The 121,896-nt window shown below is 42.6% G+C and overlaps 1 protein-coding gene, 2 long non-coding RNA genes and 1 pseudogene across 3 annotated transcripts; 3 read left to right on the forward strand and 1 right to left on the reverse strand.

Annotated features, from left to right (window-relative positions):
* Positions 1-26,356: 26,356 nt before the first annotated feature.
* Positions 26,357-29,130, reverse strand: LOC132541882 (uncharacterized). The gene is made up of 3 exons (XR_009552984.1): positions 29,004-29,130; positions 27,545-27,650; positions 26,357-26,471 (listed from the first exon to the last, which is right to left on the reverse strand). It is a non-coding gene; the product is annotated as an uncharacterized LOC132541882 (long non-coding RNA).
* A 19,624-nt stretch (positions 29,131-48,754) lies between these two features.
* On the forward strand, positions 48,755-75,769 carry LOC103113518 (signal-regulatory protein beta-1-like; annotated as a pseudogene).
* A 9,755-nt stretch (positions 75,770-85,524) lies between these two features.
* On the forward strand, positions 85,525-92,849 carry LOC107522506 (uncharacterized). The gene is made up of 3 exons (XR_001601514.2): positions 85,525-85,721; positions 87,790-87,908; positions 92,468-92,849. It is a non-coding gene; the product is annotated as an uncharacterized LOC107522506 (long non-coding RNA).
* Positions 92,850-112,398: 19,549 nt separating this feature from the next.
* On the forward strand, positions 112,399-121,086 carry LOC132537507 (tyrosine-protein phosphatase non-receptor type substrate 1-like). Its single transcript, XM_060187591.1, has 4 exons — positions 112,399-112,551; positions 116,088-116,438; positions 119,839-120,159; positions 120,725-121,086. Exons 1-4 carry the CDS (start codon positions 112,482-112,484, stop codon positions 121,069-121,071), a joined length of 1,089 nt encoding a protein of 362 aa, XP_060043574.1. The 5' UTR covers positions 112,399-112,481; the 3' UTR covers positions 121,072-121,086.
* The last annotated feature ends 810 nt before the right edge of the window (positions 121,087-121,896 follow it).

Consider the following 121,896-nt stretch of genomic DNA (forward strand, 5'->3'; position numbering starts at 1 on the left):
AAGACATAAACAAAACCACAGGATAGGAGGGGTACAACTCCACACAATTCCCACCACCAGATCTCTGTATCCCATCCCCTCCCCTGATAGCTTTCCTATTCTTTATCCCTCTGAAAGTATGGACCCAAGGTCATTGTGGGTTGCAGATGGTGGAAGGTCTGGCTTCTGTAATTGCTTCCCCGCAGAACATGGGTGTTGACTGGTTGATCCATACTCTCAGCCTGCCTCTCTTTCCCTAGTGGGTGGGGCTCTGGGGAAGTGGAACTCCAGGACACATTGGTGGGGTCATCTGTCCAGGGAAGTCTTGTCAGCATCCTGCTGGCATCTGGAACCTGGTGGCTGAAAAGAGAGTTGACATACAAAGCCAAACAAATTGTTGAACAATTATGGACCTAAAGGCTGGGATAGTTCAGGTGAAGTCTTGGGGGGGTACTTACTGCAGACTATTGTGTACTTTTGCTTTCAGGTATATATTTTGCCCTGTCGTATGCTTTACATAGGTTTGTTCTAGCCCTCCCCCACCAAGAGAATTAGATCAGTCCAGTTAGTTTTCGCGGGCCCGCTTGGCCCCACCCCTAGGAACCTCGCCAGAGTTCCAGAGTTCCTGAGTTCCAGAGAGAGAGTTGGAGAGTTCCACAGTTGGAGAGTTGAAGAGTTGCAGAGTGCCAGAGTTTCAGAGTTACAGAGTAAGAGAGAGTTCCACAGTTGAAGAGTTTCAGAGTTCCAGAGTTCTAGAGTTGGAGAGAGAGTTCGGAGAGTGCCAGAGTTGGAGAGTTCCTGGGTTCCTGAGTTCCAGAGTAAGAGAGAGTGCTTGCGCCGCAGCAAAGAGACAGCAGAGTTCTGTTTGGTGATTAGTTTGTCTTAGTTTATGAATCGTTGTTCCTGAATAAAGAAATACAGCTTCCCTGCCCAGCCGTTGTCTCCGCGTCTCTGTTACCCGCCCGTGAAGCTAGCACGGCCAGCAAGAGACTCCAAAATTTTAACAACATTGCCCTAGTTTATGGATACATGTGAACATATGCTCTAGCTCAGGGGACCTGGTCTATACCTAGGTTTTGGGATTTTGTTAGGAAATGAACCACCTGGAATGAAATTAGAGAATACTATGAAAGGAAAGGTCTCACCTGAGTGATGAAGCTGAAGGGTTGTCATTCCACACCTGAAGTCTCTGGTCACAGTCTGAAGTGAAGCATGCTGGGGTGTCACTCATTGTGTTGATCAGGTTGCGATCCGTGGATGCAATATTATTTATTTGAATTGAGAGCAGCATGCAGAAAAGTGGGCCCCACCCTAAGGTTCCAGGACTGGGGGAAATATAGGCTCTATAGTGGAAATGTGAGGTTCCTATTGTCTTAGGGTTCAAGAAGACAATGGATAGTTATTGTTATCATCACATTATTTGATGATAGGGTTAACTTTAGAATGTCCCTTTGATAGAGTGGGGTATAGTACCCAGCATCTTGTATATAGCTGTGTTGTCGATTGCTTCTGTTCTCCCTGGTCTAGGCTTTTGGGAGAGAACATATCAAAGACAGCCTATGTATTAAAAAGACTCGGTCTGTGTTTTAAGAAGTTCTAGATATATCATCAGTTTTTCGCCTCTCATATTAATTAAATAGTGGTTTATATAATGTTTACACTTTAATAGGATTGTCCATAACCACCACTCCCACCACCAAAAGACTGTGTCCCATCCCCACCATCCACCCCCGCCCCCCCCAACCTTCACCATGCCGGGAAGCCCAATAGCCACCCTCCCCTTCACCACAGTGTTTTTTACATTGGTGCCCTGCTCTCGATTTAGTCAGATCCTGCTTTTAGTTTCCCTCTCTGTTCTTCTTTCTCAACTTCTGTTGCACAAGAGCATGCAGGGAATACCCCCAACACTTCATCTGCACTATTACAGTCTTTAGGTCCATGATTGTTCAACAATTTGTTTGGCTTTGTATGTTAACTCTCTTTTCAGCCACCAGGTTCCGGATGCTGATCAGACTTCCCTGGACAGATGACCCCATCAATGTGTACTGGAGCACCACTTCCTCAGAGCCCCACCCTACTAGGGAAAGAGAGAGGCAGACTGGGAGTATGGATTGACCAGTCAATGCCCATGTTCAGCGGGGAAGCAATTACAGAAGCCAGACCTTCCACCCTCTGCAATCCACAATGGCCCTGGATCCATACTCCCAGAGGGATAGAGAATGGGAAGGCTATGGGTGGGATGTGGAGATCGGGTTATGGGAATTGTGCAGAATTGTACCCCTTATTCTATGGCTTTCTTAATGTCTCTTTTCTTAAATTAAAAAAAAAAGTTTGAGACATACAATTTTTCCCCTCTCACATTAATTAAATAGTGATTTATATTACTACAATTTAATAGGAGTATACATAGACACCATTCCCACCATCAAAAGATTGTGTCCCCTCCCACCTACCCATACCTGCCATGGGAAGCCGAATGTCCAACCTCCCCCTCACCACAGGTTTTTACTTTGGTGCCCTACTCTGTCTCTCTTTCTACCTCAAAAAGTCAGCCAGAGTGAGAGGACCCAGAAATGACAATAAATACATAAGTCCTCTCACTCCCTTACAGCCATCAGTGTTTCTGCTGAGAAGTAGGTGATAGCCATAGTGAGGATATCTTATATGTGCTGACTCATTTCTCTTGCTGCTTTCAAGATTCTAACTTTGACTTTTGACAATTTAAATACAAAGTGTTTCAATGTATGACATTTGTAGTCCTTCCAATTTCCTGGATTTGTAGATATGTATCTTCAGATTTGGTAAGATTCAACTACTATTTTTTCAAACAATCTCTTCAACTTGCTCTCTCATTTTCTTCAAGGACTACCATAATATGATACTGTCCCATGACTCACTTTGACTCTGTTCACTTGTCTTCATTTTCTTTTTTTCTTTCTGTTATTGTGACTTAATAATTTCAATTGTCCTATATACAAACAGACCAATTTTTCAATTTGTTCAAATCTAAGACTTCTAGTGAGTTTTTCATTTCAGTTAGTATATTTCAGTTCCAGAATTTGTTTCCTTTTTGTAATTTATACCTTTTTGTTGACTTTCTCGTTTTGTTTATGTTATTTCCTCCATTTCATTTTTCTGGTCTATGTTTTCCTTGAACTTTTTGAACATACTTAACGTAGTTGTTTTAAAGTTCTCGTGTAGTCAAAAGTCACTGGCATTCCTCTATGCAAACACTAAGTTAGAAGAAATTGAAATCCAGAAATCAATTCCTTTTACTATAGCGACAAAAACAATAAAATATCTAGGAGTAAATCTAACCAAGGAAGTGAAAGACTTGTATACTGAAAATTATGAGTCACTACTCAAAGAAATTGAAAAAGACACAAAGAAGTGGAAAGATATTCCATGTTCATGGGTTGGAAGAATTAACATCATCAAAATGAATATATTACCCAGAGCCATCTACAAATTTAATGCTATCCCCATCAAGATCCCAAGCACATTTTTTAGGAGAATAGAAAAAATGCTACAAATGTTTATCTGGAACCAGAAAAGACCTAGAATTGCCAAAACAATCTTGAGAAAAAAGAACAGAACCGGAGGCATCACGCTCCCAGATCTCAAATTGTATTATAGGGCCATTGTCATCAAAACTGCTTGGTACTGGAACATGAATAGACACACTGACCAGTGGAATAGAATTGAGAGCCCAGAAATGAGGCCCCTCACCTATGGACATCTAATCTTTGACAAAGGGGCCTAGACTATTACATGGGGAAAGCAGAGTCTCTTCAACAAATGGTGTTGGAAACAATGGGTTGAAACATGCAGAAGAATGAAACTGAATCACTGTACTTCACCAAATACAAAAGTAAATTCCAAGTGGATCAAGGACTTGGATGTTAGACCACAAACTATCAAATACTTAGAGGAAAATATTGGCAGAACTCTTTTCCGCATAAATTTTAAAGACATTTTCAATGAAACGAATCCAATTACAAGGAAGACTAAGGCAAGTATAAACCTATGGGACTACATCAAATTAAAAAGCTTCTTCACAGCAAAAGCAACCACTACCCAAACCAAGAGACCCCTCACAGAATGGGAGAATATCTTTACATGCCATACATCAGATAAGAGTTTAATAACCAACATATATAAAGAGCTTGCCAGACTCAACAACAAGACAAGAAAAAATCCCATCCAAAAATGGGGGGAGGACTTGGACAGAATATTCACCAAAGAAGAGATCCAAAAGGCCGAGAAACACATGAAAAAATGCTCCAAGTCTCTGATTGTCAGAGAAATGCAAATAAAGACAACAATGAGATATCACTTCACTCCTGTGAGAATGTCATACATCAGAAAAGGTAACAGCAGCAAATGCTGGAGAGGGTGTGGGGTCAAAGGAACCCTCCTGCACTGCTGGTGGGAATGTCAATTGATCCAACCTCTGTGGAGAACAGTCTGAAGAACTCTCAGAAGGCTAGAAATGGACCTACCCTATGACCCTGCAATTCCTCTCCTGGGGATATATCCTAAGGAACTCAACACATCCATCCAAAAAGATCTGTGTACACATATGTTCTTGGCAGCACAATTTGTAATAGCCAAAACCTGGAAGCAACCCAGGTGTCCAACAACAGATGAGTGGCTGAGCAAGTTGTGGTCGATATACACAATGGAATACTACTCAGCTATTGAAAATGGTGACTTCACCGTTTTCAGCCGATCTTGGATGGACCTTGAAAAAATCATGTTGAGTGAAATAAGTCAGAAACAGAACGATGAATATGGGATGATCTCACTCTCAGGCAGAAGTTGAAAAACAAGATCAGAAAAGAAAACACGAGTAGAACCTGAAATGTAAAAGACTCTGGGGTGGGTGGGTGGGGAGAATACAGGTCCAAGAAGGATGAAAAATGATATAGTGGGGGTTGTATTGTTAAAAGGGAAACTGGGCAATGTTATGCATGTACAAACTATTGTATTTACTGTTGAATGTAAAACATTCATTTATTTCCCAATAAAGAAATAAATTTTTAAAAAAAAGTTCTCATGTAGATAGCTCAATGTCTAGACTTCCTCAGGGATAATTTTGACCATTTGTTTTTGTCTCTTTGAACACAACAGACTGTTTTGTTTCTTTGTTATGATTTTCTTATTGAAAATTGAACATTTGGACAACTATCTCTCCCAGTTTTGTTTTGTTTTATAGATGAATTTGATGCTAGATTAGTCCTTCACCAAGACAGAAACTTAAATTCTTCTCTAGAATTTTTTTGCACATTTCTTTAAAAAAATATTTATTTATTTATTCCCTTTTGTTGCCCTTGTTGTGTTTTATTGTTGTAGTTATTATTGTTGTCTTTGTTGTTGGATAGGACACAGAGAAATGGAGAGAGAAGGGGAAGCTAGAAGGGGAGAGAAAGACAGACATCTGCAGACCTGCTTCATTGTTTGTGAAGCGAACCCCCTGCAGGTAGGGAGCTGGAGGCTCGAACTGGGATCCTTATGCTGGTCCTTGAGCTTTGCGTCACGTGCACTTAACACGCTGCACTACCACCCAACTCCCCTCTAGAATTTTTTAAGCTTGCAACTTACTTGAATCTGCATGTAGCTTTCTCTGTTATCCTACGAACATACCTGTTTTTGAATGTCTTACTAATATATATATATAATTCCAGAACTTCAGACTCTTCTTGGGAACATTAATGTTTTGTTGTGTGTGCCCACCCCCCCCCCCCATAATCTCTCATCTCAGGCCTCTATGTATCTCTATTCTCCCTGGAACTATCATGAGCATTGCTTATTGCTTCCTCTGCCTGAGAGCCAGTTTAGGTAAAAACAGGACTAATCATTTAGGCCATTCTTATTATATAGAATGCTGTCAATGAAGCTTCCTTTGCTACCTTGATTTGAGGGAGGGACCAGGAAATTGGGCTGCTGCCTCCACCAGACCAAGGTCGCTGCTGTAACAGTAGAATATGGTTCAAAGAACTGATGAAATTGCCACAAAATACTTCCTACTGTTTTGAAGGTAGCTCTTATTTATTGGTTGTGCTAACTTGTTTGCTATAAATTTGTACTATTTTCTAAAACTCAACTCATTGGGAAGTGGGGCATGTATTTTTGGATTCTTCTATGGAAGGAATGAAGCACTGGAGCTTCTTACTGCCATTTTGGTGCTCTCAATGGACACTACATCATAAACATTCAAATAGTTGACTGCACAGTTCAGGGAAGTGCACAACACAGCTGGTGTGAATGTGTACAGAGCAGAAACTATAGTGGATAACTAAGATCAAGAAAAGCCTTTGGGGAAAGATAGATTTTGAACTGAAGAAGGGAAAAGAAAAAATCCAGGGCAAAGAGAGGAAAATATTGGCAGAACTCTTTTCCATCTAAATTTTATAGGCATCTTCAATGATACAAATTCAACTGCAAGGAAGATTCAAATGATAACAAACCAATGGGACTACATCAAATTAAAAAGCTTCTGCAGAGCAAAAGAAACCGTTGCTCAAACAAAGAGATTCCTTTCATAATGGGAGAAGATCTTTCTATGCCATACATCAGACAAAAAGCCAATAAGCAAAATATACATAGAGCTCACCAAACTCAGCAAAAAAAAAAAAAAAAGAAAGAAAGAAAGAAAGAAAAGAAAAGAAAAGAAAAAAAACCACCAAAAAATGGGGAGAGGATATGAACAGAATATTTGGATCAAAGAAGAGATCCAAAAGGCCAACAGACAAGAAAAAAATGCTCCAAGTCACTGACTTTCAGATAAATGCAAATAAAAACAACAATGTGATACCATTTCACTCCTGTGAGAATATCATACATCAGAAACAATAGCAACAATAAATGCTGGAAAGGTTGTGGAGGCAAAGGAATCTCCCTACTCTGCTGATGGGAATGTAAATTTGTTCAACCCCTGTGAAGAGCAGTCTGGAGAACTCTCAGAAGGATTGGAATGGACCTATTATATGACCCTGCAATTCCTCTCCTGGGAGATATATCTTAGGAAACCAGACACACCCATCCAAAAAGACCTGTGTATACCTGTGTTCATAGCAGCACTACTTGTAATAGCCAAAATCTGGAAGCAATCCAGGTGTTTAACAGCAGATAAGTGGCTGAACAAGTTGTGGTATATATACACAATGAAATACTACTCAGCTATTAAAAGTGGTTCACCTTCTTCACCTAATCTTGGATGGACTTGAAGGAATCATGTTAAGTGAGATAAGTCTGAAAGAGAAGGGTGAATATGAGATGATCTCCCTCATAGACAGAAGTTGAGAAAAAATAACAAAAGTGGAAGCACAAAGCAGAACTTGGACTGGGTTTGCACCAAAGTAAAAGACTTTGGGGAAGAGGAGGTTAGGGGAGGTATTTCATGTCCTAGTGCACAATGATGAAGGAGGACCTAGGCAGAAAACTGAGAAATTTTACACATGGACCAATAACTGTATTTATTGTTGACTGTAAAGCATTAGTCCCTCCAATAATGTTTTTATGGTTCAACAATTTTCTTAAGCAAGAAAGAGGCTCAAGAAAGGGAAATACCTACCTTGTCCTGATACTGTTGGAAGGCTGATGTAGGCTGGAGCCCAGGGAGGTGTAGGGACCAAAACAAACAGGGCCAGGCAGCCAGTATAAGCACATTGGACTTGACTTTAACTGTAATGAGAACCCATAGAAGGTTTTAAGAACCAAAGCAACCTTAAGATTCTTTGTCTAGGATGACGTGACTGCTATGTAGATAAAGCCTTAGAGTAGAAGCAGAGAGACCAATGAGAAGGCCAATATAGCCACTCTGGTGAGAGGTGAGGTCAGAGACTGGGAATTAGGGGCAGCCCTTGGCATGAAACACAGTGAGGCTGAGAGTTTTGTGGGGACATGCTGGCAGCACCTCTGAGGGTTTTCAAACCCAATGAATAGCCCTGGCCAAGTCAAATCTATCTTGATGCTGGGACAAGAGGGAGGGTGTTTGTGCCCCTGTGGACTTCTGAAGCTCTGGGCCTTGCCTTCCCAGCTGTGCTTTTCTCCAGGGAAAAGAAGACAAGCTGTGCCCCTAGGGTTTGCTGAACCAGTATCTGAAAGGTCCAGGATTCTTTCAAACAGAAACTAGGCCATCGAGCAGAAGGGGAAGCTGGGCCTAAGGGAGAGGGCAAGGCTATGGCCTTTAGTAGGGGTGAGTCAGGGTCTGCATCATATAGCTCCCGCTGAAACCCAGGGGCCAGCATGTTCCTTGTGGCTGAAATTACACACCAGGATTCCGGAGTTCGACTGGCCTGACAAGAGTCCTGATCCATTATGCAACTCTGTGTAGGCCACTGCTCCCCTGTAAGTGTGAGATCATACTCTCCACCACTCTGGGTTACTGGAAATTATGTGAGTTAATGGTCGCATAGTCAATGCCTGGCTCACAGAAGGTGTTCAACAAGAGTTTCTGATGGTGTTAGAAATCACTGATAATGGGAATTATTACCAGGAGGATATTGCCAATAAATTTAGGCAACATCAGAAGTGCAGACTCTAGTTTGGTCAGGTTTGGGAGAATGTCAGACAGACAAGTCACTTCTTCTTCCCTTCTAGCCACAAAGTTACTGCTCTGAGATGCTGTCACAAGCTCAAAGTGAAATGTCACAGCTCAAGGTGAAGTTACCATGATTGTGATTGCAACTGTGCTCCATAGACTGGTGGCATTTGTGCTGAACTTTGAACTGGAGTTGACAGTAGAGATACTAAGGTGCTGGGGTGTGGTACTGCAGGGAATCAAAAGAAGTCTGACCAGAGGCTTAGATGAAAAAACATCTCTTATTTGGGGGTGTAGGTGGAGGTAGGCTCAGTTCACTTATAGTGAAGAGAGAGGTGGTAACAATGAGAAGGTAGATAAGGGAGTTGGGTGGTAGCACAGTGGGTTAAGCACAGGTGGTACAAAGTGCAAGGACCTAAGGAAAGATCCCAGTTTGAGCCCCTGGCTCAAGAATCCCACTTCTAGCCCCTGGCTTCCCACCTGTGGGGGAATCGCTTCATAGGAGGTGAAGCAGGTCTGCAGGTGTCTATCTTTCTCTCCCCCTGTCTTCCCCTACTCTCTCCATTTCTCTCTGTCCTATCCAACAATGACAACAACAATAATAACTACAACAATAAAACAACAAAGGCAACAAAAAAGGGAATAAATAGTAAATAAATATTTTTTTAAAAGACGGTAGCTACATGGCAATAAAGTTGTTGATTGCAACTAGATTGTGGACATCAAGGTAGGGGGATTTGGTTTTCACCTGGGAAGGAATGGGGAGCTGTGACTGTTTTGAGAAGAGCGCTATCCTTAGAGCTGGGTTTCAGGAAGACTAATCTGTCCACCTGTCCATAGATTAAAGGCCCTGACCACTGACCTAGAGTCATGAAGGTGGTCTCAGCTAGGGCCCAACCCTGAACGGTGGGAGTGTAGCTGGAGAGAGATTCCAGGGATGAGCAATAGAATCTGCAAGGCTGGCCAGCTAACAGATGCAGCAGGTTGGAGAGAGCATGAAAGGCCCCATCCGGCCTGGGGAGTGTGAGCAGAGGCACAGGCATTTGTCTCTGTAGGTCTGGATCTGGAGAGTGGCGCTAGAACTGGCGACAGGTATGTCACAATGGATTTGTCTGAGAAGAGGAGTGTCACATAGGGATGCTGGCTGTGGCAGGTGCCTCAACCAAGTGTGGCTCCTGGCTGGCCCCTGGCAGACTTCTCTCTCTCCTCTGTTGTCAACAGTCCTCATGTTACACTTCCTTTCTGGCCCTCACTCAGTCTGCATCATTTTAAGGAACTTGGAAACCAGGCCTCATGTCTTTAACTTACAAAATTATACACTCCAATGAGCCGGAAAGGGGCTTTTGGAATAATTCTATTGAAAATATGTGGGTTTTCGCCTTGAAATGATCTTCCTGAAATTATCCCCTTTCTCTCTTTATAAATATTAAAAAGAAGGAATCAGAGCTTAGTGCTTTAAATCCCTATTCAGGGACTTTCTCATCTGCCTCCCGGGAAAGCAACCAGTCATTTCTGAGGAAGGAAAAGAGGAGGCTGGCTCAGTTTTCTTTGGTGTGATACTCTCCCCACTCAAATCCATACTTTGGGGTACCCCTGACCAACCCCTCCCTGTCCCCTCTTCTACAACTAAGCTGAGATTTTCTGGAATATAATGTGTCAGTGTAAGGGTATGAAAGAAAAGAGCAAGCTAGAGGGAGGGAGGTGGCTTAGAAGAAGAAAAATAGTGAGATGAAGAAAGAACCAAAAACACAGAGATGGGCTGGGGCATAAGAGGCAGAGCTGAAGTCTGAGGAATGCAGGAGTGATCTATGGGACCTGGGGGTGGGCAACACACAGAAGCAGAGATAGAGGAAAAAGACAGAAGTGGAAAAGAAACTGGGAGGGCTAAAGGAGACAAGAAACAATGCAGCATGAAGCACAAGGACCAGCATAAGGATCCTGGTTCAAACCCCTGGCTCCCCACCTTCAGGGTGTTGCTTCATGGGAGGTGAAACAGGTCTGCAGGTGTCTGTCTTTCTCTTCCCCTCTCTGTCATCCCTCCTTTCTCAATTTCTCTGTCCTATCCAACAACAACAGCAATGGCAACAATAACAATAGCAGCAACAACAAGGGCAACAAAAAGGGAAAAATAGCCTCCAGGAACAGTGGATTTGTAGTGTAGGCACCAAGCCACAGCAATAGCCCTGGAGGCAAGAAAGAAAGAAAGAAAGAAAGAAAGAAAGAAAGAAAGAAAGAAAGAAAGAAAGAAAGGGGAGGTGCACAGAGTGGAGGGGAGGTGCACAGAGTGGAGGGGAGGTGCACAGAGTGGAGGGGAGGTGCACAGAGTGAAGGTGAGGTGATGACATACTGACATCGTGAGAGTAGGGGTGACAGAGACTTTTAGGGCCAGTTATCTTGTCCATCTCCAAAACTCTCTCCCTTTACACTGTCTGAACTGGAAGACGCTTTGAAGAGGGTTAAACCGGGAACAGCTGCTGGCTATGATAACATCACCCCAGAACTCATTCTTAACCTGGGCCCCGCGACAAAGAAGTGGCTCGCTTCATTCCTGTCCCACATCTTGGAATCTGAGTCTATGCCCAAAGTTTGGCGTCGTGAGAAGATAATAGCGGTTTTGAAACCAAAGAAAGACCCAACACTGGCCGCCAGCTATAGACTAATTTCTCTCCTCTCCGTGTGTTACAAACTCCTTGAGAGGCTGCTTCTGTTACGTATTTCTCCTCTTACAGAGAAATTCCTATCACCCGCCCAAGCTGGTTTCCGCCCAGGAAGATCTACCTGCGAACAAGCCCTGGCCCTCTCAACTTACATTGAAAATGGATTCCAGAAGAATTTAAAGACGGGTGCTGTCTTTGTTGATCTCACAGCAGCCTATGACACGGTCTGGCACCGTGGTCTCCTAGTCAAGATCTCAAGATGCCTGCCTCCATGGGTGGCCAACACTATATCATTTCTTCTCCAAAACAGAAGATTCCGGGTGCATCTGGGTGACAAGTCTAGCAGATGGAGACTTGTCTCAAGTGGCCTCCCCCAGGGCTCTGTTCTGGCTCCTACGCTATTTAGTATTTACATCAATGACCTCCCAGAAACTTCTTCAAGGAAGTTCATCTACGCCGATGACATCTGCTGTGCAACTCAGGCATCCAAGTTCGACATCCTCAAGGAAACACTCACAAAAGACATGTCTCTGATATCTGATTACTGTAAAAAATGGCGACTAATCCCTAGCACTGCAAAAACGGTATCATCTGTTTTCCATCTACACCATGCCTCGGCCTCACGTGAGCTTAATGTGCAGCTTGGCGATACGAGAATCCGGCATGAAGCCCAGCCAGTCTGTCTTGGCGTTACTCTCGATTGCACTCTGTCATTTCACGAACATCGCATAAAAACTGCAGCAAAGGTGGGCGCGAGGAATAACATCATTGCAAGACTGGCCAGCTCCTCATGGGGCGTGAGCGCTTCCACACTACGCTCATCATCTCTGGCATTATGCTATTCCACTGCAGAATACTGTGCCCCAGTATGGTTCCGTAGCCCCCATGTCCACTTGGTCGATTCCAAATTATATTCCTCCATGAGGATCATTTCTGGAACCATCCATTCCACCCCGGTTCCATGGCTGCCAGTTCTTAGCAACATCGCCCCACCAGATATTCGTCGGGATGCGGCATCATCTAAGTTCATTTCCCACGTCTACGCTCGACTGGACCTGCCAATATACGCGGATATCTTCGCCCACCCTGTCCAACGCTTGACGTCCCGTCACCCAATCTGGTTCCCTACGCCTACACTGAACTTCTCTGTTCCAGACTCTTGGAAACAGAGTTGGCAGTCAGCTGAGGTAAAGAATAAACACCTCATCACAGACCCCTGCAAGCGTCAACCCGGCTTTGACCTAGCACGTTATGATTGGGTCCTCCTCAATCGCTATCGAACAGGCCATGGCCGGTGCGCCGCTATGTTCCATCGCTGGGGAGCCAGAGACGACCCGAACTGCCCCTGTGGCTACAGACAGACTATGACCCACATAGTCAATGACTGCCACCTCTCCAAATTCAAAGGAGGTCTCGAAACTTTACATCAGGCTCAACCTGACGCTGTTGACTGGCTACGGAAGAAGGGCAAACGCTAGAAGAAGAAGAAGGGCCAGTGCACCATTACACTCAAATCTGGCTTGACTGGGTACAATATCAATGACTTGTGTGCAGGTTCGCAGCCAAAGGAGGCCTCATTCTGGCCTCTGTCTCTTGACTCAGGTTAAGCATTGATGGCCTTTGATACTCACAGGATGGGTGGGAGTGGAGGGGAAAGTGTAAATAGATCCTGACCATTGGAGAATGGCAGACTCGGTGGGGGTCTCAGCATCAGAGCTGCTAGTTCACTACTCGCTGACTTAGGCATGTGACAGTCTTCAGAGCTTTGGTTTTCCCATCTGAAGAATGAGGACAACAAAACCGACATCACAAGTATTGTGCAGCCTGTTTGAGGTACCACCTGTGAAAGACTTGGCACAGGGCCTGGGACAGTGAGTCCCACCTCTAATATAGGGGTTGACACCATCCGTCCTGGAGTATGTTCTTCCATTGCACCCCACAAACATTGGTAAAGGGAGAATCAGAGGAGAAAGTTCCAGAGGCTGGGAAAATTCCCAAAGAGGCTTTCCCAGGCAGCCTCTACATAGGTAGAAGGGGTAGATGTGCTTGAGTAGTCTCTCCCTCCCTGAAAGAGCACCTGGTGGGGAGGGAGGTACACTGGCCCATGGCTTCTGTGTGACCTTGAACCCCTCCTGGGCTGCTGCCTGCTCTTCTACACAGAGGGTGCCAGACACTGGGCTCTTTAAGGGCTTTTGAGGCTCTCACACTCAGGAGACTCAGGAGCTGTGATTGTGAGCAGCGTGACCTGGAGGTAGGGAAGGGTGTCCCCCACTCTGCTGTCCCCCCAACCCCCCTCCCAACCAAGCAGCTGCAGGAACAGAGCCCTCAGCCTTCTGAAGGCTCTGTCACAAAGCACGGTGGTAGGTTACTGGTTACCACATAAGCCAAGTCCTTGATCTACCGTGTTTGAGGAAGCCCTTTGTTCCTTTCAAGCCTCTATTCTCTCAGCTGGGGCTGGAATGGAGACGGAGGCAGTGAGGGTTTTTTTCTTTTTTTTTCCCTCCTCTTTCTTCCTTTTTGGGTTTTTAAAAATAACTGGTTTGTGCATCCAGGCAATGTTCCAGAATGGGTTCAGGATCAGGGATGCCTGTAGCCCCTTGCTTCTGGGATGGCCTCAGAAGAGCAAAAGCCAGGAGGCAGGGCAAGGAAGGGGGTCAGGCACAATGGTGTTAAGCCCCTGTCCAAGAGAAAGACTCCAGCTCAGGCCCAACACTGACAGGTGAGGCTAGAGAGCACAGACATGCAGGCAGGACTTTATTATTTTTAAAAATTTATTTATTTTCCCTTTTGTTGCCCTTGTTGTTTTTTACTGTTGTTGTATTATTATTATTGTTGTTATTGATGTCATCATTGTTGGATAGGACAGAGAGAAATGGAGAGAGGAGGGGAAGACACAGAGAGGGAGAGAAAGACAGACACCTGCAGACCTGCTTCAGTGCCTGTGAAGCGACTCCCCTGCAGGTGGGGAACCAGGGGCTCGAACCGAGATCCTTATGCCGATCCTTGCGCTTTGTGCCACATGTGCGTAACCTGCTGTGCTACCGCTTGACTCCTGCAGGCAGGACTTTAATCCTGGCAGCAGCACCTCCAAGTTGGCCAGGCTGCTGTATTTCTTTCCCTTCCGGACCTCAGTTTTGTTAAGTTTAATAAAGTTAGAAGCCTGAGCAGAGATGACTCTCTCTCTCCATTGCTGGGTCCATGCCAGATATTGCTAATTGATCACCCTCTCCCCATGGAACTTGGACAAAGCCTGAGGAACCTTTTCAACACTATATTCTGCATGTGTACTACCAACTGAATTTGGTGTGCGGAATGAGGCCTATCTCCTATCTTGGGGCAAGATTACCTTCAAGGGAACAATGTGAAGTGGGTGTTCAACAATGCCAAGCATTGTTCTGAGTACCTCCTAAGCAGTGAATCAAATAAGAACTCCTGGCCTCAACAGAACCTGTGGGTGATATAGGCAATAAGAAAATACAAAGAAAATGATATCAGATGTCTGGTGATAGTCAGGGCTTATGTCTGGTGATAGGGCTTTGAAGAAAAATGAACCAGAGTAAAACAATAGGAAGTGACTGAATGGAGGTAGAGGGTCACAAGCGAAGGTCTTCTTAGGAAATGACGCTGAAGTTGAGAACTCAAGTGAGAGAATCTCAAGACTCCAACACTCTAAGACTGAGTCTAAACTAGATTCACACTAAAATTCTAGTTTCTGTGACTAGACTCTAGTTTCTGTTTCTAGACTCTCATGCATGTAGGAGCCCGTAACTAAAATGACAGATCTTAGTTGCCCTCACACTCCATGACAATGATTCTAGAATTTTGTGACACTGAAATCTAGGATTCACTGAAACATCTTTCTGCTCGAATAGATGAGGATTCATTGCTACCCTCTCCCCAGGAAACAGAGCTGAAAATAGAAATTGTCAAAACAACAAGCCATTCCAGCTCTAAGTGCCATAGTAAACAAATGGTCTAATGTTGCTCCAATGGTTTCATTGCCATTGCCAAAGCTCCAGACAAGTTTATTCATGAAGTATCTTTAGCTGATGAGTGGAGATGGGAGTAATGGCCTGTGGCTAGCCCTAGGAGAGAGGGGTGGGTGGGTGCGGGGCTTGATCTGTACTCTACCCCAGGTGAGGATTTCATTCCCAGGAGCTGGCTAGCTTTCAGCAGCCAAAGCCCTGGTTAACTAGATGAGGTCTTTCTCCTCTGAGGATCAAGAGAGTGGATATTTTAATGGAGGGAGGTTAAGAAAAAAAACCTCCCTGAGGAGATGGCATTAGAACAGGACTGAGAGGGTAGTAAGGTCACAGACAACCAGGGAAGTGAGTCCTGGGTAGAAGGTTCAAAGACCCTGAGGTGAGTGAGAAGTTGGTTAATTCCCAAAACAATTGGAGGATAGGAAAATGAGAGACCTGGTCACATGAGCAGGAAGGGGGTCAGGATTAGAAATGTAGAAGCATAACAACAACTGAAAATTTTTAAACAGAGAGACATAATTTAATTCCACACTTAAAAAATGTTTGAGTGTTCTGAGCAGAATGAATCACAGGGGCAAGAACAGAAGCTGGAAGACCACTCAGAGACTACAGTGTTTGTCTCAGTGAAAAATGATGGTGACTTATATTTAAATGTTGGCAATGGATCCAGCTGTTCGTCTATCCTTTAGTCCTTTCCTCCCTTTCCTTCCACTTCTCCATCGCTTTTTCCATTTGCTCATTAACCCAACATTTATAAACTGTCTCTGGGGAATCAGTTATGTAGTGCCATGATTACAAGAATGAATTAAAGATGGCTCCCAACCAAGAGACACTCACAAAACAGCAGGGTTGGCAACACTGCAATGTAAAGCTATGAATGCTCCAGTCAAGGAAGGCACAGAGTACTGTGAGAGCTCAAGAGAGAGAAGCTGGAAAAGGCCTCATGGAGGAGCTGCTTCTGCTTCAGTTGGGCCTTTTGAAGGACATGATACTGTTGGTCAGGGAGGAAGAGACTGTTGTAGGAAGGGTGGCTCAGCCTGAGAAAAGGCAAGAAGGTCACTTGAGTGAGCATGGAAGCTTCTGGAAGTGTGTAGATGTCCAGGTTGGTGGGCACCACAGGTGTGTAGAGCAGTACTAGGAGGGAGAACTTTGGACCAGCTTGGGGGGAGATGAAATATATGCTTATGACTCAGCCTGACCTTCCCGCTCAGCCCAGCCTGCCCCTACCAAAGCTGAATAGTTTAATTAAGTACCAGCTCTTAAACAAGAGGCAGCTGTTTAGCAGATGTTGCCTTCCATCCCAGATGGAGGTGCATCTTGGTGACTGGCACAGCACTTCCAGGGTGCCTAATTTGTGAAGCTGCAGAGGGGAAAGAAATTCAAGACACTGCTATTATTATTTAATGATCACCATTCATTACCCACCCCCCAACCCCCAGTGTCACTACTGCACGTGTAACATTCTTGTTTGAGTTGGCATTGACCTTGGAGACAGAGAATCAGGGTGACAGGGCAGACGCCAAATATGATTTGTTCCCACTCAGAAAACAAGAGAAGAAAAGCAAATGAAAACATCACCAGTCTGCAGTCTCCCAGAATTGATATGACCATGGAATATGACTTATCTTCCATTTTTCATGAAAGAGACCCAAGTAAGAACCACTATCTCTAGAGCTGAATCAGAGCCAGAGGCTGGGAAGGTCCTGCTTTAGATCTCTGCCCATGTTCTCGCCTCTAACCAGGCAAGTTCTTCCTGCATGTGCCAACACAGCTACTTCTCCCATGTCCCACTGGCCTGCTTAAGTGCTACTGCCTCATAGAGGCAGCCCCTGATCACCCTTCTCCATCTTGCCTACCTCCTTACCTTATTCTGTTTTCCATCATCACTCCATATGTGTATGTCTGTTCACTGTCTCTCTCCTTGAGAGTTCAAACTCCTAGGGCAAGGATTTTTGTCTACTTTATTCATTTGGTTTCCCTAGCACTCAAAAAAAAATGCTTGATACAAGACAGCTATATAAATATTTGTTCAATGGGCACATGAATGATCAATGGACTTTATTAAACATACGAGACAAGTGTCCAGGAGATAAAATCACTTTCCCATGAGTGGCACAGCTGCAAGGGTCTGATCTGGGATTTGGATTTGGTTCTGTCTGAGTCTAAAGCTCTAACCCCTTTCATTAAGGATTTGTCTTTCTTCCCCCCCTCCAGAAGTCTGACACTACTTGCTATTTATCCGCAAACTTGTGTGGTGTCTGTCTCTCTCACTAGAATGGCAGCTCCATGGAGAGCACAGTTCATCTGTTCTGTTCACAGCTGACTCCCCAGTGCCAAGACGGTGCCCCACTCTCAGGAAGTACTTCCAAATTCATGCTGAGTAAAGGGAGGAAGGTTCTGGGAGATGGGAGACTGGAGGTCTCTACACACCCTGGCTGTGCTGCAGATTGACAGATTGGCAGGAGGGTGGGAAGCTCCAGTGAGTCTTCTACTTGCCTGAACCTCCCACAAACAATTCTTTGATTTTGAAAGCCACACTGAGAAGTGGACTTCATCCAGACCATTTGACAGATGGAGAAATAAATTAAGACTCAATTAGAAAAACAATCCTGATTGCCAGGTCATCAGGCTAGTGGTTGGAGATTTGGGAATTGAATGCAGGACTCCAGAGCTCATTTGTCAGGGTCTTCTACGCACCCCAGGCTTCTCCCATGAACACCTACTTTGTCGGGGTCCACCCAAGACAGCCTTTGCCTGGCCAGGAGCTCCAGCCACCAGGACCTACCTGCCTGTCCCCCTCAAGGTCAGCAGTGTCATGGCCAGTGTGAAACTCATTCTTAATTCACAACTCCCCAGTTTTGTCCATTTAAGTGAAACTTTGATGTTATTTTAGCCTAAATCCCCTGTCAACTTCAATGGAAGCTTTGAATGCATGAGGAAGGTCAGAAGCTTTTTTTCAGAGGTGGTGCAAGCACCCAGTGGAAATCACATTAACATACTCATTATCATCAGGGGCCTTTGAGGGTGTTTTTTAGCTAGTCCCTTAAAGTGACTCTCTGTGACAATGGGTCCTTTCTGTTCCTGAATTTCCCAACCCAACATGGGGCTGTGATCACTCCTCTCTGCTTCTCTGTGCATTTCCAAATGGTGGCGGTGAAGCCATAGTGCCCAAGGTAACGGAAAGAACAGACGCCACTGGTGCCCCATGGTTCCTGAAGCACACTGTCTGAGCTTGGAAGAAATAAGTCTCTCAGTCTCTAGAAGTCGTAGCAGTCCTGGCAGGACCCCTCGGATGAGCTCTGATAACAAATGATGTTGTCTGGACCTACAGCATTAGAGGATACTTCAGCGCTGTGGTGTCGTTCCCTCTCTGAAAAATTAGCCTGGACAATGATGCCCTGGCAAGGGTGAAAATAAAATAACATAAATAAAAAGGTGCCTTCCAAGGAGATTGGACCATACACACAGGAAGTTCCAGGTTGGGCAAAGAGTCATGGATGAGTCTAGATTGACAATATAGTCACTCAATTTGGAGAAGTGCTAACCTGTGGAACATTAACCAACACTCATTTCCTAGCATCACCACACCAAACCGTTTGGCCTCAAATCTTGCAAAGTGGGAGGATGGCTGGACATCAGGAGGTTTTTGCTTGCTTGTTTTTCTTTTTTAATACTTTGTTTTTATTATTTATTTTGGAGAAAGACAGAAATTGAGAAGGAAGCGGGAGATAAAGGAGAGAGCAAGACACTTGCCGACCTGCTTCATCACTCATGAATATTTCCCCCTGCAAGTGGGGACCAGGGACTGGAACACAGGTCTTTGTGCACTGTAGTGTGTGAAATTAACCAGGTGCATCACCACCTGGCCACTGTGAGTTTTTAAGTGTCTTCAAAGGACATCAAAATGCCATCAGGCAGTTAGAAAGTTAGTCATCAAACCAGAGGAGGTAGAACTTGAGAATGGGTGGTGGGTATAAGAGGGATAATAGAAAGTCCTCTGGAGATGTACAAGGGGGAAAGAACTTTAGAGAAAACACTATCAAAATAGTTATTTATCAAGCCAGAAGCAAAAGAGTGCACGTGGACAGTGCACCTGCTTTACCATGTGCCTCAAGTTCGATTCCAGCCCCCAAATGCATTGGAAGAAGTGTCAATGCTGTGGCATCTTTCTGGCTGTCTCTTTCTCTATCTGAAAAAGTCAGCTCGGGAGTCAGGCAGTAGCACAGTGGGTTAAGCGCAGGTGGCACAAAGCACTAGGATCGGCTTAAGGATCCTGGTTCGAGCCCCCGGCTCCCCACCTGCAGGGGAGTCACTTAACAAGTGGTGAAGCAGGTCTGCAGGTGTCTCTCTTTCTCTTCCTCTCTCCATTTCTCTCTGTCCTATCCAACAATGATGACATCAATAACAGCAACAACTACAAGAATAATAAAAAAGGGCAACAAAAGGAAAAATAAATATTAAAAAAAAAAGTCAGCTCAAAGTTGTGAAACCCTGATGACAACAATAAAAACAAATTCACCTGTTCAGTGAGAAAAGGAGACCAAAGCATTTTGCTCTGACTATATGTGTTACTAGGGATAGAATCTAGGGCCTTGGGTTTGCAAAAATACGTGATATACCCATTGAACCACTTTCATAGTCACCAAAAAAAAAATGCATCTTTAAAGGAAAAATTCAAAGTACAGAAAAGTACAGCAGACAGTACAATGACTAGTGTCATCAGTTATCAAGCCTGAGTCCCCCAGTGTGTGTTTATAAGGTAGGGGAAAAGTATGAGTCATGGGGGCAGGGGTGCACCCAGCCTCCCTGGGAGCCACCAGTAAAGCCTGTACTGCTTAGCTGTGATGCTGTGACAGCAGATTCTGGGCAGGGACAGAGTGCCAGGGCCCAGTTCTTGGGATAGTACAGACTTTGACAGGTTAGTCGACTGCTGAAACATAGGCCTTTGAACTAAGGGGGAAAGAAATCCCCACCTGGGGGCCTGGGGGTAGCACAATGGGTTGAGCGCACGTGGCACAGAGTGCAAGGACTAGCATAAGAATCCCGGTTTGAGCCCCCGGCTCCCCACCTGCAGGGGAGTTGCTTCACAGGTGGTGAAGCAGGTCTGCAGGTGTCTATCTTTCTCTCCCCCTCTCTGTCTTCCCCTCCTCTCTCCACTTCTCTCTGTCCTATCCAACAATGACATCAACAACAATAATAATAACCACAACAAGGCTAAAACAACAAGGGCAACAAAAGGGGAAAAAATAGCCTTGAGGAGCAGTGGATTCATGTTGCAGGCACCAAGCCCCAGCAATAACCCTGGAGGAAAAAAGAAGAAAAGAAATCCCCACCTATCTGGACAGACTCTTTCTTAACTCTCATGTTTGGGGATAGGGTTTTGGAACTTCTCCTTCTCCTTCTCCTTTGATTTATTTATTTTTATATTACAGAAGTACATGTCAACAGGGGCTTGATCCACATCATTCCCACCACCAGAGTTCTGATTCTTCAGTCTCCCCACTGCAGTCTACCACAGTTCCACAGTTGCAGACATGGGTCAACCATCATCTCTACAACTATCTGTTTTATCTATTTACACATAGCCCCTTTATTTTCTGATTCAATCCTTTTTTCCTTTCCAAGCCACTCATGACAACATTACTACCTCCATATGTCCCTTTCCTTCTGTCTCTCTGGGTGCTGATGGAGCTGGAGTGAAGAGCCCTTTTATCTTCATCCTATCACTTCTCTCCTGCTGGGAGTATAGATCAAGGTTGTTTTGGGGGGGAGCAGAAGGTAGGAGTTCTGGCTTCTGTAAATGCTTCTCTGCTGAGCATGGGCATTGACAGGTTGATCCATACTTGGGACTTCTTAATAGGACCAAGGAAGTCAAGACAGTGGTCTGGCACCACATAGAAGGTGGCAGCCAGATTTATTTGAGTGCTTACTTGCTCATCTGACAAAAGAGTCACTGAACATCATCTACAGGCCAGATACTATGTTCCAGGTAAAGGGGACACAGTGGTGAACACAGTAGATGAAGGTGTTTCCCAACATGTAGCGTGCAGTCAGCATCAGAGGTGGACACACAGCAGTAGGCTAGGCATATAGCATGCCAGACTATGCCAAGGATTACACTGAGAGATGCATCCAGGAGGGAGACCTAGCTGTCTGGCGATCACTGTTAAGGTGGCCAGGGAAGTCTTTGTGCCAAAGTACAGACATGTGTAAGACCCAAGCAAGACAAGGGAGGAAGCCATAAGAGAAGAGCATTCCTGGCAGAAGAAACAGTAAATGCAAAGGCAGGAAGGTAGGAGGTTCCTTCCAGAAACATCAAGCCTCTCCTGTGGCTGAAGCAGAGGGGGAGTAGGGACAGGCAGACAGGTGGTGTAGAGGAAACAGGTGAGGCTGAAGGAAAGACCTCTGCTTCTCCTAAGTGAGATGGGGAACAGTGTGTATGGGTTCTAAAGATTCAGGAGGACTGCAAAAGGTGCTAATTTTTTTCAATTATTTTTATTGTTACTAATTGACTTATAAAATAAAAAATATCGACAAGACCATAGGATAAGAGGGGTACAATTCCACACAATTCCCACTATCAGAGTTCCATATACCAACCCACTCCCTTCAAAGCTTTCCTAGTCTTTATCCTTCTGGGAGCATGGACTCAGAATCATTATGGGGTGCAGAACATAATTGCTTCTCTGCTGAGCATAGGCATTGGCAGGTTGATCCATACCCCCAGCCTATTTCTTTTTTATTTTATTTTTTTATCTTTATTTATTTATTGGATAGAGACAGCCAGACATTGAGAGGGAAGAGGGTGACAGAGAGTGAGAGAAACAGAAAGACTCCTGCAGCTCTGCTTCACCACTTGCAAAGCTTTCCCCATGCAGGTGGGGACCAGGGGCTCGAACCTGGGCCCTTGTGCACTGTAACATGTACACTCAATTAGGTATGCCACCACTTGGCCCCACTCCCGGACTACTTCTATCTTTCCCTAGTGAGGCAGGGCTCTGAAGAGGTGGGGGTCCAGGGGATATTGGTGAGGTCCTCTGCCTGAGGAAGTCAGATTGGTGTCATGGTAGCATCTGCAACTTGGTGGCTGAAAATATAAAGCAACAAATTTTTAATAGTCAGGAATGTAAAGGCAAGAATATAGCAGATGAGTTTTGGGATGTCCATATTAGAAAAAGCTATTAGGTTCGTTTTAGGTATATTATAATTTTTTAATATTTATTCATTTTCCCTTTTGTTGCCCTTGTTGTTTTTTTTACTGTTGTTGTAGTTATTATTGTTGTTGTTACTGATGTCATCGTTGTTAGATAGGACAGAGAGAAATGGAAAGAGGAGGGGAAGACAGAGACGGGGAGGGAAAGACAGACACCTGCAGACCTGCTTCACCACCTGTGGAGCAACTCCCCACAGGTGGGAAACCGGGGGCTCGAACCAGGATCCTTACACCGGTCCTTGAGCTTTGCGCCATGTGCACTTAACTCGCTGTGCTACCGCCCGATTCCCCATTTTAGGTGTATTCTAAGGGGTCCATGACTTTACTAATTTTTTCCTGAGTATGACAGTGGGCCATAGGTATTGTCTGGGGAGATGGTGTCAGAGTTGAGAATAGGACTAGAAAGCTGGATCAGGACAGAGAGTAGTTCTCAAATGTGTGAAAAGTATATAAGTATCATTTTATAGTGTCTTTTTTTTTTTAAGGTCTTTCTACTTGCTTGCTGTTTTGGGTCACTGCAAACTCTTGTGCACTTTTGCTTTAAGGTGTATATTTTCCCATAACGTATGGGTGCATGTACACACGTGCTCTGTCTCATGGTCCCTGGCCTATATCTAGGTTCTATAGTTTTGTTAGGAGGTGCACCACCCAATATGGAATTGAGGAGTCCTGTGAGCTAGGAACTGTATCACCAGAGTGTTTGTTGGAGCTGAAAGGCTGACATTCCGTGCCTGGTGTCTCTGGACACAATCCAAGTTGAAAAGTGTCAAGGAGATACTGGTTGCAATTCCCTAATAACTTAGTTACAATAATTACTATCTATTGCCTTCTTAAACTCCAAGACAGCAGGAACCCTTCCCATTCTCTATAAAACCCATATTTCTCCCAGTCCTAGGAACTCTGGGCATGGCCTGTCTTCCTGCATGCTTCACTCAATCCATACCATTTGATACTGCGTCTGCTGAGCTCAACCAGGTCAATGCAACCAGTACCACCTCGAAAAGTGTGCTAAGCTTTTAATAGGACCCCTCTGCCTGCTGAGTGCAGAACAACTGGAGAAGGTGAGGGTAAAGCAGAAGGCTGCAACTATTGTCCCAGTTGACAGATGATGGCGGCTCAGACCTGAGAGATCATGGTACATGGGCAGAAGTGGTCAGTTGCACAGTGGTTACACAGACTTTTATGTCTAAGGTTCCAAGGTTCCGGGTTCACAACATGCCAGCACTGAGCAGTGCTTTGGTAAAAAGTGATCACTTTGGGAGTCGGGCAGTGGTGCAGTGGGTTAAGTGCATGTGGCACAAAGCACAAGGACCGGCATAAGGATCCCAGTTTGAGCCCCCGGCTCCCCATCTGAGGGGAGTCGCTTCACAAGCAGTGAAGTAGGTCTGCAGGTGTCTCTCTTTCTCCCCACCCCCCCGTCTTGCCCTCCTCTCTACATTTCTCTCTGTCCTATCTAACAACGACAGCATCAATAACAACAACAATAATAACTACAACAACAGTAAAAAACAACAAGGGCAACAAAAGGGAAAATAAATAAATATAAAAATTTTAAAAAGTAGTGATCACTTTATAACACATTTGGAGGGTAGAGCTGATGCAATTAGCTGCTGAAGGAATGTTGGGGTGTAGATCAGAAAGGGAGGATGCCAAGGCATTTGATCTCAGTAACTAGAATTATGCAGTTGGCATTTCCCAGAAGAAGAGGTGGGGTTTGGAAGGTTTGGGGGGTGGGGAGTTTTGATTTGAACAGGTTAGTCCTGAGATGCCTGGCAACACCAAATGCAGATGCTGAGTCATTCACTGAACATGTGGGTCTAGAGTGTGGGGATTACTGGGTTTGGAGTCAGGCCAGATGGTGGGTGGGAGGTGCGGGTGTGAAGATAGAGGAGAAATGGACCAAGGACTTACTAGAGCTTTTGATAGAACAGGAGCAGGTCTGGGCCTGGTTACAGGAAGAACTATCCTTGAGTTATCTCTCTTTTCCAAGTCTTAGTATTTACCCAAAGGTTAAAGATAAAGACTCAGGCTCATTTTAGCTCAGATGAACTAAAACTCTCAGGTTGATCTGAGCCATGGGGTTTGCTATGAATCTCCATGCAGGAGTGGGGAAGCAAGAATTTTGCCTCTACCTCAAAGAACGCAGCTCAGCCCATGGGAAACCCATTCAGGACCCAGTGGTCTGGGGTCAGGGTTAGTTCAAGGTCTCCCTCAGTAGCTGCTGATTCTAATTGTATCCTCCACTCTGCTCCCTTCTCTCTGCCAGGGTTTTGGTTTACTCATAATTCCTGCACTTTCATATTGCCTTTGCATTATCTGACCTTGTTGGGTCTTCCAACTTCTGCACATTTCCACAATTCTGTGATCAAATTTAAACTGGCAACCTCTCATTGGTGCTGAATGGCTGAGTTAATTACTGCTCCACACTGCCGGGTGGAGCTCTGGCATCAGGCCATCTCCCTGGCTGCTGGCCAGTCTATATTTTGGCAGCCCTCAGGTCAGGTGACTTCTGTTCCAATCAGCCTGCAGCAGTTGTAGAGGGGATACCAGGCACAGAAAATCAGGTCCACAGTCACAACAACAGAAACAGCATCAGCACTGATAGATTGATTAAAGTGGATTCTGCATCAGACAAGTTGGGTTCCAGGTTCAAAGCCAATTTCCACCACTCAATGTGAGCTTGGGCAATTTATTCACCGTAACTGTACCTCCATCTCCACATCTCTAAGTAGAAAAGAAGGATGTTAGCTGCATCTTAGCATTGTGGTCAGGGGGTGTATAAACTGATCAAATGAAACATTCATGACACAGTATTTAATTAGGGCTCATAAAAGGTTAATTACAGTTGGTGTTATTATCAGTTGGACATTTGTTCCCTTTCAACTGCTCACAAAATCTCAATGAGACAGGCTCACTTTTCAGGGCCGCTTCATAGATGTGAAAATGGAGGTGCAGTGAAGTGATGTGAAGTCTATGGCCACACCACCCTGAAGATACACTGTTTCCTCAGAGAAGTGATGTGATTTGCCCAAGGGCCCATCAGCTAGTAGGGGAGATTCAAATGCAGATTACCAGAACACTCTGAATCACTGTGTCTCCCTCAGGGCACTTATGTATAAATGTCCACTTTAGCATTTTCTCCTTGACACTGTGGGCAGAAGCCCTCCCCATAGTAACAGCACTTCCTTGTCACTTGACACCCCTGCCCTTCCTCCCTTATAGTGAGACAAAAGCTTAGTCCCCTCAATGCTGTGCCCTTAAGTAGGAGGGAGGGGGTCCACACAAGGATCACTCCTTATCCTACATGGGGACGTTTATTCTATCTGGTAGATAGAGATGGAAATTCACCAAAACAGTGGAACCAGGATTTGCAATCACATTTGCCTGTCCCTTTTCCCTCTGGTGCCTCTCTTGGGGTGGGGATAGGGGCAACTCAAACCCTAAGGGAACTAGAAGCCACTGCTGTTCTCAAATGGGGTGATGTAAAAGCAGAAAAAAAGGGGGTGGGGAGGGAGTCTGAAGAGAGAAAATGAGAACCAGAAGACACCCTGGTGTTTTGTTTCTTTGTTGTTCGAGCTTCATCACTCCAGGACAATTTTTCAGAAAAAAAGAGTCAGGGTTAGGGAAGTGGGGGATACCACAGCACTAAAGCATCCTCCAGTGCATTGGGGGCCAGGCTTGACAGGCTCAGACCTGGGTTGCACGCACCACAAAGTAGGCACACTGTCTAGGCGAGCTGTTTTGCTGGGCTGGCCCCTTGTTTAACTGAACCCACAAAAGTTACTTCTTGGCACTGCAGCCAGTTTTGTTAAGTCTCCTACTCACAGCCTAGGGTTCGTTCAGAGCATAAAGGAAATGGAATGACACTGATTTGTGGTGTCAGTTTAATTTTATGAAGCATGCCTGTGTTAGCCTGGGGCAGGGTGCTGACTTCTCAACTGAAGGATGTTAGGAGGAGGAGGCAGGCATCTACTGGCTGTTGGCTCACCTCCCCTTTTCTAACACTTACACACCAAGTGAGGCCCATGCATGATTCCAAGCTTTGGCTGCCCAGCATCCCCTGGGCTTCGTCGTGTGGGTGTCTCAGCACATGCCTGTAATTAAACAAAGATTTGAGTTTCCACCTTGCACCTACTCCACATACCTACTGTGTGGCCTGGGCGGGGGGCTTCATTTCTGCTCAGCTCTGGCTTATGACGGTGCAGGGGATTGAACCTGGGACTTTGGAGCCTTAGGCATGAGAATCTGTTTGCATGACCATTATGCTATCTACCCCTGCATCAAGTACGACACATTCATACTATGCTGGGTGCAGTGCCTGGTGCATAGCAAATGCTATTATTGTTCCAGGCATTAAAATCCATGGCCCCCACACAGAAAAGTTTAGGCACTTGCTGTTGGCATGGGAATAACGATAAAAAAAAATTTACCTTTTAGGGATATAAAAATTAGAAGGAAAGATTATTTTCGGTGACAATGTGGAGGATGTATTAGGAGGGACATGACTAGAAATGAAACATGTCCATTAGGAATGTTTGGCAATTGGCAGCAAAAAAAAAAATTGCATGGTGGAAGATTTCTACTTATTTCTAAATATCCACTCTTCCTTCTCTCTTGGTCTATAGAATCACTGATTTTCTGCTGAGCACATAGTAGTCTGTAATGAAGGTTATAGTCCCTAGCTTTTCTTCCATATCCTAGATAATGGCCATGTGATCTCTTTTTAAAAAATATTTTTAAAAATTAATTTAGTAACAGAGGGAGATACAAAGAGGAACACTAGATCACTGCTCAGCTCTGGTTTATGGTGGTGCTGGGGATTGAATTTGAGACCTCAGAGCCTCAGGCATGAAATTCCTTCATATAACCATTATGCTGTTTTTCCAGCCCCCATGTGAGTTCTTTTTTCCTTCTAGAAAATGTCTTAAAAGAGAGTATATATAAACATTACTCATTTCTTCCTCCTTGTTGGCTGGACTATGATATGCAAAGATTGTATCTCAAGTGGTGATCTTGGACCATGTGGTGAATTACAGATGGCTGCCAATTCTTTGACCCTCCTTCTAGCAAGTGTAAGAGTCTATCTGGAAGAATCTATTTCCCCTCTACTTGAATCTATCAATCTCTTACTTCTTATAACAAGAGGATAATGGAAATGATGCCATACCAACTTGAAGTCCTGCCCTTTTGGTAACTTCTTTCATGATTTCTTGTATCCATAAGTTGCCATGGAAAATATTCAAACACTTTGCAATAATCCTCCTGGAGAGGCTCTGAGAGGGAGAGGGCACCAGTGAGCTCAGTGTCTAGCTAACCCCACAAAAGCACCAGGCAGTCCAGTGTAGCCTGATGGTCCTTTTGAAGTGTCCAGCCACCTTTTGAATATAACCATGTGACTAGTGATGGTCATGGAAGAGCAATATCACCCAACTGCACCCTGTGCAGTGTTCCAACCCAGAGAAACTATAGAAAATAATAAAGTGGTTATTATTTGAAGTTGTTATGTAGCAGTGAAAAGCCAGAATAGATTATGAGGTAGACGCTGTTTTCTGAGGATAATACAATGAAGTTACCTCCTAATGTCTTGTTATACAGGAAAGTAACCCCATCTAAACCCACATAAAGTTCAAATCTTGATGACACCTTGGGTTATTATTTCTCAGAGCCTCAGTTTCTCCACAATTATTCATCAGAGCATAACCACCCAGAAGGCCTGAGAGCATAGAGTAAAAATCAAGAAAAGGCTTTTCCCTTGTAAGACAGTGCTTGTATCCAAAAAAGACCAACAAGTGACATCCTCAAGCTATTATAATGCATTTAATGTATTCATAATGGGTGTCAACTTGTCATGAACCAATTGCAGTGAATTTTGAAACCTGATGCTTTAGGGCAGGAGGCTCAGCTCTGCCACTTTCTAAGGTGACAAATTGAGTCAGTCATTAAATCTCTCCAGGCCTTAGTTTCCTCATCAATAAAACAGACGGCAGTTTCCCTTGTAGTCTATGTGAGGATTAAATTAAATGAGATTAATCTATTTGATAAATATTGAATATCTCCTGTGTGCTATGCCAGGCCCACTCCTGAAATTGGTAGAGCCTGGGGCCCACTCACTGTCCCCTCCAAAATCTAAATATTTAGAAGTTATTAATCAAACTAGTACATTTTTTTTATTAGCAGTCTCTCCTCTTTCATGAATATAATTGCACAACAATCTGGAAGTTCAGGTTGTTGAGAAACCTTAGATTTCTTGGACATGTGCACAGAAATATTAATATAAGCTAACAGCTCCCATCCCCAGACATATGCCTCCCCCCATGTCCTCTTCCCTTCTCATTTCTACCTTTACATTCTGGAAATGCAAGATAACATCTAAGTGGAGCCAAATGGCTGGGTGGACATGTTCTCTTGGTCCTGTGGGGCATGTGCAGAGGAAAGAGAGGTCCTTAAAGTTGTGGGAACCTAGGTGGAGTTCCCTTTGCCTGCACCTAACAGTGAGGCTGACCAGGCCCATGCTAAAGTACATCAATGATTGAAGAGACACCATTCCTGACCCCATAAATTGGCCAATCTATTAGTCTGGGCCCTAGATGCACTCCTATAATCTGTAACACGAGGGCTTAACTAACCTGACATTTTGCCCAAGTGTTTGTAGGAGACCAAGGGCCAGAGACTACTGGATGTCAACATCAATCTTGTATCAGTAGAATCCAGAAGATCAGAAGGGAAGGGAGCATGTTTAAGACCAAGCACGGGCAAGTTCCTGCCATCTAGTTCAACCTGTTCATCTGCACAACACTTTCATGTCACATGACTCACCATCATACCTAGACCAGTATTCCAAGCTCTTGCTAAGGCCCCCAGAGCCTGCTCCACCTGGCCTCCAGCCATCCTCAGTCATCATCGTCACCTTGCTCACTTAGCCCTGGTGGCCTTGACTTCCAGTGTGCTAATGAATACACAAAGCTTATTCCTCCCATCTCAGGGCCTTCACCCTTGCTGCTTCCTTCTTCCTCTCCTCCTCCTGCTCCGCTTCTGACAACTGAATTCTCTCATCACCCAGGTCTCTGCTTAGCTGGCCTCCTGGCATAAAAACATTCTCTGACACCCTGTCAGAGACAGGCCTCTCTGTAATGCCACTTTTTTTTTTTTAAGTGTCCTTCCTGTCACAGCTAGAAGTGGAGAGTGGAGTATCACACTTAGAGCCAGAATGAGTTTTAATCTGGTCTACACCATCGACTGGACACTAGAGCAAACTGCTCAGTTCACTTTTCCATAACTATATCATTCATTTTCTTTGACTGATTCTTCCTCTATTTCCCCTTCTGTAAAAGGGGGTGATCACCTACTTCATAAGTTTGTTGTGAAATTAGAGGAGCGAACATTTATAGCATTTATAACAAAGCCTGCCAGCATACATTGTGGTTGTCATTACAGTAACACTTGTTACTTGAAATTATCTTGTCTGCTTACTTGCTTACTTGTTTATTGTCTTTCTTTTCTTCTCACAGTCTCCCACAGAGCCTGGATAAAGGAATTCTAGCAATGCGCCAGCACTAGGATCAACCGTCTTGCATACCTCCCTGTGCAGATGGGGAAACTGAGGCAGAAGTGAAAGCAGGAGGCCATATGAATTTTGCTCCCAGTGCATTTGTCTTTCAGGGCCCACAGAAGCCACTGTGAGTGGGGGAAGTTGCCTGCAGCCCGCAGTCAGCTGCAGTTCTATCCTCTGGGTTCCTGGTGCGCGAACAAAGACATTTGCATGAAAAACCAGAACTCGGTTCTCTGAAAGGGCTGTGGTTTTTTTTTTGTTTGTTTGTTTTTGGGGGCGGGGTACCTCATGCACTCCAGAGCCCCACAGCTGTGAGATCCTCCGGGAAGGGGAAGAAAGCCTTGGGGCACTCGCGGACCGGGAGGGAGCACTGCACTGGAAGCACCCCCCCCCCCGCGCGCCCACGACCACCTCCCTTCCTGCCGCGGACACAGCCAGACCCGCCACCCAGACGGTGGCGGGCAAGGCGGGGGTTGGGGGGTGGGGTTGGGGGGTGGGGGTGGAGGATGGGGGGTGGGGGGGCTGCCCTGAGCCAGGAACAGCAGGCCCCCAGCGCCTCTGGCCACCCCAACAGCCTTGGTCTCCTCTCTTGACCTACAGGAGTGCGCGCCCGGTGTGCACAAGGGAGCTTGGTGGAGATGTGTCCCATAGCCTTTTTCCAAGGCTTCTTCTTGTCCACCTCTCTTGGAAACCCTCTCAGTAGCCTCCAGAGAAGCAAGGTCAATTAAGAAGAGGAAGTTAAATGTTAAAAGGCCTGGATTGCGGAGCTAGGGAAACCTGGAAACCTGGATTCAAATCCTGTATGTACCACCACAAACCAGCTTTGTGGGCATGAGCAAGCTCCTCTGCTGCTTGGGACCTCAGCTTCCTCATCTATAAAATGGGGAAATAAGATAGGGTGTAAGGTGAAAATGTCATACATCAGAAACAATAGCAACAACAAATACAGGAGAGATTATAGAGGCAAAGGAACCCTCCTTCACTGCTGGTGGGAATGTCAATTGATCCAACCCCTGTGGAAAGCAGTTTGGAGAACTCTCAAAAGGCTAGAAGTGGACCTACCCTATGACCCTGCAATTTCTCTCCTGTGGATATATCCTAAGGAACCAAACATACCCATCCAAAAAGATTTGTGTATACCTATGATCGTAGCAGCACAATTTGTAGTAGCCAAAACCTGGAAGCAACCCAGGTGTCCAACAACAGATGAGTGGCTGAGCAAATTGTGGTATATATACACAATGGAATACTACTCAACTATGAAAAATGGTGAATTTACCTTCTTCACCTCATCTTGGATGGACTTGAAGATATCATGTTAAGTGAAATAAGTCAGAAACAGAAGGATGAATATGGGATGATCTCACTCATAGAAGCTGAAAAACTTCAAGCCATGACATCACCTCCCCAGACAATAAATGGATCCACCTGCATATCAGATTTCAGGCTCAGAGGAAAAAAAAAAACTAGTATAGCCACAGGCCCTTTGGGATAAAACTAAAATATGCCTACTAGCTACATATAAAATGGAGGACCTCCCCAAAACTTCATCTGCACTATTCCCGCTTTTAGGTCTATGATTGATCAACAATTTGTTTGGCTTTGCATGTTAACTCTCTTTTTAACCACCAGGTTCCAGATGCTAGCATGATGCCGACCATACTTCCCTGGACAGACAACCCCACCAATGTGTCCTGGAGCTCCACTTCCCCACAGCCCCACCCTACTAGGGAAAGAGAGAGGCAGGCTGGGAGTATGGATCGACCAGTCAATGCCCATTTTCAGTCGGGAAGCAATTACAGAAGCCAGACCTTCAACCTTCTGCATCCCACAATGACCTTGGGTCCATACTCCCAGAGGGATAAAGAATAGGAAAGCTATGAGGGGAGAGGATGGGATATGGAGATCTGGTGGTGGGAATTCTATGGAGTTGTACCCCTCTTAGCCTATGGTTTTGTTAATGTCTCCTTTTTTAAATTAAAAAAAAAATTTTTTTTTAAATTGAAAAACAAGACCAGAAGGGAAAACTGTAAGCAGAACTTGGACTGGAGTTGCTATTCCACCAAAATAAAAGACTTTGGAGTAGGAGGGGGGAGGAGTGTTCAGGTCCTGGAACAGGATGGCAGAAGAGGATCTAGTGGGGGTTGTATTGTTATGTAGAAAACTGGGAAATGTTATGCATGTACAAACTGTCAACTATAAACCATTAATCCCCCAATAAAGACATTTTAAAAGGGGGCGGGGAAGACAGTATGTAAGGTACTCCAGGCAGTGCAATGTTATACCAAATCAGGGCTTCATTCATTCATACAATCCCTACTTCCATTTGACAGGTGTGAAACAGGCTCCTGGTAGGAAGGGACTTTTTCAAGGTCGCACAGAGAGGTAATGGCAACCCTCTCCAGATCTTACAGCCTAAAGGGAGAGTACTCCACATGGTGAGAGGCAAAGGACAAAGTGCTAGCACCCCGCTGCTTTTTCTTCCCCTAGGATCTTCACTCCCAACCTATAAGATCAGGTATCCACAGTACACCCTGCCACTCTGCCTACAGCTAGGCTCTAGGATAAGATTCTCTACATCACCACCCCCAATTCCAGACCCCCTTTCTTCTTTTTGTAGAGCCCTATGTGTGACTGTCAACACGAGATTCAGGGGAAACCAGTCTCTCTGTTGCAGGAATGAAGCCTCAGGCTGCCCTCCAGTGGCAGACGAAGTTGTGGCTGCCCAGGCAAGATGACATATCAACAAGGAAACCATAGAACCCAGCTTCCCTGATGTTGGGGCTGTCTGGAAGAATAGAGAGGGAGAAAATACAGCCTGGTTCCCCCACCGCTATTTGTGGTCCTGGTAGATCTTGGGAGTAGAGAATAAAAGACTGAATTTGAAAGGCACAGGGGAAGGTTTTTTTCATTCTGCTTTTATTTATTTTTGAATAGATAACACATTTACAGGATTCAAAAGATGAAAAAGAGGGTAGAATGAAAAGGAAGTCTCCCTAGTTCCCCCAGCCACACAGTCCCCCTCCCTAGTCATTGTCAGGTTTCTTGTGCATCCTCTAGCAGGAAGTCTCTGTGAACACAAACATTTTACAGGATAAGGAGCTTCCGCTATATAGTCTTCTGCATCCTGTTGCTTCACTTCAAAATATATCATGGAATTTGTTCCATATTGCTTTACTCTTTTGAATAGCTGCATAATATTCCATTTTAAAGCTCTCTTATAATGATCTAATCAGTCATCTTTTGAACTTATTTAGTTATTGGATAGAGACTATGAGAAATTGAGAGGGTAGGGGGAGATAGAGAGGTAAAGAGACAGAAAGACACCTGCATCACTGCTTCACCACTTTCAAGCTTTCCCCTGCAGGTGAGGACTAGGGACTTGAACTGGGGTCCGTGCACCTTATAACATGTGCATTTAACTTAGTGTACCACACCACCACCCAGCCCCTTAATCAGATCTACTGATGGACCTCTAGTTTTTTTCTAGTCTTTTGTAGTCATGATGTCACAACAAATAATATACAGAGACTGTTATGCCCAGACACTGAGGAACTGCTTTACTATTGCTATTGCTTATCTGGACCATAAGTGGGCCTGCAGACTTGGGACAGGCTGGGCTACTTTTACCTTGACTCCAGTGTCTGAATCAGAGTGATTTGTCTCAGGACTGGACTCAGTCATATGGCTGTCAGTTAATTGGTTACTGACTGGAGTTAAGAATTATCTTGGGAAGTAGGCAAGCTAGCTCACTAGAATAGTGTGCTTACATAAGAACCAGGTTCCAGCCATGCCTCCACTACACTAACAGAAACTTTGGTACTGCAATGTCTTTCTCTCCATCATTACTTCTTTTTATCTGAAAAAAGTCAACCTGGAGTGGGAAAGCCCCAGTAGCTACTGAAAATTAAAAAAAAAAATCCTGGGACCCAACTCAGTGATATCAAGACCGCTTGAATTTTTACAACAGACACCACATTTCAGCATAATCCTTTTATCCAATCAAGCCATGAATAGGCCAGTCTCAAGAAATGAGGAAATGGAAACTGCCTCTCCAAGAAAGGAGTGCCAAAGCCTCGTTGCAAAGGGTGTGATGCAAAGGACGTGAGCTATTGTCATCATTAAAATATACTTAAGGGGGTCGGCGGTGACGCAGTGGGTTAAGCGCATGTGGCGCAAAGCGCAAGGACTGGCATAAGGATCCCGGTTGGAGCCCCCGGCTCTCCACCTGCAGGGGAGTCACTTCACAGGCGGTGAAGCAGGTCTGCAGGTGTCTGTCTTTCTCTCCCCCTCTCTGTCTTCCTCTCCTCTCTCCATTTCTCTCTGTCCTATCCAGCAACGAACAACATCAACAATGGCAATAATAATGACCACAACGAGGCTACAACAACAAGGGCAACAAAAGGGGGAAAATAAAATAAAATAAAATATACTTAAATGGAATTTTAATTTTAGTTTTTAATAGCTACAGAAAATGTGTGAAGAAGATAGTACAGAGGCTTCCTGTCTATGAACCTGACTCCCCAACCCTGCACTCAATTTTCTGGTTAACTTCCTATAGAACTGTGCTACATTTGTCAAAATGAAAGAACCAATAGTGATATATCATAGTTAGCTACACTCCATACATTATCCAGGCTTTGTTAGTTTTGCCCTCATGTTTTTTGTTGTTACTTTCCCCATCTACAATACCATATTTTATTTGATCATCCTATCTTCTTAGGTTGTGACAGACTCCTTGCTTTTGATGACATTGACAACTTTCATAAATGCTGGCCAAGTTAAGTGTTCCTCAATTTGGGGTTGCTGGTGTTCTTCTCTTAGACTGTAGTTATGGATTTTGAAGAAGAAGATCACAGAGAAGTGTCACTCTCAACACATGCAGCATGAGGACAAGCTATCAGAATTAGTAATCGTTAATACTCTTTTCCTTAATCAGCTGGATAAGGAAGTGTTGGCCAGATTTCTACACTGGACCATTACTTTGTTGCCACATCCATGTGGTTCACTGTAAAGGGAAGTCCCTGTGTACAGCCCACAGAGGATGGGAGTTATCTCTACCTACTAGAGGGTGGGCAGTATCTATATGTTATTTGGCATTCTTTTTTCTTTCTATATTCAATCATTTATTATCTAAGGACTCATCAATCTCTATTTCTACCCTTTGTTTTAACCACTTATACTATGTTGCTTTTGTTGTTACTCAGATTGTTCTGGCTTGGTGCAACTGGGACAAATGTTGGTTCTTGTGTCCTTTGACATTTTCTTAGATTCATTTTCCTTCTTCTTTCTGTTCTTTCTCTTCTTTCTTTTTGAGTACTGCCTTCTTTTCTGACACTATAAGAGCTCTAAGCTCACATATTGTATTCTCTGTCAACCTTAGATTCAGTCATTTCTTCAAGGCATATGTTTTTTTTTATTATTATTGGGAAATAGTATTAGAAACCAAGATCTGGGTACTGGGTGTGCTTGCTGCTACTGGGGTCTCACAGTGAGCAAAACTAGGAAATAAATGTGTTAGTATCTCTACTCAACTAAATGTAAGTGCATGCTATTACCTCCAACTAGAATCCATTCACATAATTCATCCTATCCTATTTTTCTTGCTTATACCTTCTCTCTTCAACAGTTAGAAACCTGGCTCCCACCATCTGCCATTAATTTCCTTAATTGATCAGTTGTAGTATGCATGGACAGGTGTTCCAGAATTATCAGCCCAGACACCTATAAGATGTATCTTTTTGTTTTGTTTTTTGAGATGTATCTTTAAAAGCAATGGTATAGTGCTTACAAGCAGTTCTTTTAATTTTTTTCAGGGGTTTTGTTGTTATTGTTGCATTTTTGTTTCTAGTTATTTCTAAAGATGTTTAGATCTTTATACCCTTTAATGATATTACGTTATACATTTGTAACATAGATTCTTTTACAAAGCCCACATGCATTAATAGTCATTCTTAGTGCTGTCAAGTTCTAGGAGTTTTGATAAATAAAAAGTCATATATACGCAACTACAGGGCCATACAGAATAGTTTCACGTCTCCTAAATGTCCACTGTGCTTCACCTAGTCAGCTACCTCTAACCTTTATCCCCATAGTAACTGTCTTTTTTTTTTTTTTTTAATTTCTTCATTGGGGAATTAATGTTTTACATTCGACAGTAAATACAATAGTTTGTACATGCATAACATTTCCCAGTTTTCCATATAACAATACACTAGGACCCCACTAGGTCTTCTGCCATCCTTTTTGGACCTATATTCTCCCACCCCCCACCCCCACACCCCACCCCAGAGTCTTTTACTTTGGTGCAATATGCCAATTCCCATTCAGGTTCTACTTGTGTTTGCTCTTCTGATCTTTTTTTTCAACTTCTGCCTGAGAGTAAGATCATCCCATATTCATCCTTCCATTTCTAACTTATTTCACTTAACATGAATTTTTCAAAGTTCATCCAAGATCGGCTAAAAACGGTGAACTCACCATTTTTTATAGCTGAGTAGTATTCCATTGCTCAGCCACCCTTGCTCAGCCACAACTTGCTCAGCCACTCATCTGTTGTTGGACACCTGGGTTGCTTACAGGTTTTGGCTATTACAAATTGTGCTGCTAAGAACATATGTGTACACAGATCTTTTTGGATGGGTGTGTTGGGTTCCCCAGGAGAGGAATTGCAGGATCATAGGGTAGGTCCATTTCTAGCCTTCTGAGAGTTCTCCAGACTTCCAGACTGTTCTCCACAGAGGTTGGACCAATTGACATTCCCACCAGCAGTGTAAGAGGGCTCCTTTGACCCCCACAACCTCTCCATCATTTGCTGCTACTACCTTTTCTGATATATGACATTCTCACAGGAGTGAAGTGGTATCTCATTGTTGTCTTTACTTGCATTTCTCTGACAATCAAAGACTTGGAGCATTTTTTCATGTGTTTCTCAGTCTTTGGATCTCTTCTGTGGTGAATATTCTGTCCATGTCCTCTTCTTGTTTTTGGATGGGGTTATTTGTTTTCTTGTGGTTGAGTTTGGCAAACTCTTTATTTATTTTGGTTATTAACCTCTTGTCTGATGTGTGGCATGTAAAGATCTTCTCCCATTCTGTGAGGGGTCTCTTGGTTTGGGTATTCATTTCTTTTCCTGTGCAGAAGCTTTTTAATTTGATGTAGTCCCATAGGTTTATGCTTGCCTTAGTCCTCTTTCCCATAGGTTTATACTTGCCTTACTCTTCTTTGTAATTGGATTTGTTTCATTGAAACTTTACATCAGGCTCAACCTGACGCTGTTGACTGGCTACCGAAGAAGGGCAAACGATAGAAGAAGAATTGAAGATGTCTTTAAAATTTATGTGGAAAAGAGTTCTGCCAACATTTTCCTCTAAGTATCTGATAGTTTCTGTTATTACATTCAAGTCTGTGATCCACTTGGAATTTACTTTTGTATTTGGTGAAATATAGTGGTTCAGTTTCATTCTTCTGCATGTTTCAACCCATTTTTTTCCAACACCATTTGTTGAAGAGATTCTGCCTTCCCCATTTAATAGTCTGGGCACCTTTGTCAAAGATTAGATGTCCATATGTGTGGGGGCAACTGTTTTGGTTTTTCTTTTCTTTTCTTTTTTACCACTATACTTCTTCTTAGTAATATAAATAAAGTTTAAAGACATTGTAACCTTTTTAGACTGGCTTCTTTCACTTAGATAATATGCATTTAAGATTCATCCACACTGTCCTATAGATTAACAGCATCTTCCTTTTGATCATTGAATACTATTCTACAGCATGACATACCACTGTTTACCCTACCCTCTATTAAAGAACATCTTGGTTGCTTACAACTTTAATAGGAACATGAAGCTACTATAAATATTTGTGTGCAGGGTTTTGTGTGGATATACTATTTTTAATCAACTGCGTAAATACCTAGCCATGTATTGCTGGGTCAGATGGTAACTCTATGATTACTTTGTAAGAAACTATCTTCCAAAAAAAAAAAAAGAAAGAAACTATCTTCCAAAAAACTGCCACTTTTCATTCCTGACAATGATGAATGAAGTTACTGTTCTTCTGCATCTTCCTCAGCACATGGTATTGTCAGAACTTTTTAATGCCTCCATTTTAACAGTTAGGTAGAAGTTCATTTTAATTGGCATTCTATTTTAATTTGTATTTCCCTAGTCACAGATGATGCTAAAAATCTCTTTCATATGCTTATTTGCCACCTGTATGAAGTATTTGTTCTTAAGAAGCAGGCTTTTAATTTCTGTTTTCTTATTGTTTAGTATTAGTTCTTTGTGCATTATAGATAACACCTTTTATCAAATGTGGGAATTTACAAATATTTATTCCCCTTTCCAAGGCCTATCTTTTCATCCTCTTGACATTATCTTTTACAGAGCAAGAATTTAATGAAATCCAACCTGTTATTATTATTTTTTCTTTCATGGATTGTATTTTTGGCATTATATCCAAAAATTCACAAACTAAAAGTTAACCAGATGCTTTCCTATATTTTGCTCTAATATTTTATTGTTTTTGTGCTTTACATGTAGCTAGGATTGTTTTGCTTTCATTTGAGTTGCTTTTCATATGAAACATAAAGTCTAGGTTCAAGAATCTCTTGTGCATATGAACATCTAGTTCCAACATATAATTTCCTTTTTTAAAAAAAATTCATTAAGCTTATTTGGTGACTACAGATGCTATTCTAGAGAATCTTTTCCCATTAGAATCATAAACCTACTATAATTATTTTAAAATTCCCTGTCACTTCTCTCCAGTATAAGTTTTATCTGAATCTTCTAGTCTTGTCTTTTCATTTGTATTTTTCTCTTGCCTTTGACATGTGTAGTAGGTTGAATAATGTATCTTGTTATAGAAAGATTATCCAGGTGGACTCTAAATACAACCCTGTGTATCCTTGCAAAAGAAAGCAAGGGAGAAGGCGATGTGATCATGGATAAAGTGATAGTGTGATCTGACCATAAGCCAAGTAATGTTAGCAGCTACCAGAAGCTGGAAGAGTTGAGGGAAAAATATGCCTTAGAACTTTCATAGTGGATACAGCTAATCCACAGAACAAGATAGAGAATATGCTTCCATTATTCAGTGGTAATTTATTACAGCACCCTCAAAACTTTACATCAGGCTCAACCTGACGCTGTTGACTGGCTATGGAAGAAGGGCAAACGCTAGAAGAAGAACAGCACAATCAAAAAAACTGATGATATGCCATATATTTATAAGTGTGTGTGTGTGTGTGTGTGTGTGTGTGTGTGTGTGTGTGCGTGTGTGCGTGTGCATGAAACTCAACATACTGCTATAGGCTCCAAAAGATTGTATGAGGACTGACATTAGCCTTACAAGGAAGTAGGCTGTATTTCATGCTTAGACAGCAAGTTCTTTGTGCCCTTGATTTTTCTTTCCTTTTGGCTTCTCTACATAGTGTCTTGTAGCTCTTCCTGCTGTAATCCACTGTTTTTATTGATATAATGGAGACATATTGGTATGGGGATAGAATGATAGAAAGGGGGGCATTCACTTTCCCGTATGCCTCTCCCAATCCATATCAAATAATATTGCATCTGCCGATCACAACCTAACCAACACAACGATGGCCACCTCAACATGCTTCACTTCAGACTGTGTCCAGAGACTTCACATGTGGAATGACAACCCTTCAGCTTCATTACTCGGGTGAGACCTTTCTTTTCATAGTATACTCTAATTCCATCTCAGGTGGTTCATTTTCTAACAAAGTCCCAAAACCTAAATATACACAAGTTTCTGTGAGAGAGAGCATATGTTCACACTTATCCATAAACTACTGCAAAATATATACCTGAAAGCAGAAGTACACTAGAGTTTGCAGTGAGTACCCCCCTAACACTTACTCTCCACTATCCCAAGCTTTGGGTCCATGATTGCTCAACAATTTGTTTGGCTTCACATGTTAACTCTCTTTTCAGTCACCAGGTTCCAGATGTCATCAGGATGCTGGCCAGGCTTCCCTGGACTGAAGACCCCACCAATGTGTCCTGGAGCTCAGCTTCCCCAGAGACACACCCTACTAGGGAAAGATAGAGGCAGACTGGGAGTATGGACCGACCAGTCAACGCCCGTGTTCAGCAGGGAAGCAATTACAGAAGCCAGACCTTCTACCTTCTGCAACCCACAATGACCCTGGGTCCATGCTCCCAGAGGGATAGAGAATGGGAAAGCTATCAGGGGATGGGGTGGGATACGGAGATTGGGTGGTGGGAATTGTGTGGAATTGTACCCCTCCTACCTTATGGTTTTGTTAATTAATCCTTTCTTAAATAAAAAAGAATAAATAAATAAATAACAACAACAAAAAAAAGAAAGTGGGGCATTCTCTAATCATCTAAGGAATTATCAGTCTTTCTTGGGCTTGTCTCTGGGCGTGGCATTTGGAAGTGTTTTTGTTCCTCCTCTAGTGGTTCTTCTCCTAATACAACCCCCAGCCTACTTCCTCTGTTGTCTCTGGCATTAATACATCTTTACTGAAATGAAACAGGAAGTTTGGCAAGAGCTGGAGGCATAGTTTTTTTTTTTCTTCTTACTTGGGATAAGGTCTCAACCCCCCCTTTAAAAATGTATTATTATTATTTTAAAAATTTATTTATTTTTTAAAAAATACTTATTTACTCCCTTTTGTTGCCCTTGTTTTTTTTTTATTGTTGTGGGTATTATTGTTGTTGTTATTGATGTCATCATTGTTGGATAGGACAGAGAGAAATGGAGAGAGAAGACAGAAAGGGGGAGAGAAAGAGAGACACCTGCAGACCTGCTTTACCGCTTGTGAAGCAACTCCCCTGCAGGTGGGGAGCTGCGGGCTTGAACCAGGATCCTTAACGCTGGTCCTAGCGCTTTGCACTATGTGTGCTTAACCTGCTGCGCTACCACCTGGCTCCCTATTTTCTTTATTTATTGGATAGAAGCAGACAGAAATCAAGAACAATGAAAGGATAGAGAGGGAGAAAGACAGACACCTGTAACCTTGCTTCACCACTCATGAAGCTTTCCCCCTGCAGGTAGGGACTGGGGGCTTTAACCCAGTTCCTCGTGCATTGTAACTCAACCAGATATGCTGCCATCCAGCCCCAAAATCCCTTTTTTTTTTTCTTCAACAGAGTATTGCTCAGATCTGTGCCAAGAATTGAATCTGGGACCTTTGTTGCCTCAGGTATGAAAAACTGTTTGTATAACCATTATGTATTTCCTCACCCCACCCCATGCCCCAAAGTCTTTCCCTGGGAGAATAGGGGGGAGGTTCTGGAAGATTCCCTGTGGCTACTCTTTGCCCCACACCCCACCCAAACTTCCTGAAGCACTTTCCCAGTTCCTTCCCATTGGAAACTGGTAGGAACTGGTGAGAGAGACTCGTGGAGGGCAGAGCAGAGTAGAAAACTTCTCTCTGCCTTTAGCAAGTCATCAGAATTGAATTGCTATGTGTTCCTACGGACTAAAGGCAATGTTACAAATAAGCCAAACTTGGGTGGCTTACCTGTTTGGAGGCACCTGACTCCCCAGAACTTGGAGTGACAGTTTCCCTTGTAATCTCAGTTCTCTCATGGGTTTAAGAAAAGTCATTGATTTTCCAGCTTGTCCAACTTTTTCTTTATTTTAAGGACAAGAATGATGACTTTCAAACTCTTTATAGGTCAGAGTAACTATCGGGAGACCCTACTGTGGTCATTTCTGAAATCAAGTAAGAAATATTAAGGGTCACAAAATCATAAGACTGGAGTCCTGAAATTGTAAAGATTCTGGCACAGAGCCTCAGAGTTTTTGCAACTGGGGAATCAGAAATTCTATGTATAAATATTTCCCAGATTGAAAATCTCCATGGGCTCACCCCTGCTGCAGAGTAGCATGGCATAAAGCATTTCATATGATCTGGTCTGTTTCATTTCTCCAGTATAATTTCTCACCCCTACCTCACCTTCCACCCAATCTTGTTCCTACCCCCACTATTCACAGAATTATGAACTTAGTATCACACTCTGGCTTCCACTACTCATGTACTAAACTAATTAGGATTCTCCAGTGCACCTTGAACATTGCCTAGAATGTGGCAAACCCTCAACAAACAACTGCTGATTTAATTAATGAATAATTACAGCACTCTTAGCACAACATGAGCACAGCACAGTATCAACAGTGGCCAACCCTGCTTTGCAACTGAGTTTTGCCCGATACTCTGCCTGATGGCTTTGATGAGGCCTTTGTGTGACCCTTTGAGCCCCGAGTTTTTTCTCAACTGTAAAACAGTTTTAAGAAAGCACTTCCCTCATAGGATGGGTGAAATATAAATCGGGCTTAGCCAGTGCTTCTCCAAACACCTACCAAGCTGCACAGTAATCATGTGTTTAAGTGCCTGTTTCTGTCACTTGACTTGAGGGCAGGCACTGACTCTGATCTAGCTCTTTGCTCCAAGCACTCAACATCACTTAGACCTAGTATTGAATAAATATGAAGTAAATGCATGAAAAAAAGAAATAAATGAATCTTGGAATCCCAGTCTCATAATTTCACCTGTAAAAGCTGAGCCCCTCGTCTCACATAACTGCACAGATGGACGGATCTTAGCGCTCTGCCTTTCAAGGCTTTCAATCTTCTTGACTAGGACCCCCAGTCAGTAATAATACATTTGCTATTGCCATTCAGAGCAAACACACGCACATACACTGGGAGTTTCAAGAAATAATCCTTTCTCTTATTATGGAGGATAAACCTAGAGATTTCCTTTTCTCTTCTCTGCTGTGCTTTCCCTCTTCTTTTTATCTTTTCCAATTAAAATAATATATATCGGTTTAGGTCCACCAAATTGGTTTTTATAACTCACAACTGCACTGTGGCTTATGTGTTGGAAAACACTTTGCTAGTCCCCTTGTACAGCCAAAATTTTTCTCCAGTCCCGCTAATGTTGAGTCCTATACTTGTACACCCTTCATGGAAGGAAGTTCTCCCCTCAGCATGCAAGGGGTTTCACTATTGGACAGCATTAATTATTAGAAAGGCCTTCTTTCTCTGAAGCTGAAATAAACCATCCTGTAACTTCCCCACTATCTCTCTCTGTTTCTGTGCTCTCTAGCGAGCTGCTTCATCTTACTGGGTCCATGCCTCTGCCTACTATCTGCTTCCCACTAAATGCAGAAAGCCTACAGGCCAACATGAATTCACTTTCTGGGGCTAAGGCCTTGAATTTCACCCTTCTTCTCCCATCATCGTGTTTGCTTGCTTTCACTGGGGGGTGGAGGTCACTGGAGCCAATTCAGGATCAGTGCCTGATGTCTCCATGTCTGGGACAGAGGGATTTATTGGGACCATGTGGAAGTGATATTAAGGGGTCTGGGGTTGGTGAGAGGTGGTGCTTGGGCTATCAGGGACTCAGATGCCACAAAATGGTCCTGAAAGTGTCATCTAGCCTGTAGCAAAAGGAAGAAGCCTCCTATCCCTTGAATCACACTTGATACCACCAGCAAAGGCCATAATCAGCAATACCCCATGCAAACAGAGCATGTAAGAAACCCTATTCAAAAACAGAGTGTTTCAACATAGTGCTAGCAGTGTCTGGTGTGGTTCCCCTGAGATTGGGTTCCTGTGCCCCTGCAGAGGGTAAGCATCCATGGCATAGACCCTGGCACAGTGCCTGAGAAGCTGGCTCAACAGACCATCTACGTGTGAGGTCTGGGCTGCAAACCCAAGTGTAGGAACTGAATCCAGGCTGTGGTTATTCAAAAGAGGATCCTCAGAAATCACCTGGCCCACTTTCATGCCCTATTATGGAACCTGAGGTCCAGAGAGCTGGCCCCAGTCACTCTGCAAGAGTGGCTGAGCAAGAATTCAACCCCAGTTTTGGGTATCTCTTCTCTTTTCCTCCCACTCTTTTTGCTCTTTTCTTTCTGGAGCTGGTCTCTGGTGTAGGCTCTTTAGAAACCATTCGTATAGGGAGCTGGGTGGTAGCGCAGCGGGTTAAGCACATGTGGCGCAAAGTGCAAGGACCAGCCCCTGGCTCCCAACCTGCAGGGGAGTTACTTCACAAGCGGTGGAGCAGGTCTGCAGGTGTCTATCTTTCTCTCCCCCTCTCTGTCTTCCTCTCCTCTCTCCATTTCTCTCTGTCTTATCCAACAGTGACATCAATAACAACAATAAAAATTAAAAAAAAAATTCATATACTGACAATTTGCAAATTCTTTTCCTAGCTCAATCTCTTCCCTAGGTTCCAGATTCCTCTATCTAGATATCTACAGCTGCAGTAGTCTGTGGCTTCTTCCTATCTTCTTGATTCCTTCCTTGCCCTACTTTTTTTTTTATATTTATTTTATTTATTTATTCACGTTTTGTTCCCCTTGTTGTTTTATTGTTGTAGTTATTATTGTTGTTGTCGTTGTTGGATAGGACAGAGAGAAATGGAGAGAGGAGGGGAAGACAGAGAGGAGGAGAGAAAGATAGACACCTGCAGACCTGCTTCACCACCTGTGAAGCATCTTGCCCTACTTTAAAAAAAAATTTTTTTAAATATTTATTTATTTTTTTTTGTTGCCCTTCTTGTTTTTTGTTGTAGTTATTATTTTTGTTGTTATTGATGTTGTCATTGCTAGATAGGACAGAGAGAAATGGAGAGAGGAGGGGAAGACAGAGAGGGGGAGAGAAAGATAGGCACCTCAGGATCTGCTTCACTGCTTGTGAATCAACTCCCCTGCAGGTGGGGAGTCGGGGGCTCAAACCAGTGTTGGTATGCATGAGACCCCTTCTGTTTCATTGGTTTAATACCCCCTGCTTAACACTGTATTCTATTTACATAATCACTGTATTCTATTTACATAACCACTTCATTCTATTTACATAATCGCCGTTAACAAGCACCACACTCCCTCCAGGGCATTGGTGGTTTAGTGGTAGAATTCTCACCTGCTCCACCCCCTCTCCTTGTCACATCCTGATCCTCTCCTTGTCACACCCTGATCCTCTCCTTGTCACACCCTGATTTTCACCAATCACTTTTCTCTCCACCCTCTCTATGTCACATCCTGTTTCCACCCTACTTGGCAAGTATATATAAAGACAGCATTGTGAGTTTTATGGTACCTTAGTTTAGCTTAGCTCAGCTTAGATTGTGCTGCGTCTTGCATGAATGAAGAGATACTGCATACAGCTCAACCGTGAGTCCCGGCTCATCTGTCTCCCGTCAATGAAGCTTAGCCTGACAAACCAGGATCCTTACGCCAGTCCTTGTACTTTGTGCCACTTGCGCTTAGCCTGCTGTGCTACTGCCCGACTCCCCCTTGCCCGACTTTGAACATACCTTATCCCTTCACCCCCACTGTCACCAGAGCATGGAGTTTTTCCCATCTGCACAGACCACAGCATTGCTACAAGAGCAGGCCCTGTGGTTCTCCCTGCACCACCTGCCCCTTCTCCTGCTCCTTCCACAGTGATCTTGCTGCTGCACAGAGAAAAGCCACTCCAGCTTCACCTGCAAGCTCTCTCTCCTCAGATATGCCCTCTCTTCATTTGATGCTCAGCTCACATGCCCCTGTCCAGGAAAGGTCCTCTGCATCCCCAATATAGTTGTCCCTCTCTCTCCCAACTTTTTTACTTTCCTTCATATCAGGTAACCCTGCCTGAAATTTTCTGCACATCTGTGTATCTATTTTTAGCTGCTCCTCTGAAATGGAGCTTTCTTGAGAACAGAGACCTCTGCTTACTGCTGGGTGCCTTGAATGGTGCCTGGCAAAGAAGCAGCACTCCATAAAGAGTTGTAGAAATGAATAAATGGGGGAGGGGCCAGGTGGTAACACACCCAGTTGATTGCACATGCTACCGTGTACAAGGACCATGGTTCAAGCCCCCAGTCCTCAACGGCACAGGGAAAGCTTCGCACGTGGTAAAGCAGTGTTGCAGGTATCTCTCTGTCTCTATCTTCCCACCCCCCTGTTGATTTCTTTCTGTCTCTACCAAATAAATAAATAAATAAACAAACAAATAAATAAAGAGTACTTTGGGCTGAGGAGACAGCATAATGGTTCTGCAAAAGACTTTCATGCCTGAGCCTCCAAGATCCCAGGCTTAACCCCTAGCACCACCATAAGTCAGAGCTAAGCAGTGTTCTCTCTCATTAAAATAAAATTAAAAAAAAATTTTTTTAATAAGTAAATGGGAATGAAATACACTAATCTAGCAGACATGTTAAAGGTCACATTATATTGGGCACATAGGATTCAAGTGATCAAAAAGGGCCTCCCCTCTCTAGCAGTGGGATCATTGTCTTGGGAAGAGACAGGACATTGGAGGAGGAATAGCATGACAAGAAGTGGTTTGTCTAAGCTGAGTCTAAGCTGACAGCCATAGAGGAGAGGAGGAAATATGAAAGATTCCAGCAGCAAAGGCTTGGGTTTTAAGGACGACCCACCTCCCTTTTCTAAGAAGCTGAGGGCTTCCTGTATGTTCCCTCAGCAGGTTAGGTCAAGGCCAAGGTCCTACTCTTAACAAGGGCTTTTGGAAATCCAGAATTACATCTCACGACTGGGTAAGAACCGCTTTGCATTGGCACTGGAATCAGGAAGAAGATTGACTCAGTTCCGCTTTGGGGAAACCAAGCCTCATCCAGTGGGCACGGGACCCAGAATGAGTGAGCTACATGGGAACCTGGGAACTCCTGAGACCTGCTTCCATCAGAATCTCCCCACTTCTCTTCCAGCATTCCAGCCCCACAAGGCAGACCATTCATGTGTCAGCAGCCTCTTTGCTCTATGCAGGGAGATTTGATAAGGGGAAGATGACCAGAGGGCTCCAACTCCATCGGGACCCTGAGAAAGTAAAGGAAAAAGGAAGGGACATTTGGAAGTAGTAACAGGGCTATGTGTGACTTGGAAAGGAAGAAAAGATGGGACCATAGGGAAAAGGGGGGGATATATACAAATATAGACAGATAATTGTAGAATAATAGTTAATAATCCATATCTACAACCTTAAGAGAACTGCTGTAGCTTACAATAGAGGGATTGGGAATTCAGAACTCTAGTGGTGGAAATGGTATGGAGTGGTACCTCTGTTATCTTGTAATATTGTAAATGAATATTAAACCACTAATTAAAAAAAAAAAGGCAAGTCACAACTATGATGACTGCTATACAAGAGGGATACCTGAATCTCTGTGGGGGTATGGGGACAAGAAAGACTTTTCTGAAGAAGGAGCATTTTACTCAAGCCTGTCCTGTCCAGCATGGCAGCCTCCAGATACACATGACTACAGAGCAACTGAAACATGGCTAACGTCACAGGAGTGCTGAGTTGTTTTTATTTTTGCTGTCAGGACTTCACACTTATGTTATTCCACTACTCCTGCAACTAGTTTTATTTCAACTTCCAAAGGATAGAAAGGTAGGGAGGGAAAGAGGGAGGGAGGGAGGGAGAGTGGGAAAGGGAGGAAGGGAAAGAGGGAGAGGGAAGGGGGAGAGAGGGAGAGGGAGGGGGGAGAGAAGGAGAGGGAGGGAGAGACAGAAAGAGAGTGAGATACCACAAACCACTCTGCTATTCATGAAGCTTCCCTTTTTTATGATTTGCTCTTGTGGTTCCTGGGACTTGAACCCAGGCCCTCATGCATGGTAAAGTGTGTATGTTTATGACTTAGTCACAGGCAGCCATAACTAGTTTCTCACACAGAGACACCTAGGTCCAGGCTTGACCCAAGTCCTGTGGTGTGTGACCACTTCACTGACTGGCTTGGACTTAGCAGGTATCAATCTGATATGCTCTGACACCTCTCTGAGTGCTGTTTTCACCTTAGCTCTGTCTGTCCTCCTGCTTCTCTGAGGTGGGTCTCTGGTTCTGGACACTAGCAGAAAGGTGTTCTGTGAATTTTCAGTGGGTGGAGAACTATGGATGAGTCGTTTTATTAAAACATCATTTTCTGTATCAAGCCTTGTATAAAGGCTCAGTTCAAGCAAGGCTGGGTCTAAAATGTCACTGTTATAGCTGCCAGTCCTGAGGCTGGCCTAGAGCTCACCCAGATCTCTGTCACACACCTAGAAGGGGTGGAGTGAGTGTTCTTGTGCTCCTCCTCCCTTCCCTGAACTGGGTCCCTTTAGGGGACCCTGTATACATGTGGGTGTTTAGAAATGACCCCTGTAGGGCCTGATCCCACCCAGCTCCATACCCCCAGCCCTGCAGTGCCTACAGTCTCTTCACACCCTTTTGAATGGGTGCTGGACAAAATGCTCTGAGCCTGGCCATTCTCAGGGACTGTGATGGATGGGGGTGGGGTGGGGTAGGGGGAGTCCCTAAGACCTGGCTCCTTGCTATTCCACCTGGGGGAAATTCAGCCTGCTCCCCTGCTACCCCATCTCTGTCCTGCCATGTGTTTTCATTTCCCTGTTTCTCCTGCTCAAGTGGCATAGTGGTGGATCTGCAAAGCCATTGTCTTCCTTGGGACATCTGGGGGAAACCATCCCCCCTCTGCAGGCACCCCAACCTCTCCTTAGGTCACCTTGCTTGGCTGAGGTGACCAAGGAGCTTGAAAGGGGAGAGGTTCCATAAGAGACCCAGCCAGATTTTGTAACTTTTCTTCAACCCCAAGGATACACCCAGTCCCAAAGGTTTAACATGCATCTTCCCCAGCATGAAGCCTGGTAGACAATTCCAGGGAAGTGGGAAGTCCCCAGGCACCACTGTGCAGCACAGTGAATCAAGGGGCGGGAGATGATTCAAAGGCCATACATACTCTCTGCTTTACTTGGCTGTGGCTGTCCAAGGCTCACTTCACCAGCCCCCTGACCCTTATGCCACCCACTCCACATTCCCAAAGCCGCCATGGGTCTGGGCCACAGTGGGCCCTCAATCTGTCTGCTCAGCAAGGAAGCAGCAACTCACTGTGGTAGGGACAGAGAACTATGGCTGGAAACTAAAGCTGCAGTCTTGCTAATAAAAAAAATAAATAAAAAAATAAATGTGTTATTTCTTATAAAACACCTAGAATAGTACTTGGTACACAGACAGTAGTTGTCTATGAATGTTTGTTCTTATTACCTGAGCTGACCTTTGATTCTAAACATCTTTGCATTATTATCATTGCCATTATTTTCCATTGTATATATCTATTATTCAGTAAATCACTAGTACCTACTGAGTACCAGGCACTGTTCTGGACACTGGAATACACCATGAATAAAATCAAAGTCCTGTCCTCATGGACAATGTATTTTACACATTCCTAAAATTATATTTTATGGCATAAAATATTCCAAATACATAGAAAATAATATGTCCACACTCTTATGCATATTTAATGAACACCACTATTTAGTACTATTTGCCTTCCATTGAGCATACAATAAAAAGCTTATTTATTTATTATTTATTTATATTTTTAATTAATTTTTTCCCCTTTTGTTGCCCTTGTGGTTTTATTGTTGTTGTAGTTATTGATGTCACCATTGTTGGATAGGACAGAGAGAAATGAAAAGAGGAAGGGGAGATAGGGGGGAGAGAATGACAGACACCTACAGACCTACTTTCACTGCTTGTGAAATGACTCCCCTGCAGGTAGAGAGCCGGGGGCTCAAACCAGGATCCTTAAGTCAGTCCTTGTGCTTGGCGTCATGTTTATTATTCATTTTAAGATAACTGATGAGAGAGAGAGAGATTTGGCAGCTTGCTTTTGAGAAAGGAAATAGAAAAATATCCTCAAATGTTTATGCTCTTCTGTCTAGTGGTCCCCACCCTGAAGATCACCACCAAGCCCCCTGAGGCCCACATCCACTCACATGAGAAAGTAGACCTTACTTGCCAGGTGTGCCACTTCTACCCTGCCTACGTGCACCTTACCTGGATGGAGAATGGGCACAAGATCCAGACTGCAGAGGCTGCACAGGCCACCAGGCACCCAGATGTGGCCTACTCTCTGGAGCACATGTGGCTGGCAAAGGCCACACCAGGAGGGAGGGAGTTTTCTGGGTGATGCAGGATGAGCAGCTGCCAGTCAAGGTCAACATTACCTTGAGGGCACAGGACTCCAGGGGAAAAGGTGGGTGCAGCCTCTGGTCCAGCCCTGCTAGCAACAGAGCTGGTAACAGCACTGTCAGGTATGAAACACAGGCCCTGGCCAGCTGCCTGGCTGCAGGGGCCCAGAGCAGTGCAGAACAGAGGCGAACGGAAAAGAAATAAGCTGGGCTAAAGCTTAGCCATTGATCCCTAAGACCCATTCTTGCCTCTTCACCTCACACCTCACTTTGAAGCCCTTCCTCTTTTCCTGACTCTAGGCACTCTCCATGTTGGAAGCTGTCCCTAGACTGCAGGAAACTGTAGTAACATGGAGTAGATAGAGCCAAATGCCTTCTAGGAAGGCACCTAACTATGATTGGGTCTGGGGCCAGCCATATAGCTCACATGGATAGTTTAATTGCTATGTCATGCATACAGACCAGGTTTGAACCTGGTTCCCTACTACACTGAAGGATCTTTGATATTGTGGTATCTTTCAGTCTGTCTCTATCTCTCTCTTTCTATATGGGAAAAAAAAGTTGGAGGGTGTAGATAGCATAATGGTTATGCAAAGACACTCTCATGCCCGAGGCTCTGAATTCTCAGGTTCAATCCCCCATACCACCATAAGCCAGAGATGATCAGTGTTCTGTTAAAAAAAAAAAAGTAAGACTTTTTCAATGGGAGTTTCCATAATTCAGTTTTAAACTCCCAACTCCTGTGCCTCACATTTGGGACTTACCTTTGAGTAGAGACATCCACTTACCTTTGGGACTTAACCTTTGAGTAGAGACACCTGACTCCAGGGATTCGATCACTGGCCTCTAGCTTCACATCCACCGACTTAACCTCTCCACCGCAGCCATCAGCCATGCCAGGAGAAGATTTCTAGTAATCTTAGCTTCTAGCCATAATCATGAAAACCTGCAGACACCCACTTCCAGCTTCCAATCACAGCTTTCAGATGCTTTCCCTTCTCTATCTCACTCTGCCCCTCTTTCTTCCCTTTCAACACCATATCTCCACAAAGACCAAACCATCCCAATGTATCCCACTTTTTCAAGCCATCCCTACATACCCCATCATTTCTCCTCTTTTCCTTATTAATGTTTTTGCTATTGGGGGGTGTGGAACTCTGGTGATGGGTAGTCTGTGAAATTTTACCCCTTTTTCCCTATGGTCTAGTCCATCATTACTAAATCAATAAAAGATAAAGAAAGAGAGCTAATAGGATAGCTAAGATGGATTGCATCATAGGCTCCCCACTATATACGATGAAATCTTACTTTCTGATGTGACTATACTTGTAGAAAGGGCTCTTAGAGGGTAGTTATAATCAAATACTTTGAGAAAGGTGGAGTCTTAATATGCTAGGGTCAGTAACTTGTTAAGAAGCAGAGTTACCTTTCTTTCTTTGTCTTTTCTCTTCTCTCAGAAATAAGGTGACCTCTATAAGCAAAGAAAAGTCTCACCAGAACCCAGTCAGTCAGTCAGGCAGGCACCCACATCTCCGGCTTTCTAGGCTTCAGAGATGTATGTATGTGATGTGTATGTGTAGTTGATAGAAGAGAGGAAAAGTAGAAGGAGTAATATTAAAAATGCTGCTAATTTTTCTGAACACAATCAGTAATTGATGATTGTGTGTGGCACTGAGCCTCTGTAGATGTTTGATTCCACTGCTTTTTTTTTAACTTTTATTTTTAAATTTCTGATAGAGAAGTCAACAGAGATGGAAAAGAGAGATGGAGAGATACAGGGAGAGAGAGAAAAGAGAGAGAGATGAGACATCACAGCAAGGTTCACCATCTGTGGATCTTCCCCACAGCCGTCCTCCTCCTCCTCCTCCTCCTCCTCCTCCCCGCCCCTCCTCCTCCTCCTCCTCCTGATTTCTCTCCCTGCTCTTTTTCTCTACACCTCCCCCAACTTAGCTGCTTCCAACCCGCATCCTCTAGGTATCCATTGAAGTTCTGATGTCATTTCCCACTAGGGGGAGCTGCCCATCAAGCAGTTCATATGTAGAGACACCTCTGCTTTTCTTGGTCCTGCTTGGATCAGCTCTGGGAAGAGGTGGGTGGTAGAAGAGTCATGATTGGTCATTCCTTGGTGAGCCATAGTATGTGGACTGACAGCTCTTCAGAACCACATAAATGGGGAGGAACAGCTCCTATAGGAATATGAGTTCTGTACTGCAGGTCCACACACTGCCAGCCAGGGACTGAATGCATGCTGCAGATAACACATTCCACAGCGGTGACTGGGCGCTGATCTCACTGCTTCTTTCCCTGATAGAATGAGTCAGTATTCGCCTCCTGTAAGAATTCTCAGGGGAATGATCACTCTCACTTTTCTGTTTCTTTGTCCTCTTTTGTTGTTGTTGTCCCACAGAAATAAGAAAAATCATTTACCTTGTCAGCTATGGACTGGGTGAAAATGCAGCTGGTTGACTCTCTCTCTCTCTCTCTCTCTCTATATATATATATATATATATATATGTATATATATATGTATATATATATATATAGAGAGAGAGAGAGGGATATATATATATAGAGAGAGAGGGATATATATATAGAGAGAGGGATATATATATATATATATATATATATATATATATATATATATATCCCTCTCTCTTGTTCACCAGAGCTGGCTTCTGGTGGAGTGCCTTCTCTAATCTGAAGGAGTCAACTGCTTTGGGTGGACTGCCTCTGAGTTTTTTTCTCTCTGTCCTGTATACTGCATATTGTGTACCACAGGCATTGCCTTCTGTTACAAGGTTAACCTCTCTTGTGGAGCTTGTTCCATGTGCCCTGTGGCCATCATTGGGTGGCTTCCCCACCCCCCAAGCTCAGCTCTGGTTTATGGTGGTGTGGGGGATTGAACCTGGAACTTTGGTCCTCAGGCATTAGAATCTCTTTTGATATTCATTATTCTATCTCCCTGGCATACTCATATATTGTTTTAAAGGCTTGTTTTATTGAGAACATAACAGAGAGAATATTATATGGGATGGAGAGAGGGGAGAAAGAAGCCAGAGTTCATTCTGGTACATGCAGTGCTGGAGGGACTGAGCTCGGAACCTCAGGCATGTGAGTCCAAATCTTTATCAGCTGAGATATTTCTCCAGTCTTGCACCCCTCAGATTTGCTAACAAACCTTTGCAGCTATATCTTTTTAATCTGTCCCCTAAAACCCTTCTATAGGGGCCTCCCTTTAAGCACCCCTGCCTCTGTGCAGTCATATGCCACTTACTGTGGAGAATGCTTGCTTCATACTGACGCCAGCATGTATCTTCCCTGCCACAGGAAAGGCAGCAGCAAGACTAGGGCCTCAGACAGCAGAACTGGGACTAGTAGGCAGGTGTGGCTCTGCACAAAAACTAGGTGATTTTTTTTTTCATTTTTCTCTTCCATCCTGCCTAAGGATGCAAGTCATAATATTATCTCAAGTCTATATTCAAATCTCAACTGTAAGCATTCTGATATTTATTTCTTCCTGAGTGGTCATATATACTCCTCAAAATTTGGTGCTTCAACTTCAGGGTCTCCTGCAAACCCTTCCCCAGGGATTTCTACACTGACACTTCTCCCTGACAAGCCCTCAAGCCATTGAAACAGCCACTTTCAGGTTTGGACCCCTCCACCCTTTCAATACACTCCTGCCTCCCTCTGGCAACCGTGTTCTGCAGAATTTGGGTTGGTTTGACTTTGTCCTCATGCTTTGTATCTTTATAGCCCACATGCATTGGTCCTTTTACTCTTTGTTTTGCTGAGCATGATCCTCATCCAGTTCTACCCATATATTCAGAAAAGACAAGCTTTCATCTTTGTTATGGCTGGGTAGCATTTCACTGTGTACAGATGCCACATCTTCTTTATCTAGTCATTTATTGCTGGCTACTTTAGCATTTCTGTATTTTAGCTATTGAAAATAGCACTGCAGTGAACAGAGGTGTGCAAATATCTTTTTATAAACCAGAGATTCATGTTTTTATATTCTCTAGATACTTAGAATTACTGGATCATATGATAGTTCTACTCTTTTTCTTAAATCTCATTATGCTTGTTAAGCTTATCCAGTAGTCTTTTTTTTTTTTTAGTGATTTACTTTCAGAGGGGCTAGGCCACTTTACATTCCCAACAACAGTGTAGAAGTTTCCTTTTTTTCCCCCTCCACATCCTCACTAGCACACACAGACACACACACACACACAAACACACACACACACACACACAAACACACACACACACACACACACACACACAAACACACACACACACACAATATAGGACATTCTTACAGGGATGTGGTGGTATCTCAGTGTTGTTTCAATTTGCATTTCCCTCAAAATAAGTAATGAAGAACATTTTTGTGTGCCTATTGCTCATTTGTGTGTCTTCTTCAATAAATGCCTTTCCAGCTCTTCTCTTTTTTGTGTGTGTGTATTCGATCAATTGTTTTGTTTTTTAGTTTTGTGAGTTCTTTATATATCTTGGGTATCAGTCCTTTGTCAGATGTTTGGTATGGAAATATTGTCTCCCACTCAGTAGGATGTCTTCATTTTAATGATCATTTATCTTGCCGTGCAGAGGCTTTTTAGTTTGATGCAATCCCATTTGTTTGTTTCTGCTTTTGTTTCCCTTGCCATTGAAGTCCTGTTTCAAAAACTTCACTGAAGCCAATGTCATGGAGGGGATTTTTTTTTCTGGGCCTATTTTCTTTAGTCTATTTTATAGTTTCAAGTCTAACATCTACGCCTTCAACCCATTTAACTTCACTTTTTGTGTGACATTGTAAGGGCAATCTAGTTTCATTCTTTTATGTGTGGTCACCCAGTTTTCCCAACACCATTTAATGAAGGGACATTCTTCTTTTTTTTTTTAATTTATCTTTTATTTCAGAAAGGATAAATGAACAAAACCATAGGGTAGAAGGGGTACAACTCCACACAATTCCCGCCACCCAATCTCCATATCCCATCCCTTCCCCTGATAGCTTTCCCACTCTCTGTCCCTCTGGAAGCATGGACCCAGGGTCGTGGGTTGCAGAAGGTGGAAGGTCTGGCTTCTGTAATTGCTTCCCTGTTGAACATGGGCGTTGACTGGTCGACCGGTCCATACTCCTAGTATGCCTCTCTCTTTCCCTAGTAGGGTGGGTCTCTGGGGAAGGGACATTCTTCTTTCCATTGTACGTACTTGTGGAGGTAACCAATTAAGGGGTTGAACTGGTCACTGTCATATTGGGGTTTGCTGCCTCTGACCTTTTCTGGATTCCTGGATTCAGTTACTGTGACTGGAAACTGACTAACTGGAAGATCATCTTGTGCCACCTCTGGAGTGGCTCCTAAGGACTTCTTGCCTTGCCTTCTGCCTGGCATCTGGGCGATGGAGGATCTGTGCTGACTGTTTGCTGTCTCTATGGTGCTCAACCCTGAAATGAGCTGAAAGTAGGAAAGTACTACAGTTAATGATTATGGGGTCAACTGTGCAGTGGTAGAAACAGCTGACATGAACAGAAAGAGACCTTAACCTGGAGTCAGAACTTCTGGGTTGGAATGTAGTTTCTGTTTGCTGTGAGGCCTTTGGTACATTTAACACTCTCGGATTCCTTTATTTCTCTGTGTCAAAACTATCAATACTAACAATTGTTTATATGATGGTGATGAAAGACCACTTAGAAAGTGATTGATATGTGCTGCATATTCTACACCAGCTGCTTTAATTATGTATTAGTTCTGAGAATTAAGAATCAACAGCCCCTCTAAACTCCATTTGCAGGTAGGAAGCAGAGGCTTAGAGAATAAAATTGCTCAGGCTCACCTTGTGGAGTGGCTGGGAATGCAAACTTTAGTTGAGAGTGTCTCTCCTGCCCCCTAGAGCCTGTGTTTACAGTTTCTTCCTTATCTGCCGGTTTACACATCTGGCCTGTGAGCAGTCAGGCACTCTTTCCTTCCAGAGACCGAGGGCAGAGCTAAGCAGAAGTCACGGCCACCAGATTAGTTCAGTCTGCAGAACCCTGGCTCTGTCACAGACTAGCTATTAACTTTGCACATGTCACCCAGACTTTCTAAGCTTCACTTTCCTCACTTCTCAAATGAAGCTAGTAACTAGCCCCCATGCTTCAGGGCCACGCTGAGAACTGGCTGAATTAGCAGTTCCTTCTTCTTCTAGCGTTTGCCCTTCTTCCGTAGCCAGTTAACAGCGTCAGATTGAGCCTGATGTAAAGTTTCGAGACCTCCTTTGAATCTGGAGAGGTGGCAGTCGTTGACTATGTGGGTCATAGTCTGTCTGTAGCTGCAGGGGCAGTTCGGGTCGTCTCTGGCTCCCCAGCGGTGGAACATAGCGGCGCACCCGCCATGGCCTGTTCGATAGCGACTGAGGAGAGCCCAATCATAACGTGTTAGGTCAAAGCCGGGTTGACGCTTGCAGGGGTCTGTGATGAGGTGTTTGTTCTTTACCTCAGCTGACTGCCAATTCTGTTTCCAAGAGTCTGGAACAGAGAAGTTCAGTGTAGGCGTAGGAGACCAGATTGGATGACGGGACGTCAAGCGTTGGGCAGGGTGGGCGAAGATATCCGCGTATATTGGCAGGTCCAGTTGAGCATAGACGTGGGAAATGAACTTAAATGATGCCGCATCCCGATGAATATCTGGCGGGGCGATGTTGCTAAGAACTGGCAGCCATGGAACCGGGGTGGAATGGATGGTTCCAGAAATTATCCTCATGGAGGAATATAATTTGGAGTCGACCAAGTGGACATGGGGGCTATAGAACCATACTGGGGCACAGTATTCTGCAGTGGAATAGCATAATGCCAGAGATGATGATCGTAGTGTGGAAGCGCTCGTGCCCCATGAGGAGCTGGCCAGTCTTGCAATGATGTTATTCCTCGCGCCCACCTTTGCTGCAGTTTTTATGAGATTATGCAGTTTTTATGAGATTATGCAGTTTTTATGAGATTATGCAGTTTTTATGAGCAGTTCCTCAGGGCATGGTTGTGTGAAGTGGGTATCTGTAGAGATGAGGTGTGGTGGAGTTAGCCTCCTTGCAGACTGCAGCAGTCCTGTGTGCTGACAATGCCTCTGAGATGGACTTCAGAAACAGCCCACTGTCAGTCATTAAACCATTCCAAGGAGGACCAATGAGGCATCCAAACAAGAGTGTTGAGGTTTTGTGGCCACTGGTACCTGAGTACCTCCATGCCCTCTCATGGGAGCCTCTCTTCTTGCAGGTAGGTTTAGTCACTCTCATCCCATTCAAGGACCCCTGCAGCAATCTGAACCAGGCATGTCCTGGATTATCCACAAATCAGATTACAGTGACCTAGATTAAGAACAACTATAGTCTCTTCAAGCCCCAGACCAGCATCTATCTGAGTGGAAACTCCTACAACATGAGCAGCTCGTCCCACTGAGGGCCGATGACATGTCTTCCCTCATCCACTGCCACATCCAGCACAAGTTGACTGCAGTTTTCCAGAAAACCATCAAGCTGGACCAGTACCTCCGTGGTAAGGACACTCTCTCAGCTCAACTGGGTTAATGAGGAATTGGGCTGGGGCCTCCCTGAACCTTGGTTTCTTCAGCTGGAAAATGGCACATCCCTTCCTTGCTTGTAGCAAGGGTTCATTCAATGAAAAATGCAGTCACAAAGTACTGAGCAAACACCCTGAATATACTAACCACACAGAAGCCACAGCTGTTGTCATCACTCCTTACTACTACTTTTCCTATCATCTTTCAGATCTCCATTGCCATCTGTAAAATGGAAGCAAAATATCTTTTTGGAATTTAATTTTATCATTATTATTTTATATGAAGCAGCTACAAAGGCCTTTGTGAATTTCTCATTGATGAGGACTGTAATATCCTTTGATCATGACCCATCCCTAGATAAAAGCCACATTTTTCTTTTCTTTTCTTTTTATTTCTTTATTGGGGGGTTAATTGTTTACAGTCGACAGTAAAATACAATAGTTTGAACATGCATAATATTTCCCAGTGTTCCACATAACAATTCAATCCCCACTAGAACCTCCTCTGCCACCATGTTCCACACACTGTCTGCCTCACACACTTAAAGAAGGGACTGAGATGGGAGTTGGGCAGTAGCACAGTGGGTAGAGTGCAGGTGGTGCAAAGCACAAGGACCGGCGTAAGAGTCCCAGTTCTAGCCCCCAGCTCCCCACCCGCAGGGGAATATCGCTTCACAGGCAGTAAAGCAGGTCTGCAGGTGTCTATCTTTCTCTCCCCGTCTTCCCCTCCTCTCTCCATTTCTCTCTGCCCTATCCAACAAGGACATCAATAACAACAACAATAACAACAACAACAACAACAACAACAACAAAGGGACCGAGAATCAGGGAAGTGAAGGCACTGGGATGGTAGAACTGGAGAGTGGGGGCCAGGTGGTAGCAAGCCTGGTTGAGCACATGCATTACTATGTGTAAGAACCCAGATTTGAGCCTCCACCCCCCATATGCAGTGAGGAAGTTTCACAAGAGATGAAGCAGGGCTATGGGTATCTCTCTTTCTCTGTCCCTTTCTGTCTCCCCTCTCCTCTCAAGTTCTCTCTGTCCTATCCAATAAAATAGAAGGAAGAAAAGAAAGAGGGGGAAAAAAGAAGAAAAGATGGCTGCCAAGAGCAGTGGACTCATAGTGTTGGCTCCTGTGATAATCTTTTTTAAAAAATATCTTTACTTATTATTGGATAGAGGAAGATAAATCAAGAAGGAGGAGATAGAGAGAGACAGACACCTGCAGCCCTGCTTTAGCACTCGTGAAGCTTTCCCCTGCTGGTGGGGACTGGGGGCTTGAACCAGGTGCTTAACCAGGTGCACTTAACCAGGTGCGCCAACACCTGATCCCCCCTGTGATAATCTTAGAGGCAATAAAATAAAAGAAAGAAAGAAAGAAAGGAAGGAAGGAAGGAAGGAAGGAAGGAAGGAAGGAAGGAAGGAAGGGGAGGAGATAGAAAGAGAGAAAGGGAAAAAGAAAAGAAAAAAGCTGGGGAGAGAGAGCACTTTGGGGGTGAATTCAAACTCTGATTCTGTGACTTACCAGCTTCTTAAGTTCTCTGTTGCAGTGTCTTTGATTATAAAATAGAAACATGGCAATTCAAGAAGATTTCCTTATCTGTATTTATCATATTTCCCTTAGAGTTAGGTCAATTTTTTAGATAAGCAAAAATAACAGAAAAGACAACTATCCACCCATGAACGGAATACTTACGAAATTAGCTCCTGGAGCCAAGTAGTGGTGCACCTGGTTGAATACACATATTACAATGTACAAGGTTCAATCCCCCAGTGACCACATGGGGGAGGGAAAGCTTCACAAGCAATGAAGCAATGCTGCAGTTTTCTCTCTTATCCCTTCCCATCTCTTCTTCCCTCTCAATTACTACCTCTATATCTCTATATGAAATAGAGAAAGAGAGAGAGAGAGAGTAAGAGAGAGAGAGAAAGATTGAAGAAATCAGCTCCTTTTCAGAGCTCCTCCCTATTCAACACTTCCTGCACCTCAAGAATTACAGGAATATCTTTGTGGGTGACTTTATTTGGGTTCCCCCACAAGCAGAGCCTGAAACTAAGGCTTGTGTGCAGGTGGTGGGGAGATGATTCAGAGAGATTGGGATAGGAAGGGAATGACAGTGAGGGTAGGACACCCCAAAAAGGTGGGTTGCTGTCTTTGTTTTTGTGTTGTTGTTATCAAGGGGGCTTCACCACTCTGGGATGACTTTCTCTGATAGAAAAAGAGAGATGGGGTCGGGCGGTAGCGCAGCAGGTTAAGCGCATGTGGCAGTGTGAGGGTCCCAGTTGGAGCCCCTGGCTCCCCACCTACAGGAAAACTGCTTCACAGGCGGTGAAGCAGGTCTGCAGGTGTCTCTCTTTCTCTCCCCCTCTCTGTCCTCCCCTCCTCTCTCCATTTCTTTCTGTCCTAACGATGACGACATCAATAACAACTACAATAATAACTACGGGGGAAATCAATTGTATGTCTCAAAGGTTCTCAGGAGACAAACTGAATCTTTTTAATAGATAGGCTACGTATTTGATATGCGGACTCTCTCAAAAGCCTAGACCAAGTAGATTGGAGGCTTCCAATAGCACAGCTATATACAAGATACTGGGTACTGTACAGCAAACCATAACAAAGGGACTTTTCAAAGTTAACCCAATTAACAAATAATGTGATGATAATATTAACTATTGATTGTCTTTTTGAACCCTAAGACAGCAGGAACCTCACATCTTCACTATAGAGCCCCTACTTCCCCCAGTCCTGGCACCCATGGATAGGGCTCACTTTCCCGTATGCTTCTCCCAATCCATACCAAATAATATTGCATCCGCCGATCACAACCTAACCAAAGCAACGATTGCCATCTCAACATGCTTCACCTCAGAGTGTATCCAGAGACTTCACGTGTGGAATGACAACCCTTCAGCTTCATTACTCGGGTGAGACCTTTCCTTTTATAGTACACTCTAATTTCATCTCAGGTAGTTCACTTTCTAACAAAGTCCCATAACCTAGACATACACCAGTTTCTGTGAGAGAGAGCGTATGCGCACACGTATCCATAAACTACTGCAAAATATATACCTGAAAGCAGGATTACACTAGAGTTTGCAGTGAGTACCTCCCCAACACTTCCTCTCCACTATTCCAATCTTGGGATCCATGTTTGCTCAACAAATTGTTTGGCTTTGTATGTTAACTCTCTTTTCAATCACCAGGTTCCAGATGCCACCAGGATGCTGGCTAGGCTTCCCTGGATTGAAGACCCCACCAATGTGTCCTGGAGCTCAGCTTCCCCAGAGACACACCTTACTAGGGAAAGAGAGAGGCAGACTGGGAGTATGGACCGACCAGTCAACGCCCATGTTCAGCGGGGAAGCAATTACAGAAGCCAGACCCTCTACCTTCTGCAACCCTCAACGACCCTGGGTCCATGCTCCCAGAGGGCTAGAGAATGGGAAGGCTATCATGGGAGAGGGTGGGTTATGGGGATTGGGTGGTGGGAATTGTGTGGAGTTGTACCCCTCCTACCTTATGCTTTTGTTCACTAATCCTTTCTTAAATTAAAAATTTAAATAAAAAAAAAAACAATAATAACTACAACAGCAATAAAAAACAACAAGGGCAACAAAAGTGAAAATAAATAAATAAATATAAAAAAGAAAAAGAGAGACAGAGAGAGAGAGAGAGAGAAAGAAATCACAGCACCAAAGTTTCTTCCTTCATTGTGGTGGTGACCAGGCTAGAACCTGTATCGTGCACACGACAAAGCAGACACATTATCCAGGTGAATTATCTTACTGGCTCTAAAAGTGCGAGTTATTAACTGGCTGCCTCTGTGGATAACAGGTTCAATGTCACTTCAGGATGGCCTTAGGAGACTGTGAGACAGGGTTGCACCTGGCTGGGTTGGGTGAGATTTCATGGTTTTGAATAAATCCTAAGGCAGAAAACCATGAATGTTCCCCATCTGAAGTGGGACATGTCCTGCCCTGCACCACTGCCCAAGACCAGGTGGTTACTGGCAGATGGAACCCAGAAATTCTCTAAGAGGGAGGCTCGTTTTGAATGAGGTGTGGTAAACACAACACCACACTGTGCAAAAAGAATCTTCATTCTTTGCAAAGTGAATTCAGAGAGCTTACAAAAGTTGCATTTCAAGATGCAAATGATGTTAGGGGAATGCTACTTTCCTAGGCAAAACCTCAAGATGGTTACAGATGGAAGAATTAAGAAAAAGTCTGGTGGGTATTTTATAAACTAACACTTCGATGAAAAGAGTTCCCTGGTGGGGGGGGACTGACTTAGTACTCAAATAATGTTTCAAATTTACCATCTAGGGCAGAGCATCTGAGTGCAAAGTTACCATCCAATGATTGCACTATAAACTTAAAATTTGAAATAAAGGATTTGTTGGCACTGTACTACTATAAGTTCTTACTTGGAAAATTATGCCAACTTCCTCATGCTCCCAGCACTTCTTCCTGCTGAGAGTTGGGATATAACTGCACCTGTATCATTTATTTAATTTAAAATATTGATATAAGTTAAATAAACTTATTTTCTTTTTTTATTTTTTATTTTTTATTTAATAAAGGATTAATGAACAAAAACATAAGGTAGGAGGGGTACAACTCCACACAGTTCCCACCACCCAATCTCCATAACCCACCCCCTCCCATGATAGCTTTCCCATTCTCTAGCCCTCTGGGAGCATGGACCCAGGGTCATTGAGGGTGACAGAAGGTAGAAGGTCTGGCGTGCATGTGGTGCAGAGCGCAAGGACCAGCGTAAGGATCTTCCATTTGAGCCCCCAGTTCCCCACCTGCAGCGGGGTCGCTTCACAGGCGGTGAAGCAGGTCTGCAGGTGTCTATCTTTCTCTCCCCTTTTCTGTCTCCCCTTCTCTCTCGATTTCTCTCTGTCCTATCTGACAACAATGACAGCAATAACAAAAAAAAAAAAGTTAAAAGAGTCTATGAAATTTTCAATCTTAAAGCATCAGGGGCCAGGCAGTGGTGCACTGGGTAAAGCGCACATAGTAGGAAGTACAAGGACCCACACAAGGATCCTGGTTCAAGCCCCCAGTTCCCAACCTGCAAGAGGTGGGGGTGTCACTTCATAAGAGGTAAAACAGGTATGCAAGTGTCTTTCTCTCTCCCTCTCTGTCTTCCCCTCCTCTCTCAATTTCTCTGTCTTATATAAAAATGGAAGAAAAAATGGCCACCAAGAGCAGTGGATTTGTACTGCTGGCACTGAGCCCCAGTGATAACCCTGGAGGGAAAAAATATATATATCAGTGACTAGAGTGAGTCAGCTGAATCATAGTTGTTAACTGGAATGCAAGCTTTTAAAAAAAATTTTATTATTTTTTAAAATTTTTTCTCTTTTGTTGCCCTTGTTGTTTATTGTTGTTGTTGTTATTGCTGTCGTTGTTGCTGGATAGGACAGAGAGAAGTGGAGAGAGGAGGGGAAGACAGAGAGGGAGAGAGATAGACAGACACCTGCAGACCTGCTTCACTGCCTGTGAAGCGAACCCCCTGCAGGTGGGGAGCAGAGGGCTCAAACCGGGATCCTTAAGGCCAGTCCTTGCTTCGTGCAATGTGTGCTTAACCCTCTGTGCCACTGCTTGGCTCTCCCAGAATTCAAACCTTTATGTTTAAGGAACAAAGTGGAAAAGAAAGGAAAGATTAGGATGGTTTTCATCCCATTCAAAATTCCATTATCTTTCTTCCCTTACACCCATCTACCCATCTGTGTACCCACCCATCAGGCCAGCCAGCTGACTGACAATGCATTTGACATGCATTTGCTCGTGCTCACCGATCATGCATTTTCCCATGCATACACATGTTAAACAATATTAAACCATTCTCTGTGGCAGGCCCCAGACCCCAGGCCCCAGGCCCCAGCATATAACCCCATTGTCTAGGAGCTCCATGTTCTCATGGGGCACTTCCTACAATAATCATCTGCTTTCTCTAGGTTGTGTCAGTTCCCCCAGCAGTGGCAGTGTCCCAGTCTTCACCCTCCTTGGATTTGGTGGTGGTGACCTGCCATGTGCAGAGGTTCTATCAACAGAATGTGCATCTCACCTGGCTAGAGAACTGTCATGCATTCAAGAGATCTGAGCAACCCACATCCACTAAGAATAGTGACGGAACCTAAAGTCTGAAAAACATGCAGGTGGTGAATTCATCAGTGCAAGGGTCTGAGAGGATGCTCTCCTGCAAAGTACAACATGAGGAGCATGCTCCCATCTGGAATAACCTCATACTGCCCCCAGCAGCACAAGGCCCATCCAAGTCCACTGACAGGCCAGGTAAGTTCACCTCTACTCCTGTGAGCAGCTAGGTCACATTGTCTCCTGAGGGGAATTCCAGAAGGGACTTGGAGGAGAGAGGGCTTAATAATTCTTGATGTTTTGCCCAACAGAAGAGCAGAAGAGTCTGTGATTTTTGAAATAACTACAATGATTCTGGCTAGTGGTTTCTCTTAGGTAACTGCCGCCCTAGGTGCTTCTTTCATTCTGAGAAATGAGCAAGTTTCCAACTGAAACTTTTGGAAAATTTCCAAGAGAAATTTCAGCTTGGGATGGTCACATTGATGATTTAAAGGTGGCCATCAGCAATGCTTTCTTGTTAAATACCATATGAACTAGCGATAACCCCATAGAACTAGATAAACAAGTCTGTAAGACTTGATTGAACTACCTTATCTTGAGGATCCTGTGACATCTGTTTCAACAACAGTGCAGGCTTTGGACTCCTACAGGGATTTCACTCTCTCTGTGCTTCTGCTCACTCATCTGGAGATGAGTCTAAAGTGCAGATGGATCTAATAAAGTTTTCTTATCTCATAAAGCACTTCTTCTAGCGTTTGCCCTTCTTCCGTAGCCAGTCAACAGCATCAGGTTGAGCCTGATGTAAAGTTTCGAGACCTCCTTTGAATCTGGAGAGGTGGCAGTCGTTGACTATGTGGGTCATAGTCTGTCTGGAGCTGCAGGGGCAGTTCGGGTCGTCTCTGGCTCCCCAGCGGTGGAACATAGCGGCGCACCCGCCATGGCCTGTTCGATAGCGATTGAGGAGAGCCCAATCATAACGTGTTAGGTCAAAGCCGGGTTGACGCTTGCAGGGGTCTGTGATGAGGTGTTTGTTCTTTACCTCAGCTGACTGCCAATTCTGTTTCCAAGAGTCTGGAACAGAGAAGTTCAGTGTAGGTGTAGGAGACCAGATTGGATGACGGGACGTCAAGCATTGGACAGGGTGGGTGAAGATACCCGCGTATATTGGCAGGTCCGGTCGAGCGTAGACGTGGGAAATGAACTTAGATGATGCCGCATCCCGACGAATATCTGGTGGGGCGATGTTGCTAAGAACTGGCAGCCATGGAACCGGGGTGGAATGGATGGTTCCAGAAATTATCCTCATGGAGGAATATAATTTGGAGTCGACCAAGTGGACATGGGGGCTACAGAACCATACTGGGGCACAGTATTCTGCAGTGAAATAGCATAATGCCAGAGATGATGATCGCAGTGTGGAAGCGCTCGCGCCCCATGAGGAGCTGGCCAGTCTTGCAATGATGTTATTCCTCGCGCCCACCTTTGCTGCAGTTTTTATGAGATGATTGTGAAATGACAGAGTGCAATCGAGAGTAACGCCAAGATAGACTGGCTGGGCTTCATGCCAGATTCTCATATCGTCAAGTTGCACATTAAGCTCACGCGAGGCAGAGGCATGGTGTAGATGGAAAACAGATGATACCGTTTTTGCAGTGCTAGGGATTAGTCGCCATTTTTTACAGTAATCAGATATCAGAAACATGTCTTTCGTGAGTGTTTCCTCGAGGATGTCGAACTTGGATGCCTGAGTTGCACAGCAGATGTCATCGGCGTAGATGAACTTCCTTGAAGAAGTTTCTGGGAGGTCATTGATGTAAATATTAAATAGCGTAGGAGCCAGAACAGAGCCCTGGGGGAGGCCACTTGAGACAAGTCTCCATCTGCTAGACTTGTCACCCAGATGCACCCGGAATCTTCTGTTTTGGAGAAGAAACGATATAGTGTTGGCCACCCATGGAGGCAGGCATCTTGAGATCTTGACTAGGAGACCACGATGCCAGACCGTGTCATAGGCTGCTGTGAGATCAACAAAGACAGCACCCGTCTTTAAATTCTTCTGGAATCCATTTTCAATGTAAGTTGAGAAGGCCAGGATTTGTTCGCAAGTAGATCTTACTGGGTGGAAACCAGCTTGGGCATAAAGCACTAATGAGAATCAATGGAATAAATATATCAAGTCCATATATATCTACAATAAATGTCATATAGAATTACTACGATTGGAATTCAAAGAGAGCTATTTAAATTCTGTTAATAGTGACTGTAGTTGTGAAATTGTGACAGTTGAGTCAGTTATCCATCGGGGCCTCAATTTCTTTGTCTGTAGATGGTGCGAATGATTATAAGTTACAACTATAAGACTGGAGGGTAGGGAGCTGCCAGTTTCATACCTCGAAGTCAGGTACATTAGCTGGTATGTGGCAGCCATTCAAATCAATATTTATTGGTTCATATTTAAGATAAGGCTTAATTAAGGTAATTTCTTTTCAAAAGAGAGTTAGGTACAGAGAAAAGAATATGAATTCAACATCCTGACAAGTAGCTAATGTGTTGGGCTCTTAAGTATGGACATTGAGCTCAATACCTAGGATCACATGCCAGAGTGATACCCCAGTTTTCTCTCAATTATCCTTTCTTATAAATAAATACATAAGCAAATCTTTTTAAAAATTTATTTATAAAATGGAAACACTGACAAAAACCATAGGATAAGAGAGGTACAACTTCACACAATTCCCACCACCAGAACTCTGTATCCAATCCCCCTCCCCTGATAGCTTTCCTATCCTTTAACCCTCTGGGAGTATAGACCCAGGGTCATTATGGGGTACAGAAGGTGGAAGGTCTGTAATTGCTTCTCCGCTGAGCATTGGCATTGGCAGATCGATCCATACTCCCAGCCTGTCTCTCTCTTTCCCTAGTGGGGCAAATAAATCTTTAAAAATAATATGGGCTTGGAAATCACATGAATTTCATACAACTTAATGGCTCTGGGACTTCCTGGCAATCAGACCTCAAAGAAGATATTAAATTACAGAGCCCTAGCTGACTCATCCTTCTGCCTACTGGTATTTAGGTCCTGAGATGTCAACCCTTATCTTTATGACTTCCCTCCTGGGCTTCAAAGTGCTGCTGGTGATGATTTTCACAGCCACCTATATCCACACATGGTGGAAACTTTAATGGTGAGTTATGTGTAGAACTTAATCCTTAGAGACAAGAGTCTGGGCCACCATCATGGACTGAAAAGGTGTCCAAGGTGAGTCTGTAAAGTCACACAGTGCTCACAAGGGTGATCTAGTCTTATGAGAAGGTTCTTGAACATGCTCATTTTCCTCCTGAGTTTTTCAGTTCTCATACATAGTATCAGGAGTTTAAAAAATTTCAAGTTAAAGTGCTTAGGACCCTGGAGGCGGAAATCCAAAATTTGGAAGTGGGATAAGTTCAGACCTTTGTGGTACAATCTTCAAAATAACCACTCACACCCACATACTGCTACATATTTCAGTTTTGATATGATGTATCTTTGGAAAGAACAAGGAAAGAACCATTAATATGAACTAATAGAAGCTATCTGAAGGAACTGAAGGTGGTAATGATGGGAGGATGAATATGAGTATGGGAGAGCATTTAGAACTCAGAAAGTGGTGGTGGGGTGATGAGTAGGAGTATTATTTCTGATCTATACAATGAACTCAAGCCAAGTAGAGTCTGTGCAGATAGCAGGTGATCCTGAAAATACTTATGAAATTAGTACCCGAGTGAATAAACAAATGAATTATTTTTCCTTCCATTTCTTGTACACCTGACTCCTGACCTTCCCAAGGACCTCAGATGAGAAGAACTTGGAAATATCTGAATGTTCCCCAAGACCCCTGCCCTTTGCTCTGCTGCCCATTGCCACCATGAACATGTTCTTTTCCTCACAGATTCCAGATGCCCTTCTCAGAGTCTTGGGACTGAGTCAAGGATGGACTTTGGTCATGGGGACTCGGGAACATGGGGGTTTTAATGTATTAAGTTTCAAATGCTTTCTATTTGTTAATATTTTCATCTTGCGGAATATTAAAAATATTGTTACTATTTCAGTGGGTTTTTTTTTACTACGGTGTAGGGTTATAATTGGTTTTGAATTTCAATCATATTCAACAACCTCATAAAATTCTCACAATGTTAATAGTGTGGATGTTCATTTTCTAGATAACTCTTAATTTATCAGTTACCTAAAATTAGCAGTAATCATTATCAAAGTTAGCTTTCAGAATGAAACAGTTCCCAAGTTCCATAAATGGAGTATGAAGTCTCCTAACCAACCCATCGCAACCTCTCATCTTCCAGAGGTAGACATTTTCAACTTTTTGAACTGAATATTTCAGTTACTTCTATATCCCACACAGCAGGTGTGTCATGTTGCTTCACTTTGATTTTGGTTAGGTTTGTTTCTTGACTCCTTGTGATGAGTGAAGGGGATTCCCTATCCTGTTTCTCTTGACCTCATGTCTCACAGGCTCGCTCTCTGCTCCATTACCCCAATATGCCTATATTTTTATTTTGGATAACTTCATTAGCCAGTTTCTACATTACAATGACCGAGATTGGGATTTATAGATGAATCCTGAAACACTCCCAGCTTTTGCTTATGGTGACCCTTTGATATGGAGGTGTATGTAACCACCTCTATAACCAAGATGCAGGACAATCCATGACAATAAAATTCTCCTTTTTGCTAACTCTTAAATAGTTGGCTACAGCCCCACTATATGCCAAATTTCTGACTAATGCCAGTATGTTCTTCATCTCTCTTTGAAAATACTACATAAGTAGATCCTTTCAGTATGTAATGGTTTGTTAGCCATGCACATTAAGAAATTTAGAAACAGTTGTACAGGAGAGTCGGGCAGTAGTGCAGTGGGTTAAGCGCAGGTGGTGCAAAGCACAAAGACCTGTGTAAGGATCCCGGTTCGAGCCTCTGGCTCCCCATCTGCAGGGGAGTCGCTTCACAAGTGGTGAAGCAGGTCTGCAGGTGTCTATCTTTCTCTCCCCCTCTCTGTCTTTCCCTCCTCTCTCCATTTCTCTCTGTCCTATCCAACAATGACGACAACAAGAATAACTACAACAATAAAACAACAAGGGCAACAAAAGGGAATGAATAAATAAATATTAAAAAAAGAAACAGTTGGACATACAAATAATTCATTCCTTTTCATTGCTGGGTAGTGTTTCTTTGAGTGGATGTACCACCATTTTAATAGTTTGTTTAATAATTTACTTATTATTGCTTACTACTGAGCATTTGAAGTTCCATTTTTGTTATTACAAAGACAGCTGCTGTAATAAAAATAATAAAAACATATAATAATAATAAAAGACAGCTAATAAAAGTCATATAATAATAATAATAAAAGACAGCTTTTATTCATAGGTTTGTGGACATAAATAAGTTTTCATTTATTGGAAATAAATGCCTGGGACTTTAATTTTGGGGCTGTATAGTTCATTTCCTCTCCAAAAATAGAAACTGTTTTTTGTTTTTGTTGTTGTTGTTGGATGCAGGCAGAGGGTTTGTAGTTTTCTTTTCCTGGGCTCTTCTGCTTCTTGCCTATATTCAAGTGGCTTTTGTTTTCCTATTACTTTTGACATAATTTACAGGAAAAAAATTCAACTTAAAAGAATAGATTTCAGAGACTCGGGGATATGTCACACCTTGCAAGTCACATAGTATACAAATATATTTTGATTACTTACCATGTGTCAGGAATATTAGAGGAAACTTTAATTCATTTGTGAGTAAAGATACAAAAGTATTTGCCTACAAGGGGCTCCCATCTATTGGAAGATATGACAGTAAGTAAGAGACATACTAAAAATTAATTGTTAGGATATTAGAATTGAATAAATGCTAAAGGAAAAAGTAAGTATTGATGGATAAGAGAATCAGGAGAATATAAGGTGGGGTTGGAAGAAACGTACACAAGATTTGCTTTTGATTAAGAGAAGGATGCTACTTTGACTTATGTCACTACAAGAAATGATGTCTAGTTTTTAGGATGCTTGAAAATAATGTTTTGGGGGATAGGAAATAACTCACCCAGTAGGGCAAGTGCCATACTATGCAGGTGGCCCACAGTGTGAGCCTCAGCACTAAATGAGAGTACTATGACACCAGGAGTAAGATCTTTCTCTCTCTCTCTCTCTCTCTCTCTCTGCCTAAAATGAAAAGAAAAAGAAAAAAATGAAAAAACTGGCACTGGAATAGTGGGATCCAGCATTCCTGAGGAACCAGCTCTGGAAAAAAAAATGAAACAAACAAACAGAATAGGTTTTGTGTTTCTCTCTGTCTCCAGAATCTGACACACACTGGGGAAGTGAAACCTTCCTAACCTGGAAAATGCTTCACCTACAGTTAAAGATCAGAGGTGACTTGTGTTCCTTCAGTTATTAACTCACTGTCAAACACAGTCACACACACTTCTTTTCAAAAGTATATGAAAACAGACAATTTTGAAATCAGATATCTTCTTCCTTTCTTGCACCATGGTTCTGTCTCCACATTCAAGTGCAGGTTTCTCAAATCTGTCATCCATTAAAAGCACACATTTACATTTTTCCTTAAGTCATTCTATACAATACAAGAACTCTACATGGAGTGATCACCTTTGTTGTGGCAAACTATACATAACATTATGTTTAGCATTGCCATCACTTTCACAGGTAAAATTCAGTAGTATTAAGTATTCACAACATTATAAAGCCATCACCAATATATTTCCAGAATATTTTTTAACTTCCGCAGCAGAAACTTTGTACCTATTTAATAAAAAAGCCCCAAATCCTCCTTCTTCCTACCCCCTGATAATCTCTTTTTAATTTTATTTATTTATTTATTATCAGAGCACTATTCAGATCTGGCTTATGGTGGTGCGAGAGATTGAACCTGGGACTTTGGAGCCTCAGGCATGAGAATCTCTTTGTCTAACCATCATGCTATCTACTCCTGCCCACCCCTGATAATCTTTTATCCTACTTTTCTGCCAATGAATTTTCTTATTAAAGGCACTTCATATTAATATATTGATATTTTGTCCCCCTGTATACGGCTTATATCACTTAGGATAATACATACAAAATTCTCCCTTATTATAAAATGCATCATATATTATTTCTTTTTAGGAATGTATAATATCACATTGTAAATATAATCAACACATTTTATTTGTCTCCCCAGATAATACCTTTGACCCATCTTCATGTTAGCTATTGGGCTCAGGCAAAAATTAGTAAAGTCATGGGCCTCTTAGAATATACCTAAAATAGACCTACTAATTTTTTCCAAAACAGAGACCTCAAATCTCACCTGCTATATTCATCATACCTTTAGGTTCTAGATTATTAAATAATTTTTTCTTCTTTATATATTAATGCTTTTTCAGACACCGAGTTACAAATGCTACCATGATGCCATCCTGACTTCCCTGGGCAGTTGACCTCACTAATGTACCCTGGAACTCCACCTCTCCAGAGCCCTGCCCCACTAGGGAAAGAGAGAGACAGGCTGGGAGTATGGATCAACCTACCAACACCCATGTTCAGTGGAGAAGCAATTGTAGAAGTCAGACCTTCTACCTTCTACACCCCATAATTATTCTGGGTCCGTATTCCCAGAGAGATAAATAATAGGAAAGCTTCCAGTGGAGGGGATGGGATATGGAACCCTGGTAGTGGGAAATTGTGGGCTCACTCTGGGTCCCCCATCCCCTTGGCCAGCAGAAGCAAGAGTCAGAGTGGCCCCCTGGGAGTCCTGGGGTAGCTCTGTGTGTCGAGGGCAAGTGCTAAGAGAGACAAGCAGTCATCTCTGTGAGAACCTCAGTGGGACAACTCATTTATTGGGGGGAAAGGAAGGCAAATATACCCATTGCTCAGGGGGAAGATTGAGGTAATTATTAACCAAAACACAGAGCAACACAATGCATAGTCACATTTTGACCTATAGACCTACAGATCACAAGTAAAAGGGTTTGATCACAAGCTTCACAATGTATATTTTTCCAGAGGTAGACTGCAAGCACTTTAGGACTGGAGAGGGGGATGGAGGGAAGGGAAGCAGCTGAGCAACCAGGGTGTTTGCTGTGGGTTTTTAGGTTAGCCATGCACAGTAATTTATGCTCTTTGTTTAAAAAGGGAGGAAGGGTGGCATGTGTAGAGAGGCGCCCACATCCAGGGATCCAAATAATAAATTCCAGAGGTCAGGAGGGACCTGCCACAGCTCAACCTGCAGTGGGGGAGGGCCTGGGGTCTACCGCTCAGACTCTCATGGAAACAGTGGCCTGGACTTTCCAGATAGTGGGCCCAGCCCCCAACAGGAAATGTGTGAAATTTTACTCCTCTTATCCTGTGGTTTTGTTCATATTTGCTTTTTTTTTATTTTGTAAATAAATAAATAAATAAATACTAGGGCCAAGTGGTGGAACACCTGATTAAGTGCACACATTACAGTGTGCAAAGACCCAGGTTCAAGCCCCTGGTCCCCATCTGAAAGGGGAAAACTTCACAAGTAGTGAAACAGGGCTGCAGGTCTCTTTTTCTCTCTCTCCAGAGTCCCTCAATCCAAGTGTCCATTTTTATTCCAGTACCACATAGTGACACACTATTTTGTCTACTATTGCTTTGTAGTATAGACTAAAATTGGAGAGCATGAGGCCTCTGTTTGTTTTCCTGTTTTTATCAAAAGTACTATGCTATTCATGGGTTTTTGTGCTTCCACACAAATTTTTGGACAAATTTTTCAATTCCTTCGAAAAAAAAATGCTATTGACATTGATACAGATTACACTGAAACTGGAGATAGTTTTTGGTAGAATTTTAGTAATGCTATTCTTCAGTCCAGGAAGAAGGTCTGTTCTTTGGTTTCTGTGTGTCATTCTCTATTTCTTTTAACAATATCCTATAGTTTTCCATACAAAGATCTTTCACCTCCCTTATGAGATTCACCCCAAGCTATTTTGTCTTTTCGGCCAAGTTTTCCTTCTGATTAAACCCCATGTGCATGGAGAGCTCTATACCTCAAGTGTCCAGATGATGGAGTAGATTCATCACAAGCATGTGATCTCTGTGGAAGAGATTTCCCACAAAAATATATATCCCACAAAAACCCATCAACCACTTCTGCTCACAATCAGTGGTCTAACGAAACTCACAGTCCACCAAAGCGTTCACCCAGTGAAAGTGCAGTCATTTTAGAGTAGACAGCCAGAAACAGTTGGTGAAGACAGACACTCAAAAAGAGTTTAGTCATTCAGACATTCTCTGTCACATTATCTACCCTCTAGATGTCTCAGTTTCCTCATTGGTAATAGGATCTCAAATACAGGTTCATTTCAAGCTTCTTTGTGGTGATTCAAGGGGTTGAGTTTATGTTGTAGTATGCACTGATAAGCATTTGAGGAAACTTACTCACAAGGATGAATATCTAATTGTGTTTCCCTTCAGAAGTAGCAAGTGAGGAGCTTCAGGTGACCCAGCCTGAGAAGTCGCTGTCAGTCACAGCTGGAGAGATAGTCACTCTCCTCTGGACCATGACCTTTGTGCTCCCTGTGGGGGATGTCAGGTGGTTCAGGGGCACAGAGCCAGGCCAGAAGGAAATATATAGTTTCAAATATGGCCACAATCCCCGAGTAACAAGTGTATCAGGTGTCAGAAAGAGAGACAACATGAACTTTTCCATCCGTATCAGTAACGTCACCCCAGCAGATGCCAGTGTCTACTACTGTGTGAAGTTCCAGAAAGGGAGGTCTCATGACGTGGAGATTAAGTCTGGACCAGGCACCCAGCTCACCATGAGTGGTAAGTACCATATGCGCTCCTTCATTTTTCTTTGTATCTGATTTTAACACCTAACCCACTCATTTTATTAGAGTAATGTTTGATCTCCTGTACATACAAGGAGACACTGAGATTCAAAGATACAATACAGATAACCCTAAATGACTGATCTTATAAATGTTTGGCTCCACCCTTCATTGCACATGAGCTCTTGACTAGCCTTTTTCTTTTTTTTTTAATTTTATTTATTTATTTTACCTTCTGTTGCCCTTGTTGTTTTTATTGTTGTTGTAGTTACTATTGTTGTCGTCGTTGTTAGATAGGACAGAGAGAAATGGAGAAAGATGGGGAAGACTGAGGGGGGAGAGAAAGATAGACACCTATAGACCTGCTTCACTGCCTGTGAAGCGATTCCCCTGCAGGTGGGGAGCTGGGGGCTCAAACCGGATCCTTATGCAGGTCTTTGTGCTTCGCACGAGTGCTTAACCCACTGAGCTACCACCCAACTCCTGACTAGTCTTTTTCTATTAAGCTTGCAACATAAATGGCACACAATGTACTCCCTCAGAGACTGGTGGGAGAGCTAAAACTGTGAGTGGGGTTCAGCCCAAGGTCAGTCTCCCAAGACACTCTGAATGAATGGTAACTGATGACAGCATCTCAGTATCTTGATCCTCCAGGGTTGGTGAGGCTGCTATGGTTTCTATGACTGTCTTCAAAATATTTGAAGAGTTTTAGAAAGTCAATTCATTGTTTTAAAAGGCAAATATTTGCTCTCTGGAGACTGTTACAAAAGATGCTGAGTAATAATATACAGTTTAAAGATACTCTATTGCACTCTTACAGAAATACTGTCCTCAGTGTGAATTTAATAACCATTAAGAAATGAGATTCAGGAAAACAACTTAATTATATATTACACTGATTTGCTGAGTGCATAGCCTAGGTTTGAGCATGGCCTCCATCAAAACTGAAAGAAGCTTCAGTGCTGTAATTTCTTTCCCCTTCTCTATCTCACTTTTCTAACAAAAACAAAGAAAACAAAGAGTAGCCCAGAACAGTAGATCCCTGGAGATGAAAAAGGAAAAGAAACAAAAAGGAAAAAAAAAAAAAAGAAAAAAAGAAAAGAAAAACGTCTTTTTCAGTTTTTTAATACTCAGTGATCTTTAGCTTCAATCTAAATCTGACCCAAGATAACTCAGATTCAGAAAGACATTTTTGGGGAAGGGAAAATGCTTCCATGGCCTGAATTCCTCTCCCTGAAACCCCCTGTGGGAGAGATGCCTGCCATATATTTCACAGACAAGGATCCAGGAGGTATAGGGTCACATGTAACTGGCAATTTGGCTCCAGCATCCATGAGGACCTGATGTATCAGGGCTTCCCTCATTCACTCCTATAAACACTTTCTCAAGATTTGGTAAGGTGTTTAGGCGAGGCCTGCTAGGGAAAGTTAATATAAAGTGAGACCAAATGGTATCTTTGTTCCCAGGCCCAGATTCATGAAAATGCTTCCACAGAGCAAAGAAGCCGGACTCTGAACTCAGGCCTGGAGTTCCCTGTCGCTCTGTCCCTGACTCAAAGTTCAGTTCTGAGGACATCTGTATCCTTCTCCCTCCTCCCCCACCCTCCCTGTAAGCGAGAATGATGGCACATGCTCCTAGTATTAATAGGAAGATTTTAAAAATATTCATTTTTATTTTATTGGATAGAGGCATAGAGAAATTGAGACGGGAAAGATAGAAAGGAATAAAGAAACAGAGACATCTGCAGCACTATTTCACTGCTCTTGAAGCTTTCCCCCTGCGGGTGAAGACTGGGGACTGAGCCTGGGTCATTGTGCATAGTAACATGTACGTTTAACCAGGTGCACCACCGCCTGACTCCTCTTAGTAGGAAGATTTTTAAAGAATTAACTTAATATGTTAACAGCGACCATGGTTACTGTGTATCTTTACTCCTTTTGTAGCCAAACCCTCTCCCCCAGTGGTCCAAGGCCCTGTAGTAAGGGCCACACCTGGGCAGAGAGTGAGCTTCACCTGTAAGACCCATGGCTTCTCCCCCAGAAACATCAGCCTGAAATGGTTCAAAAATGGGAACGAGCTCCCAGCCTCCCACACAGACATAGAACCAGAGGAGAGTGACGTGTCCTACAGCGTGTCCAGCACACCTGAGGTGACCCTAGCTCCGAGGGATGTGCGCTCCCAGGTCATTTGTGAGGTGACCCACATCACCCTGATGGGGGGCCCTCCTATTCGTGGGAGTGCCAGTCTGAGGTGGAGGACCCACAATGTCTGCCCAAGTTTCACCTCTCCCTGCATGATCCTCCAAGCCTACCCCCTCTTCCTCAAGCTTTTGCTCCTGGTCTTGAATTGCTTCTGAAATCGAAATCCCAGCAGTCTTTTTTTCCTGAATTTGTTGGTCACTCACTCATGTGTTCATGGCAGGTGCAGGTGAACATGTTCTACCAGCCAAGCTTATGCTAGATAGTTTCACTGACTTTACAAATACCAGCTCCAACTACTGAGTGCCTACTGTAACCATAACCCCAAGTGCTAAGAAAATTCACTTCTTTTGCTACAGTTATCATGTTCCCATTGTGGTAGGACTGGACTGTGCTTGTAGATTTTACTCATATTACTTATTACTCATATTACTGGAGGCACCAGTCCTCCAGCACCTACTGTGTGCCTGACACTGTGCTTAGTGAGTTCACTTATTTACAAAGTTTCCAGTGTTTGTACGCCTGCTGTACATCTAGTCCTGTCTAAGTGACTCCCTTGCTGTGGGGAGGGAGGTATGGGGTGCAGCCAATCAGCAGATGCAATATTATTTGATAAGAATTGGGTGAAGCATACAGGAAAGTGGGCCCTACCATAGGGTCCCAGGACTGGGGGAAGTTTAGGCTCTATAGTGGAAATGTGAGGTTTCTGCTGTCTTAGAGTTCAAGAAGACAATGGATAGTTATTCTTATCATCACATTATTTGGTAATTCGGTTAGCTTTGAAAAGTTCCTTTGTTAGACAATCTTTTTTTAATTATTATTTTTTTTCTTTTAACTAGAGCACAGCTCTGGCTTGTGGTAGTGCTAGGGAATGGAACCTAAGAAATCAAGCTTTAGGCATTAAAATCTTTTTGCATAACCATTATGCTATGTCCCCAGCCCTCTGCTCCTGTTTCTTTTCCTAGCAGTGGTAACATTCATCACTCATGCAGACACCTTCTCCTTGTTCTCCAATCTCTAGGTCTCTAGTCCATCCTGGACTTCCATCTGCATCAGTAGCATCACCCAGTTTGCTCAGCATCTGCTGTCTACAAATTCCTTGAACATGAACTTTAAATCTAGACCCAGGTACATGAGTGGCCATGACTCATTAGATTGAACCTCCTTTGTCTCCTAACTATGGGCTAGCAACAATCAGAACTTCTCACCAGGAGCCGGGCGGTAGCGTAGCGGGTTAAGCGCAGGTGGCACTAAGCGCAAGGACCGCATGAGGTTCACGGTTCGAGCCCCCGGCTCCCCACCTGCAGGGGAGTCGCTTCACAGGCGGTGAAGCAGATCTGCAGGTGTCTGTCTTTCTCTCCTCCTCTCTGTCTTCCCCTCCTCTCTCCATTTCTCTCTGTCCTATCCAACAACGATGACATCAACTACAACAACAATAACTACAACAACAACAACAAAAAAAAGACAACAAGGGCAACAAAAGGGAAGATAAATAAAATTACAAAAAAAAAATAAAAAAAAGAACTTCTCATCACACATTTACTTTTTATAAGTTTCAGTCCATCTATCATCTTTCCTGTTTCAACAACACCATGTGTTTTGTGTTTTACAAGGACTCGGAAACAATGAGGGATATGGGGGCTGCTGTGTGAAGACTAGGTGACTAAGCGTAAGCAAAGTAACTTTACAACTAACATGTGCTAATTACTAACACATATTCATAATTTCCTTAATATCATCTAAAATGTCATATATATATTCAACTTTTCAAAATTTCTCTTATAGCTGTTTTTGTTGTTTTTTTAAATATTTATTTATTCCCTTTTGTTGTCATTGTTTTATTGTTGTAATTATTTTTGTTGTTGTTATTGATGTCATTGTTGGAAAGGACAGAGAGAAATGGAGAGAGGAGGGGAAGACAGAGAGGAGGAGAGAAAGATAGACACCTGCAGACCTGCTTCACCATTTGTGAAGTGACTCCCCTGCAGGTGGGGAGTCAGAGGCTCCAGCTGGGATCCTTATGTGGTCCTTGTGCTTTGTGCCACCTGGAGGTATGTGCGCTTAACCCACTGCACTACCGCCCGACTCTCTTATAGCTGTTTTATAGTTTTAATTCTTCTGTGAGTGTTGGTTGAGTCATCCTGTGAAAACATCTTTTTTAATTTAATTTTAATTTTCTATTTATAAAAAGGAAACATTGACTAAACCAGAGGATAAGAGGGGTACAACTTCACACAATTCCCACCACCAGACTGTGAAAACATCTTAAGATTATTTTTCTTTTCTTTTTAATTTTTTAAATATTTTATTTATTTTCCCTTTTGTTGCCTTCGTTTTTTATTATTGTTGTAGTTATTATTGTTGTTGTTATTGATGTTGTCATTGTTAGATAGGACAGAGAGAAATGGAGAGAGGAGAGGAAGACAGAGAGGGGGAGAGAAAGATATACACCTGCAGGCCTGCTTCATCATCTGTGAAGCGACTCCCCTGCAGGTGGGAAGCCGGGGGCTGGAACCAAGATTCTTAGTTGGTCCTTACACTTAATGCTACGTGCGCTCAACCTGCTACGCTGCACTACCATCTGACTCCCTTAAAATGATTTTTCAGGAGTTGTAATATCACTAGTCTAATGTTATTGATAGCTTAAATTAGGCATCTCAAATGGGCAAATTATTAGATTGTGCTTTTTGTGGCTTTTGTTCTGTTTTCTCCTCATTTTCATCTATGGTTTGTAGTACTGCTCAGAATATCCCTTTCTTATTCTTTTGTTGCCTGCAAAGTCTGTCGTGACACTTTCATTCCTAATAGTGCAAACATGTCATTTATCCTTTTTCCTTAGTTAGACTCATTAGATGTTTTCAATTTTATTGATCCTTAACAAACTTCTTTCCTTTGAATGGGGTTCTCAATCATTTCTCTGTTTCCAATTAATTGGTTTTTGTTTGTTTGTTTGTTTGTTTGTTTTTACTGCATATAGAATAATTGTTGACCATATGTTCTGGCGTTTAATTCAGGGTCTCTATTCTGCTGTGTCGGCTGAAATGTCTATTGTGTGACTACTATGATGTTTATATTGCTGTCCTTTTGTAGTTTTTTTTTTTTTTGAAATCTGGAAGCATGTTGTTGATTTCTAGTTTCATAACATTGTAGTCAGAGAAGATAGTTTCCATGATTTTATTTTTCTATATGTGTCTTGTGTCTTATAAAATTTATCTTGGAGAGTGTTCCAAGTGCACTTGAGAAGAAGGTGTACTGGGGCCAGGTGGTGGCGCACCTGTTTGAGCACACATTACAATGCACATTTTAGAGTTTGAGCCCCTGGTTCCCACCTGCAAAGGGAAAGCTTTGCAAATGATGAAGCTGTGCTGCAGGTGAATCTCTCCCCCCCCACACACACACACTCTCTCTCTCTCTCTCTCTCTCTCTCTCTCCCTGCCCCTCTTGATTTCTGGTTGTCTCTATCCAATAAATAAATAAAGATAATACAAAAACATTAAAAGGAAGAATGTGTATTGAGTAGAATGTTCTGTATATTAAGTCCATTTATTCTGATGTGTGGTTCAATTTCAAAGTTTCCTTGTTGATTTTCTTTCTGGATGATCTACTGAATATTTTTTGTTACTAGTTTGTTATTATAGTTCCCTATAATTATCATATTGTCTATTTTTCTCTTAATATCTGCAGTTAATTGTTTGTACATATCAAGGTCTTGTGTATAAGGAAGTAAAAAGCATGTATATTTGTGATTATCTCCCCCTTAATCATTACATAATTTAATTTTTTGTAGTTATTACCTTTCTTGACTTGAAATTTATTTTGCCTGATTAAAGTATGTTTATCCCAGGGGTCTGGGTGGTAGTGCATGCGGTTAAGCACATATAGTGTGAAGGACAAGGATCCTGGTTTGAGCCCCCGGCTCCCCACCTGTAGGGGCGTTGCCTCACAAACAGTGAAGCAGGTCTGCAGGTGTCTTTCTCTTTCCTTTGTCTTCCCCTCCTCTCGCAACTTCTCTCTGTCCTATCCAGCAACAACAAGCATAACAAAATAGGAAAAAATGGCCTCCACGGGCAGTGGATTTGTAGTGCGGGCACTGAGCCCCAGTGATAACCCTGGAGGGAAAGAAAAAAAAAAGAATATGTTTATTCTCAGCTTTTGTTTCTGTTTGCTTGTAATGTCATCTTCTACCATTTTACTTTGAGAATAGATATGTTTTTAGAATAGAAATGAGTTTCCTGCAGGCAAAGTTGGCCTTGCTTGCTTGCCTTATTTATCCATTTATTTATTTAGTTAGTTATATCTACTCTATTCCTTCTGACTGGTAAGTTCAATGTTTTTAGCCTTAGGGTGTTCATTGGTATGTAAGCATTTACTACTGCCATTTAAATTTTGCCTTTGTTTATTTGCCCTCCTTTGTTTCTTTTTTTTTTTTCCTTCTATTTTGTCCTCCTGGTGAATTGAGGTTTCCTATGATGATTTTCTCAGTCTCATCCCTTTTTATTTTTATTAGTGATTTAATAATGATGAACAAGATTGTAAAATAATAGGGGTACAATTCCCACCACCAAGTTCCATGTCCTATCCCTTCCATTGGAAGGTTCCTTATTCTTCATCCCTCTGGGAATATAGACCAAAGATATTTATGGGGTGCAGAAGGTGGAAGGTCTGGCTTTTGTAATTGCTTCTCCACTGAACATGGATGTTGGCAGGTTGATCCATATCCCCAGCCTGTTTCTATCTTTCCCTTGTGTAGTAGGGCTCTGGAGAGATGAAGAATCAGAACACATTGGTGAGGCTGTCTGCCCAGGAAGTCAGGATGGTGTCATGGTAGCATCTGCAATTTGGTGGCTGAAAGGCAGTAAGATATAAAGCAGGACACATTGCTTAATAAACAGGAACCCAAAGGTAGGAATAGAGCAAATGAAATTGGGGTTCTTAATGTAGGAAGAAGCTAGGAATTCTATTTTAGGTATTTTCCAAGGGGCCCATGACTTTAGTAATTTTTACCTGAGCCTGATAGCTAGCATGCAGGGAAGGTGATGCCAGAGTTTAGAACAAGGCTAGTATCTCTGCTCCAGATTTGTACTTTGTGCCTATGATCATTTTTACATGAAATATCATATAGATAAAATAGGGTTCTTTATGTTTATAGCAATTTCTATTCCTTTTCCTATACAGTCATGTATTACATAATGATGCTTTAGTGAGAGGTTTCTTGTACATAATTTTATTGTCTATTGATGAAGTAATCAGCACACTGTCAGAGCACTTTACTCAGTCAGCAGCCTCATGCATTTCATGCTTACCACATCATCATTTCACATTTAATCTTGATTTAATATCACACTGTGTTCAATGAAATGTTTTATGTAAAATTCATGGTCACTGCTGAGATAGACTAAGAATGAATTTATCAGAACACAGAATCTTCATCATGCAAAGCAAGACTATAAAATTTCAGTCATTTTATACTTCCTCTTTTATATTTTCACCACAATTTTACTTTTTTATACTGTGATTTTGATGCATATCATAGTAGTTATAGATATTTTAATGCTTTCCCCCCTGTAATCGATATACTATGATTAGGGGTTTGACAAATATTTAGAAAAAGATTTGCCACAATCTGTTACCTTTTTAGAAATTTTTGTACTTCCATTCTTTTGCTTTAACTTGAAGAACTTTTTTTCCCTCCCCAATATCTCCTGTAAGGAAGATCTGTTGAGGGTAAACTCCCTCAGCTTTTGTTTGAAAGCTTTTTATTTCACTTTCATATATGAAGAATAACTGCCAGGAAGTATATTCTTGACTGGCAGTTTTATTTTTCTGCTAATGTCCTAAGGGGGTACCTTTGTAGGTTATTGTCTTTTCTAAGACCACCTTTAATATCTTCTTTGTCAGCTTCAATATAATGTGTTTTGGAGAAGATCTTTATGCATTGAGACAGATGTTTTATTAGTTTCATGGACTTTTATATCTAGTTTTTCTACCTGACTTGGAAAGTTCTCAGCCATTATTTAAGAACATTCTCTGCTCCATTTTCTCTCTCTAAGATATCCATTCTCCTTAAGTTGCCTTTTCTAATGGAGTAAAAGACTTTCAAAGGCTTTCATTATTAAAAAAAAAATCTTAGTTATTTCACAATGTGAAATTTCACCTGGTCATGGTCTACTGCAGCAGAGCCAAAGACTCTAAAGGTAGGAAGCAGGAGAGATTGAGAGGGCATGAAGACCCAGCACATGATGGTGATGAACTTCTGTTCATGATGGGTGTGACACCTGTTATGGGGAGATAAGCCACTGTACTTGTGTAACAATGGCTGTCTTATAGATTGTTATTTATCCCAGTAAAGCCATTTGTGAAACAAATTACATATTGCTACTCTCCTGAGTAAAGGTAATTCTGAGTAGCTCTATTTCTACACTTAGGTTCACTGGTTTTCTCTTCATATCATCTGCTCAATTCCCTCTACATTCTAATATATTTTTCACCTCATTTGTTGAGTTCTTCAGCTCTAAAATTTCTGGTTAGTTCTTTTTGTGAGTTCTGTATCCTTGGTAAAGCACACTTCTGTTCAGTAATTTTATCCCAGTGATTATTAGATTCCTGTATTGATTTTATTTATTTATTTGATAGAGAGGAAATGATAGGCAAGGGAGAGTTAGAAAGGGAACCAAAGAAAGAGTGATACCTACAGCACTGCTTCATTATTCATGAAGCATCTGTCATACAGGTTGGGACCAGGGGCTTGAACCCAGGTACTTGCATACAGCTACTGCATTCTACCATGGGCATCCCATTGTATTGTTTTTATATGTTTTCTTATAATTTACTGAATTTCTTCATAGCAGTTATTTTGACCTTTATCAATTAGATTGTTTTCATCTATTTATGGGGTTCGATTTTGAACATTATCACTAGTCTTCCTGTTACTATATTGCCATGATTGTTCATGTTTGATGACAAATACACCCGTCACTACACTTTAGTGACCAACACCTTTCTTAGTTAAGCAAGGTTTTGTACAAATTTCATGGTTTGGTGGTTAGTAACCTTTATTTTGTTTTCCAGAAGGTGGCACTGTAGTGCATTTTTTAAATTTATCTTTACAGAGTTGATTGCCAAGAAGGGTAGGAGGCAACACAGAGAGAAAAAAGGTTGATGGTGGTACAGTGAAGTGAGGTGACAATTAGGAATTGGAGCTTTAAGTGTGTCCATGCCTGGCAGAAGCTTCCTCAAAAATGGCAGCAGGAGTTCTGATGTCCATAGCTGATACTAACATCTCCCAAGGCAGATTGCGAAGACATTTTCCTTCGTATGTCATTGTCTTCTACACTTCCTTTCATCTTTCTCCCTCTCCCAGTCACTATGGTCTGTCTTCACACAGAGTAATTGAGTCCTCCAGCCCCAACACACGGTTGTGTAATCTCACTCACCACCTACTCTGGTTTAATGCCTGGCAAGACCCACCTTCTCTGCCATGGCTGCCTCGACAACCACCACATGCACTGGACTTCTCTGATCCATTGCCTCCTCTAAGGTCCAATCCAAGCATCTTCGGATGCCTCTCCATTTCCTAGCATACTATACAGAGATTTTTTTTGGGGGGGTAAGAGTCTTCCATTTATAAGTCAGAAGGAAATTTATCATTTATAAATCAAAGAGAAAAAAATGGAAGAGTCATGCATCCATGTTGCTGATATCACTGCATATTTTTTCACATCTTTTCCCACATCTCATTCTCTGTTTGTGTCTAGAGAGTCACAACAATGGAACCCATGGTAGCTAGCTGCTATGTTATCCCTTCAACCCTCAGCCACAGCCAGTTGATTTTCTTCCAGATTTCACAGTCCATATAATCTTAATTCTTCTGTTATTTCATGGGTTCAGACTTGTACTGAAATGAAATGTTAAGTTTATGTCATCTTCTCTGGACTGTCATGGTTTTGCCTTTTTAGTCTTCTATTTCCTGCTAGAACTTTGGGTGATTTAATGTGTCTGCTTGTTTTTGTCTCTAGGATTATTGCTGGGGTTCAGTGCCTGCATAAACCCACCACTCCGGGTGGCTATTTTGCCCCTTTCTGTTCCCCTTTCTATTTTTGTTTTACAGACAGAGAGAAATTGAGAGGTATGGGGGAGACAGAGAGGGAGAGGAAGACAGACACCTGCAGACCTGCTTTACCACTTGTGAAGCGTAAACCCTGCAGGTGGGGAGAGGGGGCTTGAACCCAAGTTCTTGCATTTGGTGATATGTACGATTTAACTGGATGTGCCACCTCCCGGCCTCTGTCTGCTTTTTTTTTTCCCCCTGTACTTGCTGGTGTACTGATGCACCAGCCTGTGTACTTAGACTGGAAATGTCTAGGTTTGGGGGCTGATGGAAAGTGCAAGACTCTTATATGTCTTTACTGAGTTGCCACAGCCTAGCCCAGGGGTGTGAAAACCCTGATGATTTCAGTTGTAGGCTCCAAGGCTCTGGAACATCTTCATGTCCATTTTTTAAAATTTATTTATTTATGAGAAAGATAGGAGGAGAGAGAAAGAACCAGACATCACTCTGCACATGTGTTGCCGGGGATTGAACTCGGGACCTCATGCTTGAGAGTCCAAAGCTTTATCACTGCGTCACCTCCCGGACCACTTCATGCTCATTTTTATGGCATTTGGATATTATGCAATTTTTCTAGCTCATTGAACTTCTCATCTGTCAATGCAGGACATCCAGCATGCTACTGGCGTTTTTTGTTGTTGTTATTGGTTGTTGTTTTTTTTTTTAATAATTTTTTTCTTTTTTTTGTCATTGCCAATGCTTCACCATTCTGAACTCACTTTTTTTTCCTTCCCAGATAGAGAAAGCTAGAGACTAAGACAGTGGGAAAGAGATCACAGATACCACTGAATTTTCTTCCACTTACTAGGATCTTTGTGATTGAATTGCCTCCACACAAATAACAACAGAGAATATCCCCACCTAATGCACCTCAACATAATCAAAACTACTAGTTCCTTTCTTAGTTTACGTACTATAGATTCCTGGGATCATGTGCTTTCTGCTTTAAATTAGCTACACTATGAAGCCTCTCTCTATGATCAGCAAGGTACCTTTCCAATGATTTCCTATTCAGAGTGAGTAATGTGCTGAATGTGACTTGCCAGATAACTCAGCCCCCTTCATTATCTGCCCTTGTATATTTCCCTTACATATTTCTTTGTTCTTGGTGAGAATGAACTGGCAAGTTCACGAGAGCATGAACACTAGGATTTAGGAATTTTCTTGTCCGATTCAGTTATTTTGAAGTTTGTGATTTATTTTGATCAAATAATACTAAAATCTGTGTTGCACTGAATTTACTTTCCATTAAAAAAAATTTTTTTTTGCTTTTATTTTTTATTTTTAGCACTGTGATTTGGAGTCATTACTTTTGGTGATTCAACTTTCCTTTCCCTTAGCAGCACAAAATTGAACTAAAAGACTTGAGTGCTTTGGCCCATATCTACCTGTCACACACCTAGTCGGGCTGTTATTCTGACTTAGCAGGCCTGTGAGAGTTAAGAATTCAGATCATCTATACCTTTGATACTCTTATTATTATGCCCTGGACACAACTGCCAGCTTTTTCTGTCTTTTGCTCTAACTCAGAATCTACAGTATTGCCAAGAGTCCTCTGTCTTTAATGCTTAACTTAAAAAATTATTTATTTATTTTACTTTAATGAGAGAGATACAGAGAGAAACAACAAAGCACTGCTTAGCTCTGGCTTATGACAGTGCTGGAGATTGAACTTGAGAGCTTGGACTGTGAAAAGTCTTGCATAACCATTATGCAGTCTCCCAGCCCTTAATGCTTAACTTTTAGCATATGGTTAACCCCTCCTGGTGTTTCCTTATCTTTTCTTGAAGGACTAATGCCCCAGCAACAGTCATCCAAGTTCATAGCCTTTATAGTGACCCTCTCCTTACTTCTTTCAAATTGACTGTTATCGATGATTTTTTTTCTGTTAGTTGCTTCATCCAAGTTACCACTAGGTGAGTGCTTCATAGCAGAGAAGAACTGACCTTGCCTACTGTGCACCTCCCCCATGCTGGGTTCTTGACCTATCAACTGCTGAATGAGTGAGTCCAAATGTGCATTTTCTATTTACTTTAAAGATTACTACAGTGAACTCTCACGGTTTAGGTTTAGTTTTCCTGGGAAGAACTCTGGAGTGGGTCTAAGAATGCAGGAAGGTGATTGTGGGGTGCTGCGGTAACCAACATGCCTGAGGCAGTGATGGAAGCAGGGAAACAAGGGAATTCTAGACTTATGTAGGCACAACAGACTCCAGCCCCCACAGACAGCATGCCAGGATGGTCTTTAGAAAGTTCAGGTGGGGCTGGGGAGACAGCAAATGACCATGGAAACTTTTATTTATTTATTTATTTCCTTTTTGTTGCCCTTGTTTTCATTGTTGTTGTAGTTATTATTGTTGTTGATGTCATTGTTGTTGGATAAGATAGAGAGAAATGGAGAGAGGAGGGGAAGACAGAGGGGGAGAGAAAGATAGACACCTGCAGACCCGCTTCACCGCCCATAAAGCAACTCCCCTGCAGATGGGGAGCCAGGGGCTCGAACTGGGATCCTCAAGCCGGTCCTTGAGCATTGCGCCACGTGTGCTTAACCCGCTGCACTACTGCCCGACTCCCCCATGCAAACTTTTATGCCTGAGACTTCAAAGTCCCACGTTTAAGCCCCAGCACCACTGTAAATCAGGGCTGAGCAGTACTCTGGTCGCTATATATCTTTCTCTCTGTATTTCTCTCTCATTAAAATAAAAAAATCATAAAATAAGTTAAAAATATTAAGAGGGGGGAGAGAGAGAGAAAGAAAGCTCAAATGCAGGGAAGGGGCTGAATGTTTTGTCCAAGTTCAGTCATTCCTTTGACTAAGAGGACCAAATCTGGGCACTGAGGCTAACAATTGACAAAGAAACTTAAACCACACTCCTAAGCACTCAGTCCCCCAATGTTCTAGGAAAAAAATTGGTCAAGTTTCTTTCGTTCACATTAGGGTTATTTTCTATATAAAATTTATTTCAAATCCTTATTTCTTGATTTTTAAATGCAAGACTGTTCACTGTAAACATGCAAAGAATCTAAATGTGTGTTGCCCTTGATCACCTTTTTACACCCAACAGAGTGACAGTAAATAGTAGAATGTGTTTGAAGCCCCTCCCAATTTGTGACCCCCATTTCCTTGACTCTCAAGAGTGCTCTTCAGTCTGCAGATTTCATGAAATCAGACCATTATGCAGAGTGCTTCACTACATGAGAGCAGACAGACATTCAGACCCACACTGGCAACTCTGTCATCATTAAGGGTATCTTCTCACTTAACTTGCATGTTATATGGACATTCATTCCTCTGACCATGAGAGGGTGGGCTTGTCTTGGTCTAAGGCAAGCTCTCTGATCACCTTACTGGATTAAAGTGTTGCATTTCCCTGGCTTGAAATCACACCATCTGCAGCTGGAGAAGTGGCTCAGTTGGTAGAGTGTAAGACTTGCATACCTAAAGCTCCTAGTTCAATCTGCAAGTACAAGAGTGATGTTCTAATTTTGCTCTCATGTGAAACTCTGTATCTTATGTGAAATGGAATAAAAATAAATCACAGTGTTCTTTGAATTCTCCTTAATTAATATCCTCAACTTCACCTCCCAGCAAGAATATCAACTGCACACAGGGGCTCAGGATCCATCAGTAAAGCAGGTGCCACTCTCAGGTGTCACTGAGGACACAGTCCCACAACACTGTCTCTCGAGGACAATCCTCATGCCTAGGAAGGGTTGAGTGAGGACCGGGGAAACAGCATAATGGTTATGCAACCAACTTTTAAGCCTGAGAATCTAAACTCCCAAGTTCAATCCCCAGCACTACCAGAAATCAAAGCTGAGCAATGTTCTGGTAAGAGAGAGGAGGTGAGGAGAAGGAAGGAGAGGGAGAGGGAGATAAGGAGAGAAAAGAGAGAAAAAAAGGAATACGGAAACTCTTTGCCCTTATTAGTTCCTTGTTATTAAACCAGAATAGATTATAGCTTCAACAGCTTCAGAACATTAATGGGCAGCCTCCGGTGAGGTAAGTGGAACCTTGGGGAATGGATGGCTGTGTGGCCCCTCTAATACCCCTCTGTCTCTTAACTTCCAGGTCCAGATATGTTGACCCCACTTTTCATTGCTGTCCTCCTAGGCCTCCTAGTCTCCAAGGTGCTGCTGGTGGTTAGTGTCTCTGTCATCTACATCCACAGGAAGCAGGGACTCTGAGCTGTAAGTGGGGGAAGAAAGGAGGGGGAAAGGCAAAGGTCTGTGCCATAGGGGGCAGGTCAGCAGAAGGAGGAAGCACACAGGTCACATAGGATCAGGGTCTGTGTGGAGTTAAGAGAAGGTGACTCACTTCCCTCAATATCCTCAGGAGTCTCAGAGGACAACTCTAAAGGCTACCAACTCCCAGGAAGTAGGTGGGATCCTAGAGGAAGTAGGCTGGGTCCAGGGTGCACAAAAGGTGACCATAGAGTCCCAGTGTTTTGTGCAGGATTGAACACAGAGGGCACAATGGGGAGAAACTGGATGGGGATGGTACCACCTCTCAGTTAATTGAATATGGGATTCCATGGGGTTAAAGAAATCCACATTTCAGAGTATTGCTGAGAAGTCTCAGGTTGGCTGCTCTGTGTGACCAGGTGGAAGGACGGGAAATAGGATTCAGGACCTAGAGGATGGCTGGGATGGCAGAGTACTATCTCAAGGGCTGTCCTTCCTCTCATGACAGTCAATCTTAAGAGGAATAAAATACCACAGACACAGAGGGCACCCAGGGAATAATCATTCTTGAATTATTAGTGCATCATCATTAAATGTGAACTTACTTCCCATAGCTCTATATTTTCTTTTGCTACCTGCCACTGACAGTCTTTTTGCCTCCTTCCTTTTCTGGAGGAACAACCTAGGAATAGGAATGACAAGAAGCTTCCACAGGTTCTCTTCTAGATGCCTCCCTTCCCCAGAGACCTGCCTCCCACACACTCCTTCTGGTCCTTCTCACAGTCCTGCTGCCCCAGAGCATGGTCCTCTCAGAAACATACACTTCAGAACTCAAGATGATCCATTTCCATAGCAAAGTCAGAAACAATCCAATGAAAAAGTTGGCAGAGAATCAACAATATGTACAAATGGCCTCCAGCTCCATGGAAGGTTCTAATACAGTTGTACATCTGGGGAATATAAATCAAGCCCACAATCAGGCACATCTGAGGAAATGTTGTCACTAAAAAAGGCCAAGACATTAGTTTGGCCAAAATGTGAATAATAAGAACTCTCAGCAGTCTTACTAAATATAAACTGGTAGAGTTACTAAACAATATGGAGACTCCTTAAAAATTATTAAAAACAATCACATGATCCAACAATTATACTTCTGCATCTATTTTCAAAGGTAACATAATTATGATCTTAAGGAGATATCGGCAAACCTTTGTCACTACAGAATTATTTTACAATAGCCAAGATATATGATAAACCTAACCTCCATTTCTATACAGTGGAATATGATTCAGCCTTAAAAATCAAGAAATTCTGGCATTTGCAACATGGGCTTTGAATGGATGAACTTTGAATACATTATGCTAAGTGAACTAAGTCAGACAGAGACTGATATTTTATTATCTCTCTTATGTGTGCGTTATGGGAAAATCAAGCTCAGACATATAGAAAACAGACTGGTGGTTGCAAGTAGTTGGAGAAGGGTGATAGAAGAAGGTAAAAATGGCAAAAATATAAAAGGATTCTAGTTAAAGACAAATCAGTCCAGGTATGCAAAGTATAGCGTCAATTCTAAACTTAAAGATTGAATGTGTTGAATGTTACTACTTGAATAGTTCTTTTTTTCTTTTTTTTTCCAGAGGAAAATGTTTATTCATACAGAAGGTCAGAACAGGGAGATGGTCAAAACACAGATGGCCATTTCAACTGAACTTTGAAGGGAAAATTTAGACTACTCCTGACCAAGGAAACTTTCAAGGGTAGATTTAGACTACCCCAGACCCAAGAAACTTTCAAGGGGAGATCAGGATGTCCCAGACCTAGGGAACCTTCTTTCTTTCTTTCTTTCTTTCTTTCTTTCTTTCTTTCTTTCTTTCTTTCTTTCTTTCTTTTTTATTTAAGAAAGGAGACATTAACAAAACCGTAGGATAGGAGGGGAACAATTCCACACAGTTCCCACCACCTGATCTCCATATCCCATCCCCTCCTCTGATAGCTTTCCCATTCTCTATCCCTCTGGGAGTATGAACCCACGGTCGTTGTGGGTTGCAGAAGGTGGAAGGTCTGGCTTCTGTAATTGCTTCCCCGCTGAACATGGGCGTTGACTGGTCAATCCATACTCCCAGTCTGCCTCTCTCTTTCCCTAGTAGGGTGGGTCTCTGGGGAAGTGGAGCTCCAGTACACATTGGTGTGGTCATCAGTCCAGGGAAGTCTGGTCGGCATCATGCTGGCATCCGGGACCTGGTGGCTGAAAAGAGAGTTAACATAGAAAGCCAAACAAATTGTTGAAGAATCATGGACCTAAGGGCTGGAATAGTGCAGATAAAGTGTTGGGGGGTACTCTTTGCAGACTATTGTGTACTTCTGCTTTCAGGTATATATTTTTCCCTGGTTTACGGACACGTGTGAGCATATGCTCTATCTCAGGGGACCTGGTCTATATCTAGGTTTGGGGACTTTATTGAGGAGTGGACCACCTGGAATGGAATTAGAGAATACTATGAAAGGAAAGGTCTCACCCGAGTGATGAAGCTAAAGGGTTGTCATTCCACACCTGAAGTCTCTGGACACAGTCTGAAGTGAAGCATGCTGGGGTGGCACTCGTTGCGTTGATTAGGTTGTGATCGGCAGATGCAATATTATTTGATATGAATTGAGAGAAGCATGCAGGAAAGTGAGACCCACCCTAAGGTTCCAGAACTGGGGGAAATATGGCTCTATAGTGGAAATGTGAGGTTCCTGCTGTCTTAGGGTTCAAGAAGATAATGGATAGCTATTGTTATCATCACATTATTTGGTCCTAGGGAACTTTCTAAGGAAAACATATCTATAATAATAATAATGTTGTTTAAGGTTATTCCTGATGTTAATGAAAACAATGATATATGATGCCATCCGTATCCTTGATGTTAATGAAAATAATCTTACACAATGTCAACTATATTTGGGCAAAAAGTGTTTAAATAATAAACCTCTGCAGACAGAGGGCAGAGATGCCTCTCTCCTGCACCTGAAACAGCTGATGTGTCTCTCGCTTCATTCATCTCACCGACTCCCCTTTTTCCTTCAGGGACTCTGAATTACTTTCTCTGGGACCGGCTCCCAACAGTCTAGATTTTGGATCTTTGTTAGTAACTTGAATAGTTCTTAAGCTTCTCATCATAAGAAAAAAGATTATGACTATGTGCAAAAATGAATGTTAACTATTCTTACTGAGGTGCTAATTTTTCAGTATATAGCCATCACTGATATGTTGTATGTATTAAACTAATAGAATATCATATATCAGTAATATACTAATAAAACTGACTCAGAAAAGCTAAATCTATTTTATGTAAAGGACTGTTCTTAATATATGGCTTTAGCATTAATGTTTTATATTATGTATGAAATGGCAGTGATGGTAGATTACAATTTCTTCTTTTCAGTTTTTATTAAATAAAATTGAAAGTTAATAAAATAAAAACTAGAAATTTATGATATTATTAAAAACTTGAATGTATTAGGTCTTAATTATTAGGGCCTTGCAGATAGATATTGGTATCATTTTCTTTCTTTTTAAAAAAATTATATATATATATATTATTTATTATTGGATAGAGACAAAGAGAAATTGAGAGGGGAGGGGAAGATAGAAAGGGAAAGAGACAGAGAGACACCTGCAGCCTGGCTTCATCACTTGTGAAGTTTTCCTGCAGGTGAGAACCAGGGACTTGAACCTGGATTCTTGTACACTGTAATGTGTATGTTCAACCAGGTTCACCATTGCCTGGCCTCTGATATTGGTAGCTTCTGATAATTAACATAGGAAAACATAGTAGATTACCTCCCCACAACACTACTGCCAAATTATACATATGTAGTGAAAAGGAATCACAGTCTAAATTCTGCCAGACAGAAATATTAGCAATTGGATAAAAGAACACTCAGAGACACTTCTTTAAGTTCAGTAAAGTTGAATCTGTGTTCTTTCTAATTGTTTGTTTTAAAAAACACATCTCAGTTAGCTGTGCACACAGTTCAAGACTGTTAGTTATATTCACATTGTTGTGAAATATTGGGCTGTCAGAAAGACCATGATATACTTTTGCACTAAAAACAAACCAGAAAAATACACCATGACTTTTCCAACATCCCAGCACTCAAATAAGTTCTGCCTAGAATGTTCCTAGCTATGACCATGGAATGTAAACACAGACCAACAAGGACACAGAGGTTACACAGGTTCCTATGATAAACATGAATAAACATAGGCCCTGGGTCAGATTGATGAGGTTTACAGTTAATGGTATTCATACACTTTCCTTATATTTGGGAGCTACACCAGCTTTGTAGTTCTATCTTCAACTCTGACACCATCTTCCTAAACAATACTCCTAGCCTACCTGCATGTTAGCTGCCTGGCCCAGGCAAAAATTAGTACATTCATGGGCCCATTAGAATATACCTAAAATAGAATTCCTAGCTTCTTCCAACATGAAGACCCCAAATCTCACCTGTTTTATTCTTACTTTTAGGTTCCTGATTATTAAACAATTTTTTCTGCTTTATATCTTGGTGTTTTTCAGCCACAAAGTTGCAGATGCTACCATGATGCCAACATGACTTCCCTGGGCAGACAACCTCACCAATATGTCCTGGAGCCCCACCTGTCCAGAGCCCTTCCCCACTAGGGAAAGATAGAAATAGCCTGGGAGTATGGACCAACCTATAAATGCCCGTGTCCAGCAGAGAAGCAATTACAGAAGTCAGACCTTCCACCTTCTGTACCCCATAAAGATCTTTGGTCCATACTCCCAGAGGGATAAAGAACAAGGAAGCGTCTAATGGAGAGGACAAGATACAGAACTCTGGTGGTGGCAATTGTATGGAACTGTACCCATTTTATCTCACTATCTTGTTGATCATTATTAAATCACTAATTAAAGAATAAATAAATAAATAATAGAATCTCTGTAGTCATTAAAGACCTCCAATTCCTCCTCCCTACAGACACCATAAATGTGACTTTGCCTTCTATATGAATAGAATGTCTTTGCTTTCTACCTGTGAGTTTGACTATTCTTTTACTTTGTCTTAAGTAGAAATATCTTATATGATGTTACTGATGTTACACAACTATCTGAGAACATGAAGGCAAGAAACTGAGACTTTCTATGTGGATACATCTCCTGCAATATACCATATTTGGCTTTTTGTGATAACCTTAACTGTTTAGCATAATGTTTAGCACTTCAAATGACATAAAGAAATAAGAGCATGTGACATAATTGCCAAAGTGGAAAGACAGAGTGACTGGGCTTGTAAATGGGGTATTATACAATGAAGACTTTAAGATGGGCTAAGGGGCCCAGTGGACACAGCAACTCAGACAGGAGAAACTTCTGTTCCTACTAGGCCTGTGCAAGTCTCTATGAAAACAAATGTGTATGTTCTGGCTTATTTGTCCTTTCCTGTGGTTGACCTCTATTTCACAGTGTAGAAACAGGAATTGCTCAAATTCTAGAACAAAATCTCACAGTCATTTTAGCACTTCCTTTACACTACATAAGGCAGGATTTCAGAGCAGAGATACTGGGTTCATTCAACACACAAGCTGGACACAGCAGGCTCCCCAAACCTCCAAGATGCCCATTCCTGCAGTCTGACCCTGCTCACCTCCACCTTGCCTGCTGCTGGATGACTCTACTGCTGGGACTCACAGATGAGCACTGCTTTAGAGCAGGACCCCTTTTTCTTGCCCCGATTATGCTGCTGCCTGTAGACATTAAGGGCATCAGGAATGTACACACCCAATGCTACCACAGAATGTTGAAGACAACATTATCTGAGAGCAGGATTAGGAAACTGTCTTTTTCTTTTTTTTTTCTTTTTTCTTTTTCCTCCAGGGTTATTGCTGGGCTCGGTGCCTGCACTACGAATCCACCACTCCTGGAGGCCATTACCTCCCCTTTTGTTGCCCTTGTTGTTGTAGCCTCATTGTGGTTATTATTATTGCCATTGTTGACGCTGTTCGTTGTTGGATAGGACAGAGAGAAATGGAGAGAGGAGGGGAAGGCAGAGAGGGGAAGAGAAAGATAGACACCTGCAGACCTGCTTCACCGCCTGTGAAGTGACTCCCCTGCAGGTGGGGAGCCGGGGGCTTGAACCGGGATTCTTACGCCAGTCATTGCGCTTTGCGCCACATGCGCTTAACCCACTGCGCCACCGCTTGACCCCCAGGAAACTGTCTTTTTCTGATGATTCACTACCTGCAGCTATTACAGAGGGGTCAAAAGAGCACAAAATAGACACAGCAATTACTACTTTGTAATTGTCCAGTCCCCATAAGATATTGGATATAGTTACTATTACTGGTCCTGATTTGAAATTGGGAAAAGTGAGGCAGAGAGTAACTTTCCCTGTGTCATCTACCTAGATCAGTGGAGCTTTTGAAATTCAAGTCTAAAGTCAGCAGTTCTGGGGTTCATGGTTTTTACTAAGTTGGTCTACTTCTGAGTGGAGGCTAATTTCAGAAAACTTTTGTTCCTAGCCATGACCACAGAATATGAGCTTAGACCTACAGGGATCCAGAGGTTACATAGGCTCCTGTGATGAATATTGGCCCCAGATCAAACCAGTGGGATTTACAGTTAACAATATTTATATATCCCCATATTTGGGAGCTATTCTCTTCCCTGATCCAGTTTTCTAGCCCTTTTTCTAACTATGACACCATCTCCCCAGAAAATAATCTGGGTCCACCTACATATTAGATGCCAGGCAGAAGCAAAAACTAGTAAAGTCATAGGCCCTCTGGAATATACCTAAAATGGAACTACTAGCTTTTTTCAAAATAGAGTCTCCAAATCTTCATCTGCAATATTCTTGCCTTTAGGTTCATGACTAGTCAACAATTTGTTCTACTTTATATCTTAACTCTTTTTTTTCAGCCACCAGGTTCCAGATGCTAACATAATGCCAACCCAACTTCCTTAGGCAGAGGACCTCACCATGTGTCCTGGAACCCTGCTTCTCTAGATCCTTGCCCCACTAAGGAAAGAGAGAGATAGGCTGGGAGTATGGATCAACCTGCTAATGCCCATGTTCAGTGGAGAAGCAATTACAGAAGCCAGATCTTCCACCTTCTGCACCCTACAATGAGGGCTACATTTCCATACAGTGCCCACCCCCAGACCTCCATATCCAATCCCCTCTCTGATAGCTTCCCTATTCTTTATCCCTCTGGAAGTAAGAAATTAAGAGAGACAAGAATATTTCTCATTCTACTAATTTCTCTTCCTTTATTTATTATAATTTTTATTTATAAAATGGAAACACTGAAAAAAAAAACCCATAAGATAAGAGGGATACAATTCCCACCACCAGAACTCCATATCCCATCCCCTCCCCTGATAGCTTTCTTATTATTCTTTAACCCTCTGGGAGTATGGACTCAGGATCATTATGGGATGCAGAAAGTGGAATGTGTGGCTTCTGTAATTGGTTTCGAATATTTCTGTCTAGATGAAATGCACATTTACAAATGGGCTTTTTCAGTGCATTTTTCTGAGCACTTTACTAAGTTTCTACTAATCTCCCCCCTCTTTTTTACTACTATAAATGTACTCCCTATCCTACCTCAAACTTTCTAACAAGCAAACCTCTCTTTCTGTATAACAAGTAGTTTTTGAGATGTTACTAAATTGAGGCCCATTTTTCAAACTAAATAAGGAGGAGGAAAGCCAGGGATAAAAGACAAAGAGACCTTCCTCATGTGATATATATCTGTACATATCCCCAAATCTGTATGAACTCTATTGATACTGATAGCTGTATCACTTAATGTCAGCTTAAGCCTCAGGAAATCTAATAGTGACTGACTTTCTAATATCCTAAACATTTACCATGTAACACTGGAAATGCCTCTGACTATCAGCTCCAGGGACCATTACACCTAGGAAATCAGGAAGGGGGTGGGAAGGGTAGAGGATCTGGTGCATGATGATGGGAAAGGACCTAGGCTAGAGGTGAGAGTGTTTTGTAGACAAATTTTACTCACATATCAATAACTTTACAGTAAACCATTAGCCCCCAACAATATAAGACATAAAGCAAGGTAACTTGAGTGAACTTTCAGACTCTATCTTCAAAACTGAGATTACTAAGGCACAGACATACTTTTTGTTGATTTTTTTTTTAATTTCTAACTTTATTACCCTTCTTGTGTATGCATTTGAGCAAGTCAAAAAAATCACGTTCAGGTACTAAAATCTTTCCCAAGAACTTGCTTTTCACTGTTTTCTAGTTGCTTATCTCTCTCCTCCCTGAAATGATGCAGAAGTCTGTCAGTCACAGTAATGGGTAAGCAAAGAATCAAGAGGGACAGTTATCTAGGGATAATACAACTGCTTTTGTTTTGTCATTTTTCTTTTCCCAAATATTATTGTGCTTTCGGCATTGCCTGATGATCTTGCAGTTTTCTCTGATTTTCATTTTGCACATGCATATTTTGCATATACTCGAAGACAATAGGAAGTTAAAGGAGGGTCTGGGTGACAGAAATGACACTTTGGCAGAAGAAGAGTTATACAAACACATGTTTTGGTGAGATATGACAAAGTATACCAAATAAGTTAAGTCTTGCAAAACATTTTCTCAATGTTTAATTTTTTTCATTAATAAAGGCAATAGGCTCAATTTGATGCCTTGATTTTAGCTTAGTGACACCAGTGTTGGGTTTCTGACCCTCATAACTTTTAACTTTTAAGGCATTAAGATATTCATTGTCAGTCACAGCAACTTTACAAACTTGAACTGCCCTCGCAGAATTAAAATGGTGTTTTCTTCCTTGTAGAACTCCATGTTCATGAAAGTTGTGAGGTGCACTCATCCACTGCTTCTGGAGACTATTTTTTCCCTTTTGTTGCTTGCTGTTTATTGTTGTTGTTGTTATTGCTGTCACTGTTGTTGGATAGGACAGAGAGAAATCAAGAGAGGAGGGGAAGATAGAGAGAGGGAGAGAAAGGTAGACACCTACAGACCTGCTTTACTGCTTTTGAAGCGACTCCCTTGCAGGTGGGGAGCCAGGGGCTAGAACCGGGATATTTACGCCCGCCCGTCATTACGCATACACACTACCGCCCAGCCCCGGAGAAATACTTTTCAAGGTGCAGGATAATTTGTGTGGCTTTCTGAGGAAAGAACCTTTCTGAACACAAACAGCAGGAACAACATACACAGAGACACTAAGAAGAAAGCCTCTTTCTTACTGAAACTTCAGGTTCAGTTTTGCAATGAAAGACATACTTCTCACTGCAGGATTTGAAGAAAGAAGTGGCAAGATATAACATGGGTTTTAAATTTATACATGATTAATAATAGATCACAGAAGACTGAGATAAAAGTAACTAGGTAAAGCAATTAAGAGGTGACTTCATTCTTAAACCAGAAAAGCAGACAATAACAGGTCCACCTGCATATCAGATGTCAGGCTCAGGAAAAAACTAGTAAAGTCACGGACCCTTTGGAATATACCTAAAATAGACCTACTAGCTATTTCCAAAACAGAGATCCCAACTCTTCATCTGCACTATTCCAGTCTTTAGTTTCATGATTAGTCAACAATTTGTTTGGCTTTATATGTTAACTCTTTTTTTCAGCCACCAGGTTCCAAATGCTAATATGATGCCAACTGGACTTCCCTCGACAAACAACCCCACCATTGTGTCCTGCCCTGCTTCCCCAGAGCTCCACCCCATTAGGGAAAGAGAGAGAGACAAGCTGGGAATATGGATCTGCCTATCTACGCCCATGTTTAGTGGGGAAGCAATTACAGAAGCCAGACCTTCTACCTTCTGCACCTCATAATGACTCTGGATCCATACTCCGAGAGGGTTAAAGAATAGGAAAGCTGTCAGGGGAGGGGATGACATACAGAGTTCTGGTGGTGGGAACTGTACCCCTCTTAGCCTATGGTCTTGTCAGTGTTTCCATTTTATAAATAAAAATAAATAAATAAACCCAGAAAAACCATTGAAAGGGGAGCTAGAAAAGTGACTGCGCCATGATAGTAGTCAGCAGAGACAGAGAAACAGGTTAGTTTTTGGATGCCTGCTAACACAGAGCTAACAGGATCTACTGGACATAGAATGGAGTGTGAGAAAAAACAAAATAAAACAAAACAAAGATTTGGAATCTGAGCATCTGTTATAGCTCAGCTGCCTGCGTTGAAATATAGAGACTGGGTGGAAATTCAGGAGTTCAGTTGTTCTAGACATGTTAACTGTAAGATATTTATTTTCTTTTTTTAATTTTTTAAATTTATTCCCTTTTGTTGCCCTTGTTGTTTTATTATTGTTGTTGTTACTGATGTCATTGTTGTTGGACAGAGAGAAATGGAGAGAGGAGGGGAAGACAAAGAGGGGGAGAGAAAGATAGACATTTGCAGACCTGCTTCACTGCTTGTGAAGTGATGCCCCTGCAGGTGGGGAGCCGGGGGCTTGAACCAGGATCCTTACACTGGTCCTTGCACTTTGTGCCATGTGCACTTAACCCGCTGCGCTACCGCCCGACTCCCAAGATATTTATTTTCATGTAAGGATGAATACATGTTGAGAGATGGTAGGAGATACAAGTTCAGTGTTGAGGGGATAGGGGAAGCTGGGCCCAAGATGTAATTATGAGCACTATGGATACAGATAGCAGTTTTTCCCACTCACTGGTTCCTCTTGACCCTATTATTCCTCTTCTTTTCTCTGTCCACTTCTCCCCTCCATGGTTCATTCATATTGACTTTTTTTTCTTTGTTGACCTTTCTGAGGAGCCATTGTTGCTTTTGAGTTTTCTACCTGCAGTCTAGATATCTCTCCATTAATTGTTATCATTCTTTTCCTTCTGCTAACTTTTGGATTTATTTTGTGAGAGAGGGAGATACCAGAGCACCATTCTGGCACATGGGAGCTAGGGATTCAAGACCTGTGCCTCATGTAGGTATGTCCTGCACTCTAGTTTATTGACCTATAAGCCAATAACATAAAGGAAAGCCACTTTAACAAATGAAATTGGGAAAATTGGATATCCTCATGCCAAAGAAGAAATCTGTTCAGTATTTCATATCATACATTAAGGCATTAAGGTTAACCCAAAAGGAATCACTGATTTAAATGTTAAACTTGAAATCATAAGATACACTGAAGAAAATAGGCCAAACATTTATTGATGTTAACTTCAGTGCTGTATTTGGTTGATATCTTCAGATGTAAGGTGGTATATATATACACATGTATGTATATATCTCCCTTGAGTATCTTTATATGTACTTGATGAACAATAGGTGTTAAGTAGGGCTGAGGGGTCCAACATCCTGTGGTAAAGAGAGAGATGGAATATTAGTGACAGTAAATAGTGCTAACACATATTTTGGAGAGATGCAAAATTGTATTTTTGATATAACAAAGTCATGTAAACTATATTTCCTCAATAAAAAAGAGGGAGACAGAAAGAGCTCAATTGGTACCTTGATTTTTTTTAACTCAAAACACCAATTTGGGACTTCTGATCTCCATAACTGTAATAAACTTTTAACTCCTTAGTCAACAAGACTTCAGTTACAGAAGCACAGGAAAACTAATATAGTATAAACTGCTCTGTGGGAAAAATCACACAGAGAATTCATATAACATTTTCCTTCTATAGAACTCCCATTCATTGTGAGCTGGAATGTACAGTCATCATATGCACTCAGGTGATACTCAGAGCAGACCCTACCATGTTCTCTGTGATGTAGGAAGCTGATTATAGATGTTCATGAGCTACATGCATGTCCACAAAGACATTTCTCATTTCTGGTCAAACTTACTGCTAGGACAAATCTCATGGCCCCACCCAATGGAAGGTCCTGAAAGTACAATATTCCTTATGGTTAGACTGTTTACAACAAAAATACCTGATAAATCATGGTGCTTGAAGAGATGACTCAGGTACTCAACACCTTGTCCCACACCACCTAACCTCACTGTGCCTCAGCTCCTAATTTGTAGTAGGGCCTCATGTTACATATAATTGTTAGGGTACATACACTGAAGCATGAAGTGTGCTGCTCTCAGGGCCCTTCATGGTATGCATTCAAAAAATGAAAGTCCTTGTTGGCAAAAACTTCAGAAAGCATACAGGCTCACATGAGATGGATTCAAACAAAACTGGTTTGTTTCTCTCTATGAATGCCAGGTGAGGAGCTACAGGTGATCCAGCCTGAGACATCAGTGTCAGTCACAGCTGGGGATACAGCCACTCTGCCTTGCACCATAATCTCTCTGCTCCCCATGGGACCTGCCAAATGGTTCAGGGGCACAGGACGAAACAGGAAGGAACTCTATACTTTCAAAGATGGCCACTACCCACTGAGTAACACCTGTTTCAGACAACACAGAGACACCATGGACTTTTCCATCCACATCACCCTAGCAGATGCTGGTGTCTACTACTGTGTGAAGTTCTGGAAAGGGACCCCTGATGATGTGAAGTTTAAATCTGGATCAGGCATCCAACTTACTGTAAGTAGTGAGTACTAGGAAGAATGAATCTCTGGGAAGGGAAACCTGTATGACCCCTCTGATTTCCTTTAATTTCTATTTCCTTTAATTTCTATTTCCTTTAATTTTTCTGATTTCCTTTAATCTATTTCCTTTAATTTTCAGGTCCCAATACATCTACTCCAAATTTTATAATTGCCCTTCTAGGCCTCCTCATAAGCCCCAAAATGCTACTTCTCCTTGGTGTCTCTGCCATCTATGCTTACAGGAAGCAGAGGACCTGACTGTAAGTTGTGGAGGAAGTGGAGGAGGGCAAATTCTCCTCAGAGAACAGCAAGGTCAACACACAGGCCACACAGGGCCAGAGATCCTATGCAAATAAGAGAAGGTGACATGTCTCCCTCAACTCCTCAGGAGCCTTGTGAATCCCTGAAAGCATCCCCAAAGAAGCAGGTGAGAGCCATAGAGATGAGTGGGTGAAGTGTGCTCAAGGGGTAATGACAGCGGCCCAGGGTTCTGTAGGCAGTCAGCAGAGGAAACCTAATGAGGAGCAACTGAGGAAATGGCTCTCTAGCAGCCCATGTGTATCATTTCAACATAGGGTCTGGGGTTACAAGGAATCCTCCTTTCTGAGATCTGTTGAGAAGTCCTAGACAGGCTGCTCTGAGGGACCTTCCTGTCTGACCCTCTGTGTGATGGGGTGGAAGGAATGGAGAAGGGGGTTCAGGACCTAGGGGAAGGCTTGGTAGCAGAGTTCCATGTCAGGGGCTGCCCATCATTACTCACAGAGGAAATAAGTACCAGGGACATAGAACACACACAAAGAATAATAATTCTTATATGATGAGCACATCATTAACTGTTAACTTATTTTACACAGTTACATCTTTTCTCTCCTACCACTTGAGATTCAAGTCTCTTGACAGCTTCCTTCTCTGAAGGGGACAGCTTGGGAGAAGGAATGGTGGAAAGCTTCTACAAATTCTCCTCTAGATGCCTCCCTTCCCTGAGATCTGCCTTCCACACACTCCTGTTGCTCTTTGTCACTGTCCTGCTGTTCTAGAGCTGGGTCTTCATCCATAGTCCTTACAGAAACACAAGCTGCAGTATCTATAAGAATCAGTTGCTCATTTTCCATAGTAGACACATAAGGAATCTGATTTTAAAAATGGGCGGAGGAACAGAAGAGACATTCTCCAGGGACACAGACAAATGACCTCCAGTTCAAAGGAAGGTTCTCAACATAGTTTTACATCCAGAGAATGTAAGTCTGAACCATGATAAGCTATCCCTTCACAGCTGAGGAAATGATGTCACCAAGAAGATAAGTGACAAGAGTTTTAGCCAAGATGTGAACAGTGGGAACTCTTAGCACTGTTACTGAATATATACTGAGCAGTAACTATGTCAAACACTAAGGAGGCTCTAAGAAATTATAGGGAAATGAGTACCATATGATCTAACAATCACATTTCTGGATCTGTTTTCAAAGAAAATAAAATTATTAACATAAAGGAATATCTATACCTGCTGTTCACTAAAGCAATGATCTACAATACCCAACCTATGAAAATAATCTAACCTCTATTGCTATGCTTGCAATGTTATTCAACCATAAAAGAAGAAAAATGCATTCCTTGTAATATTATAGATGGGCTTTAGTACACTGTGGTAAGAAATAAGTCAGATAAATACAAATACTACATTGCAAAATCTGGAAAAGTCACATTTAAAGATACAGAGAATAGAGGGGTGGCTACCCTAGGTTGGGGCAGGAGATGTTAGAGGAAGGTGAAGATGGTAAAGAGGTAAAATCTTCCACTTACAATCAACCTGTGTCTGTAATGTACAGCATTTGATGTTTCTAAATGTAACAACTGTGGATATATATTGCAAGTTACTTCTTGAGTTGATCTCAAAATGTTCTCATCACCAAGACCAGCCTCCACAGGACTGATGGAAACACTGGTATTGTGCTCTCTTTGACTCTGTCATTTTTTCTGAGAAAGTCCATCTGAAACAGAGAAATCCTAGTGATGACCAAAAAAAAAAAAAAAAATAGTAACAAGCAAAAGTCTTGACTCTGTAAGCCTATAGATGTCAAATCATCTCATGTTAGTACTTCTTTTGCAAGTATTATATATATATAATATATACGTATATATCACACTACTATGCTGTATATTTCAAATACAATGTCAACTGTCAATTACAGTTCAATAAAACTGGGCCAGACAGGCTAAATCAACTTTAAATAATTGTTCTTTGTTGTCTATCTTTAGCATTAGCATTCTATAATCCTTTATCAAATGATAATAAATGACCACTGCTTCCTTTTGATCAGGACTTAATAAAATTCAAGTGAATAGATACAAACTGAGTTGATGAGATAGCTCACTGATAGAATGTCTGCTTTGTCAGATGCATGGTTTTGGTGCTGTGATGTTTCTTTTTCTGTCTCTCTCTCTCTCTCTTTCTCTCTCACCCTGTTTCTTTCTCCATCTGAAAAAGTCAGCCCAGACTGTCACCAGGTGACAGGAGGTGATCATGAGGTGGTGATGGAGATGATCATGAGGGTGTAAACAATAGTGGAGGAGGGGATGTTTGTGATTGTTGTTATGTTCTGAAGATGATGGTGGTTATAGGGGTAAGAGAGTCCGTGGTTGTTTGATGAGATGGTGGTGATTATCATGATGTTGATTATGATGATGATCATGAGATGGTGATGATGATGATGATGATGATGGTGAGCCAGAGCAACAACAACAAAAACCCACTGGATAAATAAATAAAATCAAAACTGAGAATCTTCAACTATTATTTCAAAACTATTGGGCATGCATAATTATTAGGATCTCTCAGGTAAGTTTTGGTAATTTATACTAGATAACACAGAAAATATAGGTGCCCGGCATTAGCACACTTGGTTGAGTGCTCATGTTACAATGTGCAAGGAGTTTAAGGCCCTGGTTGGTCCCCATCTGCAGGGAGTAAGTTTCAGGAGTAGTGAAGCAATGCTGCAGGTCTCTCTCTCTCTCTCTCTCTCTCTCTCTCTTCCTTCCTTCCTTCCTCACATTCCCTTCCCTCCCTCTCTTCCTCTATCTTCTACTCTCCTCTCAATTTCTTTGTTTCTATCCAAAAGGAATACATGTTATTTATTTATGTATTTATTTTTTAAAAGATATGAAACATTCTATTCTTCCTCCTCAAAATAGTACCACCTTAATACATGTATAGTGAAAAGCAGTCACAGTCTAAATTCTGTCAAACACGAATATTAGAATATTATATCATTGAATCAAAGAGTATAGCCACTTCTGTGAGTTCACTAAAGTTGGATCTGTGTCCTTTGAATTTTTCCCTTTTTATGTTTATTTAATTTTATTTTCATTATTTATCATTAATAGTTGGTTATAAGATTGTAAGATTAACACCCACCATCACATCACACCCCGCACCTCCCATAGATAACCACTTTGTCTCACAAAGTCTTGGAAATGGAGGTAAATACACCTCACAAAATATATGAAAAGATGAAGACAACTACTGGATGGTTTTACTCATATGTGGAATCTGGGGAACACATTAAGTTGTTAAAAAGAAAACAGAATTAAATTTTTTTCCAATATTCTCTTTTTAAAAATCATGAGTCATTTAAAACACACAATTCATGACTGTTAATTATACTCATATTATTGTGAAATAGATCTTCAGACCTCTTCCTCTTACAAAACTGAAACTCAATAACTACTAAACACTTCTCACTTCTTCCTCTACAGCCAATAAATGATAAGCATGTTTTTCTTTCCCTCTGTGAGTTTGACCATGCCCATATTAGAAGACTAGACAGTACTTGGCTTTTTTGTGGTAAGCTTAATACATTTATCATATTGCCTGAAAATGTCATTTGTTGTAACATATAAGATAATCACCATGGAGAAAAAAAGAGGAATAAAGATGATGTTCATCCCACAAGAGTTCCATTCATTGTCACCCATCCTATCACACATTCACACATGCATCAACTTCCTACTAATCATACACTTGTCAGGCATGCACCTGCTCACCCCACCTAAATCCTATCAGTTGCAGCTCCTAGAGTGACTCACCCATATGGATTCCCCTGACTCCCACAAGCACTCCCTTTCTCCAAGTTGTGTCAGTTCTCCTGCAAGGACAATGTCCCAGTCTTCACTTGCTGACTGTTATCCTCCCTACAGAGATTCTACAGAATGTGCATCTTACCTTCTTAAAAAAGTGTTTTCATTTTTTTGGATAAGTGTTGTTTTATAAGATAACTGTTGTCTATCTGCCTATCTTTTCCTTTAGCCTGCATATTTTAATTTGCCATATTCTTTCTTTTAAATTTTTATTAGTGATTTAATAATGATTAACAAGATTGTAAGATAACAGGGGTATAATTCCATACAGTTCCCACCACTAAAGTTCCATGATCCAGTGGAAACTTCTGTATTCTTATTTATTTATTTATTTATTTATTCCTTTTTGTTGTCTAGTTGTTTTATTGTTGTAGTTACTATTGTTGTTATTGATGTTGTTGTTGTTGGATAGGATAGAGAGAAATGGAGAGAGGAGGGGAAGATAGAGAGGGGGAGAGAAAAATAGACACCTGCAGACCTACTTCCCCACCTGTCAAGTGACCCCCCTGCAGGTGGGGAGCTGGGGGTTTGAACAGGGATCCTTATGCTGGTCCTCTCGCTTTGCACCACCTGCGCTTAACCCACTGAGCTATCGCCCAACTCCTGGAAACTTCCGTATTCTTTATCCTTCTGGGAGTATGGAAGAAAGTGACCTTGACCTCAAAGCAGAGTTTCTACTTTCAGGAATCAGTCTGAGAAAAGAAAGAGTTCTTGAAGCTACCCCCTTTCTCTGCCCCCCCCACCTCCTGCAGACTAGGGCTCTGTTTAAGGGATATTACATGTCATAATACTATGTCACATCTTTTTAATGCTTTTTATTTCTTATTAATAGTTTGTCACAATATTATAAGATTATAATGTACAGTTCTACACCACACTTACCACCAAAGTTCTGCATCCCAACCTTCTAACTTCTCAAAGATAACCACCATAGTTCTCACAAGTCTTACAGTCTGCTTGCTTCTGTTTTGTTTGGAATTTTATTGGGGAAGGATCTCATAAACCATATCTCTATATTCCACATATGAATGAAACCCATCTGGCAGTTGTCTTTCTTCTCTTTACTTATTTGCTAAGCATAATCACCTCCAGCTCCATTCATTTTATCCCAAAAGGACACACACACACACACACACACACACACACACACACACACACACATTTATCCATGGAATATATATCCCATAACTTCTTTAGCCAGTCATCTGTTTAAGAGCATTTAGGTTGCTTCCACTCTTTGGCTATAGTGAATACTGCAGCTATAAACACAGGGGTGCTTATGTTCCTTCAAATTAGTGTCTGAGTGTCCACTGGATAAATGCCTAAGAATGCTATTTCTGGATCATAAGATACTTCCATTTTTATTTGTTTAAGGACTCTCCATACAATCTATCAAGTGGGGCTGTACCAGTTTGCATTCCCACCAGCAACATAGCAGGGTTCCTTTTCCTCCAAACCTCTCCAACGCCTGTCCTTTCCTGGACTATGTCAAATCTTTAAAGCTCCTCCACTCTCTCTCAACATCTCATACGAAGTTGAACCACCTGCGAGAAAAAGCAGATGGGTAAAATTAGGAAAATGCTAGTACTGCAAAATCAAAATGAGGGTCAGAACCTTTTTAAAAGTGTTTTTATTAGTGATTTAATATTGATTTGCAAAACCGTGAGACAACAGGAGTATAATTTCACACCTTTTCCATCACCAGAGTTCTGTGTCCCATTCCCTCCACTGGAAACTGCATTAGTTCTCCCAAGATCACAGATATGGGTTCACTACTATTTATATAACTATCTATATTTTTATATATTTGCACTTTTTTCCCTGCAGTTCTTGCCTCCTCTTCCTGTCTAAGTCACATCTACTACATCAGACTCTACTCTTTCTCCTTTCCCTCCTCCTCCTCTTCTTACTCCTCTCTCCAAGTCCAGGTCCAGGTCCTGATGGAACTGGAGTTCAGAGCCCTCTGGTCATCTTCCCATAATGTTTACCCCTTTGGGAATATGGACCAAAATTCTATATGGTATGCAAAAGTGGAGAGATGAGCTTCTGTAACTGCTTCATTGCTTGACATAGGCATGGGAACATGAATCCATATCCCCAAACTGTTTCTATCTTTCTTCAGTGGAGTGGGGCTCTAGAGTGGTGAGGTTCTGGGAAACAGTGAATAAACCATGTTTCTGGAGGGCCAGAAACATAATGAGGCAAATCCAGAAGAGTTGAGAAAGAATTTAGGAAGCACATTGTCAGGAAGTTTGAAAACTACAGAGCTCTCAATTTTATATAGATAAATACATTAAGAAAATAATAAATACATGATTTCAAAGATTCACTTGATAGGAAAATGGAAAAAAATGAAAGCAGTGTGACAGGATATGAAGGACACTTTGAATATATTCCAGTCTAAAATACTAAACCAAGGAAGTTGATTTACCCAAGAGAGAGAAAGAGAATATCAGAACTAGAAGACATACTGGTCATAAAAGACATACTGACTCTTTGACTTCAAAGGAGAAGAAGAAAAATGGTTTAGGAAAAATGAAGCAACTCTTAAGAGATTGAAGACTCCATCAGAAAAGTAAGTATCATGTTGAGGTGGCAATCGTTGTATTGACTAGGTTGTGATCGGCAGATGCAATATTATTTGATATGGCTTGGGAGAGGCATATGGGAAAGTGGGCCCTATCCAAGGGTTCCAGGACTGGGGGAAGTAGAGGCTCTATACTGGAGATGTGAGATTCCTGCTGTCTTAGGGTTCAAAAAGACAATCGATAGTTAATGTTATCATCACATCATTTGGTAATTGGGTTAACTTTGAAAAGTCCTTTTGTTAGGGTTTGCTGTACAGTACCCAGTATCTTGTATATAGCTGTGCTATTGGTTGCTTCTGATCTACTTGGTCTAGGCTTTTGAGAGAGTCTGCATATCAATTACACAGCCTATATATTAAAAAATTCAGTCTGTGTTTTAAAAAACTTCGAGACATACAATTAATTTTCCCCCTCTCATATTAATTAACTAGTGATTTATATGACTACATTTTACTAGAAGTGTACATAAACACCATTACCTAATCAACACAATGACTGCCACCTCAACATGCTTCATTTCAGACTGTGTCCAGAGACTTCACGTGTGGAATGACAACCCTTCAGCTTTATTACTCGGGTGAGACCTTTCCTTTCATAGTATACTCTAATTCCATCCCAGGTGGTTCACTTTCTGACAAAGTCCCAAAACCTAGATATAGAGCAGGTTCTGTGAGAGAGAGCATATGTTCACACGCATCCATAAACTACTGCAAAATATATGCCTGAAAGGAGAAGTACACTAGAGTTTGCAATGAGTACCCCCCTAACACTTCCTCTCCACTATTCCAAGTTTTGGGTCCATGATTGCTCAACATTTTTTTTGGCTTTGTATGTTAACTCTCTTTTCAGTCACCAGGTTCTAGATGTCATCAGGATGCCGGCCAGGCTTCCCTGGCCTGAAGACCCCACCAATGTGTCCTGGAGCTCCGCTTCCCCAGAGACCCACCCTACTAGGGAAAGAGAGAGGCAGGCTGGGAGTATGGACTGACCAGTCAACGTCCATGTTCAGCAGGGGAAGCAATTACAGAAGCCAGGCCTTCCACCTTCTGCAACCCACAATGACCCTGGGTCCATGCTCCCAGAGGGATAGAGAATGGGAAAGCTATCAGGGGAGGGGGTGGGATATGGAGATTGGGTGGTGGGAATTGTGTGGAGTTGTACCCCTCCTACCCTATGGTTTTGTTAATTAATCCTTTCTTAAATAAAAGAAAAAAAAAGAAAAGTAAGTATCAGAATTATAGGGATCTCTGAAGGAAAGAAGAGAAAGACTAGAGCAGAAACTATATTTAAAGAAATAATTAACAGAAATTTTTCTAAATCAGTCACAATGTAGATGTTTAGGGGCAGAAAGAACTCCCAAATTCCTAAACCCAAATAGATCTACAGCAGGACACATCATTGTGAAACTATCAAAAATCAAGAACATGTTTTTTTAAGAAACTGACAGGGAAAAGAAAAAAGTGACTTATAAATGCAACACGGCCAGACTTGCATCAGATCTTTCTGCAGAAAACATGGAGGCCAGGAGAAAGTGAAGTAGTATATTCAAGGTTTTAAAAGACAACTGCCATCCACATGTACTTTACCCTACAAGACTATCATTCAAATATGAAGAAGCAATTAAAACAGTACCAAAATACAAAAGTGAAAGGAGTTTGCCATTACCAGACTTGAATTGCAAGAGTTACTTAAAAGAGTGCTATTCACAAGACTAACAGACTTGTCTATCATTCTGGTCATGGTCAATGCTCAGTCAGTCACATAATTTGGGCTTCTTTAGGGAGTTCAAGCTCATTTTCTCCAATCTAAAATCTTCTACAGTGTGAACATGCTTCTATCATTTTTACAGTAGCCTATGTCATGCCCTTGTGACTGAAACAATACTTACCATTTATAAGATTTCCACCACTATTATTCCCCATAAAAGAAGCTGCATGGTTCTTGAACAAGATTCAGTAAGAAAGTGATGGAAGTCAGAGGGTCCGTCCCTCAGGCTGCCAGTGTACCCCTGCTAAGAGTTTGCAGACTTGGAGTTGAAGACACCAAGTTACAGATGCTACCATGACTCCATCCCAGCTTCTCTGGGCAGACAACCTCACCTATGTGTCCTGGACCCTTGCATCTCCAGAGCTCTGACCCACTAAGGAAGGATAGAGACAGGCTGGGGGTATGGATAGACCTGCCAATGCCCAGGTTCAGCAGAGAAGCAATTACAGAAGCCAGAACTCCTACCTTCTGCACCTCAAAAACATCTTGATCCATACTCCCAATGGAGGAGAAGTGATAGGAGGAAGATAAGAGGGCTTTGAACTCCAGTTCCAACCGGGGACAGAGAGAGAAGGAAAGGGAGTGAGACATATGGCAGTAGTAATGTTGTCATGAATGGCTTGGAGAGGAAGACAGGATTGGATCAGAAAGAAAAAGGGTGCAATTATTTATAAATGTAGACAAATAGTTGTAGAGATGATGGTTAGCCATGTTACAATTTTTTTTAAAAATTATTTATTTAAGAGAGGAGACATTAACAAAATCATAATATGGGGGGGTACAACACCACACAATTCCCACCACCCAATATCCATATTCTGTCCTCTCCCCAACAGCTTTCCCATTCTCTATCCCTCTGGGAGCATGGACCCAGGGTAGTTGTGGGTTGCAGAAGGTGGAAGGTCTGGCTTCTGTAATTGCTTCCCCACTGAATTTGGGTGTTGACTGGTCGATCCATACTCCCAGTCTGCTTCTCTCTCTCTTTAGTAGGGTGGGTCTCTGGGGAAGCAGATCTCCAGGACACATTGGTGGGGTCTTCAGGCCAGGGAAGCCTGGCTGGCATCCTGATGGCATCTGGAACCTGGTGGCTGAAAAGAGTTAACATAGAAAGCCAAACAAATTGTTGAAGAATCATGGACCCAAAGGTTGGAATAGTGGAGATGAAGTGTTGGGGGGTACTCAATGCAAACTCTAGTGTACTACTGCTTTCAGGTATATATTCGCCCTAGTTTATGGATACCTGTGAACATATGCTCTGTCTCCTGGAACCTGGTCTATATCTAGGTTTTAGGACTTTGTTAGGAAGTGAACCACCTGGGATGGAATTAGAGAATACTATGAAAGGAAAGGTCTCACCCAAATGATGAAGCTGAAGGGTTGTCGTTCCACACCTGAAGTCTCTGGACACCGTCTGAAGTGAAGCATGCTGGGGTGGCACTCGTTGTGTTGATTAGGTTGTGATTGGTGGATGCAATATCATTTGATAAGAATTGAGAGAAGCATGCGGGAAAGTGGGCCCCTACCCTAAGGTCCCAGGACTGGGGGAAGTTTAGGCTCTATAGTGGAGATGTGAGGTTCCTGCTGTCTTAGGGTTCGAGAAGACAATGGATAGTTACTGTTATCATCACATTATTTGGTAATTGGGTTAACTTTGAAAAGTCCCTTTGTTAGACATACAATCAATTTTCCCCCTCTCATATTAATTAAATAGTGATTTATATGACTACAATTTAATAAGTGTATGCATAGACACCATTCCCATCACCAAAAGATTGTGTCCCATCCCACCCACCCTCACCCCCACCACCCCGCTGTCCCAGGAGGCTCCATGTCCACCCTCCCGATCACCACAAGGCTTTTACTTTGGTGCCCTACTTTCTTTTTTTTTTTTCACCACAGCATTGCTCAGCTCTGGCTTATGGTGGTGCGGGGGATTGAACTTGGGACTTAGGAGCCTTAGGCATGAGAGTGTGATAGCATAACCATTATGCTATCTCCCCTTCCCAGTGCCCTACTTTCAATTTAGTCAGATCCTGCCTTAATTTCCCTTTCTGATATTCTTTCTCATCTTCTGTTGATGAGTGGGGTCATCCCATACTCATCTTTATCTTTGTGACTTAGATCACTTAACATAATTCTCTCCATGTTACAATCTTAAGGGAACTGTGGTGACTTGCAGTGGGGAGACTGAAGATTCAGGACTCTGGTGGTGGGAATGGTGTGGATTAAACCCCTGTTGACATGTAATTTTTTTTATACAAAAATTTTTAAAAATTTTTTAAAGGGCTATTCAGAGAGAAACAGGGAACATGTAACTATCAACAAGTTGACACACAGTGAATACACGACCTAGAAGCACAAGTCGTAAAATTATGAGCAAGTTTAAAGTGTGAAAGGGAATGAAGAAATAGAATAAATTCAAGCATGAAACAGTTTAAGAAGACTCTCTTAGATCTCTTTATATGTATTTACATATAATTTTTTTTAAATAGTAGTTGTCATAAGAGTATAATGTCACATTGCCACAAAATCTGTGTCAACATAGGTCCATACTCCCAGAGGGATAAAGAATAGGAAAGCTATCAGGGAAGGGGATGGGATACAGAGTTCTGGTGGTGGGAATTGTGTGGAGTTGTACCCCACTTATCCTATGGTTTAGTCAATGTTTCCTTTTTATAAATAAAATATTTTTTAAAACAAAACAAACAAACAAACAATAATCTGTGTCAATACAATTCACCCACCACAGAAGTGTGGTCTCCATCCTCCCCAGAACATAAATCCTACTGCCTGTGGACTTTATGGCATCTTGATAAACATGTATGTTCATCCAAGATGCCACACGAGGTCCAGGACACGCCAGCATCGAGAAACTGTGAGAGCAGAAGACTGAGCCTTTCTCTGTAGATTCATCTCCTACAACATCCCACATCCCTCCTAGTCTGGGGTCCCTAGTAGGAGATTATACCACAAAAACTTCAAGCTGGGATAAGAGGTTCCACCTGCAGGGAGAAGCTACAGGAATAGAGAGGCAATGCGGCAGTCTCTCCTTTCCAACTTTCTCTCCCTCTTTCTCTCTCTTTTTTGTTCTCTATCAACAGAGGAAGAGAGAGAGAGAGATGGAAGGAAGAAAGAAAGAAAGTGGCAGGAAGGCAGAAGGCAGGCAGGAAAAATGGGGGTGCTGGAGTAATAGAGCCATTCAGACACTGAGCCCCAGTAATAATTATGTTGTAAAAAAATTAGGGGACCCAGAGACAAAGAAGCACCAACAGAAGAAAGACTTATTTCTGCCAGGTCTGGGCAAGTCTCAATGGAAGCATAAAAGCCACACCTCAAGTAGTTGTCCATTTCATGATTAACTTCAGTTTCACAATGTAAAAACAGGAACTGCTCAGACTCTAGCATAGAATCTCACAGTCTTCTCATTCTCATCCCATCACACTAGTTCCTCTTGTATTATACAAGACAACACTCCTCTGCTCCACACACTCCTCTCCCAGCAGAGTTTGGGTTCCCCTGGCCACACTGGGCACAGCAGGCTCTCAGGACTCCAGGATGCCCAGTCCTGCCCCCTGGTGCCTCTCTCCTCCTCCGTGCCTGCTGACTCTACTGCTGGGACTCACAGGTGAGCACTGCCTTTGGAGAAGGATCCCTTCTTCCTGGCTCCCATGTCCCTCTGCCTGTGGGTCTGAAGGGCATCCAGGTAAACAACAGATATGCACACAATGATGGAACACAATTATAAGGACACGGCAGTATCTGCTAAGATTTTTACCTGTGCCTCCATCATCTATAGCAGTTGGCAGAGATGTCAAGATGGGTATTGGTAATAATAATTCAGTACAAATCAGCTCATCTGATCCTCACAAAACACCAGGGACAGTCACAATTATTGTTCCTGATTTGTAATTAAGAAACATAAGGCAGAGAGAGTAGCTTTCCTAGTGGTACCTACCAAGTCAGCTGAGCTTTTGGAATTCAAAGGTAATACCAGAAGCTCCAGAGATCAGGTTTGTCTTTTCTTTCTTTCTTTTTTTTTTTTTTTCTTACTAATTTGTGCAGTTCTACTTCTATCTCAGTGAAGGATATTATCAGAAAAATCAGATTCAGAGATACAAGGAGAAGAGTATTTCTCAGCCAGCTCACCTCTCAGAGACTCCCCAGTCCTCCAGTGCTTCTCTGTGTGCTCACTAGCTTCTGTTGAGGTTGTACTGGGTTGGTACTACTTGCCCAACTTCACACTGTCCTTTTAATATTTTTCAAATTTCATTGACTCCACAAAGCTTACTTGTAACTAAGATGTGAGGCCTTACCTGTAAGTATATTCACAAACAAATATTTAAGTGTGTATATGTGAGTAGGGTTGAGAAGTGTACACACATAAACACATGCAAGGAGTCTGGAAGCATTTGTCTTCATAATATTTCTAAGTCTACATCAAATGCACATTAAAAAGTGAGCTTTCTGAGCCTCTGTCATCCTCCCAGCTTCTCTACTCTATTAACTTCCTCTGTATACTACCACATTATTTAAGGCATGCTCACTTCCTTATTAATAAAATTAGTAGAGTTTGAGACTCAACTTTTCAGGATGAATTAAAGTGCAGATTGAGGACAATTGGAAAAGATCCAGAGACTCTCATCATCTGTAATCACACACATTATCTATATCCATTTTACATTGGTATTGATAGCTGTACCAGCTGATAGCTTAAACCTCAGAAGGTTAATGGCCACTGACTTCCCAATATCCTGAACACTCAGCATGTGCCATAGGAAATGTCAGCTCCTGCAGTTATTCTCCCCAAGGAGATTCCTCTTGCCACCACTAATGTACTTAAAAATAGGAAGCACAGAAAGATCCAAGGTCACTTCTGTAAGAGCAGACAACTATGATTTGACCTCAGGCAGTCTGATTCTAGCACTCTGGGGTAAATCATTGCTCTCTTCAATTACCATAGTCCCACTTCCACACCATGTGGTTCTGACTGCTTCTATCAGTGGATGTGGGACTGGGTGGGAGGGGAGACAGGGTTTGAGGTTTTCATCTCCTGGGCTCTTCTACTACAAGTGTACATGTTGATTTTGTTCTCCATCAGGTCATGTACATGAAAAACATAGTTTTTTTCTCAATTTCCAAAGAAATCACCAGTTGAAAATAAACACAGGTCTCAATAAACATTGGCCAACTGACAAATCCACACACCATTCAAATATGTGTTGGATCCCTACTATGTGCTAGGAGCTGGTAGAGTGTTTGGGGTGCTCTGATGAATAATATTAATAAAGTGAATGTCCCCATGAATGTAGGTGGAGGGGATCATGCTAAGTGTAATATCCCAGAGGGAAAGATAAATACCAGATGATCTCGCTCCTGTGTGGGAATTAAGACATAAATCAAGGGAAGGCATAGGTGAAATGTTTTTATTTTATGTAGTGAAACCTCACATTACTATGACAGAGAATATATATATATCCATATATATAGTTATTTTGTATGTACATATACAAAGATACCTACATTTTTGTTTATACTTAAAGAATAAAGGGGAGTTGTAGCCCAGCACTCTTTGTTGGAAGGAGACAGCATTTTTGGTAATAAGAGAGTTATACTGACACATGTTCTGCAGTGATGAGAAGTAGTATCCCCAGTATATTTAGTCTTCTAAAACATTTCTTCAATGTTTAATTTCCTCATTTAAAAAAGTTAATGAGCTCAACTGCTATCTTGATCTTAGCTCAATGGCACCAATGTAGGGTTAATAACCTTAATAACTATAATAAGCTGGGGGTCGGGTGGTAGCGCAGCAGGTCAAGCACAGGGGACACAAAGCACAAGGACAAGTGTAGGATCCCAGTTCAAGCCCCCGGGTCCCAACCTGCAGGGGAGTTGCTTCACAAGCAGTGAAGCAGGTATGCAGATGTCCCTCTTTTTCTCCCCCTCTCTGTCTTCCCCTCCTCTCTTCATTTCTTTCTGTCCTATACAACAACGACAACAACTATAAAACAACAAGGGCAATAAAAGGGAATAAATAAATATTTTAAAATATAATAGCTGACTTAAATATATCAAAATTTTAGTAATTACTACAGCAACATTACAAATATATAGCATTTTCCCCTCTGGAAGGAAGCCACACGGAAACTTAATACACTGTTTCTCTTTTCAGTCTCCATGTTCCTTCTGAGCCAGAATGTCCCCTTAGACTGTCACTCAGGAGACAGAGCAGACTCCACCATGATCTGTGAATGCAGGATGCTGAACAGAGATGTTCCTATAGCTAAGTGGGTGTGCATTAATATTTTTCTTATTTCTGATCACACTTACTGCTAGAGTCTGAAGATCCCTCCCATTTAAAAGGGCACAAAGTACAAAAATCCATGAGCCCAGAATGTGCACAGCAGGAGCACTTGGTAAAGTTTGGGGTTTCCAGAGATGGCTCAGGTAATCAATGCCCTTTCCTATACCATGTAATCTCTGTGATTCACTTTTTTCTTTCTATACATTTTTTTATTTAATATTTTGATTTTTTTTATCACTGCTCAGCTCCTGCTTATGGTAGTGCAAGGATTGAACCTGGGACTTCAGAGCCTTAAGCATGAGAGTCCCTTTTGCTTAACCATTATACTATCAACCCCCATGTGCCTCATTTTACTAACTGGCAAAGAGAGTCATTCTCATTTTGCATTTTATTGTAAGTTACTGTGCAAACTGGGTGCTGCTCTCAGGGTCCCTCAAGCTGTGCATTCCATCAGTGAAACCCTTTATTGGCAAAGACTTCAAAAACCTACAGGTTACAAGGGTGAATAATAAATAAATGCTTAGGGAGTCGGGTGGTAGTACAGCAGGTTAAGTCCATGTGGCACAAAGCACAAGGGCAGGCATAAAGATCCCGGTTCGAGCCCTGGCTCCCCACCTGCAAGGGAGTCGCTTCACAGGCGGTGGAGCAGGTCTGCAGGTGTCTATCTTTCTATCCATCCCCCTCTCTGTCTTTCTGTCATCTCTACATTTCTCTCTGTCCTATCCAACAATGACGACATCCATAACAACAACAATATCTAAAACAACAATTAAAAACAACAAGGGCAACAAAGGGAAAATAAATAAATAAATACTTAAAAAATAAAATAAATAAATAAATAAATGCATATTTCTCTCCAGGAGTGCTGGGTGAGGAGCTGCACGTGATCCAGTCTGAGACATTTGTGTCAGTAGCAGCTGGAGAGACTGCCACTCTGCCCTGCACTGTGACCTCCCTGCTCCCCGTGGGGCCTGTCAAGTGGTTCAGGGTCAAAGAGTCAGGCCGGAATGAAATCTACAGTTTCAAAGATGGCCACTACCCCCGAGTAACACCTGTTTCAGACAACACAAAGAGAGAGACCATGGACTTTTCCATCCGCATCAGTAACATCACCCCAGCAGATGCCGGCGTCTACTACTGTGTGAAGTTCCAGAAAGGGAATCCTAATGTGGAGATTAAGTCTGGACCAGGCACCCAGCTCACTGTGCGTGGTGAGTACTGCATCTCTCCTTCATCCTCTGAGAGGTGACAAGACAAACACAATTCTGTCCTATCTTTGAATAGCAACTCGGGATCATGTGTGGCAGTGAGTGCTTCTGTTCATGGTGTGATCTACCTGTTAAACAGCGGAGGGAGGCTGAGGCTACAGAGCTTGGGATACTTGCTCAAACTTCCCCAGCCCCCTTCTCCTGGCTGATCAGTAGAGGGAAAAGTCTAGACTCCAGTCTGCCTGGCTGCACAGGTCCTGCCTTTCCCAACCCCAACCAGCTCTTTGGTTCCAGGATAAGGGAGCTGAGGTCTGGGTGTCTTACTCAGTCACAAAGTAGGACTTCATTCCTGTCTGTAGAGAAGGATCCGTCAAAGGAAGAGTGCCGCCGACCACCCAACTGGGGGCTCAGCAGGCCGATCCAGGGAGAATGAGACTTATAGGTGGGAGGTGGATTCGGCGCGACAGACAACACTGAGACACATGAGTTTCAATGCTGCTGCAATCTTTTACTGATATAGAGATTCTTTTTATAATAGCATAACAAAGAAGCATAAATCAAAAGCTGGCCAAGTCAGTTGACCACAAAGTACGCAGGGTACATTTTTTATAAGTAACACAGACAGGAGGAACTACAAGGAACTACAACAGAAGGCATACAACTACTAGCAAAACGAAAGCACAGCCATACTGTTCTTTCATGGGTTATTAACCACATCCCTTTGGTTTCAGACAAAAGTCAATTTATCAGTAAGAACTAAATGCTTTCACTGCTCTCATTTATCCAAAAGGCTATTCTTTCTCCTTCCAAGCACTGGACCTTAATACCCAGAATAGGGGGGGGCACTAGTGGGAACACGGCGCCTTGCTCTGATCCTTAAGCCAAGCTCACTTTCCTGTAATCTACCTAAGACAATATGCAGGTGCATTTCAGGGTTGCTATGTAACATGTTTCCTGGGAAAGCTAAAGGACCATTGTCTGTATGATTGAATGTAATATTTCTGAGAATAGTGCTCAGTCCTTGCTCAACCTGGATAGCCAAGTCATTGGGGCTTGAAGTGCTGGGATTTACTGTTGTAAGGGGCTTTTCATCCAGTGGGGTCCCATCTGGAATGTCCAGACTAGACTTGGGGGGTTGCACTATAAGCGTCTCCGGAGTCTCCTGGACATTCCCTGGGTGGCCTGCATAAAGCATGATAAACAACAACAGTAAGCTTTCAGAAGCGAAACCAAGTCCACCTAGCCCTCCAAGGCCTTTCCGCCAACCGGGAGACCCAGGGATCCGTCCACACAAATATCCAGGCTTCTGTCCACCACCTATCTTGGGTACGGTCTTCCGTACAGGAGCTTGTAAGGCCCCTGTCCGGTTCCCTAACCAGGTCACCCGCACTGTTTTGTCACACCGCGGTCGTGGCCTGCCTATCTGGCCAGACAGGTGTGGCAGAAGAGTCTTCTGTTTACTCAACTCTTACTGAGCACCTACTGTGGACTAGGCTCTGCTCTGGGTGCTGTGGAAGAGCAGTGACTCTTTTTCCATAGAGAAAAAGGCTCTTCTCCCACAACATTTACATTGTCTTCCTTCCACTAACAAGAAATCCTTGCATGGGAGAAAATAGATAATGTGTGTTCTCTGTTTTCTTCTTTCACTGTCCAAATCATCACACTGAGAAGAGTTTCCTGAGTGGCACACTCACTGCTTACTCTCACAGTCCTGGGTCAGGGAGATGTGCAGAGTTCGGGGTGTTTTCCATGAATCCATCCTTAAGATCATCCTGTCGGTCAGGGGAGGACTCACAGGCACTGAAGGTTCAAAGCAGAGGTGGAATATACATATATACAGAGAGCAGGGGAGGAGAGATACATACACACATTTTTACATATTGAAGAAGGCAGGGGGTGCCCTGAGGGTAGGGGCACAGCAGCACCCTGTGATGAGGTCCTGGATTATTCAGGAGGGAGCCAGAAAGGTAGGAAGTCTGCCCACCAAAGACTTTTGTGTTGGAACTAACCCTGTTAACCAGCACTGTGAGGGTGGGATCGTGGTGGCCCTTTTACAGATGAGGACACTGAAATTCAGAAAGGACACCTGACCAGATCAGGGGGGGAGAGCCGAGATATGAACCCCATGTGGCCACACTCACAATTCTCCTCTGCATAATCAACAGTGCTGATAACACAGAGTAAAGCTCCATCCTCGTGTTACAAATATTACATTGTTCTGTTCTTCTTTATGTGCATTTAAAATAACTCTTGTGACCAACTTGCCAACATTTGTACTGTACACTATTAACTTCCCAATAAAAAGAACAATGTCTTGTATGATAAGGAGACCGCCTGCACCTTTCTACATCAAACATCAGCTGCAAAGTTTCATTTGTCCATAAATTGTTACACAATGAAAATTCTTAGACACTCAAAAGTAACAAGAAGCAGTTCTGGGAGAGAGAAAGGAAGGGATAGAGGGAGGGAGAGAGAGGGAGAGAGAGACTGCAATCCACAAACCATCCACATCTGTCCTGATCCTGCAGAGTGATGGGCAGGGTGAAGGTTTTCCTAGAGTTGCCAGTGCCCCATGTCAGCAAAAATTGATATTCAGGACTCAACTGTCAGAAGTCTGCATGTTCAGTTTATTGATAAACAGTCACCAGGACAGCACCCTGAAGACTAGAAGACACTCTTGTCATTTTCATATTTTCAAGGAGCACCAGGGAACACTGTGTAAGACATTCCATACTGTGTCCTTGATAGTTTTCTCCTGCTGTCTTACATTGTAAAGAATAAGCAGGTAGTTTCAGCACAAAAACAGTAAGTGATCAGTCCCGTGAGCCTCAGGAGGTGGCACTTCCCTTCACTCCATGTGTGCCCTTACTGCTGTTTGTGAGCTGTTCTTTAGCTTCAGGCCTGAAATTCCCTGCCTCTCTACCCCTGACTCCACTGTAACCTGCGTGTCCTCCTCTGTAAATTAGGATGATAACACCCCCTTCCCAACACTAACAGGAAAATTTTAAAAGGATAAAAATAAAGTTGGGACTAGCTGGTGGTGCATCTTAAAGCACACGCATTATCATGTGTGAGGACCTGAGTTTATGCCCCCGGTCCCACCGTAGGGGAGGAAGCATCACTAGTAGTAGAATAGTCCTACAGTGCTGTCTGTCTGTCTATCTATCTATCTATCTAGCTATCTATCTATCTATCTAGCTATCTATCATCTATCTTGCACCTACCAAATACAAAACAAAACAAAAACTTGTAATTGGGAAAAATGGTAGTATTATTCAGGCACTAAGACCAACAATTATATCTGATGGCAAAAATAAATAAGTAAATAACTAAATGTTACTAATAGCTATCCTTGAGACTAATTCTCACAATCACGTTTATGTGTGTCATTGCTCTTTTGTAGCTAAACCGTCTCCCCCATTGGTTCAGGGCCCCTCGACAAGGGCCACACCTGGGCAGAGAGTGAACTTCACCTGCAAGTCCCATGGCTTCTTCCCCAGAAACATCAGCCTGAAATGGTTCAAAAATGGGAACGAGCTCCCAGCCTCCCACACAGACATAGAACCAGAGGAGAGTGACATATCCTACAGCGTGTCCAGCATAGCTGAAGTGACCCTAGCTCCGGGGGACGTGCACTCCCAGGTCATCTGCGAGGTGACCCACATCACCCTGAAGGGGGGCTCTCCACTTCGTGGGACTGCCAACCTGTCTCAGACCATCCGAGGTAGAGTATCCATGCACACCCTGCCCAAGCCCACCCTGCCTCCATGTTGTAAGTCTGCTCCTCCCTCGGGTCTCCCCAGACCCTGAACTGCCTGGGATCTAATTCCCAACAGTCTTTCCCATTCTCAGGCCCCTGAATGTGCTGGTCACTCACCCCTGTTTTCATGGCAGCTGCCATGTGGACACCTACCACCTGCCAAGCTCTGTGCTAGGTGGCTTCACTGACTGACCCAACAGCAACTCTGGCTACTCAGCAACTACTTTGACCAAGCACCCATATGTTTGGGGAATTCATTTATTTTGCTACAGTTATTAGCCAGGGACTTTTCCTGTTAACTTCACTGTTACCCCACAGGAGCTACCAGTTCTCCAGCACCTGCTGTGTGCCTGGCACTGTGCCTAGTGATACCACTCACATGTAAAGATCCCCCATGTTTGCACTCCTGCTGCACACCTGGCCCAGCCCTGGGAGGCTTCCTTGCTGTGGGTGGGCTCTAAAGGATGGAGACTCTCCCCACGATCTGCCTGTCCCATAAGGTCAGAGCTTCTGTCCTGTGCTGTTTCAGTTCCACCCACCTTGGAGGTGTCCCAACATCCCACAGTGGGCAGCCAGGTGAACATCACCTGCCAGGTGATGAAGTTCTACCCCCGACCTCTACAACTGAACTGGCTGGAGAACGGAAACGTGTCTACAACAGAAACGACCTCCATTCTGCTAGAGAACAAGGATGGGACCTTTAACCGGACAAGCTGGATGCTGGTGAACTCGTCTGCCCTCAGGGAGAACGTGCTGTTCACCTGCCAGGTGCAGCATGATGGGCAGCAGGCCGTCAACAAAACCCATACCCTAGAAGTCTCTGCTCAGCACAAGGTACCGGGCACAGGTGGACCACCTGGTAAGGATCAACTCTAACTGACCTTATCATTTTCCAATTTTGAGCTTAAAAAACTTGGTGTGGGGGCCAGGCGGTGGCACACCAGGTTAAGCACACATAGTTCAAAGCACAAAAACCAGCACAAGGATGCCGGATGGAGCCCCTAGCTCCCCACATGCAGACAAGCCATGAAGCAGGTCTTCAGGTGTCTATCTTTCTTTCTCCCTCTCTGTCTCCCCTCCTCTTTCAATTTATCTCTGTCCTATCCAATGAAAATGAAAAATAGCCAACAGGAGCAGTGGATTTGTAGTGTCAGCACTGAGCCTCAGCATTAACCCTGGTGAGGGAAAAAAAGAAAAGAAAAGAAAAAAAAAGAGGAAAGAAATAAGAAAAGAGACAACGAAAAAAAAAAGGAAGAAAGAAAGAAAGAAAGGGAGAAGAGGAAGAGAAAAACCCTGGTATACAAGATTATGTGTATATTTTTGATAACCTACTTCACATCTCTTCAAAACATTTCACAGCACCACATCCATCACCTCAGTACCAATAATTCTTCACCACAGTTTTCGAGTTCCCCTCCACCTTGGCAATTACTTCCCCCATCCCTCTTTGGCAACCTCAGTTCTATGCTCCAAGTTAAATGCTTACTTTCATTTGTCTTAGCTTTTTCCTTTGCTCTTTCTTACACATTCCCTATGAGGGATTTTCATTCATTACTTTCCTTTTATACAAGTCCTATATTATTTCTTGTCAGCTAGTTCAGTGGCAGTGAATTTTCTCTTATTTTATTTTATTTTATTTCATTTTATTTTTTAGAGACAGAGAAAGCAGAGGAACAAAGACTAAAGAGTAAAGCTTCCTTC

The sequence above is a fragment of the Erinaceus europaeus genome, chromosome 1, assembly GCF_950295315.1.
Source record: "Erinaceus europaeus chromosome 1, mEriEur2.1, whole genome shotgun sequence".
NCBI classification, from domain to species: domain Eukaryota; kingdom Metazoa; phylum Chordata; class Mammalia; order Eulipotyphla; family Erinaceidae; genus Erinaceus; species Erinaceus europaeus.

Coding starts and splice junctions, on each gene's coding strand:
- LOC132537507 (XM_060187591.1), top strand. CDS start 112,482: ATGCCCAGTCCTGCCCCCTGGTGCCTCTCTCCTCCTCCGTGCCTGCTG. Junction 112,552..116,087: donor TCTACTGCTGGGACTCACAG/GTGAGCACTGCC, acceptor ATTTCTCTCCAG/GAGTGCTGGGTGAGGAGCTG. Junction 120,160..120,724: donor CCTGTCTCAGACCATCCGAG/GTAGAGTATCCA, acceptor GTGCTGTTTCAG/TTCCACCCACCTTGGAGGTG.